The sequence below is a fragment of the Leopardus geoffroyi genome, chromosome A1 (genome assembly GCF_018350155.1).
Source record: "Leopardus geoffroyi isolate Oge1 chromosome A1, O.geoffroyi_Oge1_pat1.0, whole genome shotgun sequence".
NCBI classification, from domain to species: domain Eukaryota; kingdom Metazoa; phylum Chordata; class Mammalia; order Carnivora; family Felidae; genus Leopardus; species Leopardus geoffroyi.
The window spans coordinates 15,136,233-15,280,411 of record NC_059326.1 but is presented as its reverse complement, the minus strand read 5'-3'; the positions used below and the strand labels follow the sequence as shown (position 1 = coordinate 15,280,411).

The following is a 144,179-nucleotide window of genomic DNA, read 5'->3' as shown; positions in this document are numbered from 1 at the left end:
CAGGGTTAAACACACAGAACTAAGAGATAACTGGGAAGTTAGTCAGAAGGAAAGCTAAGGCTATTTAGGGAGCAAAAACAGGACAGGATAGTGATATGGATGGCTAGGGCACTTCTTATTTTAATTTTATTTTACTATTTTACTCCTATGATACGAATGAAAGCAAGAGCAATTATTAAAGCTACAAATTGAGAGTCAAGCACTGCACAGGTGGTTTGTGTACCTCATACCTTAGTATGAGTCATGGCATGATAAACAATGCTGCTAAATAACAGATGACTCTTTTTACAACAAGTTAGTTATTTTTTCATTCAACAATTTTTTACTGAGGGCCTACCAAGCACTGGACCGCTGCTAGGCTATAGTGGGATGAATACTGTGAAAGAAACAAAGTGGTGACAAAACAGTGCAGGGTGTTGGTAGAGGTCAGGGGAGGACATCTTCTTTTCATAAAAGTGGTCAGGGGAGGCTGCCTGGAAGAGGCAGCATTTGAGCGGAGAGTTGAAGAATGAAAATGAGCCTTTGCAGAACTGAGAGTGGAGCATTTCAAGCAGACAGAATGGCAAATTTAAAAGGGGAAAGGATAGGAAAGAACCTGACATAGATGAGAAACATAAAGGAGCCTAATGTGGCTGGAGTTTAGTTGCAGCATATACGTTTAGTTGCATCTTGTAAGGCACGGTTTTGTGAGTACCTCGCAGAGGCCATGAAAATTTAAACAGCAGACATATTGCACTATGAAAGAGGTAGAAATGCTTTGTCCCATCATGAACAATGGGGACCTGGGGATCTGTTCACCCACCCACAGAGAGGGACACATGATGAATGGGTTCATCTTGAGCACAGCACTCAACTATATCTACCGTAGCCCACATTTATCACTGTTAAAGCAGTTGATGTCCTGTATTTTCTGTGCAGATCAAAATAGCATCAATTGAAAAGACAAAGAGGACGCATCTTTCCTCCACTATTATAAGAGACTTGGAAGATACCTCTGGCCAATAAAATACTCTCCATTTACCGTAGTTTTGCATAAGGTGCCATTTTTACTTAATAAGATAGGAGGGTAATTGAATATAATTTAAAAAGAAGACCTTCAGAGGATTGCTGTGACAGGTTCTAAAAACACTTTGGAATTAAATCAGTCTATGAACAAATATTTAGTTTGTTTCTACTATACTATGCACTGTGGAAAACGCAAAGTAACAAAAGGCAAAGCTACTTCCCTTGAGGAATTTACAACTTACCTGTGGAGAAAAGTTGTATTGAAAATAGAAATTTAATAAGAAATTGTATGTCATGAAATACAATGAATGTTCTTTTGTATAGCTTAAACTGCTGTATGAGTCCAGAAAAACAACAACAACAACAATCATTTGGGGCTGATGTTAATCACATAAAGTTTCGTTATGCCCGGTGTATGGAAGATAATCAATAAATGCTTTGTTTGGATGAATAAGTGAGGCATATTTGAGTTTGGACTACAAGAATGTGTGGAAAATTAATTGGCAATGAGAAATAGAGGATCTCAAGGCAAGGGGACCAGCAGGATCTTACGCATGGGTGGGAATAAATATGACATATAGAGCGTCAATAGAGGTAGGCTGTGTGAAGAAAAATCATACCAGTTGACATAGGACCAGCAAAATTAAAACTTTGGATTTGACTCAAGAAGCTGTTCTAGGTTCCTGAGAAAGAGAGGAACATGCTGAAAACAATGTTTTAGGAAAATTACTCTCATAGTTGTATTCAAGGGAAAAGAAACAGAAGACAAAAAGTCCAGTTACAAATTACATAGACATTTTTAGAATAGCACAGTATAAAAAACAAATCCATAAATACCTAAAGTTATATATAAGTTAAAGACTTTGTACAGTGCATATATGATAATAGTAAGAGGATGAATGATGAGGTTATCAGAGCCTGTTGTTACACATTCGGAAGATCCAAGCTGTGCCTCTCTGTCTGAAATGCTCCCTTGCTGTTGCTCGCACATACACCTGCCATGTACATTCCTGCCTGAGGGCATTTACACCTACCGTTCCTTCTACCTGAAGCGTTCTTTCCCAAACATCTGAAAGAGTGGCTCCTTCACTCCTTCATTCCTCTATTCACATACCTCCTCAGGGGCGCCTGGGTGGCTCAGTCTGTTAAGCCTCTGACTCTTGATTTTAGCTCAGGTCATGATCTCATGGTTCACGAGTTCGACCCCTGTGTTGGGCCCCGTGCTAACAGTGCTGAGCCTCCTTGGGATTTTCTCTCTTTCTCTCTCTCTCTCTCAAAATAAATAAACTTTAAAACAAACAAAAATAATTTTTTTAAAAAGAAAAAACAACTATCACCTCCTTGGTGGGCCTTTCTAAACCACGCTAGTAGAAACTGCAGCCATCCAGGACTCTCTACTTCCCCTCCTGCGTTATTCTACTTCAGAGCAGTTATTATCATCTCACATTTTATGTATTTTACTGATTTATTTGTTTATTGACTTTTCTCCCCAATTAGAATATTAAGTGAGGGACTTTTGTTTGTTTTGTTCATTGTTTTATCTCCAATATCTGGAACATTTACAGGAGTAAATATGTAAGTTTTTTCTTACTATTTAAATATCCTTAACGATAATTGGCTTTCTAAATAAAAATAATAAGGAGGCACTGCAGTGTTAATATATATAGTTTGAAAATGTATGACAACAATAGCACAAAATATAGGAGTGAAATAAAGGAAGTATGCTTTATTTTAAGTCTCTTACTATTGTGACAAGTCATATAATCTTACTTGAGGCTAAAATGTGACAAGTAAACTATGTGTACTATAGATTACAAGGCAACAACTAAAAAAAAAAAAAATTAACAAAACAAAGAGTAACCACTATTAAGACATCAATGGAGGGGCACCTGGGTGGCTCAGTCTGCTAAGCGACCGACCTCGGCTCAGGTCATGATCTCGCGGTTCCTATGTTCAATCCCTGCGTTGGGCTCTGTGCTGACAGCTCAGAGCCTAGAGCCTGCTTCAGATTCTGTGTCTCCCTCTCTCTGCCCCTCCCCCACTCACACTCTGTCTCTCTCTCCTTCAAATCTAAACATTAAAATTTTTTTTAAAAAGACAACAATGGAGAGAAAATGAAATAATAAAAAAATGCATGCAACTAATCCAAAAAGGGAAAAAAAAGAGAAAAAAGGAAGCAAAAAAACAGATAAGACAAATAGAAAATAAATAAAACATTAGAGGCACTCCTAAACAAATCTATAATTACACTCAATGGAAATGGTCTGAACATCCCAACTAAGCTACCAAGATTACCAAAATAAAACAGCAAGACCTCACTATATGCTATCTATAAGAAAAACACTTTAAATATATAGACACAGACAAGTTAAGTAAAAGAATGTGAAAAGATATATTATTCTAATACTAACCAAATGAAATCTAGGGTGGCTACAGGAATATCAGATAAAGTAAATTTGAGAACAAAGAATATTATCAAAGATAAGGATCGTCTTTTCAGAAAAAATAAATGGTCAATTCATTAAGATGACATAAAAATCGTAAATGTTTATGCACCTAATAACAGAGCTCCAAAATACATGAACTGATATAAATAAAAGGAGAACTGAAAAAATTCAGTTACAGTTGGAGATTAAAGCAGCAAAACAAGAAAAAAATCAATAAAACCAAACGATTCTTCTAGAAGATCAATAAAATTGTTGAATGTTTAGCCAAAATGATCAGGAAAAAGGAGACACAAATTACTACAGTAGGAGTAGGAATGGTGAAAAGAAAAAGAAAGAAAGAAAGAAAGAGAATGAAAGAAAGAAAGAAAGAAAGAAAGAAAGAAAGAAAGAAAGAAAGAAAGAAAGAAATCAGGGGAAAAAACCCCTCAGAAACACCGACACAAAAATTCTAAACAAAATTTAGCAAGTAAAATTCATTAAAAATCCATTATAACCAAGTGAGGTTTATTTTAACATTCAGAATCAATGTAATTCATATATTATTAACTAAAAAAAAAAAAAAAAAAGCATGTGATTATCTCAGTAGATGCATATAAACCATTTGACAAAATTTAATAACCATTCCTGATAAAACTGTCAGGAAAGTAAGAATAGAAAGGAATTTTCTCATCCTTATAAGGGGCATTTGTGAAAAATTTTAAACTAGTATCATACTTAATGGAGAAAAACTGAAAAATTTCCCCTTAAGATTAGGAACAAGACAAGAATTCTACTCTCATTACTTCTATTCAGTGGTGAACTGAAGGTTCTAGCCATTGAAATAACATGAGAAAAAGAAATAAAAGACATCAAGATTGGAAAGGAAGAATTAAACTACCTTGATTTGCAGAAATGTGACTATGCAGAAAACCTAATGGAGTGGCTAAAGACTGTTGCAGAATATAGGATCAATTTACAAAAAATAAATATATTTCTATTCTAGCAATGAATAATCCAAAATTGAAATAAAAAGTAAAAAGCTATTTACAATTTCATCAAAAAAATTAAAGATAAATCTGGCAAAAGATATGAATGACCTATCCACTGAGACCTACAAACTATTACTAGAAGAAAATAAAGAGGACCCAAATATATGGAGTGACACTGTATCTGTGTATGAGGAAGCTAAAATTTAAGATGTAAATTCTTAATAATAATTATATATATTGATATATCAAGTTGATTGTTATATAGAGTCAACAAAATTACAATAAAAATCTCAGGAGGCTTTTTAAAAATAGAAATTGACACACTTTCTAAAATTCAGGTGGAAATGCAAATGACTTAGAACAGGCATTGTTGAATAATCATTCAAACAACATTGAAAAAGAAAAGCAAAGTTGGAGAGCTAGCAATACATGATTTCAAGAATTGTTACAAAGCTACTATAATCAGAAAGCATGGTTTTGGCATAACAGGCAAATAAATCAATGAAACAGAATAGGGTCCAGAAAAAAATCCACATATACATATACAATTGATTTTTTACAAAGTTTCAAAAGCAATGCAGTAGAGAAAGAATAGTCTTTCAACAAATGGTATGGGAAAATTGGATATCCAAATTAAAAAAGAAAAACAGGAACTTGGATCTGTACCTTGCACCATGTGGAAACTGACATAAAATGGGTTATAGACCTAAATGTGAAATCTAAAACTTGAAAATTTCTACAAAATGCATAGGAGAAAATCTTTGCAACTTTAGGTTGGGCAAGGATTTCTAAGAACAATAAAAGCACAATCCATTAAAAACATTTAATTGAATTTTCTGTAAATTAAAAACTTCTGTTCCTCAAAATATACTTAAAAAAATGAAAATTCATGCAACTAATAACTAAGATTAATTGTTGAAGAGCATATATCTGATAATGTACTTATATCCAGAATAAAGAACTCTCAAAACTTAACAGTAAGAAAACAACCCAGAAGAAATGGGAAAATGATCCAAACAGACATTTCACCAAAGATATACAAATGGCAAGTAAACACATGAAAAGGTACTCAACACCATCATCCATTAGGTAAATGCAAATTAAAGTGGCAACGAGATACCATTACACATTTATTACAATGGCCAAAACTAAAAAGATTACACACATCAACTAAGGTGTTCAAGAGACTGGAACTCTCATCAACAGCAGGTAAAAAACAGATTGTCAGTTTCTTTGAAATGTAAACCTGTATCTACTATGTGATGTAGCTGTTCTAGTCCTAGGCTTTTACTCAAAAGAAATAAAAACATCTGTCCATCCAACAACTTGTACTTAAATGTTTATGGCTTCCTATGTAATAGTCAGGCACTGGAAAAAGCTCAGATGTCTATCAACAGGTGAACAAACTATGGTATATCCATACCATATGGATATCCATTCCATATGGATACCAATGGACTACTGCTCTGCCATATAAACAAATTAATGCTTAATATATGTTACAACATTGATGAATCTAAAAAAAAGAAGCCAGACCCCCCCAAAAAAGGGGGTGGGAGGTTACCTACTTTATTACTCCATTTACATAAAGTTCTAAAAGATATAAAGTAACCCTTAGTTTATTAAACAGGTTAGTGGTGAACTGAAGACAGGCAAAGGAGATGATGGGAAGATTTGAAAGTTTACAAGGAAACTTTTATGGGTGATGGATATGTTCGTTATCTTAATTAGGTTATGTTTTCATGTGTGTATTCATATATCAGATTATCAAAATTATATGGTTAGGTATGGGTCATTTATTGTGTGCCAATTATACCTCAATAAAACTTCTTGTAAAAGTTGGTCCCTTAGTCACACTATCCACATTGCAGGCTCTCAGTAGTCACATGTAGCTGGTGGTTTCCAATGGGACAGTGCTGATGTACAATATTTTCACTGCCACAGAAAGTTAATTTGGAGAGTGCTGCCCCTAAGGTCTTGGGAAGGGGCTTTCTGAAGACAGAATGGAAGCAGATAAAGAAGGGAACCTGAGAAGAGAGAACCCCATGCTGTGCAGCTTGGCAATCTTACAATGCAGCTGAGTAACTTGAGTTACCGTAAGTCAGCTTCAGGACTTCTGGTTCCTTCTATAATTTCTCAGAACTCACAAATCAGCGTTTATAACAAATACTCTTGGTCTCTCAGTAGCTCAAAGTACAGCTATCACAACCACTGCAGAACTAGGCAAGAATTATTTGGGTAAAGTTCCATTACTTCAGAGATGGTGTGATGGATGCAGGAAGAAGAATGTGGGGTCCTAGATCTAAGGAGACAATTAAACTCCACAAATTGATAGTCTTAGAGGATAAAGCTTAAGGAAACACTGCTGTGATTAGCACTGTAAATGTATACTGGCAGGAAAACATTTACACACTTTGCCTAAACAAAATTCCCAAGTTTCCAAGACCTGGTGCCAGGTGGCACGTAGCAATAAACTGACATGCTGAGAGACCAGGAATAGCTCAGCCTTTCAACGTATAAGTGATAAATCTGGATTTCTGGGCTGCAGACTTATTTTGATATATAGTTTGCTTCCTCTCTTCAGTCCCTTGTACAGATTTACTTTCTGCTTGTCAGTATTTTTTTCCAGTTATACCCAACCCTGGAAAGTTTCACTGAAACATCACTACTTAAGGTCTTCCTGTTATCACCTGGGGCCTGAGAGGTGTAGAGTCATGTAAACTCATTTGTTTCCCCTCAGAGTGCAACCTTCTGCCTGAACACTAGCTCCTTTAGAACCCCCAAACCACTGCTGTTTACCTTCCCGTGGCTTCTTCTCAACCCAATCGACCCAAGAGCCAAATCACCAATCCTCTGAGAAAGAAAGGATAAGTTATACCTCTAGCTCTAATGTGTCCTTCTCTGAAAAACATGCTTACTCTCATTAATCAACAGTAAACATATTTGGATGTGGGAAGTGATGTGGTGTATAAGGGACAAGTTGAAAGGAGGCAGACAAGAACGAGATAATTGTGATTTCTGTCCTAATTAACAGAGATAATAAACTTCAGAATTAAAGTTCTCAGGTTGACTTAAAGCTCTGAGTCATTAGATAAGAATTCAATTAAAGGATGAATTCTGTTCCTAAATTTAATGAAGAGATGGTGCTAGATTTTGCTACATTTCATTTCTTGGCGATGTGGACGTGAAAGAATGTGAATGTGTTCCTTGTCTCTTCAGAGTCCCTTAGAATGCTAGAAACCTGCCTGCATACTAATGGGGAAGGGAGAAGATTCTCTGACTCTGTCAACTGAGGTGAAAGCTTTCTCCCTAGTGGGGAGACATTAGGAAAACCTTAATGTATTTTTAACAAATAATTTAAAATTTTAATACTCAGAGTATTTCTGAATCTTCTTCCATTGAAAAGTAGATTCAAATTTTTACTTTGTGACTTGACTACTTTCAGCAATGGCAGTAAACGCATAATAATTTCTGAGGTGTCTGAGGTAAAATGTTTTTTAAATAAGTGTAACTAGCATTTATTGAATATGTATTGAGTGCTAGGCATTGTTCTAAACACTTTATTTTAATTTACTAAATTCTTACAGTTTTTCTTCTTCTTCTTCTTCTTCTTCTTCTTCTTCTTCTTTTCATCTCAATAATGAGAAAACTGAGGCACAAAAGGTTAAATGACTTGTCCAAAATCACACAAATAGTGGGTGATAGAGCCAGGATAAATTAAATTCTAGTTCTAGTTAATCTCTACTAAAAATCCAAAATTGACAAAAATTGGTATTAAGCTTTAGATATATTCTGAGCCACTTGGAATATCACACCATTTCTCATGACTTATCTGAAGTCCAACTTTAAAAATCCAAGTAGTTTTTCTCCAAATACTTAAGAAAAAATGCACAATAGAGCCAAAGGTTTTTTTCTCCCCCTCAGATAGGGACATTACTTGCACTTAAAAATTTAAGAATGCAAATGATAAAAATATTGCATATTAAAAAGATTTCATTTTAGTTCAGAAAAAAATCATTGAGCATACAATAAAGACTAGAAATACTCTACACTGTTAATGAGTATATTAAGATTGTGTGACTATTGATAATTTCCCAGTGTTCTGAAATTAAAGTATATATTTAAATGCTTTCAGGACACTCTAACTTTTTAAGAAATTTTTTACCTAAAACATTTTTTAAAAATCAGATATTAGTTGGAAAGAAGAGGAAATTTTTGACCAACAGAGTTGGAAAACAGTTGGAAAGAATTATAAAAAATCTTGGGAGCCCTCTCGATTCCCAGAGCTCTTCAGGAAAAATACAAACTCTTCCGTCTGTTTGTGTCAGAACCGAGACATTCTCTTCTAATACTACAGTTGTTTTCTAGTGGCTGTGGACATCAACCAGGGAGGGTCATTTTTAGCTTCCGTTGGCTCATGCTAAAAGGCTGATGGAAACAGAGAAATTGCCCCACTGAAGAATAAATTTGGACCCCACTTTTTACTCACCATTTGTTCCACTGACATTAAGCTTCTCACAGTTCCCAAATAAACCATGCCCATCTTTCCTCAAAATACCATTTCTCTTCTCTCATATCCACCTTGAATTTTTCTCATCTTCAAAGCCCCCCTCATATGTCACCTTAACCTACGTGAAGTCTTTTCTGCCTGCTCAAGGCAAAGTTACTCAGATCCACATCTAGGAATACTCTGGGTCCAAGATCCAGTCAAGATCCCAGGAGACAATATACCAGGGGGAAACAGAAAGTGTACAAAATAGTGGGAATCCAAATCTAGCAAGAGTAGAGAAATTGGGAGAAAATAGTCTCTAGAAACCAAGTAGTGGGAATGCTGAAGTCTATATTAGATAGTCCTAGGAGAATTGCAGAAGTTGTAGAACAAGGGGGCAACATGTCAATGGGAGCAGGAATAAGTGAAAAGAGAATGTCAATTCAATTCACACACACACACACACACACACACACACACACACACACACACCCTTACCATAGCATGACTGTTAGTTATTCAGACTCCAATGGATTGTGACTTGTTACTGACCTTAAAGCCAAGGCCTCTGATTCTTGTTGATTGGGTCCTTCCCTGAGCCCCTGGTACTGTGCCTGTATCTGAGTCTCTGGATCTTAACTTTGCTTTACTAAGTCAGAAAAGCTGCCCACATTTCGCTTAGAAAGTCTCCTTGGACTGGAGCTGGGCCTGGACCAATTTACTGTTTGAAGGATGCTTAGCCAGTCCCCCTCTGGACCACCCCTGACATTTTCTCCAGGGTCCTGGTTTATTCTTAAGAAAAAATAATACATAATGTCTGAAAGATTTCTATAAACCATGTGAAATAAATACATAAAGGAAATAAATCCAGAAGATTCCAAAAATATTTTTGAAGAAGTAAAAATATGTAATCCTCCAGTGACCAAGTTCTGTCACCATGACCAAAATATCTTGCCACTATTCTTGACTCTCCATCTGCTTTGCTATCATCTTTTCTTGAAGACAGTGTTGCAATAACTTACCAACTGGTCTTCCCACCTCCAGTTTGACCTTCTTCTGATCCAAGGGTCTAGTAATTCAGATACTTAAGAAGAAGAAAGAAGGAACACAAATGAATGACCGGAGCCGAGTATAATTACATATGCAAACAGTGCAAATGGGTTGGGGCCAAGGAGAAAGCACTTGTGCCATATATAAGGGACACCCACTCCTCAGCTACAGCTTATAGTTTTCTTCCAGAAATACAGGCCAGTCTTTCTAGAATACCCTATTAAACAAACAAACAAACAAAAAAGACCAAAAATCCAGATTTTCATGTAAAAAACAAATCTAAATGTTGACTGCCCCTCTTTTCTCGATGTAATAAATTCCTCTGTATGCCTGAAACTGTTTGAAGTTGAGTTTCTATCACAAGGAAACCAAGAGTCCTGACTAATAAAGTTCTTTAATGAGCTGTTTACATGACTTCCTCCCAGGGTCACCTGGGTGGCACAGTGTCCAACTTTGGCTCAGGTCATGATCTTGCAGTTCGTGGGTTCAAGCCCCATGTCTGACTCTGCTGACAGCTCGAGCCTGGAGCCTGCTTTGGATTCTGCGTCTCCTTCTCTCTCTGCCCCTCCCCTGTTCATGCTCTGTCTCTATCTCTCAAAAATGAATAAACATTAAAATTTATGTGACTTCCTCCCAAACTCGAGGGCAAGTTAGTCACTTTTGTACCCCTGGTGCTGCACAGGGGCTGGCACCAAACTGGAATTTAATTATTTACAAATGAGTGGAGAGATGCATAAATACATGCTCTCTGAAGACCTAAAAGCAGGGAATGAAAATTCCAAAATAATAGGCAGTAGGAGATTGATTCTTGAAATTGCAGAAAAAGCTTATAAACAGACATTTGTGTTTCTTATTCAGGCTCTAAGCTCTTTCAGGGAAGGAGGGCTCGCACCTAACTCCTTAAAGACTGCCATCCGTTTTGACCCCTCGTGAGAATGGACAGTCAGCAAACCCAAAAGGTCAATGTGTTCAAGCAGAAGGAACACAAACTCACATTTCCTTAGGGTACACATTTACTCAGAGTAAACAGGCAGATAATGACTGAGTCTTTTTAGATCCAAGGACAAATCAAAGAAGCTTTAAGAAACAAAACAAAAAAGCTTTGAGGTTACTATTTTGAATAATGCCTTGGGTAATAAGAGGCAATTATCCACCTGAGCCATTGTCAGGGGCCACTTCCATGCCCTAAGTTGCTCTTCCATTTTGTTAACATTCATTTATTCATTGCCCACAAGGAACTGCCTCAATGTCGGATGACCCTGTACAGTTTTGACCTTGGACAGTTACCGCCAGACATGCACAAACCCTTCCTCTGTGTGTGTGAGACATAAATATCTTCTCCATTTCCTTCCCCAAGCCCCAGTTTCCTGCACCTGGCATACCAGAACAAATAGGCAAGCACCTTTGGAAAGGTGCTGGCATACAGTTTGTTACAGTGGGAGGGCAGTTATCAATTATCTGGTTGAAACTTCAACTTTAAAATGATGAAACCAAGGTCCAGAGAGGATAGCATCCACCTAAGGCCCACAGCTAGTTAAATGGCTGTGCCTGACCCAGCCTGGCAGTTCTCGGTGTATAGTCACAAAACTGAAACTCTAATTACACAGTTTTGCTGACCTTGAGGTATAAAATTGCCATTCCTCTAAAGGGCGTTAGATACATTAGCCAAATTGGAGCAGTTAATTTGCAAATGAGCAATTTTGGTTTTCGGATCTCGTTATGGGGGGGGGGGGGGGAGACACAACTGAACCTTAAAACCAACTGGCCTTAAAACAGTCAAGTCACGAATTCTCTTTTTCCTGTATTCAATCCACACACTTCAGGACATTGCCCTGGGAGGTAGGAAGTCCCTCTGCTCTGCCTGGAGCTCAGAAGCACTCAGGACTGAGGCAATTCCTGCCTCAGCCTGCTGAACCTTGGGGGTGAGAAACAGAAGATTGTTTTCCAAGCTGAGATTATTTTTCAGCACCCTGAGTAATAAGGACGGCTCCAGGGAGGCTTGGGAGAACTTTATGAAAGGTTTTGTTTGCATGAAACCCGGAATCATAAGGCACTGGAAAAGGCAGGGTTTCAAAGGCACTGTTTGCTGCTGCTTTCTGTATTGGCCACCTCCTTCTACAAATTTGGGGCATTTCATTTTCAAAGAGGTTATGAACACTTGCGATGTAAAATGGAAGCCAGGGAAATGCTATTGTCTGCTAAGTCCTCAAGCTATTATTTCTGAAAAACAAGATTTCTGCTCGGCTACCCTGCTTGTCAGTGAATTCTCATCCATCAGTCTGCCATAATGCCTTTGGGGATGCCTGGGTGCCTTTGCAATAGGCAGGTACCTAAATCAATCCAGTCTAATGAGTGTCTGTCTTAAGTACAGAGACATCTGCAAAGACATATTCCTTCCTCATCTAAGCTGGCCGTTCACCAATGAGAAGAAAGCCTGCCATTCACCGTCACACCATAAGCAGGCCAGCCCTGCACAGTTTAATGAAGAAAGAAGGATCTTTTCCTCTATGTCCCATGTTGTGACCCACCTCATCTTCTATGCCCCCCTGTGGCCCTAAAACATGTGCTGACATGTTTTATCAAGTTTCAGGGACCCAAAGACTCAATGGCACCCCCATAATCTAACGTCTCCCCAGCTCTACTCCCACTAACCATACTAACATGTCTTTCCTACATGCTTTCTCTTTGAAGTAACTAATTAATCTGATCAACAAAACTGGTGTCTCCCAAACTTCGGTCATTTGTCAGCCATCCTCACAACTTTTGCATTGTCTGTGAACCACCTGTGCTGTGACTTACCTAACAGTTTTACTTAAATTCACTCACTTTTAAATGTAGATAATTGCTTTAAATTTAACCAGCTATATCTGTGACATTGCAGGTTTGATGCACTATTTATTTTAATGTATATTAGGAACAATATATATGTAGAACTTTTTTTTGTATGTGGAACTATTAAAATAAAAAATATTGAATAAGAAATCCCTTAGGATTTATGTACTTTTCTGTATGTAGATTCTAACAATATCAGTTTAAAAATAAGAATAAGAGGGACGTCTGGGTGGCTCAATTGGCTGAGCACCCAACGTTGCCTCAGATCATGATCTCGTGGGTTGTGACCCCTGCATCAGGCTCTCTGCTGTCAGTGCAGAGCCAGCTTCAGTTCCTTGGTCTCTTTCTCTCTCTCTCTCTCTCTCTCTCTCTCTCTCTCTCCCTCTCCCTCCCTCTCTCTCTCTGCACCTCCCCTGTTTGTGCGCTGTTTCTCAAAAATAAACTTAAATAAGAATAAGAAATAAAGCTGTCAGTTTTTTGTTTTGTTTTTTTTTTAATGAAAAGATGATCACTATCCAGGGTTAAGCAGCACTTCTCAAGTTGCAGTAAGTATCAGTGACTTGGAGAGCTTGATGAAACACAGATTCCAAACACTCCCTAGGGAACCTGAGCGAGCAGCAGTGGACTGGGGCCCTTGGATTTGCATCTCTCACAGGTTCCCAGGTGATGGCCTTGCTTCTGGTCTGCAGATCTCACTTAGTGGTGTTGAGGGAAAATAAACTGAGAAAGCACCATCCATTTTTAGATTGCCTTGTGTAAAAATACATGAGGTATAAAAAAAAAATCTAGAAATAAAATTTTTTTTAAAAAGAAAGAAAATATTTCCTACTCATTATGCATTTACTACAAGCATACCCTATCAAAACAGAACTTTATAAAAAAATTTAAGTTTATTTATTTTGAGAGAGAGAGAACACGTGAGTGTATGTGCTTGGGTGCACATGAGCAGGGGAGGGACAGAGAGAGAGAGAGAGAGAGAATCTCAAGCAGACTCCATGCTTAGCACAGAGCTGATGCTGGGCTTGATCCCACACAGATCATGACCTGAGCCAAAATCAAGAGTCAGACACTGAGCCGACTGAGCCACCCAGGCACCGCACAGAATTTTTTTTTTACTTTTAATTTTGAAACAATTTCAAACTTAAAGAATAGTTGAAAAGTGTAAAGAGCTCCTGAATAACCACCAAAAATCCCATTCAGATTTCTCCAGCTATCCCAATGACGTTGATAGCATCTGACAGCTGAAGGACCCAAAGTGGGATCACACATTGAATTCAGTTGCCACATTTCTATTTTCTTCTCAGTGACTCTGACCCTCCTCACTTCATGACCTACAAGGTTATATGTAGGTCATTTTGTAGAATGTCCTTCCGTATGAGTCTGTCTGACATTTCCTCATGTTTTAACTTTGATTAATAGGTGAAGAAGGTTCTGTCAGGTATCCCCACTGTGAAGTTCTGTTTCTCCCTTAGTAACTATCTTTCAGAGTAAGGCTGTAAGATTTTACCATACTTTCAATATATATATATATATATATATATATATATATATTTCAAAATATATATATTTTATTATATCTTGAAACTATAATAAAATCCCTTTCTCCATTCCCCTTGTGCCCACTAGCTTTAGCATCCTCAGCATTTCTTGCCTGAATTAATTATTATTATGATGGTTAACAAGTGGTGTTTCCTTAATTCTGTCATTCCTTTTATATTTATTAGTTGGCACTCTTCTGCAAAGAAGCTTTCTCTTTTTTCAGCCACTGACTTATATCAGTGTGAATTCATGTTTTCTTCTATTATTTAATGAATTATAATCCACTGCTGTCTTTACTTATTCTGATGCTGAGGTTGTCCCAGGTTTGACCAGAGGACTTCTTGACCTTCAGGAAGTCCTTTGTGTCTTTTCGACATAGCCCCATCATTCTGTGAGCATTTATTTCCTTAACTTTCTGATACAAAAAGTTGCTCCAAGCTCTTGTTCTTTCCCCTGCCCAACTCTGGAGTCAGCCAATTCTTTAAGGAGTGCTTCCTTTCAGTGTTTTAGTGGAGAGTGCTATTTAGAAACCAAAGTGTGTCCATTGCTATGGGAGCATCATTGCTACCAGGTTCTTTCTTTGTGTATAGTTGGACTATTTAATTCTAGCCACTGCTCTGAACAGTATTCCAGTTACTACACAATATAGTTAGCTTTATGTAGGGAAATGTGTGGCTTTTGTTTGTATTTTTTTAGTATGGGTGTTGGCCAGATCTAGGAAATATAGGTACACACACACACACACACACACACACACACACATAAATACATACACATATACACATTTGTGTATACATATGATGTGTGTATATATGAGTATGTGTGTACACACACATCCATGAGTTCACACAGATACATCTGACTGAACACCACAGGGTTCATTCTAGCTCTCCTCCTTTCCATACTTGTACCTTCTCTAACAGTGATAAACCTGGCTCCAGGTGTCACCAGTATATTTACTCATTTGTTTAATCCCCCTCATGTAGCCAGTCTCCTGATCCCACCAGGCTGCCTCTCCACAACGTTCTTGTGTAGACTCCAGCCCCGCAAGGCCCCCTATCCCCTAAAATACTCAGCCATGAGGGCTTCAGCCTCTGCCCAACAGCCTTCCCACCCTGCTTGAAAGGAAAAAAGGAAGAGAGGAAGGCCAAGAGGGAGGCAGAGAGGGAGGAAAAGAGCGAAAGAGGCAGGGAGAGCAAGGTAAAACTCAATTGCTCTCCCCTCCAACCAAATATCCAGCTGCTCCAGATGCTGGAATCGTCCTTGAGTCCTCTCTTCTTCTTGCACCACGTCTTCCCAAATGGATCTCGAGTCAGCCTACTTCGCACCATCTCCTATTCTCCCACCATCATCTGTCACCTGGATTGCTGAAAAACCCTCAAAAGTGATTTATGCACTTCATTTCTTGTTCTCCTGGAAGTATTCAGTTTTTGGGTTAGCTTCAAACATTAGGATTCCAAAAATGGATTAAATGTGCCAACAATAAGGAAGTTTAGTATCCTTGCCATGCTAGAAATAAATTTCTTTTCAATGGCGTATACTCTCCAATCAAATGTCTTTTCTCATGTCTGAATAGCAGAGCTAAACTCTTTTTACTATGTTCTCTTTTCAAGATCATGTTTCTTTCTATTTATATAGTCTCATGCAGTTAGGATAAGAACCTAAAATAATGGATCAAAACAATAATACAGCTCCCAAGATGCAACTGAAAATAATCTGCTCATAAAGTTAAGTGTGTATATCTGTTTTAAGAAGCACATATTAAATATCGTAGAATGCAACCTTTGTTTCTTATGCTTAGGTTCTCTTATTCTTATTACTAACTTCTTGTTCATTCAGTCAAAGTAGTACAGTTATATGAAAAGAAAGGAGAAAGGATCATTTATCCAAATAGCAAAGATCTAACAGTTTCTTATTCTTCCTCAGTTGAAGCTCCTTTCATCTTAGAGAGTGGTTTAGAAGTGAGCGCTACTCTTTGGAATGAAATGGATGGCTAGCTTAGGTGGGTACAGTTTCCTGTACATGGACTTACAGTTTCCTTTCTCAGGAAACTTACAGTTTCCTTTCCTTTTTTACAATCTTCTTATTTTTAGTTAAACTCCAGAATGGCTTCCTTCCTCCTCGGAACAGTGTTGCAACATTTGCACTATTAGACTTGTCATCTTATGAGACAACCCTTCTCAGATAGTATTTATATCTGGCAGCACGATGATTGGGATCAGCGTGTAATTAGTTGTGCATATTAAACAGCTGTAATCACACATAGATTCTATTAACCTGGAAGGCTGCTGGGATGCTTACTATTTCAGAAGCCTAGAATAAAAAGAATGCACAGATGTCCCATTTTATTATCTCATTTTCAAAGATAACATTTTAAGTACTTTTAAAATGTGCTAGAAGCATAATTTGTGAAGTTAGATCAGTTTTGCTCTTATCCTGACTGAAATAAAAAAAATAAAAGAAAAAAAAGAAGAAATTTGGAACTCCTGGAATATTGGGAGATGTATATAATATAAACATAATTCCTTATCACACATATCCCTTGCCTTGCCTCAAGATCTAAAAAGTTATTCAAGGGAAGAATAGTGCCTTTCCTGAGAGGGCATTTTAAATTTTGTCAAAATACCAAGTGCTCTTCAGTGGTTATGGCAGTGGCTTTCTTACCTCATGTAATTTCTCTGAACAGCCACATAGACCTTTATCACAGCTTTCAGTAGATATTAAACCGAGTCACTATAATTCCCTGATGTTTTGCCCTCCACAACATAATTGTGCTGAATACTATGATCGTTATATGTGTTAGCAGGTGGCCTCCTTTCAGATCAGGCTAGGACTTGAGTAGACAAAAATTTGAGCAGCCATCTATCCACTGCTGGGGTAGAACCTGGTAGAATCAGAAAAACCTTCTGGTAGATACTGAGGATCAGAATCCTATGCCTCTAAGGATAAAATCTGCAACCTGGAGTCAAGAGGCAGACGATAGGCATAGACAGAGGAGACTGGACTACACACGTCTTTCCCTCTCTTATTTCGTGTAGATATGGAAACATATGATAACATCAGCTTTGACTCTAGAGCATCCAGTCTATTCTCCACACTGCAGCCTGGATGAGGTTTCAAAACAGATGCAATCATGTCCATCCCCAGTTTAAAATTATTCACTGACTCTCCACTGTCCTCAGGACCAAACCCCTTATCATTGCTTAAAAGTATTTTACCACTTGACATGGCCTGTGTCACTGGCCTCAACTCTTACTTCTCCATTCCAGCCAAACAGAAAAACTCGGGGTTCATAAACCTAGCCAGGTAGGCTTTTTACCCAAATCATTCATGTCACCTGGAAATGCTTCCTACAATCCCATGTCTCTTGCTAGGATAACCCCTGTTTATCCTCCACATCTCAACTCTTCCTGACTCCCCAAGCCTGAGTTTGGGGCTTCTTCTCTGCACTCTGTATTTGTCCTTGTAAGAGCAAGGATCACATTGTATGTAATTCAGCCTGTTCAGTTTTCCATATCCTTGATGCATATCTCATCCTGCCGGTGTAGTCTAGCACTCTGCACAATAGTAGCACATACCAGGTCCTTAGTCAGTGTTGACTGAACGAACAGAATGACTTCCAAACCCAAGAGCATGCCCACCAGTATCACCTGCAGTGATAAACATAATGCCCTATTCGTTTCCCATTCAAAATAGTCTAATCCCTCCATCAGAACGCTGAAGTTGAATAAACAGTTTGCTGACCAACTTTCCAAAGTTTACCAAAACTGAAGAGATTTTCACCTGAAGCCTTGAACTCTCCCTTCTTCCCCTTCACTTATCCAAACTGTCTCTGACTGTAAAGGATTCTTAAAGCACTCTCTTCCCTGACTATTGACACCATATTACCTGCTCTCTTTTTTTCTTTCCAGTCTTCACAGGTCTTCATTCTGCATCTGTAACTTAGCTCTTTATAGTATCCTGTTGTTCTCATTGTTTTATGTTTAGTTCATCTCCCAATTAAACTGCAATTCCCTAAGCACAGAGATCAGTTCTCATACTTCTTATTAAATGTATCAAGACTCTAGGATAACATCCACTAAAGTGGCTATTCCTATAACTCTACTGTATAGTACTTTCTGTTGAAATTTATGTGTTGTTGCCTTTGAATCGTATCTATTTTCCCGTACTAAAGTCTAGATTTTTGATCTTCTGTGCCCTAATCCATGTCTTACGGTTCTTTTGCCCTTAACATGGGTAATGTGTGTGTTACACACACAAAATAAATGTTTGTAGTTGATGACAATGATGATGACAGTGTGTCTTCAATATATATTTGTTGATTATTTCGTTGATTTTCCATGGCAAATACATTTCCAGTTTGAGGAGAGAAAATGCATCTTTGTGCCCACCCATCTGATTAGTGGAGCCCCAGGAGCCTGAAAATTTCATGTCCCATTTATCTTTCACATTTGAGCCTGAGCATCTCCATCTGGGAAGCCAGGGACCCTAGGGATGGTACCCTTCCTGATAAGTTGCTCCTTTGGGCAGAAGGAGCAACATTTCTACTGTGGAACATTTACCTGTAAAGAATTCTTTTGTAATGAAGAGCACATATTCTGCTTAATGCAAGTCTTGGCATAGCAGAAGGCAAGTCGTATTTAATTACCCCAGCTGCTGATGCTTCCTTGTAATTATTGTATTTATTTTGAGATTTACAGCTGTAACGAAGACATTAAGAAATGAAATCCTGGAACTCTGCTGCAGTCCCAAGATATTCAGGATTAAGTTTATGATTAATAATATTCACGCACTGACAGCCTAAGAAGATAAACACCATCATCACTCTATTGTTAGGTTATCTTGGGATCTAAAATTACTTGTCCTACATTGATAATGAAAACTAGCAATCTTCCTCTTCCCATACTAAACACCTCACCTTCTCTAGATATATAAGCCCTTTTGTGGAGGAGACAAGCAGATGCAGGATGTGCTTACCCCACAGAACATGACAGCGATGACAACTGTATCCTTTATTGATGAAGGAGAATGTGCCCAGAAATCATTGATTAGTATTAGTGTCAGTATATTATAATAGCAATATCTGTTCTGAAAATAATGTTGACATTTATCTATAGCACTGATAATTCTTTTACTTCTTTGATAATTATCCTATAATCATTAGGGACCTCGAAACCCGGGTTCCTGGTCATGCCTAAAGTGGAGAACAAATTGTACCTGATTCCTCCCTACTCCCCCCATCCCCCACCCATCAATCATGTAATACCAATAAAGACAGCAGCAAGTTATTCAGTATTCCAGTGGTGTGCTGTTCCAGAAGGGACCATTCACGCTGAACCATTAGTGTACAACATAGGATACTGTATAATGTGAATTGACCCCCTCAAATTGTGTACCATGGCAGATATGGACATCTCTTTCCTCCAGGGAGGTGAGCCTCAAGCTGCTTACATTGTAATTCGGAACCAAACCTTGAAAATGTAAGCAGGATAAGGACTCCAAATTCTCCCTTTTTTCAAGTTAACAATTAAATTTCCCACGTTTTCTTGCCAGGTTTATGAGACTCAAAGCAACAGGAAGAGATCATAGAAAGATATAAAGAGCTGACCTAAAACAATGATCAGTACTGGTCAGTGCAGTGATATTAATATACTGACAGTGACTGGTGGGAATGATGCATGCAGTATAAGTTCGTGCTTGTGTAGAAAGTCAAAGAAACCAGTGCTTGCCATGTACCTACGAAGTATCAGGCAGCTTAATGTATATTATCTTACTAAATGCTTAAAAGCACCCTGTAAGGAAGGCACAATTACCCCTATTTTAAAGCCAAGGAAACTAAGACTCCAAAAGTTTGAGGAACTGGGATAAACTCTCAGAGCTTTTTCCACAACACACTGTCACCCTAGAAAACAGAGACGTTTCAAGGGGATCACGAGTATGCTGTATAACAGAGCTGCCAATGGCAACATAATGCAAGCCACGTATGTAATTTTAATCTGTCCAGTAGTCCCATTTAAAAAATTAAAATTGGCCGGTGATAATTTTCATATTTTATTTAACCCAGTATATCACAGACATTAGAATTTCACCATGTAAAACAATTACTGAGATTTTTTCATACTAAGACTTTAAAGTACAGTGTATATTTTACAGCTATAGCACATTTCTGTTTGGACCAGTGTACATTTCAAACTTAGACCACCTTTCGAGTGCTCAATAGACACATGTGGTTAGTGATTGCCATGCTGGACAATGCAGCTCAATAATGTGCATAGTCTGCTGCACAAAAGGAATATTAAACAACAATAATAATAAATGGTGAGAGGTTGTCTTTACCATGTTTTACTCGTTCATCCATCTCATATTGGCCGAGCACCTAGTGCACAGGCAACTGTAGGGGATAGATGGAAAACTAATCATGCTCGCAGGGAACTCAGAATCAAGCAGGAGAGATTGGAGAAGCAACAAATAAGAATAATTAGGGTGGGAAAGCTAAAAGTGCCACAAGAAAAGTGCAGATAGATAAAAGGCTGTGGAGCTTCGGCAGAGGGAGAGGCTCTTTCTAGCTGGGAGATCAAGGAAATTTTGGGTCATTTAAACTTAAAAAAAGAAAAAGATGGGTAGAGAGCAGGCACGCAGAGTTACAGAGAAGGGCACTCCAGGCAGAGGAAACAGCTTGAGCAAAGGCGTGGAGGTGGGTCAAGCATGGGGTATATGTGAAAAATGGTGAAAAGTTCTGTCAGCTTAGAGCTTAAAATGAGTGAAGAGGAGGAAGAAGGGGAGAGCTTTGAGGAGTAGGCAGTGGGCAGTCATTACAGCTTATGAGCAAGAGACCGAAGTTTAATCCAGCAATACAGTATGTAATTTGGAACGAATACTGTAAGATGGTGAGGGGACTTCTGAAATCATCTGAGTGAGAGGTAGCAAAGCCATGAACTAGAAGGAGAATGAAAAAAAAGAAGGAGGCACAAGACGTACTATTAGAGGTTCCATTAGCAGGACTGGCAGCTGTGTAGAACGAGGAGGAAAGTCCAAGATGCCAGGGTACCTAGTGTAGTGCTGATACCAGTAACAACAGCAAACACGTGAAAAAGAAAACAGAGGACCAGGAGATTTGGGAGGAAAGATGGTGGTCCAGTTCGGGACATACTGAATTTTTATTGATAACCTTGTATTGGAGAGATAAATAAGTAAGTAATAAAGTATAGATACTTGTCTCCACAAATGCCACGTAGAAAATGAGCCAGTGTTGAGAGAAGTTGGAACGTTTAATTCTCCACTCTGTAACCTTGGCAAACAGCCTCACACCTCTGTGTCTCAGTCTCCTCAAATGTAAAATGGTGATGATGGAAACTCCCTCTTGGAGTTAAGTGACAACCCAATGAGCTGGCACAGGTAAAATTTGAGGACAGTGCCTGGTCCAGAGTAAACACTCAAGAAATGCCAGATATCATTACTATCATAACAATTTTTCCATTTGGGAGGTAAGTCAAGCCCCAGTGTACCTGTGTCAGTGAAGGTTTCCATCATTACTCTGTGGAAGGCAGAATCAGCAAAAGCATCTTAGATGGGCTCAGGGCCTAGGATTCCTGGTGCTCTCTCTGCTTTGTGGGCAATTCCAAAAGGCAATTCTGCCTCTGTGGTAGAGGAGTCAGTGTTAATGTGGGAATCGCAGCGTCAAGAGCTGCAGTATACCCTAGAATATTAAGTGCTACATTTAGTGGTTTGGCGAGGCCAACTTGTACCAACTTGCAGAAGCCGATTGTAAAATTTCTGAGAATTTTTCTAGTTGTTTGTTGCCATTATTAAAAGTGAAATTATATAATCTTACAAATAAGTTAATAACATAAAGTAAGGTAACAAATACCCAATACTCAGAATTTCTAATTATTTTACTATTATCTATGCTCTTGAGGTTCTTTTTACCTATTGTGTATCTATTGGGTGGAAATACTACATAATGTTGTACTACTCCCCATCTCTTCCCAACATTCAGTGGTATCACATTAGCATCTTGAAATCAGCCATAGTAGTAATTTTTATGCCACGGGACTGGCAAATGCTACAAATCAGGGCTTGAGTTACTCTTTTGTTGATGGACAAAACAAGGGAATGACAAACTACAGTTTATAAACCAAATCTAGCCCACTGCCTATTTTTGTATCACTAGCCCACTGCCCACTGCCTATTTTTGACTTAAAAACTCAAAAAGGCTTTTATATTTTTAATAGTTGAAAAAAATCAAACGAAGATTTCATGATACATAAAAATTACATTACATTCAAAGTTCAGTGTTCATAAATAGAGTTTGACCAGAATACAGCCACGCTCATCTGTTCACATGCAGCCTGTGGCTGCTTTCAGACTGTGATGGCAGAGGGTCGTACAGATAGAGAGACAGTTAAAATAGAGACCTTCTGGCCTGTAAAACGTAAAATGTTACTCTCTGGTCCTTAGCAGAAAACGTTTTGGCCAATTCCTGGTTTGGACTTAAGAACATAGTAGAGAAAATTTAAATTTTTTTTTTAAACGTTTATTTATTTTTGGGACAGAGAGAGACAGAGCATGAACGGGGGGGGGGGGGGGAGCAGAGAGAGAGGGAGACACAGAATCAGAAACAGGCTCCAGGCTCTGAGCCATCAGCCCAGAACCTGACGCGGGGCTCGAACTCACGGACCGCGAGATCGTGACCTGGCTGAAGTCGGACACTTAACCGACTGCGCCACCCAGGCGCCCCTAGTAGAGAAAATTTAAATAATGCAGATCAAACTTTTTAAATGTATCATGTGTTTGGCTATTATATTGTGAATAAAAACATGAGGAAATAGTCTCCCAATATTCTTACAGTACTCAAAGTCATTGACAAACAAGTGAGTTCCAACATACACAGTTGTTGTTTTACTTAGTCTTACTCACTGACTTGAATGAAAACATCTACTAACATTCATGTAAGAACCATATCAGGTTGTCAGCTGCAACTATAGATTGGCTATAGATACAACAGTTTGGCAAAAATCAACAAAAGTATTCTGTAAGAATCAATTAACTATATGGGATTTACAACAAAAGGTATGTATTTTATTATTATTGATAAATTGTATGCTACATATTCTTTACAGCAATATAATTGACAATAAACCTATGTACACAAATATAGTAAAACCTTGGATTGCGAGGAACTTGTTCTGTGAGTGTTCCGCAAGATGAGCAAATATTTCTAATAAATTTTAACTTGATAGACAAGCGATGTCTTGCCATGTGAGTAGTACATGACACTGAACATCCCATGATCACAACTGAGCCAATGGTTCCTATAATTCATTTCGATATACAGTGCTTTGGATCACAAGCATGTTTCTGGAACAAATTATGCTTGCAAACCAAGTTTTTACTGTATAGGCATACTCTCCCACCCCCTCACTGAGCTAATTGTTAAACATTTAGTAGCACATCACTGGGTTAAGTCTTTTTCTCACCTCCTCACATTCTTACCTCCCCTAGGAAATAATGGGAAAATCCCAGCTGATTCAGTGAGCTGTAGCAATAGCAGTTTGGTATTCTACAGTGACAACAAGGCAGGAGTCTAGGGACAAGATAGGTCTAAAATGAAGATTGAATCATGGCTCCTCTGAGAGTCTTTAAGACTAGGCTTAATGGCAACCTATTATTCATACTTCACACAGATTTCCTGAACTGTAGCCTTGACTTTCCATCAGGGCTTTGGCTTAAATTATTTTCATTTGGATTTTTTTTTCATTCTTTATTCTCCTTTCTCCAAATTGGCCTACAATCCAGGCTTCCAGGACCCCTGAAACATGGAACTCTTTTGATGGTCTCCCAGGTGATTTAAAAGCTTAGACATCTTGGGACGCCTGGGAGGCTCAGTCAGTTAAGCGTCCGACTTCAGCTCAGGTCATAATCTTATGGTTTATGAGTTTGAGCCCCGCGTTGGGCTCTGTGCTGACAGCTCAGAGCCTGGAGCCTGCTTCGGATTCTGTCTCCCTCTCTCTCTGCCCCTCCCCACTGTGTGCACACTCTCTCTCAAAACTAAATAAACATTAAAAAAAATTGTAAAAAGAAAAAAAAAAAAAAAGCTTGGCATCTCTTAAATCTGCCTGATGGGGTGCTTCTTCCGTCTTTCTCTTACCTCAAAGTTACATCGACTGAGACCCCAGGAGCTCTCACTCAAATGAAACCTAGCCTCTGGACAAACATTAGGTAACAGACAACCAGAAGGATTTCAAGCAGCTCTCGTTCTCATTGCAAATTCCTCTAACCACACAGTGAAAGAAGGGGAGTGCAGGACTCGGGAATTAATGCTTTCAACATTTCTTCTGAGACCGAGGGTTGTTAGAGTCACTCACAGAAAATAAATGACTTCTTTTTTTCTTGTAAGGCAGCTAATCCGGTATCAGAAATCAGGTGATAATATATTTATGTAAAGAGAAATGGATTAAAGCTTTGGGTCGGTAGAGTTCGTAAGAGAAGAACATATTGTCTTGTTATTTTCTTTCTTTTTTTTTTTTTTTTGTCTTGTTATTTTCTAAAGTGAAGACAATGTATGCTGCGCATTTAAACACTGTTTACTTCACCTGAATGTGCTTTCTGAGCACATGTGTTTCAGGCACTGAATCAATGCTTTTATGTAATCATTTTTAAAATTGGAGAGCCAGTTTAAATTACAACCATAATCAAAATTAATGGCATAACGTGTTTTGAAACATGAGGTGTCTGAGAAAATTATCCCTCGACTTCACCATGGGACTGTGTTACCAATTGATTTTGAAACTACTCCGATGATCTCATGGTTATCTTGGGCTGTCATTGACTAGCATGTCACATCCCACCTTTCATCAGCTAACTATGCTCTTGCCAAATAATGTGAAGTCAAATCTGCTTATATTTTCTCAAACTAAGGAAATGCAGGGGGTGTGATGTTTTAAATTAAGCAAGATTGTTATTCTCATAAGGATAGAAGAACTTAAAAATAGTTGTACCAATCCAGAAAGCCTTTATTTGTATTTCACATATTAAAGTAGCTCTAAATCTTATATCCCATCCTTTTGGAAGTTTCAAATTGAGCAAATCGCTGTTTCACTTTTTCCTTCTCAAGGATGATGTGCAAAAAATAGCAGAAACGGTTTTTTTCAACATATTGTCCAAAGCAACACGATTTTGCTGTGATCTGTTTAATGAATTGTTGCCCTGAAATACTCCCCTAAGCTTATGAAATCCCTTCTCACAACTGTTTAACTTATTAGAATGGAGGTCCATTTCGTAGATGGCTAATGGTCACAATATTCAATGCGTTGTGTACAATAGCAGTAGCTAATGCTTGGGTTAGGGTTATGACCTTTACTACCTCACAGTTAAGAATTTTGAGTAAAATAACACCAGTTAAATGACAAGATGGGCTTGTATATCAAGGCTTTGCTACATAGGATGAAAATGCATATCCACATGTGTATATATCTCTGTGCATTCATACATGCATAGTGTGCAAATCTGAATTTGACTTGTTCAAATACAACTCACTTTCCCCAAATTAAACAAAGCAAAAATAAATAAATAAAAGGCAACTCTGGGTATCATCTAGTGGTTTAAAGTCAGAGTTTCGCGCTTCCTTTTAAGCACCTGACATTTTCGTCTTGTTCTGGCAGCCCCATTTTTAGTTCCTCCCTCCTGTTTGGCCAGAAATGAAACCTTAACAACAAGCCACATTCTCCTGAAATCTGATTATAAAGCGCATCTGTGTGTTTTCTCAGCAGCAGGCAGGAGCTTCATATTGGGTTGTAGAAATCTACACAGCTGGAGCTAAACTGTAATTTTATTCAAACTCTGCATGAGAATTGGAGAATTATAGACATAGATAATAAATAGGCCTCTAGGAGAAGAGGTAAAAGATAAAAAGGCAAAAAAACACAGGCAGAGGGATACAGTATGGTCTTGGCTGCAAAGACTGAATGCAAGACTGCTTCCTATCAAAGTTCCTATCAGTGAGCCGTACTGGAGTTCAGATTAACAAACACTGTGCTTACTATGTGCTGGCAGTGATTTAGCTCTGGTGATACCAAGATGAATGAGGAGGCATGGTCTCAGCCCTGAGGGAGCTTAGAGTCAGTGGATTCATACACAATGTGGAGAGCTAGTGATGTACCGAATGCAACTGGGAAAGAGAGTTGGGGCACTCTGCCAGGGAAAGGAGGGGATCAGAAAATGCCTCCTGAAGGAGATGATGCTGGAAATGTGCTGATGTATAATGAAAAGACCGTTGGACTTAGAACATGAAGAAGATGGTTTGAGCCTAGGCCTATTAATTTTTTTTTTTTTTTTTTTTTTTTTTTTTTTAATTTTAAAAAGAGGCTCCTGGGTGGCTCAGTCAGTTAAGCAACCGACTTCAGCTCAGGTCATGATCTCATGGTTCATGGGTTCGAGCCCTGTGCCAGGCTCTGTGCTGACAGCTCAGAACCTGGAGCATGCTTCAGATTCCATGTCTCCCTCTCACTTTGCGTCTCCCCTGCTTGTGCTCTGTCTCTCTCTCTCTCTCTGTCTCTCTGTCTCTCTCTCTCTCTCTCTCAAAAATAAATAAACTGAAAAAAAAAATTGAGTCCTAGATCTAATGTGGTCACACATTAGCTGTATGATCTGTCAGTAATCATAGTGGCTAACAGGTATCACCTCTACCTGTGTGCAGGCAGCCACTAAGCTACAGTCTTCACGTGTACCATCTACCTTGTGGGCAAGACCGAATTATTTTCCTTCTCATTTGCAGATGAGGAAACTGCGTCCCAGAGACATGAAGTTAGTTAGTTGCTAATGGTCAAGGAATGAGTGGAGTGAGTGAATTTGAGCCACTTCTGTCAACTACCACCGCAGACTCTAAACTCGCCAAGACTTGTTTTGTGTAAAATGGGGCTGATAATGACTGCCCTATTTACTGTTGCAAAGTCTTGTGAGGATCAAATGAGATAATATAATTGAAAGTGCTTTGGAAAGTGTGTATCCAATAAACGTACAAAATACTAATTCTTTTCCCAGCATTGAATTGCCATGTGCTGTTGCCTTGTCAGCACATGCAATGACTATCTTCCCCACCCCAGAGCTACGAAAGCTCAGTGTGATAGTGTAGCATGTTTAACACTTAGAAGGCGTACAAATTGTTGACTTCTCCAACCATGGGTCGCACATCCGTAGATACAAACCAATCTTGCCTAGATACCTGGAGCTCATATTATTCACAGGAACCATCACAAGGGGGGTTGCTCAAGGAGAAGACTTGCTGGAAGATTCCATATGAGGCCTATTAATCCACCATCTCTCTCAGACCCAAGCAAGGTGCTGTTCCAGGAGGAGGAGCTGGGAGTGCTCCTGGATGTGAACTTGATCTTTTTATGGTTCCTTTCTAGTTAAGCATCCTCCTAGAGGAGGCAGTTGGATATATAATACTGTGATATGGCCAGATCTGGCAAGCTTGGCCTCTGAAGTTTAATGAGAGAAAGAAAGGGAAGGAGGAGAGAAAATCTTTGAGGGCCTCCCATTTGTAAATTTTTTTTTTTAACGTTTATTAATTTTTGAGACAGAGAGAGACAGAGCATGAACGGGGGAGGGTCAGAGAGAGGGAGACACAGAATCTGAAACAGGCTCCAGGCTCCGAGCTGTCAGCACAGAGCCCAACGCGGGGCTTGAACTCACGGACCGCGAGATCATGACCTGAGCTGCAGTCAGCCGCTCAACCGACTGAGCCACCCAGGCGCCCTGAGGGCCTCCCATTTGTAATCAGAGGTCTCACCCATGGTCCTTCACCCTCCATGGGTGTGGGACCGATGCCTCAGAACTGAGAAGTGGTAACTGGAGACTAAATGCTGACCTTTCTGCACATTCCTCAGAGTTATATTGCCACACGGAGGTCATTAAGCGGTCAGAGAAAGTGGGAAGGTGGCAGAGATGGCTCCATCTTCAAATTAAGTGTTTGTTCTAAGTGCAAGATAATCATATAGAAGGTAACTTTTGAAAAATCCCACTTTAAATGTATGTAAATCTTGGCTCACTGTTTATTTCCAGCAGATGTGTAACGGTGAAGTCTAAAGTTCACAGCAACCCTGGAGCAAAGAAGTTAAATGCAGCTATCAATTCTTGAAGGTTTCTAATCTGCAAACAAACAACAGACAAACTTTATTCATCTCTGAGTATTTCTGAGTTGGTGCTGTAGGACAGTGCTTCTCAAACTTTAAAGTGCATGTGAATCGCTCAGGTGTCTTATTAAAATGCAGGTGTAGGGGTACCTGGGCGGCTCCGTTGATTAAGCTTCCGACTCTTGGTTTCTGCGCAGGTCATGATATCACAGTTTCGAGAGTTCAAGCCCTGCATCTGGCTCTGCACTGGCAGTGCAGAGCCTGCTTGGGATTCTGTCTCCTTCTCTCTCTCTGCCTCTCTCTCTCTGACCAAATAAACAAACTTTAAAATGCAGGTTTATATTCAGTACACCTTACAATTTTTAACAAACACCCAAACAATGCTGATGTTGTGACCCATGAGCTACACTTTGAGCAGCAAAGCTGTAAGGGATAAAATAAAATAGATAAAACAGTATTTCTGCTTTTAAGGAGCTTGTATTTTGCCTCAAGCTGGACTAACCATATGATTGCTTAAAAGTATCATTGTAAAGCTTCTCAGATTACAGATCACTTATTTAATTGTGGGGAGGTACACATGTAAAATTTACTATGTTAACCATTCTTAAGTGTACAAGTAGTGTTAACCATATTCACATTGTTGCCCAACAAATTTTTTCAGCTTTTTCTGTTGTAAGAAACTATATCCATTAAACAACTCCCTGTCTTCCCCCTTCCCCCCAGCCCCTGGCAGCCACCATTCTCCTTTCTGTTTCTATGATGTTGACTACTTAGATACCTCATAAAAGCAGAATCATGTAGTATTTGTCTTCTTGTGACTGGCTTATTTCACTTAGCATGATGTTCTCAAAGTTAATCCATGGCGTGGCATGTGTCAGAGCTTCCTTCCTTTTTCAGGCTGAAGAATATCCCATTGTGTGTGTAGACCACATTTTGTTTATCCTTTTATCCACTGATTGGCATTTGTATTGCTTCCACCTCTTGCTACTACGAATAATGCTACCACCAATACACATGTATAAATAATTCTTCAGGATGCCGCCTTTTAGATAATTGTAAGGATCTTTGAATAATTTCCAAAACATAACGCCTGAAGGATTCTCTTATATGCAATACTAATAAGTGCTTTGGGGGCTCAATTCTTTTCAAAAAGCCAGCGCCATGGAGTTATAAATTTTAGCATTCCATACTGTCAGATGTTAGAAACCAAAACTTTAGTTTCTCCTGAGTGCGATAATAAAATCTCTAAATGCCTAATAACCTGGTAGACATTCTTTTTTTTTTTTTTAATTTTTTTTTCCACGTTTTTATTTATTTTTTGGGACAGAGAGAGACAGAGCATGAACGGGGGAGGGGCAGAGAGAGAGGGAGACACAGAATCGGAAACAGGCTCCAGGCTCTGAGCCATCAGCCCAGAGCCTGACACGGGGCTCGAACTCACGGACCGCGAGATCGTGACCTGGCTGAAGTCGGACGCTTAACCGACTGCGCCACCCAGGCGCCCCTAGTAGACATTCTTAAAGATTCCCCAAATCCCTCTTGCATCAATATTTAATATATGGTCACTAACTTGGTGATTTGCATTAACAGCATTCAATAGAATGTGCCCAGGGGAAGCAGAAGGCTGCTGTTTGCCTGGATTGGTCCTGCCCTAGGCCCCCGGGGCAATAACTATGATGGTGATTGGGTCCTTAATAACACCTGAAGGATTATTTTAATCCAGAAAACTGAAATAATAAGAAAAGACTATGAAAGACTTACACAAATTAACACATAATTTAAACATATGTGTACAAATCAAATTATAAATAACATACAAATTAAAGTGTAGATGGCTTAATTATTAATTAATTGCCCTTTTCTCTAAGGCAGCATTTCCAATCGTGTTCCTTGAGATATTAGTGGCCTTTTTAACATGACAGGTTTGTGTGAAGAACGTTTTCTCTGGCCAAGTGCATCTGGGAAATACTGTCTATCCCCTCTTTTTGGGGGCCACCCAAAAGCAGACACCAAGGCAGGAGTAAATGTGCAAGAGATTTACTGGGCAAATTGCCTGGGAGACAAAAAGGGGATGGAGTTGGAGGAGGCCAGGGGAGCCTTCAGACCACAATGCAGGCCCCGTGAAGGAGAGAAGGGAGATAGGAGGGTTGGAAATGAAGAGACTCAGACTGCGGCGTGATGCTAAGAAAGTATTCAGAAGACTGTTAGGAGTCCTGGAGCCCAAGTCAGCAGTCAGAAGAATGCCAGATCTCCTTGTAATGATCTTCCGTTAGTATCCCTGCTGTGCCCAGTCATCGGGAGCAGCCAGAGGAAAGGGCAGCCTTCCCTCCAAACACAGCAAGGGATTGCAGAGCACAACAGCTGGACCCTGGGTCAGCTATGTTCCCCTCAAAAGGAGATGTGAGGGGTGCATTATCATGGCCAGGTAAAGACTGCGAGAATTCCAATAATAGAGAAATCATTTAAACTGTTTAACCACCAGGCTTATTTGACTGAAAAATGCCTCCCCAGCACACACATGTTACGCTTCCCCTCCCAGCCTTCACGATCTTCGTCTCGAGGAGCATTAGGGTCCCCCAGAACACAGCCTGGGAAATAGTACACCAGGGTAACTATTCCATTCTTGTTCTGATTCTTTTGTTGTTCTTGCCTACCATCCTTGTCTGTAATAGTTCAAAATTCCATGCTTGAAGAGTAACCTTTTTGCTTTAATTGCAGTTCAGAATGCAGTTTTACTGCCCAGGCTGTTTCTGTTTCTAATTCCTAACTCTCAAATTCAACAGAGAATCTCCAGAAAGATGTTAACTGTTACTTACAGCCCTTGGTATGTGTTCATCTAACCATTCCCTCTTCCCAGGTCAAAAAGTTAAGCTACTTTTTCCAGCCCCTGTGTCAGCAGAAATATGTGCAGTTCTAGCCTGAGGGTGGTTGAGTTCCTTTGTGTCTTCTCCGTGTTCTCTTACCCATGGATGCATCTGAAAGCAGGTTGCATCTGAAAGCATGGATGCATCTGAAAGCAGGTTGGCAGAGCTGAAAGATGGAAGCAACCTGGAGCCCTGAGTCACTGTTTAAAGCAAGTACACAGACAAGCTGGCCAACTTGTTTTAAGCCACTGGAATTTGGGCCTTATTTGTTATTTCAGCATAGCTTAGCCTAAGCTGACTAACATAACAATCCATACAATACAGGATCCATAGGAAGATGTCGGTTCTGCAAAGCTTCTTTCAAAAACCTAAAAGCTTAGCTCTATGCTGTTATGGCAAGAAGGCCTTTCTCCACCTCCCAGGATTTAGGGAAGAGGTAATATCTTCCATGATGAATGAGCTCTAGAAGAATTTTCCTTATCGCTTAAAAGTCCCTTTGTCTGCATCTATTTCCTGCCCACCCACTATCCCCTACCCACCATCCTCGCTCCCTAGTCTGAGCTCAGTACCTTTGGTTTGGCCTTAGCTACTGAAGTGCTCCATAAGCACAAACAATCTTGCATTCATCATTGTTTCTGGTGGGCCTTGATGGTGTTCCCCTATCATTCTGCCATAAAGCCAAAGTTTTTTTTTTTTTTTTTTTTTTAAGGGATCAAAGAATAAACCCTTCCATTAAAAGGGCTCTTCTTTCTGCATTTCAAAAGCAAATATGATTTATGATAGATCACAGCACATGCAAAATAAAGCTGTTGTTGCTCATTAAATGGCAGCTCAGGAAGACCTCTTTTGACGGCAAAAATCTTCCCTGTAAGACAGATGGAGAAATATGTAAAGGCCAAAAAGATAGCAAAGCCCTAGATCTGTCTCTCAAAAAGCCACTGTATTCCCAGTTCTCATCTAAGAAATGCCTTTGTTTCAAGACCCTAATGAAAGTTTTCCCTTTATGTTCTAGTTTCTTATGTTACAATAAATGAAAGAATTATGAGGAGAATGAACTTTGTATGACAGTACATTGATACCATCCACTCTTACCTTCGGTTGAAGCTTCTTCTTTTTTTTTTTTTTTTTAATTTTTTAATGTTTATTTATTCTTGAGAGAGACACAGAGAGAGAGACAGAGCATGAGCAGGAGAGGGACAGAGAGAGAGGGAGACAGAATCTGAAGCAGGCTCCAGGCTCTGAGCTGTCAGCACAGAGCCTGATGCGGGGCTCGAACCCACGAACCGTGAGGTCATGACCTGAGCTGAAGTCAGACACTTAACCAACTGAGGCACCCAGGTGCCCCACAACTTCTCCTTTTAAACTCATTTTATCCAAATGTACTTTGAAAGGTTTTATACTTCTCAGCAATATAACTTTATACTGGATTAAATTGAGGGCTAGTGACTTTCTATAAAAAGAATAATGCATTCATTCATTCAACAAAATATTATTGAATCTCTAGCATGAAGCCTGATGCTAGGAGTATAGGGATGAAATGTGTACTCTAGGGGAAGATAGACAAGGGCAAACAGACAATTAATAGCCAGTGAGAGACACTTACCCTGAGGCTGATGGGGAGGTAAAGCCAAACACTGGTTCTGAAAAATCACCTCAGAGGTAGCCAAAAGGTTTTGGGAAGTGGGAAATGTTTTTCAAATAGAGAGTAGTCTGTGTGGGAGAATACGGGAAGGGAGAACATGGCCTATTCAGGGAACCACAAGTAACTTGGCAGGGTTTACTAAAGCAGGAGCTGTTAGTTAAGGGTGGGCAGGGTCTGGCTAATGAAGGGCCTACGTGCCCCCTATTTTATTCCAGTGGTGATGAGGCATTGAAGAATTAGATGCAAGAAAGAGGTACCGTCAATTTTACTTCGGAAAACTCTGGAAATGGAAAAGGAAACTGAAGAGCCATTAGGAGGTTGCTACAGGGGTGGGTGCATTTGAGAAATGACGGGGGCTCAGCTAAGGCAGTGACAGCAGGGGGATAAGGACAGAGATGGATGCAGGCATCGGGAACATAATCCCTATTATGTTTTATTTCCGTGAGAAATTCTAGTGTGACGTATCATCTCAACTTTAGGCACCTTTTCCAGCCCTTTTCTTCCCCTAAATGTCAGAACTGCCACATCAAAGTGTTCATTCTAAACAGATATGTCAATCTTCCGACTTCCCTGGCTCTTGCTTTTAATGCTTGAGGAGGAAGGATAGGGTAAAGGCTGAAAAGAGATGCTATCCCATTATTGTAAAGGCCTAAATCCATATCACCCCTCTCTGTGGCCCTTGATCATCCTAAGATAGTGCCATTCTCAATGCAGTTCATGACCAGCCTTCATATTTCCTGCCCAAGTACCATCAAGTTTAAGACACATAAAAAAGTGAATTCTTGTTGGCATTTACTTTTTGAAGCATTACAAATTTACCACAGAACTGGGAAGAGTTTAAGATAATTGAATTTGGTGTTTCCCAAGAGGTGACATAGCACCCAGAATTTTAAGTGACTCACGTTCAGTAATTATATATTGAGATGCATAATAGAAAATACGTAACTGGCATATCACATCCATTATTAAGAAATGTTACTGTTCAGAAGTGGTTGGTTTAAAAGGTCAGTCATTTTAAAGGCCATATTCAGATTGGAGAGAAATAGTAAAAATGGATAAGTCACTCAAAATCAACAAAGACTCATCCAATCAAACTCTGAGTTCATGATGGGATTAACGTCAGGACCCTAAGTAAAATGCCCACAGGCAAGGACTGATTGTTTATCCACACTGAATGCCCTTCTCCCAGAGCTTACAGCTCAATTACAGTTCCCAGGCCTTTGCAGTAAGAATAGGTATGTTTTCTCCATGTTTCTATTCCCTCACCTGCTGAAAACAAGAATTCAGTGGGTCACTCCAGGGTAAGGATGGTCATGTGAAAACAAAGGCCCCCTTTTTCCTAATACACACTGGAGAGTGACATGAGAGAGGAACCCGTCATGTGATGAGCCACACAGGTTTGGGGTGGTTAAAGCAATCAATGCAGTCAACTTACCTAGTACCACCAGCATCACTCAGTTAATAGCCAAGTTGGAATTAGGACCCTGGTCTCCTAAGGGTCTTTGTGAAGGATAAATTCCTGGGTGAAAAGAGAAAGGCAGTACTGGCCTTTCACTGCATTTGTCTGCGTCTTAGTTTCAATTCTTATAAAAGAATGAGCTGCTGTTAATCACCAGAAGAGCAGAAAGCACATTTTTAGATGACAAAAGTTTGAAATAAGTTGTCTGAAGACTGACATACCCAACACCACAGATTGGTATCTGGTTGTAGTTCTCTCTCATTGTTAATTAAACTGAGGAGAGAAACCCCTTGCCAGTAGGTTAAGCTTAGTCTGATAAGCGGAAGCCAGCCCCATTCCCTCCATCTGGCATCTGTTCCAGACATTTCACTCACTGCTTATCTCCAGTTCAGTGTGGGACTGGCATAGCAGAGCAGGGACCCTGATAGCACTTTCCTTTTATTTTTGAGTCTGTAACTGCAGCATCAGCTGCTTGGAGAAACAAGGGGGTACAGAAGATACACACAGCTCCTGCAGCGGGTGGTTCCAGAATCCAGGCTTCCACTGTGGGATTTGAATGTGGTAACAAACATGTCCCGACCCACTGCCTCCATGAACTGAGTCAGGGCTTTATCAGAGTGAGTTCAGCTGTGCTCTGTTTTATGTACTATATATGCACTGTCCATGCAGTTAAAAGGAATTCCACAGGGCCTTGGGCATGTATATAACAACTGCAGATTCCCTGCTGAGATTGTGGCTTTTGGTATCCTCTTTCTCCCTTTGCCTACCAACCAGTGGGGGGAAAAGTTGGTTGTCTTTGAATGTGATAGTCCATGCACTGGGCATAAAAGATGGGAGGTTGGCATGGATGTTACATGGAGGATGCCTCTATAGGTAACTCTTGATGATGCAGGCAAAGAGCAGTCGATGTGAAGATCAACCGTTGGGGAGGGTGGGAGGACATATAGGATGAAAAGTTAATAGGATTATGAATCAGTTGAGAATATATATGTATTTGTAGCGTGTGGCTGAAACTAAATAGTAACCAGCCAACATTCCACTGTGTTCACTGCAGTGTGTAAACAGCCACACCATTCATCTGGTTGATCAAGTTTAAAGGAGCAAATAAATTGATGCAAATAATATCTTGATTGATGTAAGCAGGAAACCTAGTCAGTGAAGGAGAGGAGTGAAGGGGAGGAGACAACTAAGGAGAAGCAAACATGTATAGCCTGGGTGAACACCTACCCCACAAGGTGACTAGGACCATGGGCCCAGTCACTCAACTACCTGCCCCAGTAAGCTTCATCCTCATGACAGACATTCAATCCACAGATCCTGGTTTGACTTGTTTTAACTTCTCTGTGTTACCTATGATCTCCTTCCCATAGCCCCTTTCCCCCATGCCTTTCCCCGTGTGCCTCTTCGCATCATTACACTAGTTAATTGAGCATTGGCCATTCAGTTTTTTAAGAATACCATCAAGTCCACAATCACTAATACAAGTCATTTATTATTTCTAAGGGAAAGTCCTCCCTTAGTAAAACTTTAACGGCGGACCATAGGTTTTGCATGCTTGTCCTTGCAGGAGGCTAAATGGGGTCACAGCCATGAGCCCCAAGGAGTATGTCCCATCCCCTCAATCTGGACATAGGAAACAGAAAGCCTGAGAGTACCTAGGCAAGGGAACTCTCAGCCAAACAGTGTGGACTTCAATTTCAAGGTTTTAGTGCTACATCAGGTCTAGATGTTTTAACGCTTTCGTGGGGAAAGCTTACTGGAATGACAGAAACAACAGAGCAGCTTGGGTATATTCAATTTCTTTCTTTGGCTCCTGATAATGGGTGGGCAAATGTGGTTCCCATTATCCTTTCTCATGGCCCACTTCAACAAAGGCCCCTCAATTTGTGGGAAAGGCCTGAAGCCACAGGCCAAAGAGACCACAGAGACGGGTGTGATACTCCCACATCCACAGCCCTGTCCCAACCAATTGCGTTCACTGGCTGGCAAGTAGTGGCTGGGGTGGGGCAGGGCAGGGAAAAAGATGTGGGAAAATCAAGAGAACAGAAAAACCATGGTATATTCATTTAACCTTCCACAATAGTATATAAATAACTAGGATTCTCCAGATAGTCTCCAAATACAGAGAAGCCTAAAACACTTATCACTGAAGGATATGCAAGATAGTCAACAATCATTAAATTTTAAAAGGAAACGTTATTGTTTATGCACATATTCTTATGAAGTATAAAAACCCTGTGTGACCAACACCAAATTCAGGGGAGAAAAAAGAATGGGTTGAAAGGAGGGCCACTGAATGAAGGCTGCTATTCTCTCTCCGGCTGGCTGGGAGGGCCACAGGTGACAGTTGTATTCTAGTTTTAAATAAAGTATTTCAGGGACACAAAAAAGTAATAAGACAAGCAAGTCAACACTGAGAACCAGTTCTTTGCAATTGGTGGGTGTGTGTGTTGGGGGCTGGGAATGAGTGTGTGCAAATCGCTGGCAGCAAAGAACATAAGAATTATGGGTTCAGACCTCTATGTCCCTTAGTATGGTTTTGTGACCCAAAGTCAGGGTTAAATTTTGGACCCAGGTTAGCAACAAAATCCTCCTTTGCAAAATAATTCATAAGGAAGGACTATTTCTCAGGTCTCTTCTAGGTGAAGCAAAACATTCCAGAACAAGAATATCGCTAGCAAAAGAAAATGTTATTTTGTCAGGATTCCACATGGCTGCAGTTCGAGACAGGCAGGTTTCACAGCGAGTTGGTTGGCCCGTGTAAACTGGCAGAGCATGAGAGGAAGCTTCCCTGGCCAGGTCCCTCAAATCTTTAAGGCCCGAAAGGGACAAACACAGCACTTCTACCACGAAAGCCTTAGCCTGAATTAGCCTCCCCCACTGCCTCCTCAGGAGAGGGCAATATTATGGCTCACCTAATAGTGCATGTCTGTTACACTGTCAAGTCCACAGGGTAGTTGGAAGGTAAGCACATCTATGCAGTGAACAGAAAGGTGCCCAGTCATAAGTCAGGACGTGACATGACAGGGGCGCCCCGGTGGCTCAGTTGAGTGTCTGACTTAGGCTCAGGTGAGGAACTCACGGTTGGTTCATGAGTTCGAGCCCCACGTGGGGCTCTGTGCTGACAGCTGAGACTGGAGCCTGCTTCCGATTCAGTGTCTCCCTCTGTCTCTGCTGCTCCCCTGCTTACACTCTGTCTCTCAAAAATAAATAAAGATTTAAAAAAACTTTTTTTTTAAAGAAAAAGAATGTGACATTACAAATTGCGGATTATAGAACATAAAAACAGAAAACTCGGTAGTGATATAGGTCCTGTATCCCCTTGGTGAAACTCATGGAAAATAATTCACAGAATACTTTGGGAAGTGTTGATTTCTTCAGTGGAACCAGAAATGGAGAGACCTTGAGAATGTTTATCTGCAGAGGGAAAAAAAGACAATGCTAAAACCTTTTTAGAGTTTGTGGGTACTTAAAAAAGTCTTCACAAAATTTGAAAATACGGCTGTATTTCTATACTAATAATTTCATTAGAGCTTGAAACTTAGTATTTGGAGTTAATTTCATCTACTACCATTTTACCAAAACTTATCTGGGTCTAATCTTCTCTATGTAAAGGGATCTAGAAAACACAAGTTTCCTGTCCTTCTTGCCTCCACAGAGCCATGGGGACTGAGCCCGGGGACAGGTCTAGAGACGGGGCACACAGCACAGAAAGCTCATGTGTGCCCACGGCCTCCTGGTTTGACATTTACAAAAGTTCCATTCAGTCCCCAGTAAGTACCACCCTGCATCGGGTCAAGTGTACTCTTGATTTTCCTTCCAATCTTTAAAACAAAGTTGCAACAAATGAATGTTTTGGCAGTTTTCCTCACCTTGCATACTATGTGAGTGCTGCTGCAAGGGGCCATATAGGACTGTGTATGAACTGTAGGATAATCGGAGCTATGGCAGAGCTTAGCACGGACATCTCCCCAGGGACAACTATGAGGGGTCAGCTTCATTGTTCTGAAGTCCCACCCTGTGGTGAAATTTGCTTTTTCCATCTCTCTGAGCATCTTCTAAGGCTGAAATATATGCTTGATGGGTGACTAAATCAAAACTACACACTGACATAACCTACAAAATGAGTGTCACGTCCCTGGAGTAGAATTAAACGTAAATCACCCTTCAGAAGTACCTTGACCACACTCAGTCCTCAACTCACTGTCTTTACTCCATAGGGTCCAGGAGGTAAGCTGGAATAGATAGTGCCTGTTTATATCCCTGAGCTTGGGGTTCCTTCCTTTTCCCATTTATGGAGAGCTATGTGAAAAGTAAAGAGACAGGAAGGAAAAACCCTCGGGATAGCCATTTACCAAACATGAAAATCTCTGAATTCCTCAGAACACTTAATCCTAATAGCAGGCCAGATTTATGAAACCAGCTTAGGAGAACCCTTGAAATAGAGAGGACATTTAGAATGCTCCCCACTAAAACTCCAGGCAAGTACATCAGCCATCCTAATTAGTAAATAAGTCTAACTCGTGATCATAAGGCAAGTTCTTTGTTTATTCTTTAAAAAATGTTAGATGACAGTACAAGCTACCAAAGTCTAAGAAAACCTAAATACAATTACATTTTTAAAAATATGTCATCTATATTGTAGCAACACTAGTTGATCCAACCTGCAGAAACCTATAAAAGTTAAGACGAATTCTGTTGATATGGAGATTAAGTTCTGAAAGTGCTTCAGTAGGAAACTTATTGCAGAGGGAGAACTGCGGGTGGTTCCATGAGAGACACATGCATGTACCTGAAATGAGACCCAAAGGATTTCAGTGTTGTAAAATCTTGGGCCACAGAAAACTTTCAACAGTAATTGAACAGAAGTAGTTTCAACAGAAAGGAAGAAAGCTGTCCGACTGTATGTACTACAAACTGACAAATTATACATCTGGACCTCTCTCAACTGATTTCCCCTGATTTAACATGCAAGCCTAGTACTAGAGATCCGACTTGTTCTATTTTTAATTCTGACATTCCTATAACCTATTAAAGCTTTAAATCAGTAAGCCCAGATAAGAAAATCTCAGAAACTTACTTTGAAGCCTTATACTTCTCCCTAATTGCTTGCTGAGGTCGATGGGGTATATCGAGGCATGCTTTATGTAGCTCACTCAGGCAAGGCACAATTTCATTTAATGAATAGCCTGTAAATGCAGCCAGGGTTTCTGGCTAATCAAGACAAAAGAAAAAACTGCATCATATAACTTCATAAGATTATCAGAAAGCTGAAGATAAAACTGTGAAATAAAGGAAATTGATCACTTAGGAAGTATCCACATTCGTCTCAAAAGAAACTGTAATCCTCCTTCAGTGACTTTAGAAAAAAAATATTAGGAAGAACAGTCAGAGTTCTCAATTTGCTCATTTTATATTATTTATAATGCTCGGTTTGGGACAAGTTACTTTGACCTATTCCCTCATGAGCAGGATTTTTACTGGTCCCTAAAGAGCCTCTACTTACCAGACACCATATTTACATAGAATATGAAAGATTCTTAGTGAAAAGTAGGATAGTAAATAAGTATTCTAGAAAGTAAAAGTAGACACACCACTTCTTTCAACACAAAAGGAAGCCTTCAGAAGCAAATCAAGGGATCCATTTTCAATCTTGCCTCTTCTTGGACCGAGAGGCAATACTAACTGCCCTGTTTCCTTGAAAACTTGCTGCAACCTTCTGACCATCCTAAGTGGATCCAGGTTGTTTTACACAGAGGGGAAAAGTCAACAACTTTTGCTCACCTTGTATGAGGGGGGCATTGGGGTTTCCAGGCCTGCTTCTTTTCAATAAGCATGCCAACACCATCTCCTTGACTTCCTGCAATCTCTACTCCAAGTCACTGAGTCAAAGTCATAAAGGCTGACCTGTAGGACTCAGTGGCATATTGGAATCTGCTGGCAAGACAACCAGTTCCTTATTAAACCAACTCTCCCTCACTCTAAGCCTTGGGAGTTACTGAACAGATTTTTACATAGGCCTTGAATCTCATCTAGAAAGAAGTAGAATCTTACCCAGAAGTGCCTGTTCACAGTATAGTTTGCCAGGCAATATGCTGCTGCAGCTATCAATGAAGGAAGATATTTCAAGAATGGGTCAGCTTCAAGTAGACTCAGTTCTGCTACATACTAAGCACAAGAGAGAAAATCCCAATGGAATTAGAAATGTGACTAAGGTTACACGTAAACCTAGAAATGTCAAGGGAAAAACAATCGTCTTATCTTTGTTCATCCTGTATCTAATGATGAGCAGACAAAAACAGATGCTCAAAATTATTCACTTTATTAATTATTCAAGTTAATAATTGCTATGTCTGTCCATAACCGGAATAACATTTATGTTGTAGTAAATGTCAGTATACAAGTATTTGGTCCACTTGCACATTATGTATCATAGATTAACTTATCTTATACTAGTACTACAGACTTATGCTAGTCAGGTAAAGTAGCACTGTTCTGGCCACTAGTGTGGAAGAGTCTTTGGCCAATGGGAAAAACACAACCATATTGAAGCTATTAATTTGTCAGGCAAATGCATTCAGTTCAGAGGCTAGAACAGTACCTCTGAGAACTTGTTAGATTAGAAGAAACATACTGTGAAACTTACACGTACCCATATTACTTTTTGCATAGCATATACATACCGGATATACTAGCTCATAGTATCGTGGTTAGAACGCAAGTTTTCTAAATCAATACTTCAGTGCCTTCAACTCAAGTACTATAACCTCAGATGACCAAATAATGCTTCATCACTTAATACGTCAGGATAAGATTAGAGCCAAATAAAAACCGCATTTACTTTGTTCCCATTCTGTAAACCTAAGAAGAGGTATTGCTCGCGTGTGGTCTGTATCCGACAAGGGAACAGCTTCCAAACTTGAATTTCTTTAAGAGTTGGGTGATTAGACAATCCATGCCTACCAAACGTGATCAACCATAATGTCTTGGAACCACAAATCATGGTCCTAAGATTAGCTCTCTTGCATTCCTAAAGAGTTTTTCTGTGCCCGAGACAAAGAACTACAAAGGAAGGAAGAACTGAAGGATGATCAGGAAAGACTACTTTTTACTCTCCTTGGCTCCTAAGTTCCTGGAAGTCACGTGGCCTACCTTGGCCAAATTTTCAGTCCTGACGCACACTCCTTGTCTCCTTAAGTACTGGAGGAGAAACTGGTTAGTGGTTGGCACGGTCAGATCAAAAGCTAGGACTTTCAGGAGCAGGTGTTCCATCCTTAACAGTTGTCGTTTTGTGTAAGTGTCATCAGTTATATAGACAAACTCGTCTACTTCAGGTGGATATATTTCTTCATATTTCCTGTGAAAGGTAGAGAGTTTTTGGAAGTAAAGCTTGGAACCTGCATTCTCACCACCATGCCTCTTGTGTGGCCCTCGCAGACTTCTTTACTTTTTATCCGCATACCCACTTAAGTATCACTAAATGGTACTGGCCTGGAAAATATTAGGAGCTTGGTGCCAGAACCAGAACGTGAGTATTAATGTTGTACTTATCGCTAGGAATAGTAACAGAAACAATTTCCAACTGAGGCTTTTAGGTTTTGGCCTCTGATAGGCTGAAAGATTCCGAATGACAGACACACAGATAAATTCATCTTAATTCTAGAGACCTCACTCACTCATCTTGTGGGAAAGAATGTTATATTGAACACAACAGTTGAACAAAAATTCCTTAGAACTTAGGTCTTTAAAAAGATCATGTTCAAAATTCCCTAATGAATTAGCAAGTGAGGCTATGTATCCAAGAATAAAATAATGATATAATTTCATTATTACCAACTTTTGTTTTTGTTTCTGCTTTCTGTAGGGGAATTTTGGCAAGTTTCTAGGCATATTAACTAGAATATCTGAGACAAAAAGATAGAAGAAACTACCATCCACCACAGGTCACTTAATTAAAGGCAGCTCAGCCACAAGCCAGCTCTTTTTTGTACACAATGAGCTATTATTATGAATGACTGATAGTAACAGGAACAAGCTGAAATTGTAACCAAATAAACTGTGCTATTACCATTTGCTAGATCCTGAAGATGGCTTTTCTATAACCAAAATCTTTTATATAACCAAAATATTTTTGTATTAGAATGCAGTCAAAAGACCACCCTGCAAAAGTTAAATTGGATCTTGAATCTGAGCTGATGGCTGCCTCAGTCATGATACTGACCTTGTTGCTATAATCTTAAATACCTGATTTGAAGAGTGAAAGTGTGTTAAGATTCAGTTTGTCAGTAAATACTGCAAAAATGATGATACTTTATCAAGGAGGTATGAGTAAGCTTTAGTTATAAAGCACTGCATTTCCTCAATAAAAGGGAAACAGAATCAAGCGTTTTGACAGGCTGCAGTCTTACATTAAGCTGAAAGAACACTTACGAAGCCAGAAGAATAGCTGCCGTTCCCACAAGCTGCAATTTCCCTCTCAGAACAGACATGCACGAAAGAAACCTGTCCAGGAAGTTGACGGCCAGGTAGAGAGTCTCTGCTCGAAGCTTATACTCCTCGCCGACCTCAACCAGCCAGTCCACCAGAATTGTTCGCATGCCTTCTGTGATGTCTGGTTGCTTCCTCAAGTAGTGTGCTTTGGGCCTGTGTCTTATCTGTGTGGAAAAAGAGTTTTGACACTTAAATCGTTGCCCTATCATAAAGATCACTCCACAGCACAGTTGCTATTTCAAAAAAGAATCTCGTGAGCAAAGGTTAAGAAGACACTGATCAAGAGCCAAAGAAATCTTTACTATGGAAAAAAGTATGTAATCCAATTAGATAACAAATAACTTAAAGGAGGGGTGGAAATAGCAATATGGCTTATTACTAAGAGTGAAATACTTAATGTACAACCCCTCTGAATCATGGAGAAATAGTCCAGGTAATTGCTACTCGCCTCACAACTGTTATTTTTCATAGATCTTCCTATGTTTAGATGTCATAAGAATGCTCCTCACTAATGGTTATGGCCAAGAGTTTATAACTATCTTATTATTAAATGTTTTGGGTGCTGGAAATTGAAATAGAATTTGGAAAACTCACTTCAGCTTCTCTAAGGTACTGATGAATTTCTTCAGCATATTCAGTCACATTTATCACATCTGTACCAAAATCTGATGCATCTTCAGACTGGGAATGGAGAGATGAATCTACCAGCATAGGGGAAACTGTGGGGGTTCAACATTATCAGGTAAGACATTGAATTTAAAAATTCATTCCAACCACTAACCCTCCACAAGCAGTTGTGAAAATAAGTCATTACATCATGGATTTCTCCTGCTAGTTACATGCTATTGAATGCTGTAGGCAATTATGAACACGGGGTACCATCGGCCTTAGGTGAGTCAGATTACCTGTGCTAAAATCCAGCAGGAAGTGAAGGTCTGACTGGAGTGTGCTGGTATCTACCTCATACACATCCTCAAATGCCATCCCCTGTCTCCCTGTGCAGCTGTCTCCGTCCCCCTGCTCAGGCTCATCCATGTAGATATCAAATCCTTGCTTGGCTGGCACCTGGCCCCCGCAGTCAGCAAGCACTTTCTTTCCAGCTGGAGGGATGACATTTTCTGATCCAGAGAAACACCTGATTGTTGTAATCCCCTAGAAGAGAGTTAAGTTTTTTTATCAGAGGTCACCCCAAAGATTGTATAGGTGATGTAAGCCTGTGTGACTCAAACCAGGAGGCTGGGAAGATGAAAGGAGGCTTAAATTGAAATATCTAGGTCTGCAATTTAATTTCAGAAAATGAAGCTTCGAAAGTATGACTTCTCCCTTATCTTTGTCTACATCTGACATTTGGGAAAAGAGCTACCTGTAATTTGTCATCTTCCTCACGTATTTATCAAAGGGGACTCAAGATTATAGAAAAAAGGGAAAGCATAGCTTTCCTCCAAAATGAAATAGGTATTACAAGGGGAGAAGGGGATTGTTAATTGCCTTTCATACTTGTAGCTTTATGGGATTTCGTAAGTACCAGCAAAGCTCTCACACACAGTCACTGAGTTCCTGTAGTCTTCCTCCTTAAATAGCTTTTAGTCAGTAAGCTCCTCTAAAGTTCCCATTTTATACCCTGTTATTTAGAAACATGATCATTTTAGAAACTCATACTACTAACTTCTCTTACAAAGCCATAGAATCTTTTGTATGACATAATGTAATGTAATTACCTCGGGGAAATCTATCTCTCAATCCCTTTTCTTTATCCCTGTAGCATTGCAGCGTACAAACCTCCATGAACAAGCACGTTACCGTGAGTCATGCAGGAAGGCCTGAATGCAGCTGAACCAGGGTAGGTGGGCAAGGTTTATGAATCTGAGTTATATTTATGAAAATGTTAGGTCTAGCTACTGTATTAACATTTTATTGTTTATAATTAATCTTGGTGTTTCCTTTAGAGGCTACTTTCAAGTTAGGATGTGTTTTCCATAACTTTCCCTTATATCTAGCAAATTAAATATCTGGCTTATTTCTAGTAAGAAAAAAAAAAAAAAAACTCCTTAAGATAGTACTAGAAAAGAAATAACGGAATATATAAAGGACCAAAATCATAAGTTACTAGAACCATGATTCCAAGTTACTACCAAGTTTGACTTTTGCTCAAAGATATATGTATGTGGGATGAGACATATATTCATTAAATAAATATTTACTGATCATCTACTATGTACCAGACACTGTTCTAGGTGCCCAGAATTTAGCAGTGAACAAAATGTTCAAGAAGGTTTGCCCTCATGGAGTTCATACTCTAGCTCAGAGGATAGGTAAAGATAAGACAAGATCTATTACACTGGATAGTGTTAAGTGCTTTGGAGGAGAAGAACACAGCAAAAAGAGAGTCCTTGCCATTTTAAACAGTGTGATCATGGAAGGTCCTAATGAAGAAGACAGAATTGAGCAAAGATATGAATGAGGTAAGGGAGTAAGTCACACAAATACAGGGGGGAAGTGCATTCTGAGCAGAGGGAACAGCATGGGTAAATGCCTGGATGTTCAAGTATGTCTTAGAGACACAGCAAAGAGCAGACAAAGAGCAAAGAGCAGCAAAGGGCAGGGTGAGAAAGAGAGTAGTGTAGGTCACAAAGTCAGAAAGAAAAGAGAAGCCAGATCAGGTCGGCCTTACCACAGACCATTTAAGACTGTCTGCTACTCAGAGGTGGGAAGCCACTGGAGAAGCCACTGGGCAGAGGAGTGGTATCATCTGATTTGTTTTAATACGATCACCCTGGCTGTGTATATGTACAGAGAACAAGTAAGATGAGTAAGATGACCAGTTATGAAAGTTGCAAATTCTCAGTGAGACACAAGAGGGATCTGAACCAGTGTTAACAGCAGTAAAGATTAAGAGGTAAAGAGATTCCAGACATTTTAAAAAGGAGCCAATATTATTTTCCCAGAAAATCTGATGTGAGGTGGGAGAAAAAGAGTCAAAGATGACAAAGGTTTTGGTGCTGAATAATAGGAAGGATGGATATTCCATTTACTGAGATGAGGAAGACTTTTGGAACAGTTATTTGGGGCTAGGGTTAGTGTTTGGTTTTGCACAAATTTGAGATGTCTATTACATGGTCCAAGAGAAGATGTCAAGCAGGCTACTAAATACGTGAGCCTGTAATATAGCTAAGAGGTCCAGACCAGAGATAAAAGTATCCGTCATCAACAGACAGATGGTACTTAATGCTAACAGGCTTGAGAGACTGCTTAGGGAGTACATTGCAGATTCAGATCAAATACCAAGCCCTGAGTATTCTTTTAGAGATTGGATAAAGAAGAAACAGGATATTGGGGCTGAACAGCCAATGACCTACGTAGACAACAAGGAGAGAGTGGTGTTCCCCAGGCGGAGTGAGAAGAAATTACCTCAAGAAATAAAGAAAAATCAACTATGTCAAACGTTGCCAGATCAGTCAAGTAAGGACAGGACTAAGAACTGAGTCAAAAGAGAACAAGTGACCCTGATATCCTAATCCTCCTCCTGTTGGAGTTTATAGTCTAGCAGGATAGACAAAGTCAAGAATTATTGCTATAACATGGGTAGTCACTACAAAGAGCTGTGAAGTTGAAAGGTTAAGATGGAAAAAAATTACAGTATATTTGTATGCTTGAGTTTAACCGAGTAGACAAGACTGAGGAGAGAAAGAGGAATTGCTGGAATGACATCCTAGAAGAGGCAAGAGGGCATAAGGTATACTGCACATGTTGGGGGAGTGGAGGGGAGTTCACCTTGCATAAGATCAGGGACACATAAGTCATACAGTAGGATGCAGATGGCAGGGCACACTTTTTGAAGTAATTTCACCTAGCCTTATCCCATCCGGATTCTAGCACCATCTCCAATGAACACAGCAAAGATTTTTCAGGATTGCCTCAGGCACAACCTATGTCAGTCTGAACACCACTCTGATCTGGAGGAACCCCAGTTCCATAATTTATTTTGGTGCATCAATGTTTCCTCTTAGCCCAGTGCTTAAATGGCTTTACGTATACTTAAAAGATTCAAACAGTTCCTAGAGCTATTTCCTTGATATTAGAAAAATAATAAAATAATTCACTATTTCTGGTTGGAAAGGGGACCAAAGTGATCTTTAACAAAATCAATGTCCCTATCGTCCAGATTCCAGGGCTGGAATACTCATGGGTATTTGTTGGTAAAACTGCAAGAAAAACCCACCTCCCACCATGATGTAATAGCCCTTCTCAACAACCAGCTTCCACAGCAGTTCTCAGTCATTACCTGGCCACAGGACCTCCTGTACTGTCCATTCTCAGTTAGCACCCCTAGCACTGTTCTTTGTGGGGGATCCTGGCCAAGCTGGGCTCTGGTTACCATCTGACAGCCATCAGGACCTCGAGACAGTGGAACTAGGGCTACTCCGCTTTTGGAGCCGCTGCAATGCATACCCTCGGTCTCCACGGGGTGCAGCTAGAGAAGGAGAAACAGACAAGCCAACGGTTAGTAACCTATTCCACCTTGGGCTCCAACGCATGCAGTGAATATCTAGGAGGGAGAGCACTAAGATATATGATTTTCCCTACAATTATTAGGGCTGAAAAGAAAAGCGTGAGCCACGATGGAAGTGATCAAAGCTGCCTTGAAACAAAACAGTGATTTGAATCTCTCAAGGCTTTCTTCCAAGACCTGGTGTGACGGCTGGAGGGAGAGATTAATCCTGACAAACCTCCGAGCCAGGATACTAAACGCCACGTTAATCGGGAGTCTGAAACCACAAGCTCGAATCTTCGAGTCTCTCCCGACTGCTATGCTTATCTTATCCCGCACCACACCCACCTCCCTGCAAACAAAAGACCCAGGATACATCACTGCGGGAAAGTACGTCCCCTTCCCAAATGACCAGCAGGGTTCTCCTCCGCGGCCCTCCTTCCACCAGATAGAAGGCCCCAAAACCTGCTTGGAACCCACAGAGGGCCTTGCTCTTCTCAGCTCTATATCTTTATATAAATCTCGAACAATTAGCAAGTGCACACGAGGATTGGGAATGAGGGGCCGCCGGAGGGGGCGGGGCGGGGGCGGGGCGGGGGCGGGAGGGACAGAGGTGTTAATAGATTCCAGCGGGGGCGCTGGCCTCCCAGCGGCGGCGGCCGGGGCGCTCAGCGCTAATTACTTTCAACCCCCCCTCCCCCGCGTCTGTTGAAGCGGCCAATCAGCGGCGCTCCCGGGCCCCGCGGGGGCCGCTTCCATGCCAACCGCAGCGGGCGTGCGCGCTGTGGGGCCGCATCGCCATGACGACCTCCTCACCTGACACGCTTCGGGCGGACGCGCCGCGACCCCTGGGCGTTCAGAGCCGGGCGGGGCCAACGGGCGGTGGTCCCCAGCTGCCCCAGCACCGCCCTGCCCGGGCGTGCTAGGGCAGGCGGTCGCGGTCTGCACACGCGCCCCTTCGGGCCAGCGCCCCCGGCCTGGGAGGGAGGAAGGCGGCCCACCCCGCGATGGCCAGGGCTTTGGAAGGGACTGTTTCCGTGAACCCGTTCTTCCAACAGCCGCTAACTCCTCCCGCTAACGTCTTTTCCCCGGCCCGCTCCTGAGAACCTTGGCTCGGGAGAGCTACGCGGGGCCCTCGGGGCTGCGCAGGCTGCGGCGCCCTGACCGCGCCCGCCCGAGGGCGCGGCTCGCTCCCAGTCCCTGGCTCACACACCTACGCTTCCTCCCAGAGAGAGGCCGGGAAGCAGCGGGCTGGCCCCAGGTTTCAGCCGGGGCCTCCAGTCCATGGTGGCGGCTTGCCTTCGGTCATTTTGGATCCTTGTGCACCAGAGGCCGCACCTGGCCGGCTCGGTTCCGGTGCATGAGACCCGGCAGGGCGAGAGAGATTGGGGTTTTAGGTTCGCAAGTGGTGTTCCCAGTCGGGTTCCGGCAGGCACTGCGTGAAGCGGGTCTAGGAACAGCGAGCTAGCGGCCCAGGAAGAGGAAGGAACACAGGTGGCAGCACTGGGGCCTGGGACGTTGAGAGAGCCTCGGAAGTGGGGGCTAGGCAGGTGGCCTGGGCACGTGGAAAGAGAAATCCCTGAACTGGAAGCCCATGGCCAGGTAGTGAGAAAGCAGAGGACCTTACATGGGGAGAAGGGGGCCTGGCCACGCAGGAAGGGAGGAGAGGGTCCTTGAACCCGGGGAACTCTGGCACCCAGCAGAGGTGACTGGCGACTGGCAAAACAGGTAAAATAACCTTAAACTTTATTATTATTTTATAAAAATGCGTGTACAGCCAAACACATATTGCATAGTGTTACTGCTTTCGTCTTGTTTTGTTTTTATTTTAAACACATCCCAAATTTCTAAAGCAGACCCCCAAAGGCCATTTAAATGACCACTTTACGAAATGGTTAATTATGGCTTCCTCCTTATTTTGAGTGGAAATGATGGTTAATCTTACCAAAAAAAAAAAAAAAAATCTTTTAAGTGGTTTTCATTAGCGAGCTGGGTATGCATTATTTTAATAGGAAAATTGAAGTATTCTACCGAAAGTGCCTACGAAAGCATTTTATCCAGTCAGCTGTGGAGGAAGTTGGAAAGCATCTTGGAAATCAGTGCAAAAGGAGCACGGAAACTGCCCTTGCTTAGTATGAAACTAGTTTTAATCACGTTTATCACCCACTCTCCATTGGGAGGCAGCAATCCCCTCGAAGCCTGGAATTCCTATGTCTTTGAAAATGAAGGCAAAGCAGGATCCCTGGTAACCTCTTGATTGTGGCAATGGACGAGTCAGATGCAAGCAGAGACCAAATGGTCCACTTTGCAAGGTGCCTCTACCTGGTGGAGGAAAAGAGCCTTTCTGCCCTCTTGGGGACACTGTCGTGACTTCTGGGGACACTGAAGGCCTCATACGATGAATTCTGTCTGGGAGGGAGTAGTTGGTAGCAATGGTTGTTTTGGTAGATTCAAGAGTTCCTGCACTCATGTGACCTGCCCTTAGGTATGCCCCTTCTGGTTTCTTAGAATTGACCAAAAAACCTCACTCCTTGCCTTTCTTCCTAAACAAAGGAGCCAGTGCAGTGTTTGTTCTGGCAGCCTGTGGTTTTGATCCTCTCTTCTGATTGGAGCTTGAGCAGGGAAAAGGTAGTGCTAGGCTCTTTCAGAGGCAGCTCTTTGAAGTTGGGTATACCCGTGACCTTAATCTAGTCAGGACAGGAAGACAGGCTACTAAGGTGTCTAGTGTCTCTTAGCTGTCCTGGGTCTGAAAACTGCCGTTAGATAAAGAAAATAACTTGTAACAAGGTGGAATCCTCGAATTATTTTCATAATCCTTTCCCCCTACCTTTTCTCATGTGAGTAGCTGCAGCCTAATTCTGCCTTAATACATATGAAATATTATTATCATTACATCTTACCATCCTCTCTTTCCACTTTGATAAACTTGGCAAAGGGAAGTGACACGTGGCTTATGATTTTATTGTGCTGCCTTAGAATTACATATTAAATCACGATAGTCTTCTGGTCAGATCTTAAATTGGGGAATAATTTAGATGAACTGATATTTATATATATTTTTTATGTGTAGGCATATAAATCCAAACATTTGTATAACTTGTGCGATATTATGGCTTTCTTGACCTAAATCTTCAGTAAGTATTTGAACAAGTAATGATTTATGGCATAAAAAAACAAACAGCTGATAAATAAGAGCACAATTTTCATTAAAAATTTAAACAAACAACTTGGCCTTGTAATTTAGACAAATAGGAGCAGAGAGAAAAGAACAGACTTTCTCACAAATTATATGGTTTTTGTGTGCTGCGTAGTTACAATTTTGCTGTTATAGCAAAATCAGAATTAGAACTCAAAGTTAAGTCAATTTTAAATGTCTGCATGTTTTACATGAACTATGTATTTGTTAATATATTGAGAAGTGAGCCGTACATTTAACTGTAAATACATCTTTAATGTCTAAAAGACTTGGGGAAACTTACATACTGATACCACACTTTTCTTAGCTTAAAAATTAGCTGGTCAGCATTTCTGCCTGGTATTCAGTACTCAGCTAGTTTTGACATGGGATTAATTTCCATAATAAGGATGACAGATGAATTCTTCACTAGGAATTTTGGAAACCCAACAGTCCTTTTAAAATCAATTCCTCTCCCCTCCAAATTACAATCTTTTCTGTTTGTCAGCAATTACCTTGCATTTCAGAAGCTGTTATTACTTCTATTACATTTGCTCATGGTAGCTAGTAATTAACCTCCTGTTCAAACATTTCAGTTTTCATTAATTTGTATGAAATCAAGTTGATTTTCTGCATAGGGCTGAAAAATATATGAAAAAGTAGAAGAGCCTTTTTTTTTAAGGACAGATGTCCTTTCAGGAACATATGTTGCCTATTCATAGACCTACCTTTGCCATGATACATTTAATTTCACAATGTAGCTATAATAGTGAGGTGAGGGACAGATGTTGGGGCTGGTGGGCAATTTGTGACCTTTTAGCCCACATCATTCCGGGGAAGATGACCAAAGGGTCAAGGAAGCCCAGTTTGAGAAGTAGTCCAAAATGTATAACCTTAGGAAACAGGCATCCTTGGATGGTGCGAAGTGGAGCCCTTCATACATAACAGGTGAGGTGAATTTTCCTTAAAATTTGTGAAGTTGCTTTCTCTGAGGGAAAATAGTTTGGATTCACGAGACTAGCCAAAGTCTACTATTCATTCACTCCTTTTACAAATATTTTTTGAGCATCCATTTTATACCAGGCAGTAACTGGGTATGGAACAGCAATTAAAAATGATACCTGCCCTCAAAGAGCTTTTTGTTCCAGGCAGAGAGATGGTAAACAGGTAGTTATGGTGAAGCATAATTAGTGTTTATTTCACCGTGGGGGACATAGATATATAAACAGGGAGCGTTTGGAGCTTAGAGAAAAGGAATAAAACATGCTGTAGAGATTTGGAAGCAGCATCCAGATCTGACAATAAAGATGATTAAAGTAAAAAAAAAAAAAAAAAAAAAAAAAAATGGCAGGGCAGATGGTATAGTCTACATATATCCTAGAAAGGGGGAGCCCAAAGAACAAGAATTTTCAGCTGTGTTTATCCAGTACCTTCCAAAGGAGAGCAATAAACTGTGATGTCCAAAAATAGCCCATAAGTATGTCTCTACTGGCTCTGGGACAGACTCCACAGCAACTATCTCATGAAGAAATCAACCTCCCAAGAACTTGGGTAAGAGGAAGAAGGTTCTAGTGACTTTAGTTACCAAGACCCAGTCCCTAATAATGTGCTCAACTAGAGGTACACAATTAAAATCAGATACCTCTAACTGCAGAGTTGAGTTCTCAGGGAGTAGCCTCTCCAAAATTCTACACCAAGGGAAAAATAAGTTTCAATGGGATGATGGAGCCATTGTAGTTTAAATAATTTTTTAAAGGTTTGAGTTGCCAGATCTTTGCTGAAAATCTCTTAGTAGAGGAAGTCAAGAACTTGGATCTTACACAATCTTTCATAGGTCTACAATTCATTTCACAACTCATGTTAATATGAAGTCATTGCATCCTTAAAATTAACTGTCATTTACTGGTTATATCCTTTCCATTAATAGTCCTATTTGTACCAGTTTTTCTTTGCAAATCAATTATTGTACCATCAATTTTGTGACACAGTAGATTCCATAAAATAGTTTTCCTGTGTTTCACATTTGTCTCTAATTATCTCAGTCCCTAATTTGAAAGTGTTATAGAATTTCCATGTCAGCTGCCTGTGTCTTATTGTCTAAATACTGTATCTGAGGACAGGCTCATTCTGTGTTAACGTCAGCAGCCATTAATATTATCTGCCTATTAATATTTTTGTTCATTCAATCCTGTTGTCAGTAAACCACAGAATATTTGTAAAATTTGTTTTGCGCTGCCTCAGTCCTTTTATTGCTTATCTATAGTAGTATCAACCGTAGTCACAGCAAATGATGTTAGTTCCCATTCTAAACTTAGATTCTTAGCAGCGCACCTGGGTGGCTCAGTTGGTTGAGCTTCCAGCTCTTGGTTTCAGATCATGAACCTTACAGTTCATGAGTTCAAGTCCTGCATTGGGCTCTGTGCTGACCCTGTGGAGCCTGCTTGGAATTCTCTCTCTCCCTCTATCTCTCTGTCCCTCCCCTGCTCATGTATGCAGGTGTGTGTGCACTCTCTCTCTCAAAATAAGTAAAAACTTAAAAAAATTATAAACTTAGATTGTTAGAAAAACAAAATTTTCCATGCTAAAGACAAAAAAAAAAAAAAAATCCAAACTTTGCCGTAGAACTATTATACCATTTTGATTACAATCAGAACTATTTAGCCTAAAGAATTTATATAGTCCTCACTTGTGAAAATTCTATCTGGATAGAAGAAATCTCAAATTCATATAACTTTTCCTATAGCAACAATGAGTCATAAAGTTGTCTGCATGTATGTATATGTGTTCTGTTTTAGGCATTTGATACATTTTCTGACTAAATGAGGCAGCTTAGTTATTTGTTCATATTGCCAAAATTGTTTTATTATCATTGATGAACCTTTTCTCTAGTCCGCAGTCAAAACCACTGTATCCATCTGAAGTGCATTGTGTTCTGTATATGAAGAGCCTTAGCTAAACAAACCCTAGGATTATAAAAGGCCCTTGTCACTGCTGTCCTTCCATCTATCTGACCCTTATGTTGCAGAGTAACATCACCTAGACATGTAACCTCCCATCTCTGATTCCTCTTTCCCCCTGGAGTTCCCTTGCTTTCTTCCTCTTTTGGGTGGTGGCCCCAAGCCACTGAAGGTTTCATAGTTGGAGAGACTTTCCCATCCACCTCTCTCCCTTCCACATGCAAACCTCTCAAATGGAGCTCATTGTGTGCTATTGCCACCGTGTGGTCATATCTTTTCCCTTGATGAATTCCCAAATCCCTGAGCCTACAGATAATGTAAGTGTACAAGAGGAGAAACACATTCATTGTTTTAAATTGCTTTCACAAGGCTGTATGGTTTTTTTTTTTCCTCTTAATTTTAGTAAATTCAGAATTTGTCACTCGTTGAAAAATATTCTTAGACCTGGCAAGCTAGAAGAATACTTGGAGGTCATGTCATTAAACCCTGACCTATATAGATGAGGACACTTGGGTTCAGACTTCTCTTTTCTCAATAAAAAAAGAAGTCATTATTAAAGAGAGAAATTATCATGGCACGTTACAGGATCATACCAACAGTACTGTCCAATAAAACTCTGCAATGATAGAAATGTTCTGTATCTGCACTGTCCAGTACAGTGATCAGTGGCCAGATGTAGCTATTGAGCATTTGATATGCCAATGCAACTGAAGAACTGCATTTTTTATTTAATTTACATAGTCACATGCAGCTATTGGTCAAGGCAGGATAAAATATTTAGTGGTTGGGAACAGTCATAGTGCATTAATAGATATCATGGACAGTTTCATTCTACAGTATGCAAATGTGAGTGTTTTTCTTGACTAACTTCCTCCTAAGTTATTCTTATACTTCTTCTATAAATTATTCTTACATTTCATAATTTGGGGTAAAGTGCACCGATAATTAATGATATGAAAGCATGTATTCATTGTAGGTTCTTTGAGAGACATTGAGTTCATGCAGTTCATAAAGAAGACCCATTTATAAATGAACAAGGAGAGTTTATCCAGAAATTACATGTTCCTTGTCAAAATGAAATGCTTATGCTTTTCCCTGGTCAGACAATTGTCTAGAGATAGAACCAGAACAAACTGAAAGATCAAGTTGGATTCTGTTAATCTGGTGAACTAATCAAATATTCACCATTTAATTTTATAGATGTAAGTATACTTAGATTTGCTGGATGCTGGCCTTGTATAACAGTTAATATAAATTGAAGCTTAAGCTTCATTTTTGTTACTCAAGTTGTATGTTGAATTTTGTGAACAAAATCCATACTCTCCTTCCCTAATTTAAGAATTCACCTTTCTGGGGCACTTGGGTGGTTCATTTGGTTAAGTGGCCAACTCTTGATTTCGACTCAGGTCACGATCTCACCATTTGTGAGCTGCAGCTCCACTTCGGGCTCCGCACTGACAGTGCGGAGCCTGCTTCAGATTCTCTATATCCCTCTCTCTCTGCCCATCTCTGGCTTGTACTTTCTCTCTCTCTCAAAATAAATAAATAAACTTAAAAACAAAATTCACCTGTCAGACTGATCCCAGTGTTTGTGAAATCTTCATCCCTCCACCAATACTTCATCAGCACCCAAGACCTGTCCTTATTGGGATCTATTTTTTTTTTTGTTTGTTTCTTCCTGACTGAGGAGACACTTAGAACGCACTTCTGCTTTCCAGAACACATGTAGTTGATGTATGCAGCATTGTGTTCACAGTTCTGCTTCTTGAGGTTACTGTAAACAAATAATTTTTATTATGAGTTTCCTTGATTGAAGGGTTGCTTTTTGATAGATTCCATAGTGATTCCCCTCATATATTAACTTACTTGATAAAGCAAGAACACTATAGTGATTAAGAATTCTAGAGATGTGCTAGGGATACAGTAGGAACGTTGTTAACATGATAAGTTTTTCGGGTAGAACTTTTCTGGCAGAAATCTTTATAATTACAATGAATATAGAAGATATATAGCTACAGTTATGAGTTTCTTTGGATTTCAAATCCAAGAGAATTCATTTAGAACAAATTATAAATTTTTACTGAAGATGGCAGAAACAGTTGCTAAAAAGAAGAGAAACAGAGAGTTTGTAATTCAGGCTACAGGGAGAGAAAGGAAGCTGGTAAGCTAAAGAGATCAGTCTAACAGTGTGCTGCTATGCCAATTCTTTGGGGAGATAATCCAGAAACTTATTTACCCAATTAATGAAAACAAGTTCAGATGAACAGTGATGAAGTCATGTGTACTTTATAAATGGGATTTGAAAATGAGAGAATACTGTGAGCAATTTCTGAGGTGATGAAAATAATACTTTCTTTGTTTCTGTTTGCTGGCTTTGAATCCACAGGTAGTATGTTATCCCACTAGAGTTGAACCATTTTTAAAAATTTTTTTTTTAACGTTTATTTTATTTTTGAGACAGAGAGAGACAGAGCATGAATGGGGAGGGTCAGAGAGAGGGAGACACAAAATCTGAAGCAGGCTCCAGGCTCCGAGCTGTCAGCACAGAGCCCAACATGGGGCTCGAACTCACGGACCATGAGATCATGACCTCAGCCGAAGTCGGACGCTTAACCGACCGAGCCACCCAGGCGCCCCAGATGAACCATTTTTAAGTTGTCGTTGTTTTGTAAAAAGCTAGCTTCTGATCCTTTTACTAAAGGAATACAGAAAAAAATAGTTTTGTTGGTAAGTCAAGAGGAATAGCCAATATGAAAACTTGTCAAATCCTGATTAAGATTTCTATTGATTTCAAGCAAAGATCAAAGCAATAGGGAGAAACACTCCATGATAATTGAAAACCATAGACAGAAATAAAGGAGGGAAGCTTCTGAAGCTAGGAGGAACAGAGCCGGGCGTGTTCTCCAAATATACGCAACACACAGGGTGCAATGCTCTGCCTTCCTGCTAATGTTAATAAACTTTAATCTGTTCAGGATTAACCAACCATCTGTCAGTTCAACAACAGCAATGCTTTCTGTGCAATGAGTAAAATGGAAATTCCAACACATAAGAGTGAATTAATAATCTGTAGTAATGTATTCTAAGAGTATTTCAGGATAGAACTGATTTAAGCATATTTGTTTAAATTTTAAGTCATTAATTAAAAAGACTTAATCATTTTTTTTTTCCTATAAACTATATAGGGCCTATTCATTTTTCACTTTGAAATTACACTTTTGGGGAGAGAACCTGAGTTATATACAATCAAAATTGCATACCACTTCTTTTCCTGAACATTGTTATGTTCCTTTGGGGGGAAAATGTATACTGCATGTTATCTTTGGGAAAAATCTTATAATTTAAGAGTTGAAGTCCATTATTTCTGTATATATATTAAATATACATATTAAATAGGAATTATTTTGCTGGGGGGCACCTCATTGACTCAGTCAGTTAAACATCTGCTCTTGATGTTGACTCAGGTCATGATCTCATGGTTAGTGAGTTCGAGCCCCTTACTGGGCTCCATACTGACAGTGTGGAGCCTACTTGGTATTCTCTCTCTTTCCCTCTCTCTCTGCCCCTCCCACACATGTGCACACCCTCTCTCTCCCCCTCTCTCAAAATAAGTAAACTTTTAAAAAGGAATTATTTTGCTGATACTACTGGTTTTCAGAAATAAAATAGGCATAAATCCCCCCCAAAATTCTGATTTCCATGGTGCCTATAAATTAGCCTCAAATCTGGCTTCTACTACTGTCTTTGATTTGTTTAATCTATATGTAGAACTTTTTAAAAGCTTAGATGAATCTATTCTTATACCTTGCAATGATAAGTTTAGTCGCAATTTATAAATTGATTATTTTGTTGTAGTTGTTAGGAACAAAATAATAAATAGTACCAAACACTTTGATTTACATTTTTATATCTGATTTTTAAAAATTAACCTGATATTTATTTTTGTTGGGCATCTGTATAAGTAGTTTTTAGAACTTATGTATTTATTTAAAGTAGTCTCTGTACCCAATGTGGGGCTTGAACTCACAAACCTAAGATCAACATGCTATACTGACTGAGCCAGCAAGGCACCCCTTTAGGACACATTTAGAATAAAAGTCAAATAATGATTGCTATTTTCTCTCTAACAACCTGTGAGACCTTTCCTATGGTTCAACTATAAGTAAGCAGAGTTTGGATTCATGGAGAGGCTCTTGGCTGAGAATCAGAACTACATAAAGCTATGCAGTTTTGGGGCGCCTGGGTGGCGCAGTCGGTTGGGCGTCCGACTTCAGCCAGGTCACGATCTCGCGGTCCGTGAGTTCGAGCCCCGCGTCGGGCTCTGGGCTGATGGCTCAGAGCCTGGAGCCTGTTTCCGATTCTGTGTCTCCCTCTCTCTCTGCCCCTCCCCCGTTCATGCTCTGTCTCTCTCTGTCCCAAAAATAAATAAACGTTAAAAAAAAAAAAAAAAAAAAAAAAGCTATACAGTTTTATTGCCCCTTCCTTTTTGTGTATTCATTCTGTGGCTTTTCAGCAAGCATTTATCAGGCACCTAATATGTGCCAGGAATGATCTTAGGTATTGCGAGTGTGACCGTATCCAAGAAAGACATAGATTCCTGTTCTCACAAAATTTTCAATTTACTTCCTGGTTTTTTTTTCCTAATAGTGGCTGTGGATCAATCCTACCAACTTTTAAAATTCCATATTACACTCTAGATTTAGAACAGTGACATTTGGGGGCTCCTGGGGTGGCTCAGTTGGTTAAGTGTCCAATTCTTGATTTCGGCTCAGGTCATGATCTCACAGTCATGTAGCCTGCTTGGGATTCTTTCTCCCTTTCCCTCTGCTCCTCCCCGTCTTGTGCTCTCTCTCTCAAAATAAATACATAAACTTAAAAAAAAAAAAAAGTGACATTTTGCTCTTGCACAAGGGCCCAAGCTTATCCCTCTGGAGCACATTTGGTTCCCAAGACCATGAGCATCTTGGTGATGCCTAACGTGACAGGGTATGGCAGTGACTTCACTCTGAATCCACTCCCAGAGGGGGTCACCCACCCAGAAGCCACGTCTACAGGTCTTCTCATCCCTGCCTCAGTCAGTTAAGAAACCATCTCTAGTCTAGATCTAAGGTCTCTCTGGCCAGAATTAGCCAGGGATATTTAGAGACATGATAGAGCTGCCCATTCCCATGCTGTAACCAGAATTTTAGGGTAACTCTGTGCTCTGTGAGAACAGGACTCACTAAGGTTCTATTGGTGGGCCCCTCACCTCCCATCACCCTGCATTCTCTAGCAGCCTCAGGCCGTAACTTTCTGCTGCCTGCTGCCTGATCTTCCTATAGTGCTTAGAATGCCTTGTGGTAAAACTTAGAATGCTTTTTTGCAGTATCACAAATATATATTTTTTAACTTTATGAGGATGTTATTTTTTCCTTCATCAATCTGAAATTATGCGTTTAAAAAATTCATTCAACATTACTGAGCTGCTACTTGGTGCCAGGAGCGGTTACAGGAACAAGGATAGCAGAGTAATATAGAATCGGCAAAGTTCTTCCCATCAAAGACTTTATTTCCTATTGGGGAAACAAAAACAAAGAGATAAATATATAATGAGAACGAGTGATAAATGCTAGGAAGAAAATCTAAAGCAGGGTAAGAGGTGAAAGAGTCAAAGGAGAACCCACCCTTTTCAAGGCAGTCTGGGAAGACTTCTGATCAGGTGACATGTGAACAGAGATCTGAATAAAGAGACAGTAAACCCCATGGCTCTCTGGAAAGAGCTCTAGGCAGAGGAACCAGCAGGTACAAAGACCCTCAGAGGGAATTTAGCACGTGTGTTAGTTTGCTGTGGCTGCCATAACAAAGTCCCACAGGCTGGGTGGCTTAAACAACGGAAGCTCATTCTCTCACTGTTCAGGAGGCTGCAAGTCTGAGATCAAGGTGCTGGGAGGTTTGGTTTCTCCTGAGGCCTTTCTCCTTGGCTTGCAGATGGCCACCTTCTCCCGGTGTCCTCACATGGCCTTTCCTCTGTGTGTGCACTCCTGTTGTCTCTCCCTCTTGTAAGACTATATGGTTAGATTACAGCTTCATCTTTATCACCACATTGAACCTTAATTACCTTGCTATAGGTCCTATCTCCAAATGTGGTCACAATATGGGGTAGGGCTTCCACATGTGAATTTTAGGGGGACACAATTAAGTCCATACAGGGTTAGGGTTTCCACATGTGAATTTTAGGGGGACGCGGCTCTGCCCGTACAGAGTGAGAAACAGTGATGTCAGAAAAAATTATGTATCAGCATTGCATTCAAAAAAGGACATATGATTTATTATAACTCATATTCATGTGTTTATTCAGGAATTTTTTTTTTTATTTTTTTAAACATTTTTTTTTTCAACGTTTATTTTTTGGGGGGACAGAGAGAGACAGAGCATGAACGGGGGAGGGGCAGAGAGAGAGGGAGACACAGAATCGGAAACAGGCTCCAGGCTCTGAGCCATCAGCCCAGAGCCTGACGCGGGGCTCGAACTCACGGACCGCGAGATCGTGACCTGGCTGAAGTCGGACACTTAACCGACTGCGCCACCCAGGCGCCCCTCAGGAATTTTTTTTATTAAGCATTCACTCTATGTGAGATACCGTGTTTAGGACTGGGAGTTAGAGTCTTGAACATGAAGAATTTGCTGGGGAGCAGGAGCTGTGATACCCACACACCGAGCCACAAGACACATCAGATAAATGTGGCTTACAGTAGGAAAAGACTTTGCTAGTTTTTAATTTGATGCCTTTAACCTTGCCTTTATTTTGTTTTCTTTCTTACATTGCTCTTTTTCATTGATTATTATTCTTTACTTACACCCATAGAAGAATAGAAAGAGTTTTGTTTTTCCTGATAAGGAACAACTTTCAAAAGAAAGACAATCTATGTTGTTGTAGGTTTTTTGTTGTTGTTGTTATTTAATTTTTTTTAATGTTTATGTATTTTTTAAATTTTTTTTAATGTTTACTTATTTTTGAGAGGGAGAGAGAGAGAGTGTGAGCGTGGGAGGGGCAGAGAGAGAGAGGGAGACAGAATCCGAAGCAGGCTCCAGGCTCAGAGCTGTCAGCCCAGAGCCCGACACGGGACTTGAACTCACAAACTGCAAGATCGTGAACTGAGCCAAAGTCGGACACTCAACCGACTGAGCCACCCAGGCGCCCCTTTAATGTTTATTTTTGAGAGACAGAGTGCAAGCAGAAGAGGGGCAGAGAGAGAGAGAGGGAGACAAAGAATCAGAAGCAGGCTCCAGGCTCCCAGCTGTCAGCACAGAGCCTGATGCGGGGCTGAGATCATGACCTGAGCTGAAGTTGGGTGCTCAACCGACAGAGCTACCCAGGCACCCCTATTTATTTTTATTTAAAAAAAATTTTTTTTAATTTTTTTTTAACGTTTATTTATTTTTGAGACAGAGACAGAGCATGAACGGGGGAGGGTCAGAGACAGAGAGGGAGACACAGAATCAGAAACAGGCTCCAGGCTCTGAGCTGTCAGCACAGAGCCCGATGCGGGGCTCGAACTCACGGACCGCAAGATCATGACCCGAGCTGAAGTTGGATGCCCAACCGACTGAGCCACCCAGGCACCCCTAAAAAAATTTTTTTTTAATGTATGTTTATTTTTGAGAGAGACAGAGCAGAAGCAAGGGAGGGGCAGAGAGAGAAGGAGACACAGAATCCAAACCAGGCTCCAGGCTCTGAGCTGTCAGCACAGAGCCCGATGTGGGGCTCAAACTCACAAACCATGAGATTATGACCTGAGCTGAAGTTGGACTCTCACCTGACTGAGCCACCCAGGTTCCCCAAAGACATTTTATTTTGGTCCCTAGGGCCTTTAACAGAAATTTTATCTCCTTGATACTTTTAAAAAATATTTATTTATTTTGAGAGAGAGAGTCTGTTAGCAGGGGAGGGCCAGAGGGAGAGTGAGAGAGAATCTTAAGCAGGCTTCCATGCTCAGTGCGGAGGCTGACATGGGGCTCCATGCCATGACCCTGGGATTATGACCTGAGCCGAAACCAAGAGTCGGCCGCTCAACTGACTAAGCCACCCAGGCAGCCCAACAAATACAATATTTTTAAATATTAGCACTCGTTAATTTATTATCTCTGAGGCCAAATCCATAACTAACATCTAGTCTGTGTTTTTACTAAATAGATTTCATCTCACTTTGTATCATTGTGTGAGCACTAATACATATTTTTATGGAGTAAATGCATTATCAATATGATTAATCTTTGAACACAAGCAATATAGTACCATACATATAAAGGCCCATTCAACATAGAGTCCACTGAAGTAATTCAGTAGGTCTAATTTAGATTGTCCCAACAAGTAGCACAAAAAAAAATTACAGGACCCTTGGTAGAGAAAGCTCTCTTCTCAGTCTGTGAGGTGATAAGAGCCCAACAGTGGATGCTCCTGGCCATGTTCAGAGCTGGAAAGGCCCACATCCAGCACTCGCCATCTTCTGTTGGAAAAGAGCTAGGGCTTACACGTCTGTGCAAAGTCAGGTAAAAACATAATTTCTTCCATGTAGACTGACATCTTTCTTACATTGAATTAAATAACTTGTTATGCTTTTTATGTATTTTAATATTTGTTCTGTATCTATTATAATGAAATTAAGGAAAAATATTGGTTTTTTTCATTGTACTGTTAGATTTTTTTTTTATGTACTCCTTTTGTCTCATAGTGGTTATGTCTAATATTTCATTTGTCCAATACTTGGATTCTTGAGATGTCAGGCCATCACTAATGCACCATTATTCTATTTGGTTATTTTCCATGGTGACCAGAATGTTGGGAAGAGCTGAAGCTCAGCCCTCTGTGAACCGATAAAAGCAGTTACTTATTTCTAAAAATGGAAGGATGTGTGTTTCCTATTGTGGTTAAATATGACTGTTGACTCACTAATAGGGTTTTCACTTAGAAATTCTATACAATACTTTATTATTCAAAATAAGTAGACAACATTATTTCTTTGAGATGAATAAATTGAAAGTGAATACCTGTTTTGAATTAGAATGATTTTAAGATCAGGTCAGATTAAGATCTGTTCAAAATGAGGAGGTGTTGGGGCACCTGGATGGCTCAGTCGGTTAAGCATCCTACTCTTGATTTCAGCTCGAATCATGATCTTGCCGTTCATGAGATCATGGCCTGCATAGGGCTTCTTGCTGCCTTGTGCTGGCAGCACAGAGCCTGCTTGAGATTCTGTCTCTCCCTCTCTCTCTGCCCCTCCCCAACTTGCTCACTCACGCTCTCTCTCTCTCAAAATAAATAAACATTAAAAAAATGGGGAAGTGTTGGTCAAAGGGTACAAAGTTTCAGTTATACAAAATGAATAAATTCTAGACCTCTGCTGTACACTATTGTGCTTATATAGCTAACAATACTTACTGTATTCTTAAACATTTGCTGTGAGGGTACATCTTAGGTTAAGTGTTATTACCACCAAAAAAAAAAAAAAGAAGAAGAAAAAAAAGGAGGAAATTTTTGGAGGTAATAGATATGTTTTGATGTTGATGGTGGTGGTGGTTTCACTGTTTATACTTATTCCCAAATTAATCAAGTTGTATACATTAAATATATAAACATTTTTGTATGTTAATTATACCTCAATCACGTGGTTATTTTTCTTTATTGGTCTCCTTTCCCTGTTATAGAAGGAATGTGAATTAGTATGATACTAATACTAATAATTAGTATTAGTAATTAAATAGTATTTCAGGATTATTTAGGTTTGAAGCTTTGTCTTCCCAACTATTCTGAATCAGTTTTCTTCTGATATTCTGCTGGTACAGTTTATTGAAGTATGTCACCTGTTTGGTCTCACTGATAGACTCAATGCTCACAGTACTATTTAATTCTGTTATTATTCAACCAGTATGTAAGGATTACATGACCTTTATGAATATTATATATTTATCTTTCAAGCCCTAGGTGGCTGAATCTTTACCTTATGGGAATATGTACTCCTCAACAATGAAAATATTGAAAAGGTGATTGAAGTTTAATAAAGCTGCCAAGTCAATGAGATTGATCTCTTTAGAGATAATTCCCTTGCGAGATTGTAGAAGTGATATAAAATTCAGAAAATGTATAGCCAAGATCATACAAAAGTAAGACAATGCTGAGGGATCTTCTTTAAAGAAAAGACTAATATCTGAGTGCTAATCTAGCTATGAGGTCTTAGTTGACCTCCAGATATCTGAACAGCAGGGAACTAGAGCTTTATTTTTATAGTTGTTGTTGTTATTATTATTGCATAGAGTCTATTTGTTAATAAGCACCCTGAAAATCTACATGCGTTTCAGCTTTCATGTTTACAGAGAAGGAGCTTTTCACCATGGCATGTTAGGATTCCCAACAATTCCCTGGCAAGTTCTACAAATACTGAAATAGAGAAATTGCTTCAAGGGACTCTAGTTTCCCTTTGGTGCACATGCATGAGTTAGTGGTTCCCCAAAGTAAATCTAAACTAGATATCCTTAGGAGATTCTGTTGGTTAATCAATCTACTGCTGGACTCTATCCTCAAAAATGAACTCCTGCTGAGGGCTATAATTCTCTACCAAAATACTTACATGAAAAGTGGCTGAGAAAAGTGGCTGATTTATTCCCACTTAATAGCAATCTGAAAAAAAAAAAAAGTGTTAGTATCTAAAAAGTGGCATGCACTTCACCAATCTATTAATAAGAATGGAATTTGTATGAAACACCACAGATTAGATAGAAATCAGGCAGAGCTTGTATTAAATGACCTTTAAGAGACAGGCAGTTCCTTTTTAGTGGAATTTTTTTCAAAGAACTGTGTTGACTTCATATGGTTTAAACTATAGTTTTTCTGTGGGTTACTCTCAATGTACACCTATATGCTCTTGTGTCAGAGCCTATTTCCTTTAACAATATATAAAAATATACATTTTTTAGGGTGTTAATTGAACATGTCAATCTAATATTTATATTAAAATTTTTTAATGTTTATTTTTGAAAGAGACAGAGACAGAACATGAGTGGGGGAGGGGCAGAGAAAGAGGGAGACAGGATCTGAACCAGGCTCCAGGCTCTGAGCTGTCAACACAGTGCACGACGGGGGCTTGAACTCATGAGCCGTGAGATCATGACCTGAGCCGAAGTCAGATGCTTAACCAACTGAGCCACCCAGGTGCTCCAGTCTAATGATATTAATTAGTAAGTATCAAATTGCTGTATTAGCCTTATGGCTGTCCTACTAGGATAAAAACTGTATCTGCGTAGGATGTATTTTATCCTAAAATACGACTCTTCTCAGAATTTCATTACATAAATCAACTTTCATTATACATCAGTTTATATTTTTGTTCTCTAATAAAAAAATGCTAATAAGAAAATTGTAACCAGACTTTATATGATTTACTAATAATAATTCCTCATTTTTTTTTTTTTTTACATAATAATGTGAAAAGGTCCAGGAGCTATGTCCATTGCCAAAGACCTTAGTTCTTTTTAGTGAAATGGCACTGCAAAAACTATTCCCACACAAAAACATCTCTAAACATAGTAAAAAGAGTCTTAGGTTTTAATGACTGTTCTGGAATAAGAAAGAAAGGCGTTAAGCCTAAGTAAAGCAGAGTTAGAATCAAGGCCCTGGCAAATAATTGGTGCACTCAAAAGACTGTACCCTCATTAAAATAGCAAGGTAAAAGAAAAATTTTGCCCTGGGAAAAGGGAGAAAGCCAGGAGACTTTGTATTTTAATTCCTGCTATAGGTAGAAAAGTAAAGTAAAAACTGGAACCTCTTATGTGAGAATTTTAAACTATGACCCTTTTACTTGGATATGTTGTTCAAATTATACTGACTACAGCATCTAGGAAACACCAAAATGTAAAGGAGTATCAGGTTGGTAGTGTCTGAGAGCACCTGACTGAATCAAATACACGTCCTCTATGGAGACGTATACCCTCAACACAGAACTCAGGATTTTCCAAATCAGCCAAATATGAGCTCCCAATATGAAATGGTAATTCACATGAGGAAATAAGCCACCATTGACAAAAGTCATCAGAAACAAAAAGTCTGAATAAAACATGAAAGGATTTCAGATACTGAAATTATCACATGGATAATATAAATACACAGGCCAGCTGTCAATTCCATTGTGGTTGCTTTAAAGGTATCAAAAATATGAATAAATAATAAAAAGCTTTTGCACAGTGAAAGAAACAATCAGCAAAACTAAAAGGCAACCAACAGAATGGGAGAAGATGTTTGCAAATAACATATCAGATAAAGGGTTAGTATCCAAAATCTATAAAGAACTTACCAAACTCAACACCCAAAACCCAAATAATCCAGTGAAGAAATGGGCCAAAGACATGAATAGACACTTCTCCAAGGAAGACATCCAGATGGCCAACTGACACATGAAAAAATGCTCAACATCACTCATCATCAGGAAAATACAAATCAAAACCACAATGAGATACCACCTTACATCTGTTAGAATGGCTAACATTAACAACTCAGGCAACAACAGATGTTGGTGAGGATCCAGAGAAAGAAGATCTCTTTTGCATTATTGGTGGCAATGCAAGCTGGTGCAGCCACTCTGGAAAACAGTGTAGAGGGTCCTCAAAAAACTAAAAATAGAACTACCCTACGACCCAGCAATTGCACTACTAGGCATTTATCCACGGGATACAGGTGTGCTGTTGTGAAGGGACACATGCACCCCCATGTTTATAGCAGCACTGTCAACAATAGCCAAAGTATGGAAAGAGCCCACATGCCCATCGATGGATGAATGGATAAAGAAAATGTGGTATAGACATACAATGGAGTATTACTCGGCAATGAAAAAGAATGAAATCTTGCCATTTGCAACTACGTGGATGGAACTAGAGGGTATTATGCTAAGTGAAATTAGTTAGAGAAAGACAAAAATCATATGATTTCACTCATATGAGGACTTTATGAGAAAAACAGATGAACATAAGGGAAGGGAAACAAAAATAATACAAAAACAGGGAGGGGGACAAAACAGAAGAGACTCATAAATATGGAGAACAAACAGGGTTGCTGGAGGGGTTATGGGAGGGGGGATGGGCTAAATAGGTAAGGGGCACTAAGGAATCTACTCCTGAAATCATTGTTTCACTATATGCTAACTAATTTGGATGTAAATTTTTAAAAATAAAAAATAAAAAAAACAAGTAAAGAATAGCAGTATTATAAATGATTAGAAAGTTTTAGAAAAGAACCAAATATAACTTCTAAAAATTAAAAATATTATTGATAGAAGCAACCTAAGTGTTTATTAATGGTTGAAGTCAGACAAAGATAAATACTCATACAATACTCTTACAAATGTGTGATCTCACTTCTATGTGGAATTTAAAACTAACAAACCAACCCCGAACTCCTAGATACAGAGAACAGATCGGTAGTTGCCAGAGGCAGGGATGGGGGTAAGGGTGGAGGGTGGGCAAAAAGGGTGACTGCGGTCAAAATGCACAAAATTTAAGTTATAAATCCTGAGATGTAATGTACAACATAGTGACTATAGTTAATGATACTGTATTGTATATTTGGAAGTTGCTAACACAGTTGAAAGTTCTCATCACAAGAAAATAATATCAATTCTGTAGATGGGTTAAGCAGAATAGTCATAGCTAAGAGAGATATATTGAATTCAAAGATAGAATGGAAGAAATTGCACATAGCACAAAGAGACAGAAAATGTGAAAGAGATATAAGAATCATAGAGGATAAAATATGAAAATCTAATATAACTTGGAGTTCCTGAAAGAAAGAATAGGGCAGAGACAATATTCCAAAATACCAGAGACCACTGAATTGTTCACTTTAAAATGGTTTTAATTTTATTATATGGATTTCACCTCAATAAGTTATTTTAATATGTATTTCTTAACATATATATATATATATATAATTATCTTTTACATAAGGAATTTAATATATTTGATATATATCTTAATGTGTATGTGTATATATTTCTAGGATGGATTAAATGCAGGCATCCACCTTCAGATTCAGTAATCCCAAGTAAGACAAGTAAAAAGAGATGTACAGTTAGAGAAAAAACAGATGATCTCTGAAGCACTGACAATCAACTGACTTCTTAAAGTAATAATGGAAGTCAGAATAGTGGGAAAAATCTAATATCCTCAAGATGTTGAGCAACAGTAACATCAAAGTGGGATAATTTATCTGGCTATACTGTGATATTCAAGAATGTGAGCAAGGGGCGCCTGGGTGGCTCAGTCGGTTGAGTGTCCGACTTTGGCTCAGGTCATGATCTCACAGTCAGTGGATTCAGGTCCTGCATCAGGCTGTGTGCTGACAGCTCAGAGCCTGGAGCCTGCTTCGGGTTCTGTGTCTCCCTCTCTCTCTGCTCCTCTCCCACTCACTCTCTGTCTCTCTCTGTCTCTCAAAGATGAATAAATGGAATATTAACAGTCACAAAAAAGGGATGAGCTCATGCCATTTGAGGCAACATGGATGGAAGTACAGGGTATAATGCTAACTGAAATAAGTCAAACAGAGAGACAAACACCATTATTTCATTCATATGTGGAATCTTAAAAAAAGGAAAAACGAATAAATGAACAAAAAGCAGAATTGTGGATAAATATGCACAATTATAATTGGGGAGATAAAATGGTAGGGTTATCAGAGCCTTCAATCTACTTCAAAAATTTCTTCTCCATCATATTTATTTCTCTAGTCAGGGGAATTTTCCAATATTTGAGCAGTTCTTAACTTCATCTTTCAAGGATTTTAACATGTAACCTCCCTCTTTCTCCTTTTTTCTCCTCTCTCCTTTCAGTGCTGTAGACTGGAAATGTATAGATTTAGGACCTCTGTTCGTGTTTTCAGCAAATATTGAGTGCTTGCTATATGCCAGGGACTGTTTCAGGCAGGAATGATCCAAAACATCTCGCTGTCCAGACATATGTATGAATAAGAACATGAAATACAATGCTAAAGATGCTGTGATAGGAATATTCAGATCAAAGAAAGGAATGACTGATTCTGAAACTTGAGGAGACTGAAAAGACTTCATAGAAAAAGTATTTCCAGGTCAGCAGGGGAAATCAAGGGCATCCCAGGCAGAAGTATGCATGTGTGTGCAGGGGGTATTGGTGTGAAATCATATGACACGTCAGGGGAACCTCGGAAAAGTTTCACACGGCCTTGGCTTGAAAAAAGGAAGGGTTGAGTCCATAGCAAAAGATAAGACTGGAGAGAAAGGCAGAGGTCAACCCATGAAGCACTTGTCTACCACCCTAAGCAGTTTAGGCTTTAGTATATGGACAACAGGAAATCATTGAAGGGTTTTTAAGCTGGGAAGTTACATAGTTTGCCTTTAAGATATCATGTGCTATTGGTGTGGTCAGTAAACCATAAGTGGAGATTTACAGTTGAACATCAAGATATATAGCCCATCTGTAAAGCAATACAAGAAAACATCTAAAAATGAAGGTAAGGTCAGAAGATACGACCATCTAAGATGAAAACCAGAGAATTAACAAAATGCTGATGAGGTCAGCCAACCTCAGAATACTTTAAACATATCTATGCATCGGGTAGATAAGCTTAATAGAGATGTAACATAATAAATCCAGGAGACCAAAGAGGCCCTCAACTACTTGAGATACTAGCAGGTTAGCGAGGAGGATCCGACATACGGAGGAGTATGTCTCCAGAGTTACGAAGAGCTCATTCATCATTGGTCAGTAACTCCCTGCCTTTGTTCCATCTCTGTGGTTAGCGTCTGATTCACTCTTCCGAGCAGATACCAGGACACAGCGCCCTGAGAAAATGGCAGATACCAAATTATTCTGCCAGCTATTGCTCCCATTGTAAACATTTTCCAGGTTTATTAGTTTCTTTTTTGGTTTGAATAAATCAACCCTTCCGAATTTCATCAATCTCAAACAAACCAGGAATATTTATTTTTCTGAGCCTAACAAAGCTGAGGACTATGAATTTATCCAAGATAATGCTCATTTGCCAGAAAGTTTCTCCTTGGCAATGTCTCTATTGCAATAATAGGTATGATATCTAAATGTCCTTTAAAAAAAAAAAAAAACCCAGGGGCGCCTGGGTGGCACAGTCGGTTAAGCATCCGACTTCAGCCAGGTCACGATCTCGCGGTCTGTGAGTTCGGGCCCCGCGTCAGGCTCTGGGCTGATGGCTCAGAGCCTGGAGCCTGTTTCCAATTCTGTGTCTCCCTCTCTCTCTGCCCCTCCCCCGTTCATGCTCTGTCTCTCTCTGTCCCAAAAAAAATAAATAAAACGTTGAAAAAAAAATTAAAAAAAAAAATAAAAAAAAACCCCACCTATCTCCCTCTTAGCTCCTCCAGGCTATATATCCAACTATGCAACAGGGAGTGATAGACCTCTGAATTTTATTCCTGGAGTATTGTGCTTAAGTTTTGATTCATTGAACAGCTAGTTGCCTTTTACCCCATAAGCCAATGGTAACGTTTTATAACTCACTAAAAGATTTTTAAATATTTTGAATTTATGGGTTTTGGACCTGAGGGCTTCAAAACAAAATAGAACCAGGTTTATCTTAACAATTTCTGTTCATTGGCAATGGTGTGGAATTCTGTACATTAGCATTCCATAGATTTTAACAAAATGTTTATGAAGCAGTTTTAAAATTTCCATTGACTTATATGTTCAAACAAATTAATGCTTTTAAAAACTTTTTTTTTTTTTATTTCAGAGAGCATATGAGCAAGGGAGAGGGGCAGGAGAGAGAGAGAGAGAGAGAGAGAGAGAGAGAGAGAGAAAGAGAAAGAGAGAATCCTAAGCAGGCTCCACACTCAGCTCGGAGCCCAATGTGCAGCTTGATCCTATGATCCTGGGATCATGAACTGAACCAAAATCAAGAGTTAGACCCTCAATCAACTAAGCCACCCATGCACCCCTAATGTTTACTTTTAAACACCCTCAGATTTGTCATACTATAACAAAAAACAGATTTTAAAAATAATTGGAAGCATGTCAAACACCATCAATCAAGTTCCCAAAAGAAGTTGTAACCTTTGTGTGTAATTATGTTTTCATTAACTAAATTTACATTTTTTTAAAGTTTGTTTTGAGAGACAGAGTGTGCTTTTGCACACACAAGCATGAGCTGGGGAGGGGCAGAGAGAAGGAGAGAGAGAATCCCAAGCAGGGTCTGTGCAGTCAGCACAGGGGGGCTCAGTCTCATGAAGCGTGAGATCTTGACCCAAACTGAAGTCAAGAGTTCCACACTTAACCAACTGAGCCACCCAGGCACACCTACATTTCTTTTCAGTTACAAGATATATATGGTACCAATTAATTATCGGCTTCAGACTGTACCTAAATCTTGTCACCTTTTAAAGTTGTTATGAGCGGGGCACCTGGGTAGCTCAGTGGGTTAAGCATCCAACTTCAGCTCAGGTCATGATCTCACGGTTAATGAGTTCAAGCCCCGCGTCGGGCTCTGTGCTGACAGCGAGCCTGGAGCCTGCTTCGGATTCTGTGTCTCCCCCTCTCTCTGCCCCTCCCCCACTCATGCTCTGTCTCTCTCTCTCTCTCAAAAATAAATATTTAAAAAATTAAAAAAAATAAAGTTGTTATGAGCATGATATTCTGTAAAAAAAAAATACTTGAATAATTATTATACTAGTGTTTCATCCAAAAATAATCACTAACTTGCTATAACATTCTTTTTTTTCCCCTTGTTTCGCAGCTATAGTATCAATTGGCAAATACCAGCTGTACAGTTGATCTGTACCTCACTGAACTTTTAGTTCTTTCTCCAACCCACATCCCATTCTCAACTCTCACTCGCTTACCTCCATGTCCCTTTGTTCCATTCTGTTGTATCCACCCTCGTATTTCCAAACTGAATCAACTGCTGCTGATTTTAGAATTGTTGGCAAAGTGTGGCAGTGAGAATAAAAATTTGTTCTGGGATATCTGAAAACATGTGGTGAGGTAGAAACCAAAGGATATTTTCCTGCCCCAAGCACATCTTATTGCCTCGTAGATTTCTCGCTCGCCCCTCATACCATGACTCCCCCATGGGACAGGGCTTGGTTGTAAAGAATCAGCTGATCTGAGTGCAAGCAATATGCAGTTCCATGCATACCTGCAGCTGCAGGTATATACTGAGCCCTACCTTCTGTGCAGCTTGCCCCAGCATTATGGGCTATGAGTTGCAAGGTTCTCTTTTTCAGATCAAGCATAGACACCCTCTCACCCAATCTTATGCTTTTGTTAAAACATAAAAGTTTTAGGAGAGTCTCCAGCTGAGAAGGAATACCTCCTTTCCTAACAACATGAGTGAATCTAAAGGACATTATGCTAAGTGAAATTAGCCAGAGAAAGACAAATTCTGTATGATTTCACTTAAATGTGGAATCTAAAAAAAAGAAAAAGTTGAACTCATAGAAACAGAATGGTAGAAGAGTAGGGGAGATGCTGGTCAAAGGTACAAGCCCTCAGTTATAACATGAATAAGCTCTAAGGATCTAATGTACAGCGTGGTGATTAGTTAATAGTATTGTGTTGTGTACGCGAACTTTGCTAAGAGAATAGACCTTAAGCATTCTCAGCAAAAAAATAAGTAAAAAATTTAAAAAGTAGCTTTATATAACTTGATATATGTGTTAACCTAGTTGTTAACCCCATTTCACAAAATATGTCAAATACTGACATTATATTGTACACTTTACATATAAACAGATTAATTGCCAATTATACCTCAGTAAGATGAAAAAAATCACTGATGCAGACTCTTCTTGTTGGGGTGAGATTTCCATAGATACACAAAGCTAGAGATGGCATGAATATTAATATGGGTATCATCCTTCCAGAGTTCACAAAATATATTTATTTTTTCTCCATTTGAGAGGTTTGCAGAAGTTAAATAACTGACTGAGGTTGCTCTGTGTGGTAGGCAAAGTAATGGTGTCCTCAGGATGTCCACACCCTAATCCCTGGCACCTGTGAACGTTACCATACATGGTAAAAGGCACTTCATAAATGTATTTAAGGTAAAGACCTTGAGATGGACAGATGATACTGGATTATCTGGGTGGGCCCGATGGAATCACCAGGGTCCTTATAAGAGAGAGCAGTAGAAGATTCCATGAGAGAAGAAAAAGATTGGAGTGATGGTAGGGAATGGTTATGAGCCAAGGAATGTGGGAGCCCCTAGAAGCTGGAAGAGGAAAGGAATGGACTGTCCTCTGGAGGGTCCACAAGGCACCAGCCTTGTGGGCAGTTTGATCATATCCCTCCAAGGCTCATTTTGGGCTTTTGAGCTCCAGAACTGTGAGAGAATAAAGGTGTATTTTAAGACACTAAATTTTTGGTAATTTGTTAGAGCAGCAACAAGATTACTAATGAAACCAGAAAATGCTCGCTTTCAGTGTTTTCAGTGCCAGGGTAGGCTTGATATGCTTGTTACTCAGCACTCATAGTACTTGTGCTGTTAGGGTCTTGCTGAAATTTTTCAAAATTCCACATCACCAGGTAGGCGTTCTATCAAGTCCAAGTCTTCTCTTAAAGAGGAAGCAAGAAGTCTTTGTAAATTATATGGTTTAGAAATTTTCTTTCCCAATTATAGCTACAAAGGGAAATTTCTACTTTTTTCAGTTGCCCGCATAGGCAATCTCTTTGGGCTTGGACAATTTTTTAATTATTCCTTGAGTAATTATCTTTATCATATTAAGGATGACTATAATTTCATAGAAACTATTTTTTTTCAAAGTTCTCAAATGGAATGGACTTAGTAGATCCTAAAAGTATCCTGCAACTCTAAAATCTTATTTCCAGCATGGATTGTCCTGTTTTACACAGTTTCACTGAAAGTATAAACACCAAAATACAGTCTATATTATATTTTCTAACCAATCGTCCCATTTTGCCTCCAGTAAATCCTAAGATGATAATGATAGATTTGCCTTTTGGCAAAATCTCTTCAGCCAATTTGCAATTTATATGGCAGAGACTAAAAGAAAATTGATTTTTTTTTCTACAAGGAAGATTGTAAAGCTAATTTCTCTAATGCTTTATGATTCGCATAAGCCAAACTTAAAAGATTATACATATTCAAATTTCGGAATTCTAGTGATTACTTAGGTTTCCTGAAAGAGTTTCAGAAAGAGAAAAAAGGACCAGTCAGTCCTATTTTAGGGCAGACAAGTGTTATTACAGTTTAAAGAAGGTTTTTTTTTTTTGTTTTTTTTTTTCACAAGACTTCACCCATGGATATTGTTTTGGGTAGATGTGGGAAATTGTGTCAGGAGTAAGAGAAACCATCTAAGAAGAAGAAATAGGACTGTTTGGGCTGAGAATAGGTTTTCCATTGTGTATGTCCTTGTTGGCCAGCCTCGCACAACTTCCAGAGCAGTCAAGTTTTAGGAGTGCCTGGGATCAATAAACTCCAAGAGTAGAAAGAAAAGAAAGACAAACGCAGACTCACCCTCATGTGTTTGCCACTATAATCAGTTCCTAGAACAGTGCTTGACACATGGTAGACACTAAAAAGTATTTTTAGAATCCATGTATGAGTGAATAAATATAAAAGGAGTCGTGGGGCACCTGTGTGGCTCAGTTGGTTAAGCATCCAACTCTTCAGCTCAGCTCAGGTCATGATCTCATGGTTCCTGGGATCGAGCCCCACATTGGGCTCTGTGCTGACAGCGTGAAGCCTGCTTGAGATTCTCTCTCTCTCTCTCTCTCTCTCTCTCTCTCTCTCCCCCTCTGCCCCTCCCCCACACTCTCTCAAAATAAATATAACTAATTAATTAATTAATTGAATAAAAGTGGTTGCTTCCCTGAGTGTCTTTCTAGTAACTAATGACATGTCCAAATGGCATTAAATTTATTTACTCCCAGTGGAATCCCCATTACTCTACACAAATATTTAAGGTGGTAGAGCGTATAGGATATACATATATATATGTATAGGATACATATCCTATGTATGTAGAGGATATTCTTTGTCAAGAATACTTTCATTATACAAAGATTTTCCTCAGAGAGTAATGCCTTCTCCAACTGAACATATAACAATTTGTTGTTTTTAAGTAATGAAGAATTATGTTATGGTTGGATATGTTTCATAACAACTAGTTGTTTTTGAGTCTGTATTGCAGACTCGATGGTCTAAGTGGGGAGAGAACAGAACACTTGGATCCAGCAGTTTCTATCCCTAAAATAGAGACATGTCACCAGAGTGGGGATGTAGTCATTTCTAAGCCAGTATGTATCATGTAATGTTCTTCATCATAAGTGAACTGAGATTTTTGATTGGCATTTGATATAGATGAATATGGTAAATACATAACTTCCTCCTAAGTATCGATTTTCCACAAAAGTCTAAATCTATTAAAAAGAAGAGAGTGCTACTGGAAGCAGTGCCTCCAGCCTGACTTCACAAATGTGGCACATGTGTACTGGGACCTGGGGACAGGAATAAGGCAGAGGAAGTATGTGGCAAATGCATCTGTTCTGTCAGCCCTCAAACAAACAGCGAAGTTGAGCCCCTGCAGGAAAGAATCTAAGCCAGAGGGTGAGAGTAGAGCATGATATACAGTCTCCTAATCACAGGTGGAGGGACAGTTAAAGGCATAAATGGAGGGTGCAAGTCACAGGCAAGGTAACCTTCCAGGGAGCTGGGGAAAGCCAGATGCGGAGGGAGGGAGCCTGACTAGTCAGGCAGCTATGGGCTTAATTGTGATTCTGGCACAAGCATGGTCAGGGTGGCTATGTAGAGTTCAGGACACAGGCAGGAAAACTGGTTAGGAACAAATAAGGAGCAAATATTGGGAAGGGCATTTTAGGTTTAGAAATGGCAAGCTGATTTATAGGAAGACAGTCCAAGTTGATCTTAGTTTTGTAATTTTTTAAAAAATTGTGATAAAACAAGCATAACGTAAAGTTTACCATTTTAACTCTTTTTTAAGTTTGTTTATTTTGAGGTGGGGTGCAGAGTGTGTGTGTGTGTGTGTGTGTGTGTGTGAGAGAGAGAGAGAGAGAGAGAGAGAGAGAGAATCCCAAGCAGGCTCCACACTGTCAGTGCAGAGCCCAACATGGGGCCTGAACTCACGAACTGTGAGATCATCACCTGAGCCAAAGCCAAGAGTCAGAGGCTTAACCGACTGAGCCACCCAGGCACCCCCTAATTATTAAGTATATAAGTCAGTGTCATTAAGAGCATTCACAATCATTTGACACCAAAAGCAAAGGCAACAAAAGCAAAAATAAACTATTGGGACTACATCAAGCTAAAAAGCTTCTGCACAGCAAAGGAAACCATCAACAAAATGAAAAAGCAACCTATTGAATCGGAGAAAATATCTTCAAATCATATATCTGATAAGGTTAATATCCAAAATATATAAAGAACTCCTACAACTCAATCGCAAAAGAAAAGTCTGATTAAAAATTGGCAGAAGATCTGAATAGGCATTAAGAAGACATACAAACAGCCAATGGATATGTGAAAAGGTGCTCAACATCACAATTCATCAGGAAAATGCAAGTCAAAATCACAATGAGAGATGACCTTACACCTGTTAGAATGGCCATAATCAGAAAGACAAGAAATAATAAGTGTTGGAGAGGATGTGAAGAAAAGGGAATCCTTGTGCACTGTTGGTGGGAATGTAAATTGGTGTAGCACTATAGAAAGCAGTGTGGGGTTTCCTCAAAAAATTAAAAATAGAAATATCATGCGATCCAGCAGTTCCACTTCTGGGTATTTATCTGAAGAAAACAAAAACACTAATTCAAAAAGACATATGCATCCCTGTGTTCATTGGAGCATTATTTACAATAGCCAAGATATGGAAGGAACCTGAGTCCGTTGATGGATAAATCAATCCCACACCCTCAACCACAAGCTCTTGCCCAGACACACAGAATGCCTTACCTTCTCCAAGCTCAGAGTCTGAAACAAAGCCTGACATTGGAGTAAAGTGAGGCCTCCTGTGATGAGCTGTGGGGAAACAAACAAACTGAATTTAAAATGAACCTGCCACAGAGAATGGTACAGTTGTAAATTCTAAACTTCCACACCAGTTGTCTGGTAAAAGGATCCACATGCACTTGTAGAATAAAGAGATACTTCTTTAGAGAGAATGCGTGGATTGACATATGAGCACAGCAGGCTATTTTATATACTGTGGTAAGTCTCCTTTTCAAAATCCACTCTTTCACAAAAGCAATAAATGCCAGAATTATTATTTAAAAGAAAAAAAAAAAGAATATTTCCCTCTGAGGATACAGCCCCTCAGGAAGGCAGTCTTAGCAGTAGCAAAAAGGTGATTTTGAACTGCAGAGGGAGCCTGGCTCTAAATGTATCTCCCCTGCCTTCTCAACAGTGCCTCAATTTCCCTTTAGCGTAGGGTCTCCATTTCTCTTCGGAGCAAAGCTGAAAGATTTGACACAAATCTCCTCAAGTCACACTTCATATGACACCAGTCTTCTGTCCTTGGACGACTAGCAGAGTGGTCTGGTGGAGCAGGAAGAGTAGGAAACGCTCAGTGGCCGGTGGCAGAGAAACAGTCCTGGAAGTAGACTGAGCAGGGAAGTCAAACTAATTGACCACTTGGCTCCGGGTTGAAACCGCCAGTCGTCCCTTTAAACAAGTCCACAGTGCCCCCTGCAGGGAGGAGAGCAGAGGTTTGGTTGGTTTTGTTTTAGGTTCTTTCCCTGTTAGGTACCATTTTGGTAGAAACAAGATAGATAAGAAGTTGAAGAATATGAATTGTCTCCATCTACCAGATTAATGAGAGTTTAGCTCTCCCAGCTTGAACCTGAGCTCACAAAGCTTGTGGTCAACAGAATCAGTACACCTGGGAATGACAATCTTTCTGTCGGACAAACAGAAGTCATTTAAAGTTTAATCTTGCAGGGATACCTGGGTGGCTCAGTCAGTTAAGTGTCAGACTTGATTTCTGCTCAGGTCATGATCTCAGTGTCGTGAGATAGGGCCCCGCATGGGGCTCTGCCCTGAGCATGGAGTCTGCTTGGGATTGTCACTCCACCTCTCTTTCTCCCCCTTCCTCCTCCTTCTCTTCTCCCCCTCTTTAAAGGTTAATCTTAGAGGAAAACATGACCCCTGTCCCTTCACCTTAGTAGATATATCTTGTAATCTTTATGGCTTTTATGATTTTTAATTCTCTGTATGCTTAGTTATAAATGATTATAATTATATGTATACTAAACTTCATTTAATATTTTATCAATCTACTTTTTAATGCTTCAATGGCAGGGCGCCTGGGTGGCTCAGTTGGTTAAGCATCTAACTTAGGCTCAGGTCATGATCTCACGGTTCATGAGTTTGAGCCCCACATTGGACTCTGCTGTCAGCACAGAGCCTCCTTGTAATTCTCTATCTCCCTCTCTCTCTGCCCTTCCCCACTTGCTCTCTCTCTCTGTCTCTCAAAAATAAATACACATAAAAAAGGTTTTTTTAATTTATAATACTTCAATGGCCACATAAGTCTGTTACGTTGATGGTTAATAATTTACTTTATCATATTCATGTTTTGTGTGTGTGCCTCGATGCTTTGGCCAGTATCTAAGCTAAATGATGTGTACGAATGACCTATTTGTTTCCCTTGAATTAACTCTTTAGGATAATAGGCATATGACACATGGCAGACATGTAGATTCTGGAGGAAAAAAGATTTGAATTCAGAACCTGACTTTTCCACATTTAGGCAATGTGCCCATGGGAATGTTAATCTCTCTGAAGCTCAGATGTCTCTCCTTTATAATGAGGCTAGTAAGAATTCAATGACAAGACACAAGTATTGCATCTAATATGTGATCACGCTGTGGTAGTAGCATAATGAAGGACAGCTTCTGTGTTGCGGCAAAAGTTATTAAGTAGGATGCCTTTCCTGGTCCTCCACTTCCAAAACCCGGTCCAGTAATACGGTTAACACAATGCCTATTCAGTTGTCTTCATTTCTCTTCCACTTAAAGAGGGTGTGTTTTTAATTCCTGGAATAGAAGCCCAGGTATCTACCACAGTAAGAGCACAGAGGAAGAGTTCTACCTACCTCTACCTCTATCTACCACAGAGGAAGAGTTCAGTGTTAGAACCTGGAAGGACAGTTTTAGAGCACTGACACAGGAGAGATCCTGGAACATACAGGAAAATCAGAGAGTGGAGAAGGGCTTTCAGAAGGTGTTGGCCCAGATTATGACTTCTATCCCTGTAATGTTCTTCAGTGAATAAAGAATGTAAACACTGTAGAATTTATGGTTGCTGAATTCTGCCTTTGGAATGTGACTTTGCTCTGCAAATAAGCAATATGGATCCCTAGATAGATAAGAATTAAGCCATCGTCATCATTATTATTATGATCACGTATTTATTCATAGACTTGAGATTATAGTATGATGGGTGAAATCATTTTCACGACTAATAACATTTTCCTATTTGGAAAGGATGTTCTGGTTTACATGGATCTGATTACCTTTCAAAAGATAGTACTAAGTTCTTCCCCTAGTCTTATGTACCAGGGGCTCCGACTGGTTGATGTATGTTGGTCATTAAGTATCCTCTCTCTGGAAAACAGCGTGGAGTTTCCTCAAAAAATTAAAAATAGATCTACCCTATGACCTGGCAATAGCACTGCTAAGAATTTACCCAAGGGATACAGGAGTGCTGATGCATAGGGGCACTTGTACCCCAGTGTTTATAGCAGCACTTTCAACAATAGCCAAATTATGGAAAGAGCCTAAGTGTCCATCAACTGATGAATGGATAAAGAAATTGTGGTTTATATACACAGTGGAATACTACTTGGCAATGAAAGAATGAAATATGGCCTTTTGTAGCAACGTAGATGGAACTGGAGAGTGTTATGCTAAGTGAAATAAGTCATACAGAGAAAGACAGATACCATATGTTTTCACTCTTATGTGGAGCCTGAGAAACTTAACAGAAGACCATGGGGGAGGGGAAGGAAAAAAAGAGAGAGAGGGAGGGAGCCAAATCATAAGAGACTCTTAAAAACTGAGAATAGGGGCGCCTGGGTGGCGCAGTCGGTTAAGCGTCCGACTTCAGCCAGGTCACGATCTCGCGGTCCGTGAGTTCGAGCCCCGCGTCAGGCTCTGGGCTGATGGCTCAGAGCCTGGAGCCTGTTTCCGATTCTGTGTCTCCCTCTCTCTCTCTGCCCCTCCCCCGTTCATGCTCTGTCTCTCTCTGTCCCAAAAATAAATAAAACGTTGAAAAAAATTTAAAAAAAAAAAAAACTGAGAATAAACTGAGGGTTGATGGGGAGGTGGGAGGGAGGGGAAAGGGGGTGATGGGCATTGAGGAGGGCACCTGTTGGGATGAGCACTGGGGGTTGTATGGAAACCAATTTGACAATAACTTTCATATAAAAAAATAAGTTTCCTCTCTCTAGAAAACTGAGTATATCTGAGCTTGCTGGTGATGGGATTCACTTAATCTTTGGAGGGAAGGCAATCTTCTGGAGAATGATTTTGTTTTGTTTTGTTTTGTTTTGTTTTTGCTTTTGTGAGAAGCAAAAAGGCAAGGCGAGGATTTAACAGCTGTTCTTTTCCCCAGACACTTCCCCTGGCCCCTCTGGCAGGCATGTCAGGGGGGCAGGGTTGGGGAGGGGCAACTGGTAATGTTTATTGTCTCAGCAACTCCACAGTTAGTGTATACAACTACATCACAAATCACAAAAACTCTAATCTAGATTTAACAAGCTGATGAGAACCAGGAGTTTCAGCCTTGAAGGGATTCAATTCTTAGAGGCTCCTCAGAGAACTTCTGTTTTCAGAGTCCAGAAAGAAGATCTGTTACCTTCTTGACATGAATACCTAATGAAATGCTAAAAACAATATCTGTATTAGCTCAGGGTTACAATTAAATGGAAAGCAAAATTTAGAACAACAGAAAAACCATGATGCAGACCTGTTCACAAGAGTCATAAAACATTACCAGCTCTGTAAATAAGTTATTCCCCTGGCCAGAGTAAATAATTAGGAACTATCTATCTTTGTATTATAAATAGCAGTAGAAATGAGAATATTCACAATTAAAAAAGGAATGGCCACTCCAGTACCTCAGCCTAATTAAAGACTAAAAAAATACAAGACATCTAGAAAAAGGAATGTTAGGTCACCACTAATCTATACTGATAAATGTCATGGAGTAATACTATAGCTTCTGCCCACAGTAATAATTCACAACACAGCCACTAGAGTCAGGGCAATGTGTTGGATAAGTTTTGTGTGACTTTAGATTCTCTTTAGTAAAATATGATAGGGGCGCCTGGGTGGCTCAGTCGGTTAAGCGGCTGACTTCGGCTCAGGTCATGATCTCGCGGTCTGTGAGTTCTAGCCCCGCATCGGGCTCTGTGCTGACGGCTCAGAGCCTGCAGCCTGTTTCAGATTCTGTGTCTCCCTCTCTCTGACCCTCCCCTGTTCATGCTCTGTCTCTCCCTGTCTCAAAAATAAATAAACGTTAAAAAAAATATGATAGCTGTTTCTGGAAATGTGAAGTGTCAAAAATATCATTGAGTGAGTAGCTTTCAAAAATTAAGTATTTGAGGGGCACCTGGGTGGCTCAGTCAGTTAAGTGTCCGACTCCAGCTCAGGTCATGCTTTCAGAGCCCAAGAGTTTGAGCCCCGCATCAGGCTCTGTGCTGACAACTCAGAGTCTGGAGCCTGCTTTGGATTCTGTGTCTCCCTCTCTCTCTGCCCCTCCCCTGCTCACACTCTGTCTCTCTAAAATGAATAAATGTAAAAAAAAAAAAAGTTTTTTAAATTAAGTATTTGATGTATTTAAGCCTTTTGAAGGGGAAGCTTGAGGGACACTTGGCTGGCTCTTTCAGAAGAGCATGTGCCTCTTGATCTCAGGATCATGAGTTCAAGTCCCATGTTGGGTGCAGAGATTACATAAACAAAAAAAACAAACCTAAAAATAAAAACAAATAAAGGGAACCTTTAGGTTCTATTGCATATATTAAATTTGGTAGAAAGTTCTAATTCAGAAGCATTTGGTGAAAAGAAGTTTCGAATTCTTCTCAACATCACTCATCATCAGGGAAATAAAAACCAAAACCACAATGAAATACCACCTCACACCTGTCACAATGGTTAAAATGAACAACTCAGGAAACAACAGATGTTGGCGAAGATGTGGAGAAAGGGGAACCCTTTGCACTCTTGGTGGGAATGCAAACTGGTGCAGCCACTCTGGAAAACAGTGTGGAGGCTCCTCAAAAAATTAAAAATAGAACTACCCTGTGACCCAGCAATTGCACTACCAGGTATTTTACCAAGGATCCAAAAATGCTGATTTGAAGGGATATCTGCACCCAATGTTTATAGCAGCACTATCGACAATAGCCAAATTATGGAAAGGGCCCAAATGTCCATCAACTGATGAATGGATAAAGAAGATGTGGTATACACACACACAGACACACACAGACACACACAGACACACACACACACACACACACACACACTGGAATATTACTCAGCGGTCAAAAAAGAATGAAATCTTGCCATTTGCAACAACATGGATGGAACTGGAGTGTATTATGCTAAGTGAAGTAAGTCAGTCAGAGAAAGACAAACATAGGATTTCACTTGTGTGTGGAATTTAAGAAACATGAACATAAGGGAAGGGAAGCAAAAATAATATGAAAACAGAGAGGGAGATAAACCATAAGAGACTCTTAAATACAGAAAACAAACTGAGGATTGCTGGAGGGGTGTTGGGTGGGGCTGGGCAGAATGGGTGATGGGCATTAAGGAGGGCACTTGTTGGGATGAGCACTGGGTGTTGTATGTAAGTGATGAATCACTGAATTCTGTTCCTGAAATCATTACTACACTGTATGTTAATTACGTTGGATTTAAATTAAAAAAAAAAAAAAAAAAAGGAGTTGGAATTCTTGAGATGGAGGGCAATGGCTAGGATAGTGAGGCCCAAAGCATCGTAACCCTTATTCTTACCCTTACACACACACATACACACACACCACATGCTAAAAATATACATGTAAGTTTTAAAATATGTCATAACAAGCATGAATGGAAAGGAAATGCCTTAGTACCTGGGAGGGCCATTGGGTAGGCAGAATTTGGAAGGGCTGGGATGAGTGACTGGCTTTGGCAAGGTTATCTGCAAGTAAAGCTTGGATCTGCTTAGCACTGGGTGAAATTACTCGACCCCATGCACTCACCACCAACAACAGCTCTCAGCTTCATCTGCCCCCGCTGGCCTTCTCCAGACTCACTCCTCTTGCTGCCAAATGCCAAGACTCTCTTTATAGGCAGAAAGAGAAGTGGGGAGGAGGGGCAGGTAAGTGAGGAGTGGACCTGGCTTTATCATCTTGAAAGAGGGCCACTAATGAGGTACCTGGTTGACTCAGTTGGTAGAGCATGCAACTCTTGATCTTGGGGTTGTGAGTTTGAGCCCCATGTTGGGGGTACAGTTTACTTTAAAAAAAAAAGAAAGAGGGCTGCTAAATAAGTCTCTAGAATTATGTTTTGTGTAAAGGCTGGCACTCTAACAAGATGTCAGTCTTGATTTCTCATAATGGCAGATGAAAAGAGAATAGGGTATGTACCTATACCTCTAGAGTAAGGTATCAGCCTTTTAAGAAATTAAGTCATATAAATACCTTTAAAAACTTATGGTTTTTATTTCATATTAAATATGATATGATATACTTTCTTCCTCTTTATTGCTATACCACAAACTTCTAGAGTAACTTATTCTTTAGGCCCTTCTTAGAAGACAGGGACCTGAGAACACGTTGATTATAAAGAAGCATTAATTGACAAGCATTTCCTGTAGTTAGGGGTATAAAGCTCTTTCTTTCTTTCTTTCTTTCTTTCTTTCTTTCTTTCTTTCTTTCTTTCTTTCTTCCTTTTTTTTTTTTCAATGTTTACTTATTTTTGAGAGAGAGAGAGAGGCAGATAGAACACAAACAGGGAAGGGGCAGAGAGAGAGGGAGACACAGAATCTGAAGCAGGCTCCAGGCTCTGAGCTGTCAGCACAAAGCCCAACACAGGGCTTGAACCCACACACCACGAGATCATGACCTGAGCTGAAGTTGGACACTTAACCAACTGAGCCACCCAGGCACCCCTACGAAGCTATTTCTATGTTACTAAGGACTATCTATCCACAAATACCACAAAATAAAAGTTACAAACAGAATCCTTCCACAATCTTAGGCTCATATCCTGCTTAAAGCAAAGATGGAAACTTGGTAGAACAGACACGACACCGCATCCCTAAGCACGTTAGCTAAATGCGCTGCAAACATTCTGCCTCACTACCCTGACTTGAGTGGCCTCTCATTCATGCGTTTATTTTGTGTTCTGGGCAGCTCCGAACTTTTGGCAGAGTTTTGGACTACAGTGGCCGAAGGATTAAGGAGGGATATGCGCTAGAGGTAGTTGTTAATCTGCTGCAAAAATAAAACAAAGGACAATGTCATGCTAGGTATTAAAATGCAAGTTTTACAGTGGCTTGAGTTCCTTTTAAGGAAATAGTCAAGTGAACAGAGAAATCAATAGGCAATTGCAATCGATTAGGAATAGGCGGAAAGTGCTTCCACATGAAGAAAAACACCATTATCCTCAGGACTTGCTGACACAAGCCTTACAAAGGAGAAACTGTTGCCCGAGGCACATGATGACTTTAAGGATTTGAAGAGAACAGAAGGTGGGGATAGGTCTGCTAAATTCATAGGAATTCTGCTAAAAAATACAGCAGTTTTCAAAGTGTGGTTCTGGACCAGCAGCATCAGTATCACTTGGAACTTTTTAAAAACATTAACCCTTGTGTCTGCTTTACCTACCAAATTCAGTAGGTGATTCTAATGCCTGCTAAAGTTTGGGAAGCACTGAGTTTTGTTTCAGTTGGGCTTTCATTTCCGTGCTGCATCATGGGGTGTGTGTGTGTGTTTAAAATTTTGCATTAGACTATAAACCTTTACATTTTTGCTTGTTTTATTCCACGGATGTTAGTGACGGAATAATAAACACAAAGTGGAGTCAATAAATTGCAAGAAGTAATTAAAATGATAGAAAAAGGCCAACAGAAAACTAGGCAAATAGTTTTGTGTTTTTTTTTAAATATTCTTTTCCTTAACAGTCAAGTGTGAGCCACTTGAAATTTTCTTGATTTAAAAATCGTATTTGTTTCACTTGGAAGGAACCTTAGGAACATCTGTTACTCCCTTCTCATTTTACAGATGAGGAGACTGATGGAGTAATACTGACATGCCCAGATTAAACAGAAATTCACCATACCGGACCTAAGGTAGAGGCATTACAGATAAAGTTTAAATTGAGTAGACATTCTTGATTTGGAGGGAAAATAAAATGTTTGCCCACGTTTTTTTTTTTTTTTTAATTTTTTTTTTCAACATTTATTTATTTTTGGGACAGAGAGAGACAGAGCATGAATGGGGGAGGGGCAGAGAGAGAGGGAGACACAGAATCGGAAGCAGGCTCCAGGCTCTGAGCTGTCAGCCCAGAGCCCGACGCAGGGCTCGAACTCCCAGACCGCGAGATCGTGACCTGGCTGAAGTCGGACGCTTAACCGACTGCGCCACCCAGGCGCCCCTGCCCACGTTTTATAAAAGTAAATGGGTCATTTAACTGTCTTCCCCGTCTCCTGGCTGCTGCCAGAGGCTGGTGGCTTAGACTCCTATCATGAGAGGAACACAGACTTTCTCTCAGGAGGCCGAGGCTCAGCAGAGCAGACCATGACCCCAGCTGCAAGGCTGCCTTTGCCAGAGGAATGAAAGACTCTTTTCACGCCCTGCTTCTTCCTGCCCCCACGCCAGGCACAGCACCAGCAACAGCCCCACCTTCCTTCTGCGAATGCATTCTTCAATTCTAGAAGGAAATCGTAAGTGACTTGCCCAGGAAAGATTGCTCGTGAGTGAGTAAAGGAACAAACGTTATTATAATTACTAATCACTATTATTTACTTATGCACTATATCACTCCTTCTTCCAGAAGGTATTTAAGGGAGCACTTTGTTTTTTAAGGGCTGGTTGTCTGCCCCGTCCTCTACCATGCCTTAACATCCTCAGAAGGCAAGGGGATGGAGAGTCAGACCTGGTTCCACGTGTCAGTTCTTCCTGCAGTGCTGAGTTGGCTGCCTTGCACACAACAAGGGCTCCGTGAATATCTGGCGAATCACTGAGTGAACGTGAAAGAGGAATGAGGGAAGTTGGCAGTGGACAGCATAGGGAAATTTTCCCATTTGTCAGAGGAGAGGGATAATTCCTGGGAGCTGAATCCGTTGGTTTTTGCTTTACTTTTAGGAGTAAACATGACACAAAATCATGTTCGGGTCACCCTAAAGTCAAGCATGGCAACCCAGGTTGGGCAAAGATTATTTTCTAAGAGGCTAGTGTGTCTGGGTTGGAAAACACTCCAAACCAGAGTCCAGGCACTCTTCACAGCTGGGATAAGTTGTACTTCCACATGAAAACGAAAACTCAGAGGTAACCCAAAAAGCAATGGTGAAATCACACCAGGATTTGGAGACAAATTGTTATATGTTATATCACTGAAGGTGTCTGCGAATACTACGATGCCAATTATCCTGAGGAGTATAAAACTAAAACATCAGATAAACTCTCCATTGCAACACGCCTAATAATTCTTTTTTTTTTTTCCTACTACAGCTTCTGCAATAGCTTTTAAGTGACAAAATGAATTAATATGCTTTTTCATTCTGTCTGAGCCTCTTGCTATTTTTTTTTAATTTTTTTTTTTTTTTAGTATTTATTTATTTTTGAGAGAGAGAGAGAGAGGCAGAGTGTGAGCAGGGGAGGGGCAGAGAGAGAGGGAGACACAGAATCTGAAACAGGCTCCAGGCTCCGGCTGTCAGCACAGAGCCCGATCCAGGGCTTGAACTCACGAGCAGTGAGATCGTGACCTGAGCCGAAGTCAGACAGACGCTCAACCGACTGAGCCACCCAGGCGCCCCTCTTGCTATTTAAAGTCTGAATAAATAGTGATGTGGACAAGATGTTGACACTTGGGAGAAAAAAAGATGGGAGTCAAATGACCTTGGTAGCAAATCAGTAGCTGATTTAGTTTAGAGAAAAATGGAAGTATTTAAAGAAAAAATTCTGCAATTTATTTTAATATTATATTTATGCTCAAGAAACTTACGGTATACTACATTAGGGTTTGAAATTTTTGCTTTAGTAAAAATTGCCTGGAGAATATAAAACGAACACCTAAATATATAGACAGCTTGATTTCTCTATTGAATTTGACATTCAGTGGCCAACTGATTAAGTTGACCAGATGTTCTAAGTTCTAACACGTTAGCTTGCCAACTCTATTAGGAAAGGCATATAAATGACATATTAGAAATAACTTCCTATTGGCAATTTCTTTAAAGTAAGGATAGGGGTGCCTGGGTGGCTCAGTTGGTTAAGTGTCTGACTTTGGCCCAGGTCGTGATCTTGCAGTCTGTGAGTTCAAGCCCCGTGTCGGGCTCTATGCTGACAGCTCAGAGCCTGGAGCCTGTTTCAGATTCTGTGTCTCCCTCTCTCTGACCCTCCCCCGTTCATGCTTTGTCTCTCTCTGTCTCAAAAATAAATAAACATTAAAAAAATTTTTTTTAAATAAAAAAAAAGTAAGGAGAAATAAAAATATCTTGTCTGAGAATCATGGAGATTGTGGGGAAGTCTTATTGTATTTCAGTGATTGATAAATGACTGAAAGTTGAATTTCTCTGTTTTGTTTTTGATGGCCCTTCTTCTGCAAAAGCTTTCCAGACTGGTTTTTATTTGGGAGCTCACGTAAGCCCATTGAAGGGAGAGGACATGCTTTTATTTTTTATTCTTGTATCCTCAGCAACTAGTGAAGCGACAGGAAGCGACAAAAGAAACAGTATTTTTTGTTGGCATGTTTAAAATATCTTGAAGTGGTCATTTCCTTGAAAGAAAAGCAGTAAGCTTTATAATTTTATAGCCATGGTCATTTTAGAGTTTATGAATAGTAATATACATGTATTGAATCCTTTTCTTATTTCTGATATTTAGACTTAAAGCATGTTGCAGCAAGAATAGGGAAGGCACAAATAAATTAGGGACTGTAAATTTGCTGAGGCAGATGATTATTCACACTTATTCAGAGAATGCATTATTTTTTAAAGCTTAATCAAAATAATTTTTGTATATGTGTCTATTATGTTTGAACGAAAAACTCTAGGTTGATGACTATATCGTCCCACTGTGAGTGAGAAGGTATCACCAGTGAAGCAGAAGTTCTGCTTCTCCTTTGCCTGCTTAGCTAACAAGGCTGAGGAAACACTGACATCTACCTCCCCATTTGTTCTCAGATCCCCTGTTCGAAGAGGAGCTCAAATTACACTATTTTGAAATCACAAAAAAAAAGTTCATGTAGGCTCTTAGACTTTTATAACGAATATATTTTCAGACCTCAGCTGTGCTCAAAATTTCAGCTGGAAACTGAGTTGAGGATCGTAAATAGAGCCAGTACTTCGCACATAATAGGTCCTGAGATATTTGACTGTTTCTTTGAAATTGCTGAACCAGAATTCCTATCCAGGCGGGAAAATGGAATGGGGGAGAAGTATTAGGTAACGAGCAAGTATAGAAGCTTAGAGGGAGGTGCCCAAGGCAGGGGTGGCAGTGGTGGTACTGCTCGTGGTGGGTGGTGACAGTAGAGTGACAATTTTGGTGTAGGGAAAGGACAAGTCTCCGTGGCACTTGCCGCCTTGGAGATAGATCTAGAAAGCAAAGAGTATAGAAAGCGTAATCTGTTCTGGAACAAATGAAAATGCAATGTGGCTGGAGCATAGAAGATGTAAAGAGAGGGAAGGAGGAGAGATGAGGCTGAGATGGGAAATCCAACCAGATTCAATGGCGGCTTCCAGACCCTTTCTAAGTATGGAATCATTAAAGGATTTTAAGCAGGAGAGCGAAGTGAAGGGATTGTATTTTAGAAAACCGTGGTCGCAGATGGAGAAAAGATGGAGTTAGAGTGACCAGAAAGAGGAGCCTAGAACAGAAATCCAGGTAAGGAAGGACAATAGTCTGAGCTAGAGTGGGCAAAGGTGGGATGTTTAAAGACATTCTGAAGGTAGAATTCACAGGATTTGGCTGTTGGTTCTGTGTGAGAAGGGATAAGGAAATCAGAGGATGAGACCTTATCCCCAACACACTGGACACTCTAAAATGAGGTGATGTATCTTTAGTCCACACATTCATTCCACAAATATTTGTTGACCACCTATTCTGTTGCAGGCATTGTACTGGATTCTGGTGCTACAGAGGTAAAAATATATGGTTGTTATTCTAACATACCAACAGTATGTGAAATTGCATCACTCCAAATTACATCATTACAAAGTCAAAGGACTAAGAATAAAGTTGAAAAAAATATTGTAACATACATAGCCAATATTGTTAGTATAAGCTCAAGAGAGAAGGGTAGGTGTCTATAGGCAGTTCTTAGTAGAAGAAACACATAAAGAGATGCTTGGCTTCCCCAGTAATCAGAGATGTGCATTAAAATACCAACAACAAAATATTTGGAGGGAGAGTGGTAGACTGATAAAAATAGAAGAAAAAAACCATAGTAACATATCCCAACTTTATAGATTAGAACACACACACACACGCACACACTGACGTGCAGGAAAAACAGAAAGTTTGTATACACTGAGTTGTTAATAGTGGTTCTCCCCAGACAATGGAGTTACAGACCTGGTGGTTTTCATTTAATTCTTTGTGCTTTTTTGTATGGTATAATTTGTTTTCATTTGAACTATATATTACTCTTGTAAGCTAAAATTAACTAATAATGCTATTTTTAATTTAGAAAAAATGATAAAGAACATTGAGTGTAGAGGGGATGGGCAAAGAGCAGTCTTAGCAGTGGGAAGGACATGTGGAAAGGAGTTGGAAGTATGGAGTGTTGGAGAGCCATGGGCACTTCAGCATCCCACGGCATCAAGCGCCGGAGACAGCCCAGAAGTCATGCAAAAGAGTTGAGCACTTATCCCATAAGTAATGAGGAACTAACCACAGCTTCTGATCAGGAGAGACACGTGGTCCCTGCACAGATGCCTCTGGGGTCAGCGTGGAGGATGGACAAAGCAGGGGTGTTTAGTAGTTGAGAGATCATATAGGAGGCCATGGGCTCATGGGACCTCCATGGCAAGAGGACCCTGATCAAGTTAAATTTGCAAACTTTCTGTGCCTCTATTGTCTTGTTGTAAAAAAGAAGTAAGAATAGCACCTGCTTTGAGGGTAGATGTGTCATGAAACTAATGAAGGTCAGTGTTCAGGATCCATCACTTGTGTCAGTCCAAGTATTTACTTTTGTAGATACTAATTTTGATATTTGTAATTTCCTTTTTTTAATTTTATTTTCTTGTGATGAGAACACGTAACATGAAGTATATCGTCTTACAAACTTTACGTGTACAGTGCAGCATTGTTAACTATGCCCTACGTTGCATGGCACATCTCTAGAATTTATTCGTCTTGCATAATCGAAACTTCATACCCACTGATTAGCAACTCCTCAGTTCCCTCTGCTGCCAGATCCTGGTAACCACCATTCTAGTCTGTTTCTATGAGTTTAACTATTTCAAATACCTCGTGTAAGTATTTGTCCTTTTGTAACTGTCTTAGTTCACTTAGCACGATGTTTTCCTTCAAGTTTCATTCAGGTTGTAGCATCTGGCAAGATTTCCTGATGTTTGATTTTTCTGGTTTTTGGGTTTTTACTTTAAAAAGGACACTAAAACTTGTCCAAGTTTTGGCTTCAGGGAACTTGGAGCCATTTCTGACAGTACTTAGGATTGCTCTCAGGATGAAAAGAGCTAATTTACATTGAGTGTATGACACATGGTAACTGCCATAGGAGTGTCAGCTGTTTTTATTTTATTTTATTTTTTTAAATTTTGTTTTAAATCTTTTTTTTTTTTTTCAACGTTTATTTATTTTTGGGACAGAGAGAGACAGAGCATGAACGGGGGAGGGGCAGAGAGAGAGGGAGACACAGAATCGGAAACAGGCTCCAGGCTCTGAGCCATCAGCCCAGAGCCCGACGCGGGGCTCGAACTCACGGACCGCGAGATCGTGACCTGGCTGAAGTCGGACGCTTAACCGACTGCGCCACCCAGGCGCCCCTGTCAGCTGTTTTTATTATGTGAAGGTGAAATACGGCTGATGGATACATCTCTGGGTATTCTGGCTTGGGCTACAGGGTGTTATTCCCACAGATGCAGACTATTTAGTTTAATAATGAAAGAATATTGGTTCAATTTTGGATATGCTAAGTGTGAAGCACTGATAAAATATTCAATGGGTGTCCATAAATAGACCATGAAATGGTTAGGAAGAGAGCTCAAGAGAGAGAGGTAGGGCTATCAATTTGGGAATTACCCAAATACAAGACTGTTAACATCACAATTATGAATGACAAGGTTCAGGGACAGTGTGAAGAACGAAAGCTGACTAGGGCTCGGGACAGAATCCTGGGGGACACCAGCTTTTAACAATCAGATTGTGATGGTGATTACATGAATCTATAAATTTCGTAGTCATGTATACTCGCCTTCTTCAAATAAAGATTGCATGTAAAAACTGGTGAAATCCAAACTTAAGACTTGTAGTTTACTGTACCAGTGTAAATTTCCTGTTTTTGATAACATAAGATGGTTTTGCAAGATGTTATCCTTGAGGAAAGCTGGGTGAAGGGTGCATGAGTCGACTATTTTTGCACCTTTTTCTGTTTGTTTCAAAATAAAAAGTTAAAAATACAAACAAGGCTGCAGCATTCAGACAGGGCTGATAATTTAGAATAAGATATTGTATGCTGATATTATTTTTATGGCTCTTTTGAGCAGTGATCTAATTCCAAGCTAATTTCAAAAGAATGCAGCCAACTGCACAAGCTGAAACAACTGGGACATTCCTGCTATAATCTGTCTCCGGTCAATAAAAACCCTGAATCTTTATAGGAAAAAAAAAAAAAAAAAAACAATCAGGCAGAGGCAGAGAAGACTAGATGGGAAAAGTTCTGAGAAGGGGTGGACCAAGAGGAAGCAGCTCAACATTTCTCTGTGCCACTGGGGATCGAAGAGAGCGAGAAATGCCTATTCAGTCCAACACCCGATTTGTTCACAGACACTAAGAAAATGAATTCTATTTCATTTCATATACTTCCACAGAAAAACTAATAAATGAAAAATAAAATAAGCTAGATTTTTTTCATTGTCTATTGCTTTCAGGATAAATGAAATCATTAATAATTTTTAGATATTTCCTCTTCTCCTAGATCCAAGGGGATATAAGGACTGTTTGAAATGATTTGGTTCCATGCTACTCAAAATTTGGTCTGTGGGCCAGCAACATTGGCATCCCCTGGGAATTTGCCAGAAATGTGGAATGTCAGGCCCCACCCCAGACCTACTGAAGATGAATCTGTATTTTTCCAAGTATTCAGAGGATATGTATGCACTTTAACAAATGCAAAGGCCTGGTCTTGCCAGTCCTGCCTTTCCATCACATTCATTATCACCAACAGAAAATTAATAAAGAGGACAATTACCACCAGCACTTGGGAAAATAACCTCACATAACCAAAAAGATCCATAGGGTAAGATACTAATTTTTTTAATTCCCTATGAACAAAATGTCATTAAAAAAAATCTTCCTCTTCCACATTATGGTCTGTTTTCTTCTGCTGCTTTTGGGTTAGTAGCTGAGACGCAGCAGGCTATGGGGCCTTCTCAGTCACCACACAACCCCTGTGGTGGGTGAGCTTAGTAGAGGGAAGGGCCCGTGCTTGTGGCCCCTACAGCTTCCCCCTGGCTAAGGCTGCAAACTTTCTCTTCACTGTAGTGTGGAGATTGCCTAAGAGGAGCTGGAGCTCAGGATGAGCCTGACAGCAGAGAGGAAGTAGGGAATATGCATCCTAAGGTATGTCTCTATCTGACAACAATGCTTTCTTCAGGGTGTGATATCAGAATTCATGTTTTATTCAATAACTGAGTCACTAGTGGACAGGTTGTTTAACAGAGATGTAGTGAATGCATTGCACTCAGTTATGACCCGTGAGATCTGAGTTCTTTGATATATTTGTTTCTTCTTCCATGATGCATGGCTAATATTTGCCACATGTCCAGTGTGAGGGCTGGAATGGTAATAAATGCTCGCCTAAAATGCAAGGTCATAGGGACTGCACGATGTAGTATCTGCACAAGGCTGCTGACAACCGTGAAGTCTCACAAGAACCTAATATATATATATATGTTTATCATTGATGGTCACGATAGCAAGAGTTGATCTTAAAACCAAAGAGCAAAAATATCCATCATAAATACATCTGTTATAATTAGTAAAGCTTGGTTATAAGAATGTTGTAATATAATTTGAAAAGTAAGCAGTAGCAATAAAAAGTAAGTGTCCACTTTTGATTTTCCATCAGAATGAAAAGAGGGCTTTTAAAGAATGCAGGGATTTTTAAAATAACTATGGTACTTAATGTTCCCTGAGATTTATGAACTATGTGCTCTTTATGATCTATTAGTGGAACCATATGGAAGTGCTTGTATCAGCATTTTAATATGGTTCCATCTAATATTTGCACTACAGTAAATTTGGAAAATGGATGGGTAATTTGCCTTGGTGGTGCTTTTGTTTGAAGACTTTATGGGTTCTATGATTCAGAACTCTGTTGTTGTCTTTGTTAGAGAATTCAGAAATACCACCCTTAAAAAGACAAATTCTTTTGGCCATTTGAGGTTCTGTTTAGTGCATTTTGTTCCCCGAATTTTGAAGTAATACAGATAGCATGCATTATTCAGAAGATTGGAATAGAAACACATATACTTTGATTTGCTTCCAGTTGGAACCAATTACATTATATCAACGTTGAAATTGATATAAGACAACATTACTACGTTAATGTGCAATATCGTTACACTGAATTTTAGCTCCATGGTAGTATGGCTGTGCCTAATGTAAGTATTGGAGAAAGACAGCAACTCCCATGACATTTTTGGGCAGAGTAATCTAATTATTACAGATTTCCAAGTAGTTACTGAACTTTTACAGCTTCCCTGGCATCTCAAAAGGTTCTTTGTCCACGGAGGTACTAAAGGACTACAGAGGATAGGAAAGTGTCACTTTGGGTTGAAAGTGATGACTACGCTAACACACCAATGTAAATATTGGTATGAACATTCAGAACTTAAAGGTAGCGGGAGGAGGTGGGGGACAAAAAATTCTTACTATTTTATGCAAAAAAACTTTTATTTAACAAGTTGACTCACTTGCCTTTGTGGTGCCACATACTTCTTCAGAGATTTTCATGGATCTATAAATCAGAGGGTGATACCCATAGGGTGGTTCTCAGAGTGATGTGAGGTAATACGGACACAAAGTGCCTAGCATAATGCTCGGTTCTTGGAAGGTACTAAACAATTGTTAGTTCGCTTTCCCTTTCTTTTCCCATTTGTGCAACCCTCTCCAGTGCCTCCCATCTCAGTAAATAGCACCTGGAGACAAGTTCAGTTGCTTAACCTCAAATCTGAAAGACACCCTAACACCTCCCTCTCTCCTCCTCGCTCCCCAACTTCAGGGAACTTATTAGGGTAGCTCTCAGACTAATAATTCTGGGCTGCAGATTCAGTTTTACATGTTATTTTAATGGCGATAGAGGAATTTTCTCCAAAGATAAAAAAATTAAATACTGGTAGAAATGTATACGTGTATATCATTTTAAAATCACCCAAGTGATTGCAGGGTAAAATAGCTCCCATTTATTCAGCATCTGCTATGTTCAAAGTGTATTTTTAAAATTTAACAACCTCTTAAATAGTACTTACAATGTGCCAGGCACATTTAATTTAATGGAAACAATTTTTATCCTAACATGCCGACTCATGAAGTAGTTTAATCATTACCTTGTTTTACCAGTGAGAAAATGGTGGCACAGATGGATAAAGTAAATTCCCCCAAGATCACAGAGGTGATCAGTGGCGGACTGAGATTTTGAACTCAGGCAGCTGGTTTCAAGATCTGTGCTCTTGACCACTCCGGTCAGCTGCTTCTTATAAGGTACAGAGCATTGCATATATTATCTTACTTCATCGTTAGCATAGTCTTATGAAGTAGCTATTGTTGTCCCAATTACACAAAGGTGAGAACTGAAGCATTGAAGGTAAATTGCCCAAAATTATGTAGGCAGTAGGTATGACTGCTAGGATTCAAACATGAGTTCATTAGATAGATCATGATTCTAAGTATATATTTGTTTTTAGAGCTAAACCAAAGAAACCAGCAAATTTGTAGTCTTGGCAAAATTTTCTCTGTCCTAGGATGTTTCACATTCTTCCAAATTATGTTACTTTTTGGGAACTGGATAACCAACCCTAAGGTACTGTGTTACAGTAGAAAATGCTAAGGTTTTTAAAGTCAAAAACTCCAGTTTAAACTATAGTTCTACTAGTTACTAGTTGTGAGATTTTGATCATGTTACTTAATGTTAATGTTAACAAACCTCATTCTGTATGATTTTGGGGGGGGGGATTCAAAGGTAATATATGGAAACTGTAATATATGACTGTATACTGAGCATATGGTAATAGTTATTCAATAAAACATTAATTTTGACAAAATAGCAATTCTGAAAACAATCTTTGGGAATCTTGGCTTTGGTAGGTATTTGCTGTGTTGTTTAGAATATATTAAACTTCCTAAGCTTCCATTTCTTCATCTGACGATAGCCTCCTTATTGGTTTATTGGGGGGTAAAATAAGATAAGAGAGGTAAGATGGCCAGCAGAGGACCTTCTGTACAGTGGGCTTCAAAAAATTGATATTACTATGGCCCCATATTTGACTTTTTAGAAAATTTGATGGAAACTGTTTTCATCTGAAAGAGTTAAATTCCAAAGCCCTTACTTAATATATTCTGATGGGAGTAATTTATAGACTCTGAGAGTAGGCTTAATACATATGTAGTTTCTGTGGGCTGTTTAAAACTGGGTATTGTTAGCATTTTAATTTCTATCACTTCAGAACTGCATAGAAAGAACCCCACTGTTACAAGCAAGGCTTGAAACTAAATACAGTTCAGTGATGCTTAGCTATGCTGTGATCTGACACCATAGGGACTTGTCTATAGGTAAATTAAAGAACTTATTTATTTATTTATTTATTTTTGGATGGCAGAACTGGTTCCTTTATTTTATTTATTATTTTAAGATTTTATTTTTAACTGATCTCTGTACCCAATGTGGGCTCAAACTTACAACCCTGAGATCAAGAGTCATAGGCTCTACTGACTGAGCCAGCCAGGCACACAGGTATTCTCATCTTCCAATTCTGTCCTGAATGTGATTTTTTTAATAGCCAATAGTGGTTTTTGTTGACAAGAACAATATCAATTGTTCCAGACAGCATGTAAGAAAAAATGGATAAATTCAAATTTATCTGATTTCTCATCTTCATATATTAATCATGGCATCAAGTCTTTGCAGTTATATTAGGTTGACGAATGTTTGAATTTCATTTTTTTTATATTTATTTAAAAAATTTTTAATGTTTATTTTTGAGAGAGAGACAGAGTGTGAGCAGGGGAGGGGCAGAGAGAGAGGGAGACATAGAATCCAAAGCAGGCTCTAGACTCTGAGAGGTCAGTGCAGAGCCAGATATGGTGCTGCGACTCATGAATGGTGAGATCATGATCTGAGCCAGAGTCAGACGCTAAACCAACTAAGGCACCCAGGCACCCCTATTTTTTAAATGTCTGTAATGTTTATTTATTTATTTTGAGAGAGAGAGAGAGCACATGAGCAGAGATGGGCAGAGAGAGGGAGACAGAGAGAATCCCAAGCAGAGTCAGTGCTGAGTCCGATGTGGGTCTTGAACTCCCGAACCATGAGATCATGAGCTGAGCTGAAACCAAGAGTTGGACCCTTAACCGACTAAGCCACCCAGGTGCCACCCAGGTGCCCCAGATGAATGTTTTTTAAAGTTTGTGTTGCTTTAGGAACAGGGACTTTATTTTTAAAGAAACAACATCAATTAGACTACAAACTGGCAAAAAGGACCTAGAAACATAAACTATTCAGGAAATAAATATTATTGAACAATGAAGAAAGAGTTTCTGGAAAGAATTGCTTGAAAATTTTAACTATAAAAATGTAACCTTTGGTGTACTTTTACAGTCTCACAAAATAGCAGGCTTTTCTTTCTTTCTTTCTTTCTTTCTTTCTTTCTTTCTTTCTTTCTCTTTTTTTTATTTCATAAACAGTATCTTTGCTTATGAATTCTCTGTGAACTGATGCATCCAAATCTTTGTTTTGTTGAATATTGTGTTCCTTGTCATCTGCTATCACATAAGTTTATTGGGCAATCAGGCTGGGATGAAATAGTTCCAAGAATTGAGAGTGCTGAAGATGGAACTCCTAGACCTAGATCTTTCAATTGATATTGCCTGAATATGGCCAGAAAAGTGCTGGTAGTTCTGCAGTGGGAATCCCTCCAAGACCATCAGGATATCCAAAAATGAATCCCTGGTGTTCAGTGGATTTTACCAGCAGTTCATCACACATTTTTCTTTTTAGCCTCCTTAATAAGTGACATACTCAAGAAGGGGAAAGGGCTAGTGTCTACCTGGTATTACAGTCAACCAGTACTAAAGATACCTTCTTCTCTTTATTCTTACAATCCCTAATTACACAGAACTTGAAAAATCTTTACAAGTATACATGAAATACTTAAATATAGCCACATTTTAATAAGGTTGAAAATGCAACTGCTTTGGTGTTTTATCAAGGGGTTCTTTCACATTCCACTTACAGTTTCTTCTATAAAAAGACAAGTGGTGTTAGGGTGCCTGGGTGGCTCAGTTGGTTAAGTGTCCAACTTTGGCTCTGGCCATGGTCTCACGGTTGGTGGGTTCAAGCCCGGCATCAGGCTCTCTGCTGTCAGTGTGTGGCCGGCTTTGGATCCTCTGTCTTTCTCTCTCTCTCTCTCTGCCCCTCCCCCACTGACACTCACTCTCAAAATTAATAAACATTAAAAAAAAAAAAAAGACAAGCAGTGTTTAACAGAAGTTCAAACTCCAGTATATTCTTGGTGGTTTCTAACAAAAGACATTGACATTTTCCTTGAGCTCCATCTCTACCTTTTGTAAAAAATCTGATGCTCTCTTTGAGATGTTCAAAAATTCCCAAAGGATTTACAGTCTCAAGGACACATCTGGATCTGGGCCTTTCCTTTCCCTAATTCAGTTCATTGATCTTCTCCTCATCATTCACATACTTGTCTTGTTCTGAACCATGTAAACAAGATGGGTATTGAGCCTTTTTCTAAATCTCTCACCAAAACAAAACAAAAACAAAACACAAAGAATTTTTTGAAAACTACACTGAAGGATTCAGGAAATTGTAGGCCTCTTACAGTAGCAAAAACCACCACAAATGCAAACTCAGGAAACTGTTTTCTTCTGAGTCCTTTATCAATCTACCATGTTGGTTGGCTTTTCCTCCCTTCTAAGTTTTCAGTGCCCCTCATTCCCCATTCCACCTATTTCCAATCTTGACTTTTTCCTCCCTTCCTTCCTCCTTCCTTCCTTCCTTCCTTCCTTCCTTCCTTCCTTCCTTCCTTCCTTTCTTCTTTCCTTCGTTCCTGAAGCCCCATTAGAAATGAGCACCCCTTGGCTCATTTCTAATGTAGTAACAGTATTAAAAATGTTGTAGGTGCTTTTTCATTTATTTTCTCTTATTTGCCTATGTCCTTGGGGATTCACCCTGACTCTAAGTGACTTACCAAGATTTCCTTAAAGCAACACAGTTGCTGTAAGAATAATTTGGGGGGCACCTAGGTGGCTCAGTCAGTTGAGCATCCAACTCTTAATATCAGTTCAGATCATGATCTCATGTTTTGTGAGTTCCAGGCCCATGGAATCATGCTTGGGATTCTCAGGGTCGAGGGACTGAGCCCTACATTGGGCTCCATGCTGAGCATGGAGCCTGCTTGGAATTCTTTCTGTGTCTCTGTCTCTTTCTCCCTCTGACCCTCTCCCCTGCTTAAGCACTCTCTCTCAAATTAAAAAGAAGAAGAAGAAGAAGAAGAAGAAGAAGAAGAAGAAGAAGAAGAAGAAGAAGAAGAAGAATTTTGGTGTCTAGTGTTAAACTTTACCCCACCATCTTGTTATGCATATTAAGTGTATAGAAAATGAGGTACTTTTTTGCAACAACGTGGATAGAACTTGAGTGTATTATGCTAAGTGAAATGAGTCAGTCAGAGAAAAGACAAATATCATGACTTCACTCATATGTGGAATTTAAGATACAAAACAGATGAACATAAGGGCAGGGAAGCAAAAATAATATAAAAACAAGGAGGGGGACAAAACATAAGAGACTCTTAAATATAGAGAACAAACTGAGGGTTGCTGAAGGGGGGATGGATTTAACGGGCAAGGGGCATTAAGGAAGACACTTGTTGGGATGAGCACTGAATGTTATATGTAGGGGATGAATCACTGGAATCTACTCCTGAAATCATTATTGCACTATATACTAACTAACTTGGATGTAAATTTAAAAAAAGAAAAAGAAAATGAGGTAGTTTACTGAACCAGCCATTAGCCTCTTTATAATATAAAAAACATCAATTTGGCAAGAATGAAGCCAAATCAGGCTAGTAAGAAATATTAAAGGAATTGTTTTTCATACTTTAATAGATGTTTTTTAAGGGTATATATATTTGCTAAGGAACAGATAAAATATTTTATATGGAAATATAGAACTTATAAAGCCTACATATGTATCTACAAATATGAATAAGAAATTACTTTTATCTATTTATTACTCAGTTTTTAAAATGCTACATTTGTCCATCATCCACTATTTGGTCTGCCAGGGGAAAATTATACTGTACTAAGAACATCACAATTATTGACCTTTGGTCAAATTCATGCTTTTCATATGCAAAAAATTTAAGGAAGAAAAGTTGAATGAGGTCATACAGTGAAGACCTAGCATCATGTAGAATTTTTATTTTTATTCGTTTATTTTAAAATTTTTTAATGTTTATTTACTTTTGAGAGACCGAGACAGAGTGTGAGCAGGGGAGGGGCAGAGAAAGAGGGAGACACAGAATCTGAAGCAAGCTCCAGGCTCTGAACTGTCAGCACAGAGCCTGATGTGGGGCTCGAACTCGTGAACTGTGAGATGATGACCTGCGCCAAAGTTGGACGGTCAACCAACTGACCCACTCAAGGTCCCCTAGAACTTTTAGAATAGTATTATCACATTAGCCTTAAACAAAATGTACTTTCCGGGACTTTTATTTTATACCAAGTCGTTCTGTTGAGTTCAACATGAGCTGGGAGCAATTAGGTAATATCACCAGTGATAACCTAGATTAGTTCATTTTGTTTATGTGGAGTTTCTCAGCCTTTACATATATAAATATTGAAATTAGAATAGAATTGAAGCTGAATTCTGTCCCATTCTAGAAATAAATGATAATCATCTGGAAGTATACTAATTAACTGGAAAAAAAGTCCCCGTCACCACTTTAAGATGCATTTCCAATAAATATATACTCTTTGTTCAATAAATATTTATCCACACTTAAAATATATATAAATACAAATATAATAATCCCTCTACCCAGGAGGTATTTTTCAAACTGCTTTAAATATAATATGTATACACCATTTATGGTGTTCACTAATTTTAAATGTACAATTCAATGGATTTCATTATATTTACAGAACTATACAACCATCATCACAATCTAATTTTAGAACATTTCTATCACCCTAAAAAGAAAACCTTGTGTCCATTTACAGTCAATTCTAATTACCAACCCCAGCCTTAGGCAACCACCAGTCTACTTTCTGTCTTTGTATATTTGCCATTTAAAAAAATTCACAAAAATAGAATCATGCAATATATGTTCATATCTGGCTTCTCTCACTGAGGTTCATCCATGTGCAGCATTTTTGGGACTGAACAATATTCCATTGTATGGATATGCCACATTTTCAAAAATCCATTCATGATTGATATATGTTTGGGTTATTTTTACTTTTTGGCCATTTTAAATAATGTTGCTGTGAACATTTCGGTCAAGTATACCTGTACACTTTGTATGTGTGTATAGCTATTTATATTATTGTTTGTATTATATGTGTTCTATTTCCAGAATAACACAGGATACAGCATCAGTTCTATCTCAATTTTAACATTTATAGATGTGAAAACTGAGAGACTCTATGCACCTAAACTAAATAAACAGAAGTGGAAGTTTTATAACAAGAGCATCACTTGATTTTTTTGAACCAAGAGAAATGACAACATGTACACAATTTCATCTCTCATGGGAATTGCAGGTCATATAGTAAGTCTACAAATGACTTTTTTTTTTTTTTAATTTTTTTTTTCAACGTTTATTTATTTTTGGGACAGAGAGAGAGACAGAGCATGAACGGGGGAGGGGCAGAGAGAGAGGGAGACACAGAATCGGAAACAGGCTCCAGGCTCTGAGCCATCAGCCCAGAGCTTGACGCGGGGCTCGAACTCACAAACTACAAGATCATGACCTGAGCTGAAGTCAGTCGCTTAACTGACTGAGCCACCCAGGCATCCCAGGTCTACCAGATATTTAAAGAAGAGTTAATACCTATCATTCTCAAACTATTCCAAAAAATAGATATGGAAAGAAAGCTTCCAAAATCATTCTATGAGGCCCGCATTATTTTGATTCCAAAATCAAAGATTCCACTAAAAAAGAGAACTACAGGCCAATATCTTTGAACATGGATGCAAAAATTTTCAGCAAAATACTGCCAAATCAGATACAACAGTACAGTAAAAGAATCATTCACCGCAATCAAGTGGGATTCATTCCTGAGCTGCAAGAGTGGTTCAATATTCACAAATCAATCAATGTGATATACTACCTTAATAAAAGAAAGGATAAGAACCATATGATCCTTTCAATAGATTCAGAAAAAGAATCTGACAAAGTACAGATCCATTCATGATAAAAACTCTCAACAAAGTAGGGATAGAGGGAACATATGTCAATATAATAAAGGCCATATACAAAAACTCACAGCTAATATCATCTTCATTGGGGAAACACTGAGAGCTTTTCCGCTACAGTCAGGAACAAGACAAAGATGTCCACTCTCACCACTGTTATTTAACATAGTACTGGAAGTCCTTGCCTCAGCAATCAGACAATAACAACAAAAAAAGGTATCTAAACAGACAAGGAAGAAGTCAAGCTTTCACTATTTGCAGATGACATGATACTCTGTATAGAAAACCCCAAAGACTCCATCAAAAAATTTCTAGAACTGATACACAAATTCAGTAAGGTTGCAGGATACAAAATCAATGTCCAGAAATCTGTTGCGTCTCTATACGCCAATAATGAAGCAGCTGAAAGAAAATTCAAGGAATCAATCCCATTTACAGCTGCACCAAAAAGTTGTAAGATACCTAAGAATAAACTTAACCAAAGAGGTAAAAGATCTGTATTCTGATAACTATAAAACACTGATGAGAGAAATTGAAGATGACACAGAGAAATCAAAAATATTCTGTGCTTGTGTATGGGAAGAACAAACATTGTTAAAATATCCATACCCAAAACAATCCACACACTTAATGCAATCTTTATTAAAACACCACCAGGATTTTTCACAGAACTAGAACAAAAAATCCTAAAATTTGTATGGAACCACAAAAGACCCCAAACAGCCAAAGCAATCTTGAAAAAGAAAAGCAAAGCTGGATGCACCACTATTCTGGACTTAAAAGCTAGAGTGATCAAGGCAGTATGGTATTGGCACAAAAACAGACACATAGGTCAATGGAACAGAAAAGAAAACCCAGAAATAGACCCACAACTACATGGTCAAGTAATCTTTGACCAAGCAGGAAAGAATATCCAATGGGAAAAAGAGTTTCTTCAACAAATGGTGTTGGTAAAACTGAACAGCAACATGCAAAAGAATGAAACTGGACCACTTTTTTACACCATACACAAAAATTAATTCAAAATGGATGAAAGACCTAAATGTGAGATAGGAAACCATCAAAGTCCTAGAGGAGAATACAGGCAGTAACCTTTCTGACATCAACCATAGCAACTTCTTACTGGATATGTCTCCTGACGCAAAGGAAACAAAAGCAAAAATGAACTATCAGGACTTCATCAATAAAAAGCTTCTGCACAGTGAAAGAAACAATCAACAAAAGTAAAAGGCAACCTTTGAAATGGGAGAAGATATTGAAAATGGCATAGTTGATAAAGGGTTAATATTCAAAATATATAAAGAACTTATAAAACTGAGCAGCCCAAAACCAAATAATCCAGTTTTAAAAAATGGGCAGAAGACACGAATAGACATTTTTCCAAAGAAGACCTAAAGATGGCTAACAGACACATGAAAAGATGTTAAACCTCACTCATCATTAGGGAAATACAAATAAAAACCATAGTGAGATATCATCTCACACCAGTCAGAATGGCTAAAATTAACAACACAGAAAACAACAGGTGTTGGTGAGGATGTGGAGAAAGGGGAACCCTCTTACACTGTTGGTAGGAATGCAAACTAGTTTAGCCACTCTGGAAAACAGTATGGAGGTTTAAGAAGTTAAAAATAGAACTACCCTATGATCTAGCAATTACACTACTAGGTATTTACAGAAAGGATATAAAAATACTAATTTGAAGGGATTCATGCACCCCAATGTTTATGTTTATAGCAGCATTATCAACAATAGCCAAATTATGGAAAGAGCCCAAATGTCCATTATCTTATGGATGAATAAATAAAATATGAGATATTATATATACATATATATACACACATATATTATACACACACATATACACGTATATTATATATATACACACATATGTATATATATGGTGGAATATTAGTCATAAAAAAGAATGAAATCTTGCCATTTGCAACAACATGGATAGAGCTAGAAAGTATTATGCTAAGTGAAATGTCAGAGAAAGACAAATACTATATGATTTCACTCATATGTGGGATTTAAGAAACAGATGAACATATAAAAAAGGAGGGGGGCAAACCAGGAAACAGACTCTTAACTATAGAGAACAAACTGAAGGTTACTGGAGGGGAGGTTGGTAGGGGAAGAGGGGATGGGTTAAATGGGTGATGGGTTTAAGGAAGCCACTTGTAGTGATGAGCTCTGGGTGTTGTATGTAAGTGATGAATCACTAAATTCTACATCTAAAACTAATATTACACTGTATGTATGTTAACTAACTGCAATTTAAATAAAAACTTGAAGAACAAATAAAAGAAGCAAAGCACAAATCAAAAACCAAAAAAAAAAAATAAGGGTAAATCCTCCACTTTTGTTCGTCTTTTTCAAGATTGTTTTGTCTATTCTGGCTCCTTTGCATTTCCATATGAGTTGGGATTAGTTTGCCAATTTCTGCACAATAATTGTCTGGGATTTGGGTAGGGGTTATCTTCTATCTATAGATTAGTTTGGGGAATATTGCCATTATAACAATATAAAATCTTGCAGTCTGTGAATGTAGAATGTCTTTCCATTTATTTAGGTCTTCTATAAACCCTCTTAGCAGTGTTTTGTAGTTTTTGGTGTACAAGTCTTGCACTTATTTTGTTAAATTTATTCCAAAGTATTTTGCTTTTTGATAATATTGTCAATGAAATTCTTAATTTCATATTTGGAGCATTCATTGCTAGTGTTTAGAAATACTATTGAGTTCTGTATGCTGATCTTTTCTCCTGCAACCTTGATGTACTTGATTAGTTTTAGTTGCTTTGTAGTATATTTTAGGGTTTTTATATATAACGATCTTGTATATTTTCACATTTTTAAACACTTTAACCTTTACGACTATTGCAAAATTATAAAATTAGATTTAAATGGGGTGCCTGGGTGGCTCAGTTGGTTGAATGACCAGCTTTTTTTTTTTTTTTTAAGTTTATTTTTTATTTTGAGAGAGAAAGAGAGAGACAGTGTCAGCAGGGTAGGGAGGCAGGGAGACAGAGAGAATCCGAAGCAGCCTCCTCACTATCAGCACAGGGCCAGATGCTGGGCTTGAACTCAGAAACGTTGAGATCATGACCTGAGCTGAAACCAGGAGTCGGACACTTACTGAGCCACTCAGGCACCCCAAGTGTCTGACTCTTGATTTCAGCTCAGGTCATGGTCCTGAGGTTGTTTGGGCTTCTGCACTGAGCCTGTTTGGGTTCTCTCTCTCTCCCTCTGCCCCTCTCTTCCCTCCCCCCACCCATTCTCTGTCTTTCTCAAAAAATTAAAATAGAAAATACTTTCCTTTGAAAAAATAAAATTAGATTTAAATTTATGTACTTATTTATGATGCAGAGAAGTATCATAGATGATCAATAAAAGACTTTCCAGAAGAAAGAGATACTATATTGAGAGAAAATTTTATGAGGAAATATGGAAATACAGTTTCAGGAAGAAAAGGAATGATGTAAAATTTCCCATTAAAGAGAAGCTTGTTAATGCGGTTTTAAAAACTGGTGAACGATATCAAATTACCTCGTATTTGAGTTTCACTGGCTACATTTAAAACTGTTACATGTTACAGTTTTATTTAAAAATGTCAATTTACAGTAAAACAATTTGCATCTTTTGCAACTGTTTAAGATGAAAATTTTTATGGTCCATATAAAAAGAGGGAGAAGGTACACAGTCCCATTTTTTCCAGAATTCTTTGAAGATGTGTACGTACAAAATCCTTTAAACCATCGTATTAATGTGTATCTTCCTAACAGGTTTTTCTCTTTGGGATGACTGTTACCTTTCTTCAATTTGGGGAACCTCCCAAATGGCCCCTAATTTAAAAGCCTCACCCAGTGGTCATCCAACAGTCCTCTGACTAATTTTGACTGAGGTAAAGAATACATTTGGAGGTAAGTCACTGCCATGCCTAAACAAGTCACTAGCTGTAAAGGCTAAGGGAATTATACATGCAGTTTTTTAAAGGCAGGCCGATTGAAGAGTTTAAAATCTGGCGTCCACACTATTTTACTAATTTTAAAGAGGTCTTGAAGAAAGGTAAGGTATGTTCACTTTGCCGTTCCCCTTTTAGCCTCTGACAGTCGTAAGTATTAGCACCATTGCTCTGTATCCTGACGTGTCAGGAATTTAACATTTTGCACCATACTGCTAGATTACACACCCCGAGACTTTTACCACGTAGCGTACGTGGACTTTGGGAGGCAACGGTCTTAGAATACAGGAGTCACAAAGCCCAGGTTCCAGAAGAGCGGAGAGAATCGGCCTTTGTTCTCGCACGTGCACCGCGCGCAGGGCTCCCTCTAGCCATGACTTCCGTCCCTGCCCACCACTCTCTCCTAGCCTCTCCGGCAGCCGTGGGTCCGCGGAGGGGGGTGGCGGGGGAGGCAGAAGATATTGCGCAAGCGCGGGGGTTGTCGACGTGGCCGCGGAGACCCAGGGCGGGGGTCCGCGCCGAGGGGCTGGTTCACGTAGTTCTCTGGGGCCTTCCGCCCTCGCCCCTTTTCTCCCCACAGTTTCGCCTTGACTCCGGGGTTCGAAGGTGACTGACGTCTCCGCACACACCATTTAGAAGGTCAGGGTGGGTAGGACTTAGGCCGGGCGGGCCGGGGAGGGGGGCGGGGAGAGAGGCGCCCGAGTGGGCGTCACGTGAAAACCTACCCGCAGTGCCCTGATGCGGGAGCGAGAACTGACGGGCGGGGCGGCGCGGCCGCGTGACGTGGCGCGCTCTGGAGCGCGCGACTTGGAATGCTTTGTGAGTTCCGTCGTGCGGTCGCGCGCGCGCTAGTGCGAAGCGCGAAGAACCTCGGGACCGGTCCCGGCCGGGCACTTCGCCGCCGCGCCGCGTCTGAGGGAGCAGGCCTCTGGCCTGCGGCAGCCGGGCGGGGAGCTCTTCGGGTGGCGCCCGAGATCTGGAAGGCACAGGTGGGGCGGCGGCCCGCGGAGAAGGATTCGCCCTCGCGCGGACCCCCAAGGCGGGCTGGTGGCGTGAGCGCCCCGGGCCCCGCGGGCTGACGGGGCTGGGGGGAGGGGCAGGACAGAGAAGGCCCGGACCCCCTCATCCAAGTAGGAGATGCAACTTTCGTTGAAGGGACCAATTTCTAGAGAAAAGTTTGAGAAGTTGTTCACTTAGCCCCCATATCATACATATTTATGGAGACTGCGAGTTCTGCGCTTCCTGCGCCCTCAGCGCTGCCTCCCACCCCCTCCCCTTTGGTCGTCATCCTCCCGGAATGTCTCTTTTGACCCTTCGTGCTGCCTCATTCCGCTTTGTTTACTTGGCTTCGACAATGGCTGTGGTTATTCGCCCTTACCCAGCACTTAGGCTTCGTGAAAGTTCGGTAGTCTTTGTTTACAAAATGTCAGCAACCAACAGCAGTTGTAATGGGAATGGAGAGCGCAGGATTTTGCTCTTTGGAATACATTTGTTCATGTTCATTGGAGGTTGGGCACCGCAGAGGATCTCTCTGACCTAATTTCTGTGCCTGGAAAGTTTTTCTTGGAATGTGCACTGTTTCGTGACGGGGCATTATTGCGTTACCGTAGGGTTGGCCCAGTTTTCCACTGGTGGATTGCTTTACTCCCACTTGAGGATCCTCGAAACTTAACTTTGTTGCCGTGTCATTTTAATGGGTTTGCGTTCGAGATTGCTGTTGCCTCTGAAATCCTGCTTTAAATAGTTCAGAATTCAACAGTTTTTGTTCAAAATTTCCAAAAGCAAAACCGAGAAAAAATATAGTAAGGTCCCCGGTTACGAATCGAGCTATTTTTTAATTGCTCTCCATTGCAGTATCAGACTTCATTCGGTGTTTTTATAGGAAACCTGTTTGAAACAGGAAGCTTTTATGTGGGTTCTTTCTCACCTGTGGGGCCTTATGGACCATCATTTATATACTTCTCCTGATGAGAATGGGATGGGATGGTATTGGAGGGCGTTGCCTACAGGTAAAGTTCCCCCTCCTTTTTTGGTAAAAGGCCAGATAGGTGGGTAGTAGAGCAACGTCTGTATTAAAGACTACTTGTAATGTTGACCTTTACCTTGATCGTTACTGCTTTTAGGGTTTATGGGATTGAACTAAGCTGTTAGTTGTTTGATTCAGAATTTCACCTTTTCTCCTGTGATTTTTTTTAAAGCTTACACACATGCACCACACATTGTACTTATTTTGTTAGAACGTTAAAAAAAAAATGCACCGCTTGTATCTGGAACCAGGTTTCGGTTTTAAGACGATTATACTGTTTTATTAAATACTACAGATTGACATTTTGAAGACTTTCTGTTCCAGACTTTAAAAATTAAAATAAGTGAAATCATGCAATAATGGGTTTCATTTTTTTCAAGCCTTTGATAAACTTTTAATTGCGATTAGGGATATGACAGGCATTTTGTAATTCTTTTTCTTTTTTAGATTAAGTTTGAGAGAGTGCTTGTGCATGCGATAGAGGGAGAGAATCCCATGCATGCTCTGTGCTGTCAGGGCAAGCCCATCTGGGGCTCTGTCTCAAGAACTGTGAGATCATGACCTGAGCCGGAGTCTGTAGTCTTACCCTTAACTGACCCAACCCAGGCACCCCATAACAGGCACTAGAAAAAATAAAAATACTATTCTGCAGTTGCTACCCCTGTGAAATGCATTTTCTCAGAGACTACAGAGAATATAACATCCTGGGATAAATCCCAAATTAAAAATACAGTATTTTAGCGCACACTTTTCCTTTCTGTGTGTGCAGAGAGTCCAATTACATTTCACCTGATCGATTTCCAGGCGTTTTTCCCTGCTAAACTTCTCCCCCTCCCCCTCCCCCAAGATGGAGGTGCCAGCAAGGAATGCTATTCAGCTGTAGACCCCTGGACACCATCCCCCCCCACCCCTCACCCCCCATGCCTTGCCTTCCCTCTCAGTAGCCAGCCCATTTCTTCCAGAGACACATTATTTCAGGAAATCTTTCAGCACACTGTGTAAAATAAGCTTTGAAATGAAGGTATGCACAAGATAAGGTGTTGAACACTTTTTCATAGGCTATTTATTAAGAAAAATGTTTTTAACGTTTATTTTATTTTTGAGACAGAGAGAGACAGAGCATGAACAGGGGAGGGGCAGAGCGAGAGGGAGACACAGAATCTGAAACAGGCTCCAGGCTCTGAGCTGTCAGCACAGAGCCCAATGCAGGGCTTGAACTCATGGACTGTGAGATCATGACCTGAGCCGAAGTCTGACGCTTAACTGACTAAGCCACCCAGGCTCCCCTTCATAGGCTATTTAAATACTCTTTGGGGCGCCTGGGTGGCTCAGTCAGTTAAGCGGCCGATTTCGGCTCAGGTCATGATCTCACACTCCGTGAGTTCGAGCCCCACGTCGGGCTCTGTGCTGACAGCTCAGAGCCTGGAGCCTGTTTCAGATTCTGTGCCTCCTTCTCTCTCTGACCCTCCCCTGTTCATGCTCTGTCTGTCTGTGTCTCAAAAATAAATAAACATTAAAAAAAAAATTTACTCTTTTTGGGGGACACCTGGGTGGCTTGGTCAGTTGAGCCTCCGACTTCTGTTCAGGTCATGATCTCATGGTTCGGTAAGAGCCCACATGGGACTCCCTGTTGTCCCTCCTGTGCAGAGCCCTCCTGCAGAGCCCTCTTCCATGCAGATCCACTGTCTCTCTGCCCTTACCCCCACTAGCTCCTCCTGTCAAAAATAAACATTAAAAAATATATGCTTGTGAAGTACCTGTTCATGTCATTTTCTCATTAACAAGAATGAGAGGTTATGCCTTTTTAATCTTGTTAATTTTTTTATTATTTTTTTAATGTTTATTTTTTGAGAGAGCATGAGTGGGGGAGGAGCAGAGAGAGATGGAGACAGGATCTCAAGTGGGCTCTGCTGACAGCAGAGAGCCCAACATGACGCTCGAACTCACGAACCATGAGATCATGATCTGAGGCAAAGTTGTACACTTAACCCACTGAGCCGCCCAGGCGCCCCTTGTTAGAGTTATTTTAATGGAGTTTTGGGAGGGAATAGAACTAACCACATGTGAGTAACTTGACACCTTTAAATTGAAGCAGGTAACTTTAAAGATTTATCCAGATATTTTTTTCTCATTTTTCTTCTCTCTAATGTGTGTTTCAACCTCATTTTTATTTTTTATTTTTTATTTTTTTTAATTTTTTTTTTCAACGTTTATTTATTTTTGGGACAGAGAGAGACAGAGTATGAACGGGGGAGGGGCAGAGAGAGAGGGAGACACAGAATCGGAAACAGGCTCCAGGCTCTGAGCCATCAGCCCAGAGCCTGACGCGGGGCTCGAACTCACGGACCGTGAGATCGTGACCTGGCTGAAGTCGGACGCTTAACCGACTGCGCCACCCAGGCGCCCCTCAACCTCATTTTTAATTAGTTGGCTAAAATCTGGATCTGTATTATAGTAAATTTTAGAATGAAGCTCTTTGGTTCTAACGTTAGATATGTGATAGGAAACTTTTGTTTATTATAAGAAACTGGAACAAGAAAATTATTCAGTAGATATATTCCTGTTCTCTTCTGTTTTTAATTAAAAAGATATTTAGAGGGGCACCTGGGTGGCTCAGTCAGTTGGGCATCCAACTTTGGCTCAGGTCATGATCTCATGGTTCCTGAGTTTGAGCCCTGCATCAGGCTCTGTGCTGACAGCTCAGAGCCTGGAGCCTGCTTCAGATTCTGTGTCTTCCTCTCTCTCTGCCTCTCTCCTCTGTCTCTCTTTGTCTCTCCAAAATGTTAAAAAAATTTTTTTAATAAAAAGATATTTAGGAACGAGCATTATTTATCTATTCAACAAATACGTATTGAGTGCATTCTCTATGTCAGATCTAATACTAGGCTTAGGGAGTACAATAGTGAACAAGACAGACCAACAAAGCTCCTGTCTTCTTGAAATATCTTTAGGTAGGAGAAATTGATAATCAGTAAACAAATAGTTAAATTAGATAATTGAAGATAATATTTTCTGTTTGGCAGAAATGGAGCAAGAACCACAAAATGGAGAACCTTCTGAAATTAAGATCATAAAGGAAGCATACACAAAGGCCTTTTTATTTGTTAATAAAGGACTGAATACAGATGAATTAGGTCAGAAGGAAGAAGCAAAGAACTACTATAAGCAAGGAATAGGACACCTGCTCAGGGGAATCAGCATTTCATCCACAGAGCCTGAACACACTGGTCCTGGTTGGGAATCTGCTAGACAGATGCAACAGAAAATGAAAGAAACACTACAGAATGTACGTACCAGATTGGAAATTCTGGAGAAGGGTCTTGCCACTTCTCTACGGAATGATCTCCAGGAGGTGCCCAAGTTATATCCAGAATTTCCGCCTAAAGACATACCTGAAAAGTCACCAGAGCCTCACTCCTTTAGTTCACTTTCTCAGCACACTGAAGTAAATGGAAGCACTTCAACAAGTCCAGGGTTGGTTTCTGCATCTAGTTCTTTATCCTTACCATCTCAGAGTCATCCAGCAGAAGCACCTCCTGCTTATACTCCTCAGGCTGCTGAGGGTCATTATACTGTATCCTATGGGACAGAATCTGGGGAATTTTCATCAGTTGGAGAAGACTTTTATAGGAATCATTCTCAACCACCTCCTCTTGAGACTTTAGGGCTAGATGCAGATGAGTTGATTTTGATACCAAATGGAGTACAGATTTTTTTTGTAAATCCTGCAGGGGAGGTTAGTGCACCTTCATATCCAGGGTATCTTCGAATTGTGAGGTTCTTGGATAATTCTCTTGATACAGTTCTAAACCGTCCTCCTGGGTTTCTTCAGGTAAGCCAATGAAAGGTGTAAACATAATCTGAAATATGTATGAAATACGTTATTTTTGTTTGTCAATATTATGTATCCAGGAGAATAAATGTAAAAAGATCTTTCTGGTTCTTTTTAATATATTGTATGAAATTTATGACCCTTAAAGATACAAGCTTGTGTTTTACTTTTAAAATTATGATGACAGGACCTGAGGGGTATCGAAGCATTCATCCTTAAAATTTGAATTCTTTTTTTTCTTTTTCTGAGAGACAATATGGGGAGGGGCAGAGGGAGAGACAGAATCTTAAGCATGCTCTGTGCCCAGTGCAGAGAGCCCTATGTGGGGCTTGATCTCAGGATTGTGAGATCATGACCTGAGCTGAAATAAAGAATCAGGACACTTAAAACTGACTGAGCCACTCAGGTACCCATAAAATTTCAATTTTTAATTGAAAAGAAACCTAATAACTTCAATTTCAGAAGAGATTTATGTAACTCATATGGATGTGTAAATTTCCACAAATATTGTCAAGCCCCATCTGAGCAGTTGATCTGGGCTAGACGCAGTCCAGTATATAGAACAGTGGTTCCCAACCCCACCTCCCAACCCAAGGACATTTTGGGAACGTCTAGAGACATTTTTGGTTGTCACAACTGCTATTGTTGTGCTACTGCTCCTGGCAGATAGTAGGTAGAGGCTGGGGGACTGCTAAACATCTAAACAGTATTGCTTCTGTCAATAAAAAAATTATCTAACTCAAAACGTTAATCATGCACAGGTTGAGAAACCTTGGTCTAGAAGTAGAGACTCTGATGATAATTTAAGATGCATTTTAACATTCCAAGCAGATAAATTTACCAGGATGCTCTTTGTCAAAGAGTAAAGACTGGTGCTATAAATACAGGATGTTAGGGCATTGTTATAGAATTAATGAAGTATTCTGAAGGTGATGTTCCAATAACAATGTATTTTTAAAAGATTGGACATTGGTACAAAATGAGGACTCCATTTACATTGGGTATAACAAAGGAGTTTGCTTAGAAGGGAGATGACTGTTTGAGCAAAGCAGGTCCTATTGTCCAGAGTCCAGATGATGTGGTTGGTTTAGTTATGGCATTAGTTACCTAGATTTCATTTCCTTTGGTTAGAATAAAATTAACAAATGAGACATTTAAATTGGAATATTAAGAGTGCATGTGAGAGAGTGCATGCAAGTGGGAGAGGGGCAGAGAGGGGGAGAGAGAGAGTCCCAAGCACGTTCTGTGCTGTCAGTGCAAAGCCTGATGTGAGCCCCCATGAAGTATGAAATATTGACCCGAGCCAAAACCAAGCATTGAACGCTCAACCAACCGAGCCACTCAGATGCCCCAGTTTTAGTTTTAGTTTTTTTTTTTTTAATTTTTGTTTTTAATGTTTATTTTTGACAGTGAGAGAGCGTGAGTGGGGGAGAGGCAGAGAGAGAGAGAGGGAGACCCAGAATCTGAAACAGGCTCCAGGCTCTGAGCTGTCAGCACAGAGCCCGACATGGGGCCAAACTCATGAACAGTGAGATCATGACCTAAGCTGAAGTCAGACGCTTAACCAACTGAGCTACCCAGGCGCTCCCCTGGTTTTAGTTGTAATATACCTTTTAAACCTATTACATTTATTCCATTAATTAGAACTTAGACATAAGTTGCCCCCTGAAAGTGAATCTGGGTGAAATCACCCTGTGGTGGATGAGCCTTCCAGTTCTTAATGATCTACCCTGAGAAAGGTGTATAAGGTTTTATTTCAGAAGATTTGGGGATACTCCCTTTCAATCAAGGTGTCCAGAATGTAATTAATCTTAGAGAAATCATGACATTGTAAAATAAAACTTTCCCAAACTTTAGTTATGTAAGTATAATCTTTACAACTTTTTTGTCAATTTCGTATCTCTGCTATAACTTTCCTAATACTTGAATTTAAATGTCTCATTTGTTAATTTTATCCTAACCAATAACAGCTGTGAAGTTGAGAGAAAGATGTATTTTTTTGTTAATATATATTAAAATACATTACTACTCAAATAGTCTGTATATTACTTAAATTTATTTCATATACTATTCATGGCAATATATCATACTTTGGAAAACGCGATAATCAATTTTGTGACTTCTCTAAAGTTTGACTTTTATAAAAGTTGGAAAGTGGCATTTGAGATGACTAAAAAAGACAATCTATAAAAGAAGAATTTGAAAGTGTTTTTTAAGCACTTTCCAAGAAAGAATCAGACTTGGATTCTTTGATCCCTGCAAGTTTATATTCTGTTGGTCAGAAATGATGGCAGTATACCAGAATTTTTCATTAAAAAAAATTTTTTTTTAATGTGTACTTATTTTGGAGAGAGGCAGAGTGTGAGTGGGGGAGGGGCAGAGAGAGAGGGAGACACAGAATCCGAAGCAGGCTCCAGGCTCTGAGCTGTCAGCACAGATCCTGATGCAGGGCTCGAACTCAGGAACCACAAGATCATGACCTGAGCCAAAGTCGGACGCTTAACCGACTGAGCCACACAGGCGCCCTGAGAATTTTTCATTTTTTATATGAAATATTCCATGCTCTTTGACTCATATTTACTATACAATATTTTGATAATAGATTGTTCTTCCCAGTTTCTTATTATTAGGAAGACCATGTGTCCTGAGTGAGCAACACAATTATATTCTCCTTGCTCAAAGAATGTAATCTCAATGAAAATGAATTCATTTGGATATCATGATTTAAGCTTAGTCTTTTCTGAATTTAGATCTCCAGAAAGTAAGCTTAAGTCGTCTTCTTTTTTATTTTTTTTTAATATTTGTGTATTTTTTAGAGAGAGAGACAGAGCGTGCGCCAGGGAGGGGCAGAGGGAGAGTGAGATACAGAATCAGAAGTAGGCTCCAGGCTGTCACCACAGAGCCCAACGCGGGGCTCAAACTCACAAACTGCGAGATTGTGACCTGAGCCGGTCAGATGCCCAAATGACTGAGCCACCCAGGAGCCCCTAAGTCTTTTTTTTTTTTTTCAATGTTTACTTGAAAGAGAACATGTACGTGAGGAGGGGAGGGACAGGGAGAGAGAGAATCCCAAGCAGGCTCTGCCACCTCAGTGCAGAGCCTAATGGGGAGCTCAATCCCATGAACCATGAGATCATGACCTACGACGAAATCCAGAGTCTGATACTCAATCTAGCGCCACCCATGTGCCTCATCCAGTGAGCTTAAGTCTTAGCATATGGACAATCTGATGATATTGCTGGGCAGCTTTGTGTCATTTTGATTGAACTTAATAATAGAAGGTAACTCCATAAACATAACTTCATATTCTATTCTAGCTATGTCATGTCAATTTCTAAAAAAAAAAAAATTATTCAATATTATGAATTCTGGGTATTTAATTAAAGTAATTGTCTGGCTTCTCTGGTGCCAGATCTGTGTTTAAATCCTAGCTCTACTTTTTTAGTTGACTCTGAGCAACTTAATTAACCTCTCTATGCCTCAGTTTTGTACATGAAATGATAATAACTAACTTCATGGAATTGTTGTGAGAATTAATTAAATCAGTAATTATATGTACTTGAAAACAGTTTGATTTTATGTATTTCCACAAAGGGATGTCTAATTTGAATAATATGGTTTCGCTTTACTTTGGCCATTATTTATTTAAAACTAGACTCACCATTGGTTAATAGTGGGCTATTTAAGGTCACTAATTTCAACACTGTATAATTAATGGAGCAATAGCATTTTTAGGACAGTTCTTGTGAGTGGTATGCACAAAGATCATACTAGCAAATAGCTAATTTTTAGTGGAGACTCATTGATTCTGTAAAGCTTTGTAAAATGCATTTAGAACTTGGAAATGTTTATTTTCTGGTATAACAATTCTAAAACTTCAGTGAAAACCTAGTTCTTTTGATTAATTTTTTTTAAACTAATTCCTTCAGGTTTGTGACTGGTTGTATCCTCTAGTTCCTGATAGATCTCCAGTTCTTAAATGTACTGTGGGAGCCTACATGTTTCCTGATACCATGTTACAAGCGTCAGGATGCTTCGTGGGGGTTGTCTTGTCTTCTGAATTACCAGAAGATGATAGAGAACTCTTCGAGGATTTATTAAGACAGATGTCTGACCTTCGGCTTCAGGTAATGTATGATCATCTTTAGGATGAAAATCTGCTTTAACATAAGCAACTTTTGCTTTTAGAGAAATTGTAATAGGCTGTAATGTAATCAGAGTTAGGAGATTGAGAATATATAATTTGTGTGTTCACAAATACTAGTTGGAAATTGGTTAGAAGTAATGATTAAGATTGTGAGCTCTGGGTTTGAATTTGAACTCTTCCACTTAATAGCTGTTTAACTCAACTTATTGATCTTCTTTTTAGTTTCCTTATAAAATGGAAATAATATCATCTGCTTTATTGGGCCGTGGTGAAGATTTAAAGTTAATATTGTCTTATATCAGTGCTGGCAAGCGGTAGTGTTCTGTGAATGTTAGCTCTTGTTATCATCACTGTGTTCCTGCTCAGTTGGAAAAATAGGTTAAGGGGACTAAATGGTGAAGTGAAGGTAATTTTGGCATTAGCATATGGGCTAAGTTGGACATTTTAGGGGTATGATTGGCATTTTGAGGAAGAAACAGGTTTTATTTGAGGGAATTATCTTTGTTCTCATGATAAGTGAAACCAAATAAAGACAAAATAAAGTGTGATTTAAAATATGGTTGGTCATCCTGTGAATTTTCCTTATTTGAGCCTGTTTTTTTTTTTTGCGTACATGTTGATCTGTTATGGGGAGATAAAATAGAGTATTAAGCAGAGGCTTTCTTTAGTTGTTCTTGCTCATCCTGATGTAGGACAAGAGGGGAAAAATATTTTTGTTGTGAATATTGACAGTTTTCTGAAGTTGAAGGAGATTCACAGCATAATTGTATAATCTTTTATTCTCTAGTCAGTGTGTATTTAGAATCCATTGTTTAGGTATTAGATGGTGGGTGGGAAGACAGAATAAGACACTATAAAGATATGTAACAACTCCTATTCTCTTGTACTTACACTGGCTGAGTAACCACAGTACAGTATGATAGGTGATGAAATAAAAGTATACACACAGTTCAGGAAGGAGATCAGGGAGGATTTCACAAAATGGTTTCCCTTGAGTTTAGTCTCGAAAGCTTTGTTACTCTTTTCTCAGGAATTAGAATACTCCTTCAATTCATACCTATATTGAAAAGATCACAGATGATAGGAATAGACTACTGGCTAAACCAAAGGTCAGAATCATCTGTAGCATTAGGTTACATGAACTGCATATGAGGATGATCTGGTGGTCAATATATACTTTAGCATAGCCAATACTAAACATTTAAGGTATATTAACAAAACATGTGACCCCGCCCCCAGACAGAAATGTGTGTAGCCTTAGTGTGCTCATAGAGAGTAGTTTATAAAGACAGAAACATGACCAAGTGGATAGGTGTTCAAGTCTTAGCTTTGCCATTTACTTAGCTGAACGAAGTGACATTTTAATTATTTCAGACCTATTATAGAGCAGTTACTCCCTTCACCCCTACATTCATTGGACATATATTACTGGGCTTTAGGAAAGAAATTAAACCAACTTTTAGGTTACATGTTTACTTTCCTCTGGTGTTATTTTTTGGTTGCACGTCATTTTTATTTTATTTTTTTTAAATATTTTTTAATGTTTAATTTTGAGAGAGAGAACAAGTGGGGGAGGGGCAGAGAGAGAGGGAGACACAGAATCTGAATCAGGCTTCAGGCTCTGGGCTGTCAGCACAGAGCCTGATGTGGGGCTTGAACCCACGAACTGTCAGATCATGACATGAGCTGAAGTCAGATGCTTAACCAACTGAGCCACTCAGGCGCCCCTAGTTGCATGTCATTTTTAGTTTGCTCTATTGTCCCAGAACTCCCAACTGGAAACAAAAGTTAGTTATTAGCTATAATTTTGACTTGTTTTTACTTTTAAGTATTTATTCAGTAAGGTATATGCAAGCAAAATACCTGTAGTTTTAAGTAAAAAAAAACCAAAAAACACAAAATCAGTTTTCCAATAATGCAGAGTGGTTAAACAGACATGAGTTTTTGCCTTTATTTATTTATTTTTTAAGTTTGCTTATTTTTTGAGAGAGAGAGAGAGAGAGAGAGAGTGAGCAGGGGAGGGACAGAGAGAGAAAGAGAGAGAGAATCCCAAGTAGGTTCCGTACTATCAGCACATGGCCTGATACAGGGCTCAAACTCATGAACCATGAGATCATGACCTCAAACAAAATCAAGAGTTGGACAGTTAACAGACTGAGCCACCCAGGCGCCCCTTGTTCATTGCTTTAAACTCACTTAGTCTTATATTTATCTGTTTCCTCAAACTTACAATTTGTTAATTTAATTAAATTCAAATGTAGCTACATCTGATTTAATGATAACTTACCCTAATAACTGCTGTAAGTTTATCTTTTATGCTTTGTCTTTGGAAATTTGCTTTAGGCCATATGCTACAAACTAAAGAACTCAAAGGGTTGAGGTTTGGATGATGAGATAAAACAAAATTATAGAAGAAAGACAAGTAAAAGTGGTCATATTTAGACTGTCAAACACTGATAGTTGAACAAGTACATTATTAGAGCATAGCTAAGAGGACAGTCATTTGAGAAAATTTGAATTTGAACTTAGTCCTTTACCCCTTAGGCCAACTGGAACCGGGCAGAAGGAGAAAATGAATTCCAAATCCCTGGAAGAGCAAGATGTTCCTCTGACCAGTTGAAAGAAGCCAGTGGCACTGATGTGAGACAGTTGGGTCCTTCATTGGACCAAGACAATAAGGACGTGCGTCATAAAGGAAAACGGGGGAAAAAAGTAAGTAAAAAAACAATAAGGTATGTGTGTGAGTTCTATTCAAATGATACCTTTCACCTGGTGAAATAAATAAGTAAATCTTATTCTTGTTTACTAAAGCAGAGCGACTTGCAGTCATAAAATGATCACTGGTAAAAATTATTAGAATCAGCTTTAATATTTTCCTTTACAGTGTTTGTGACTTAAACTGTTTTATAGCATATTCTGTGTTTTGGGGGATAGATTTTTTTTCAAGTATTTGAAAGATTTTTTGTATTTACATTAATGCATTTTTTTTTTGTTTTGTGGTGTTCTCCACTTTCCTGTATATACCAAGGTCTTGGGGCTAGGTATGCTTTTCCTTACACTAGCATTTTTATTCCGTCTTGTTTCTTTATGGATTGTCATCAGGAAAGAGAATGGATTTTTAAAAATATGTTTAGTAGGTTTTTTTTTCATCTCATGAGTATATATTCTCTAAATGGTAAATTGGGAATACAGTTTGGTAAGTGTTTAGTGCCAGAATGCTAAGCATAGTGGAAAAGTTAAATTTCTTATCCTAAGGAATTTAATATCTAGTGAGGAGGACAGATTAACAAAGAGATAATTTCCCTATCCAGTGTGATCATTAGATGAAGGCACATAGAAGGCTAGATTGCATCACCTAACGTACAACCTAGTCTCATAGATAAGTATGGGCATATGATAGTGTGGGAAACTGTAAGGAAGGCTCTCCTGAGAGGGCATTATGGCTAAGATGAGTTCTGAAGAATGAAGCAAGAGCTGGCCATACAAATAGCAGATTGAAGGGGATTCTGGGCAGAAGTAGTAATATAAGCAAATATATGAAGAAAGAAAATCGCATTGTGAGTATTGAATTACAGTTTTGTATCCTTCATTGTTGTATTCCGCATTGTAAGTGCTCAATAATTATCTGTGGGATTAATGCATACCACTTGAATGTTCTACATTTATTTGTAGTTTATGTTGAATATCTTAGACCAGCTTATGAAGACATTGGGAGTCCAAGATGGTTCAAAGAAATATACTTACTTAAAAAATTTGTATAAGTTAATGCACAAAAAGAAATCCAAAAGGTAGAAATGATACTTAGGGAAAAGTAAGTCTGCCTCCCTGGCCCTCAGCCACCTAGCTCCCTGCTCTAAGACACATTGCTGCTAGCTTCTTATTACTCTTGCTTATTACTTTTATGCATTTTCAAACATATATACATACACATTTATTTTGTGTGTGTGTGTATATATGTATACACACATATACGTAATTGTTAATACAAATGGCAGTATGTGAGACATAACTGTTTTGCTTCTTGCTTTTTTACTTAACAGTATATTTGGAAATTTTCCACATTGTTGAAAACTTCCATTTTTAAAACAATTTGTTGACTAAAAAGAAATCAAATTATGTAAACAGATATATACATTGAAAAAGCTTTACTCCCACCTTTGTCCATACCATTTTCCCTGCCGCTGTAGGTAATCACTTTTTATCAGGATCTTGTATTTCTTCCCCAGGTTTCTTGAGGCAGATGAAAGCAAGTAAAAACTGTTAGATTTCTCTTTCACAAAAGGTAACATCATAGAGTGTTCTCTATTTTATTTTTTTATCTGATAATAAATTCTGGGAATCTTTCAATGTTAATAAATGGAGAACCTTCTCAATCTTTTTTATAGTTACCTCATATTTCGTTGTATGAGTTTTCATAGTTTTCTTTAACCAATCTTTTATTGAGGAATATTTGGATGATTCCAGGTTTTTGCTATTAGAAGCAGTGCTTCAATGAATAACTTTTAGATCCATTGATTCATACATTGCAGGTAATTCATAAGGTAAATTCTTAGAAGTGGGGCTACTGAGTCAATAGATAAATGCATTTGTAATTTTGATAGATTTTTTTAAATAATTTTTTTAAGTTTATTTTGAGATAGAGTGTGAGCAGGGGAGGGGCAGAGAGAAAGCAAGAGAGAGCATGAATCCCAAGCAGGCTCTGCAGGGTTAGCGCAGAGCCTGACATGGGTCAAACTCATAAAATTGTGAGATCATGACCTAAGCCAAAATTAAGAGTCAGATGCTTAACCAGCTGAGCCACCCAAGCCACCCCTAATTTTGATAGATTTTGCTCATTTCCCCTCCCCAAGGACTGTACTCTTCAGCACTCCCACCAGCAGTGTAGGAGACCCATTTCCTCATAGCCTCATCCACAGAGGAGCTGATCAGTCTTTCTGTATTTTGGCAGTCTGATAGATGAGAAATGGTGTATTGGAATATCTTAATTTGTATTGATTTTATTATGAGTGATGTGTATATGCTCAAGGATTCCTTGAATTTTGTTTTCTGTGTGTTGTCTGTTCTTGTACTTTGTCCACTTTTTATGACTGGGTCACTAGTCTTCTCAATTTCCAGGAGCTCTTTATATATTAGGACATTGGCCCATTATCAGAGATAGAAATTGTAAATATTTTGTTCCGTTTGTCTTTAGGTTTTACTTATGAATGGCTTCCCCCTTCCCATAGAAGTTTTTGTTTTGTTTTTAATGTTTTATATTTTAAGTGAAGTTCTCTTAGTTCTCTTAAGCAGTTTTATTTTCAAATTATTTTATATTATGAGGTCTGAGTTAGCTTGCTGTTAAGTTCTTAGAATGAGTACATTGAGCTTTGACAATTTGAGTGTTGGCCCTAGCTCACATAACAGCTATTGAATTAGCAAAATACAGGTATTTCTATGTTCCCCATTTCCATTCAGATAGAGTAGATTTTTCTGTGTTTATATATTTTTACTTGCTTTACTTGATTTCTATCAAAACCAATTTATTTGGATGTATCCTTACCGATTGAGTCATTTAACAAATCTTTTAAATCTTACTGAGTACACCATGTGCATACTCTTATTAAGGGGTTGATAGCTTTATAAAGGAACCCCATAATCTCATCAATTTAAATATGAGTTGATAAATGCTCTATTGGAGATATGTTGGTATTTAAACCTTATTTACCAGTGAGACCTTACATAAGACCAGTATAGTTTTCAGTTTCATGGCAGTTATGATATTGTGTATAAAATGTACTGATAGCTATGTTGGGTGGAAATAATCTTATTAATTATAACTAGTGTTTGTTGGCTTAATATTTTATTAAATACTGCTTATCATTTTTCCCCTTAGTATTTTACTGTTTTACATTTTGAAATATTTTTACTATTTAGACCAAAGATACTCCAAGTGAAGAAGTTAATCTGAGTCACATTGTACCCTATGAGCCAGGTTCAGAAGACAAAGCAAAGGAATTACCCGAATGGAGTGAGAAAGTGGCTCAAAATATTTTGTCAGGTATTACAGTAATGCTAACTTTTCCCCCATATAATGTGAAATGTTTGGAATCCATAAGTGACTACTTAGAAAGGTAATTTTGTATTTTGGTTCTAAATGATCATTTTATAAATACCTGAAAGGAACTAGTCTCTTAGAACATCACATATTATCCTATAGGTATAAGTTTCTTCTTGCTTTTTTTCTGTTTCACTTTTGGGAAAATTGATAGTGAAAAACTTCAGGAATCCCCAAACTCCTAGGACAACTCTGAACATAAAATTAGTTATTCTCCTTTCCTCTTTGAAATTCTCCCTTAATCCTTTTCTTTTCTCCCCTTCCCTCTTCCTCCAAAAAATGGTAAGATATTCATCCATCTTTGGAAGCAAAACAGCACTCCCTAACCACATAGCAGTGGAGGTATTAAAGATCTGAGGATTACAGCCAAGCTTTTTGGGATGTAGGCCCTACTATTTAATTTTGGCTAGAAAGGGCATCAGATCAATTATTTTATAATTTTTTATAGGCATATATATATATATATATACATATATATATATATAAACATGCGTTTTTGTTTTTGTTTTTTTATTTAAAAAAAAATTTTTTTTTTCAACGTTTATTTATTTTTGGGACAGAGAGAGAGCATGAACAGGGGAGGGGCAGAGAGAGAGGGAGACACAGAATCGGAAACAGGCTCCAGGCTCTGAGCCATCAGCCCAGAGCCTGACGCGGGACTCGAACTCCCGGACCGCGAGATCGTGACCTGGCTGAAGTCAGACGCTTAACCGACTGCGCCACCCAGGCGCCCCATAAACATGCGTTTATATATATGTTGGATATATAAAAATATATTTATGTATTTATTTATATATTTATTTTGGGGAGAAAGAGAGTGCAGGGGAGGGGCAGAGAGAAAGGGAAACAGAGAATCCCAAGCAGGCTCAGCTAGTCAGTGCAGAGCTGATTTGGGGCTCGAACTCACAAACCATGAGATCATGACCTGAGCCTAAATCAAGAGTCAGACACTTAAGTGACTGAGTCACCCAGGTGCCCCAGATCAGTTATTTTAAAACCAGAATTATCATTACTGACATAGATCTTTTCACTTTTATTGGTTAACATTTTAGCTTTTCAACTATAGTAGCTCTCAGATTTAGACATTCTAATTTGTTTTTAAAAAACATTACCAGTCGCTAGTTAGCCAAATTCATGATCCTGTAAAGGCATCTTGACCAGTCATTTAAAAGACTGTCAATACAGACTTCCATGTCTGTACTAAAACCCCATTAAAATAATAACGGTGTCTAAAGCAGAAAAAACCTTCAACATGAAAAACCAACAAGCTAAAATAAGGGAAAACTAATTAGCTAGGAGCTAACAAAATATTTTGCCTGGTGTCAGAGAGCTGCTAGAGGTAAGAAAAGACAGCCAGAATTTTCAATTACAATTTTTAACAGTTAAAATTGATCCTTGAAAAATATTTTCAAAGAAGTTATAAAGAAAACCTTCACTCTTACTACCCTGCCCCATAACTTTACAGGTTGCTAGGCTATTAGGTCAGTATTCAGAAAACTTGCCTATATTCACACATAGGTAGATAACTAATTTCAAAGGTTATAAACTTTTTAAAATTTATACCACTATTTATAGTAAATAGTAAATAGTTCTATTTACTATTGCTGTGTGACAAACCATTCCAAACTTAATGGCATGAAACAACAATTTGTTTATGCTTAGGATAACTGTGGACCAGGTATTCCAGAAGGTCACAGCAGAGATTGCTTAGATCTGCTCTATGAGGTCAGGACCTTAGCTAGGAAGACTCAAAGGCTGACTAGTGACTCAGTATCTGGGGTCTGGAATCATCCAAAGGCTCCTTCACTCACAAATCTGGCATCTGGATTGGAAGAGCTCAAAATCTAGGACTGCCAAATAGAGTGCCTAGACATGGTCTCCATGTGGTTTAACTTCTTCACAGCTTGGCAGCCTTAAGCCAGTTTGGCTTCTACATGGTAGCTCAGGGTTCGAAGCGTATATGATATAGCAAACAGCTAGAGGCTGCATACTCTTCCTGACATATTCTTGGAAATTTCTAGTATCACTCATCACAAGAAAGTAACAAACCTGCTCAAATTGAAGGGATTGTAACAGAGACCCCACTTCTCAATGGGAGGAATGTCAAGGTCATGTAAAAAGAACATGTAGAACAGGAAATACTATTTTGACCATCTTTGGAAAGTATAGCATGTCACAGAGTCTTAGACCTCCAAAGATTTCACACACTGATTCTATTCAGAGAGGTAGAGCATCCTTAATATCAGCTAATTCTGGGCAGAGATCTCTTTAGAGATTTCAGAAAAACTCTCAGCAGTGCATCATTTGAGAATGAGCAAAAACTACATTATGGTAACGCAAAGAGGCCTACTTTACTGCTTGAGACTTTGGCAGGTGTTTGTAACACTTTTCATCTTATTCCCTCAGAATTCTAGCAATATCTCTAATAGTTGGTTACATTAAAACTAACTGCCTGGCACAAAATCAGATTAACCAGTGGAATATATACATAACGACCAAAATAGATAAAGTTTAAAAGGTTCCGATTTGTTTTAAGTGATGAAAAGCTAAATAGAAATAAAAAGTAGATAGTAATAAACAAGAAGGTAAAAGATCAGTATAGACTTAACAGTCACTTGTCACATGTAGCTCACAAGCACTTGAAATGTAGCTGGTGTGACTAAGAAACTGACTTTTTCATTTTAACTAATTTAAATATAATTTAAAAACTGCTACTTGATTCAGTTAGTAGAGAACTTTTGAGTATGTTTAGAACAACCTGGATATGTGAATCTACTTTTTCACTTGTGGATTTTAGGAAATTTAAATACAGATCAAATATTTTCTGGTAAAAATTTAGTGTTCAAATTGAGATGTGCTTATTAGTATTAAATACACACTGGATTTTGAAGACCTAGAATATAAAATGTCTCAATTTTTATACTGGTCATATGTTCAAATGATGATTTGGCAATCTTGGGTTAAATAAAACTATTTTATTAAAATTAAAAAAAAAAAAAAACTAACTGCCAATCAGAGTATATATCTCTTTATGTGCTTTTTAGTAGATAGGATGAAAACCCACTACCTCACCAAATACTTAAAAGTATAAGTAGCAAAGAGGTGCAGAAAATACCCAAGATTTATTCCAGAGGAAAATAATCTGATCTGTCAAGCAACTATTTCTTCCTGACTTGTGCAGGCTCTATACAAAGATAAGTAATCAGGGATCTAAATTGAGCTCAGTCAGTTTAGCCCATGATTGATTCCTGTCCACTGTCAGAGAATCAGTTAAGATCAGTAAAAGCTACAGTCTTAGGTTTTATGAATATAAAAGGTGAAAAAATATGAACTGCTTAAAAATTATCTGTGTAGAATATTGGCTTGAGGAGCCTAGAATTACTTTTAAGAAGGCAACTGCCGAACATCTTAGATGGAGTAGAGTTTAGTAAGCTAATTTGGAAGGAGGTAGAGGATATATGACAATGGGCTGATTAGAGCCCTCCTCCATTATGTTGGTTTTGAGTGAGATCATTTTAAGTCATCTGCCAACTTCTCATTTATTCAGCAAACTTTCATTGCCTGCTGTATCTCAACATTAAATGGGTGCAAATAATGTGAACGTGGATAGAATAAATTTATATCTGGCACTACACATGCCATTTAAAAGATCTTAGTAGCTACCAATAAAGCATTACATTTCTTGATCTTCTGTTGCAGTCTTTTCAGTTTTAACACATTATCTCTGTTATGTGCTCTTCCATGGTGATAGCTTCTTTATAATTTGATCTAGTGTTTCTCTTTATCAGTCCTGTGACTTTTCATTTATCTCATTTCCATTTATTCTTCTCAGTCATCAATGGACTCTGTCCCTCTTGCTTGTTTCATTGCAGGAGTATAGAGCTTTCCTTTTTCATTATCATTTGTTTTATGATTTCTCAGTCTTCAAGTTCAGTTGGTTTTTTACTTGTATCTTTTCAACTTGTGAGTTAACTTTAAAAATACACGTTTTTGTTTTTTGTTTTTTGTTCTTTTTGGTTTGTTTTGTTTTTTAATAGAGGTCTTTAATCTCTTTATTGTTATGGGAACTCTTGGCTGAAAGCTTTTTCCCTGGGTTGAGACCTGGTCCTTCCCCAGGGGTAGGATGGTGGGGGTAGGGTTTGAGTCAGATGGATGTGTTGACTAAAACAAAAACAGAAGTACCACAATTTTTTTAATCAATCACCACTTTACTTTTCATTGTCAGCCTTTTTAAACAAACAGGATTTTCACATGATATTGGGTGCCTGCTCACTCATAGGCAAAAGTAATTATGTAAAAGCTATGCCACAGACCTTGGTACAATATACTTAAGTATTTTATATGTCCAAGCTCATTGTTCCAGGGTATAGCCAAAAAGGAAATATTTAAAATTGTAAGCTCTCCAAGGCAGGGTAACACTTGATTCTTCCTCTTAGGGGCAACTATTCTCTTTGTATATTTTTTCTTGCTTTTCCCATTTCATTCCCACTTCTCCTTTCCCTGCATGTGTGCAGGGCCTTTTCGCTAGAGCAGTCTGTACTGTGCTGCTTTCTGTCTCTTTTTTCATTCATTCTGCAGGAAGCATTGAGCCAAAGCAAAGTGCTAGGGCCTGTTCTCATGACAAATGTCTAAACCATCTAGGCTTCCCAAGTTTTCTTCTTACATCTTTTCTTCTCATGAATTTTTTTGAGTATTCTTTTGTCTTTGTTATTCAGGTTTATGATATAAGCTAAAAGGTGCTGAGATCGTGGAGTTTGGGTTTGAGGGAGGAACAGTTCCCCTTGCCTTATGCCTTTAGTCTAAAGCAAGCAAAAAGTTCTTCTGCTTTGGTGTTTCAGATATAGGTGTATTGGTTTCCAGCTTGCATTACTTGCGCCTAAACCCCTCAGCACTTCATGGACGAAAAGTGGTACCTGGACTAAGGCAAGAAGAACAAGGATACCTGGGTACTCAAGCCAAATACTATCTTAATGGTACCAACTCAAAATTAGTTGCTAACAATAGTAATAGTGTGGTCAGTGACATGGAGAGATACCTACAAGTTATAGTGGCAGCATAGAGTAATATAGAACTCTGTTATTGAGTGATCTATGGCCTAAGTACTGAAAGATGAATTTACTTAGAAAAGATGTGTATTCCAGGCAGAAAATTATAAGTATAAAGTTGGCTTGAAAGTTAATGGCATCTTTGGGATCTAAACATTGAATTCCTTGTTTTGTTTTGTTTTGTTTTTTTTCCTGTTGGTAAGTTATTAAAGGGTTTACAGGTATAATCAACTCTGTGCAATTTTAAATTTTCCTATAAAAAGGTGCTTCCTGGGTGAGCTGGGGTTTGGTCAAAGGTGCTGAATTTACTGGAAAAGCAATCCAGAAAGGCGCTTCTAAACTCCGTGAACGGATTCAACCAGAAGAAAAACCAGTGGAAGTTAGTCCAGCTGTGACCAGGGGACTTTATATAGCAAAGCAGGCTACAGGAGGAGCAGCAAAAGTCAGTCAGTTCCTGGGTAAAGTAACTTTGGAAGACTTTCCTTTCAGTTAAATTAAAAATGGTCTCTTAATCTGGGTTAATCTAAATGCACATTTATGTGGTTTAACCTTAAGAGTAAAGGATTAGGATGAAGCTGTTTCACCTTGCTGTTCATCGTGGGATCTGTAGCAGCATCAACCTGAGAGCCTTAGAAATACTAAGGCTCAAATACGTTAGAAATACTGATACCCAAATATATTTCAGGTACTTGGCACACATTACCAATTCAGCATCTGCATTTTTACAAGATTCCTAGGTGATTTTTATTTGTATATTAAAGTTTGAGAAACATTGGTTAAAGGGTTGTTTTGATGGGTCGGAGAGGGAAGTGTCTGTACCTTTGAAAAGGAATGGCTCTGAATGTATTGGCTATCCTTGAATATGATACATTCTTTTAAGGACAGCTCACTGTGTCATAGCTGAGGGTCAAGTGGAGGGATGTATTAATTTCAGTTAAGCAGATTCAGTGATTCTGGTGTTCGTCTTCCCAAGCAATATGCTTCTCATTCCTGCTCCTTTGAGAATCATAGCCTTAAAGTTTGGTATTTTGAGATGGTCAAATCACCCCTTAATAGGTTATGATTAAATTTAGTAAGATTATCTTCTTGGGATTCAATATTCAATATTCTTTTGAATCAGATTATGGTTTTATTTTTTGTATAGATTTAAATACTTTATTACTATTTCAGTAAGGTATTTGTTGATAGAACATAGAAACACTTATAGCTGAAAAACATGAAAGGTGGACCTATAGCTCTTACACTGCAGCAGTCTCTGTTTTCTTTTAAGCAAATTGCCATAAAGAACATTATATTTAAGAGGCAAGGTTATAATCCTTCAGCTCTGCAAACATGTCTTTAAACCAGATAATAGCCTTTGTTTAAAACTAGCCAGGCCTTGTTCTCATCCATATATAGAAATGGTAAATTATGCAGTAAAACAATGTTAGATGCTCATATAAGAATTTTGCTAAGTAAGAATGGTAGAATCAAGGGAAACATTTTCTAAGTGTTTCTTTTCTTTTTATGGTTATATTAGTTGATGGAGTTTGCACTGTAGCAAATTGTGTTGGAAAGGAACTAGCTCCACACGTCAAGAAGCATGGAAGCAAACTTGTTCCAGAATCTCTTAAAAAAGACAGAAATGGGAAGTCTCCTCTGGATGGTGCTATGGTCGTAGCAGCAAGTAGTGTTCAAGGTAACAATAGGCCAGAAATTTAACTAGGAAGGTCCATTTCTTTAGCTATCATTTTACTTACTTTTAAATATATTTGCAGGATTTTCAACTGTCTGGCAGGGATTGGAATGTGCAGCTAAATGTATTGTTAACAATGTTTCAGCAGAAACTGTACAAACTGTCAGATACAAGTAAGTTGACTTTTATAATTTTAATGACTAAAAACTCTTACAGCATTTGTAAAAATTCAGGACAGTTAAAATGATTATGTCATTGAGTAGCTGCTAAAACAAAATTTTTTTCACTGTTTTTCTTAATAATATTTTTAGCAAATTAATAGAATTACTGTGACTTTGCCTCCTATTGCTAATGGTTATATTTCTTCATCATTAATGCAGAGAATATTTTTAATTAAAAAAAAAGCCTGGAGTTTCTGTATACCTTATCAACTACATGTTCTTTTTTTTTTTTTAGTAAATTTTGGTACTTTTTGGTTAAAATTTTTTTAAAGTTTATTTATTTCGAGAGAGAGAGAGCATGGGAGGGGCAGAGAGGGAGGAAGAGAGAATCCCGAGTAGGCTCCACACTGTCAGCACACAGCCCAACGCGGGGCTTGAACCCAGGAACTATGAGATCATGACTTGAGCCCAAATCAAGAGTTGGGCACTTAACCGACTAAACCATGCAGGTGCCCCTACTGCATATTCTTGATGGGTGTTGTTTGCCTTTAGTTTTGATGGGAAAAACTTGAATTATAATTAAACTATTATACCTTGCTAATATTAGCCTCTTCTGTTTAGAAAGAATGTTAAATTCTGTCACATCTTATTTGACTCTAGCACTGTTCATTTTTATTAGAATGGACACATGGTATGTCATCTATTTCATATATTAACAAGTGGACAAACAAAAAATGAATGATCTAAGCTGATCTGATAACTATTTTTTTTTTTTAATTTTTTTTTTCAACGTTTATTTATTTTTGGGACAGAGAGAGACAGAGCATGAACGGGGGAGGGGCAGAGAGAGAGGGAGACACAGAATCGGAAACAGGCTCCAGGCTCTGAGCCATCAGCCCAGAGCCTGACGCGGGGCTCGAACTCACGGACCGCGAGATCGTGACCTGAGCTGAAGTCGCTTAGGTCGGACGCTTAACCGACTGAGCCACCCAGGCGCCCCCATCTGATAACTATTTTAAGGTGGACTTAAAACAGGTCTTCTGACTTGAGGTCTTTATTCTTTATAAGTCCTAAGGCAATCAAGGTCTAAAAACTAAAGATAATATGAAGGACCTGAGTTGCTTTCTTAGCTTTGCACGAGTTTAAAGCCTAATATTAAATTTTTATTTAGAAAGAAAAAAATAATATTAGTGGTGTTCTCAAATCTCAGTTATTTGTGTTAATTACCCACTCACAACATTTGAGTTCATACTTCTGTATCAGATAGTGTGTTTGGTGCTTTTCAGTATATGTTATTTAATCTTTAACACTATCATCTCCATTTTTACAGATGAGGAAGCCAAAGTGTAGAGCTGTTAAACTTTGTTAAAGATTATACCCCTAGTAAGTGGTAGAGCTGGGATGTAAGCCAGGTATCTTTGTGTCATGCAGTATGAAACAACAGTGGTGGACAAACCCTGCCCTTGTTGGGACATCTGTGCAAGTTCAGTATCTAGAGTTACTTTCTAGCACTATCTGTCATACATTTAGATTCTCTTCCACCATAGTAAATTACCTTTGACTTAGAAAAAACTAACTTAATTTCTCCTGAGTTGATTTGATCTCCATCTGGGGCATGCATACCTTTGAATCAAAGCAACATGACACATCATCTTACAGTTTCAATTTGACTAAAAGATTTGGCAAAGAAGATCCAGAAAAGATCTGTAATTCTTTTGGTGGAAATATAAAACCCAAGTCTTCAGTCTTATCTTTTGCTACTTATACCATTGATCTCTAATGCTCTTTATGTTACGGCTTTGAGGTTACTTTGGTGGATCAGTCGTAATTAGAATAACAGTTTCTTGTTGCAAGAGCAGAAGAAAGTCAGAAGTGCCTTTTAGGCCAAAAGTGAATTCGTTTTAGATTATCAGTATCATTTGTTAGCAGAGATAATTAGGCAGTCATGTTAGAAACATGTTAGTCATGTTAGGAAATGCTTCATTGGATTTGTCCATTTTCTACTTTAATGAAAAAAAAAGGTTACCTAAGTACGATTAAGTGGAGCCTTATTAAAGGTTAGGGATTCACATAACTATCAAAGTTTTGGTGTAGATTTTGTATTTTTTGTCCTTAGTGAGGAGAACTTAATATGATGAGAAGGATATTTTAACAGTGACTCTGAGCTCATTTATTTCTATTATGGTACATATTGCTATTCTTTTTATCCTTTCCTCCAAAGATTCACGGAATGAAAAAAACAGGTGAGAATTTAGTTAAGTAGGTTTGTATTTTTTTTTAAATGTTTTTTTTTTAATTTTTAACATTTATTTATTTTTGAGACAGAGTATGAGTGGGGGAGGGGCAGACAGCGAGGGAGACACAGAAACCAAAGCAGGCTCCAGGCTCTGAGCTGTCAGCACAGAGACTGACGTGGGGCTTGAACTCACGAACTGCGAGATCATGACTGGAGCTGAAGTTGGACACTCAACCGACTGAGCCACCCACGTGCCCCAGTAGGTTTGTATTTCTAACTATAAGACTACTTTGGTCTTAGCAGTAATTTAATTAGAAACTGGAAAAGATGAAGGGTGCCTGGGTAGCTCAGTCGGTTAAGCGCCGACTGCGGCTCAGATCCTGATCTCACAGTTCATGAGTTCAAGCCCCATGTTGGGCTCTGTGCTGACAGCTCAGAGCCTGGAGCCTGCTTCCCATCCTATGTCTCCTCTCTCTGCCCCTCCCCCACTCACACTCTGTCTCTCTCTCTCTCTCAAAAATAAACATTAAAAAAATTTTTTTTTAAAGAAAAAAAAAAAAGAAACTTGGAAAGATGGAGAGGGGCAAGGGGATACAAAGGGTTTTGTAATACTTATAAATAATCTTGCCCAGAAGAAGAAAAGTTGTCTTTTAAGAGAAGAAACTGCAGGTATGAAACTAATAATAACTTAGTGATATTTATCACTGAAGAAAAGAAAGAGCTAGTTCTTAAATTTACTTCTCATTTATGTAAATTTACATTTATGAGTATAAATGTAATTTATATTTTTATATTTATAAATTTACTTTTATTTATATTTGTTTGCACTTTGAAAAAGTATTTGATGAGTAAGCATTTGTGTTTTTCTCCAATCCAACTGATGATTGCATAATATAGAAAATTTATATTCTTTTTGCCTATGATAAATTATTCTCCCAGCTTGTTTTAAATCTGCCATAATTACATGCATTATGACAAGAAGAAAAACAAACTATATATAAACTTCCTTATCTGATTTCTGGTGTTACCAGCCAACATAGAGGATTATCTTTTAATTTAAGCATATTTAAAAGAAGATTGTGGGACGCCTGGGTGGCTTAGTGGGTTAAGTGTCTGACTCTTGATTTCAGCCCAGGTCATCACTCACAGTTGTGAAATTAAGCCCTGCTTTGGGCTCTGCCCTGAGTGTGGCACCTGCTTAGGATTCTCTCTCTCTCAAAATAAATAAACATTTAAAAATAAATTAATTAAAGCAGATTATGTTGGAGAAGTATATTATTTATACTTTTGATGGTTTTGATTATGATTTGGGACTGTGTTCACTGATGAGTGGTTTACTTAAGGATCTGTATAATTAATTATACTCTTAAATTTTTAGGTAAATGTGTGGGAACTATTCATTAATACTTTTATTTTTGTCAGTTACATTAATGCTTTTGTCTTACTTTAGATTTAGGAACATCAAGACTTACAGGAACAATGAAAAGCAATAAGTAACTTCAAACCTGTTATATATAATTGCAGTATAGCATTTAGTAAATAATTCATCACTCTTCTACATAGCTTCTAAATTTCACCTTTAAATTTCTTTTTTTCCATTTTAAATTGTTTAGAGGATGAGGCACCTGGCTGGCTCAGTTGAAAGAGTGTGCAACTCTTTGAGCCCCATGTTGAGTATAGAGGTTACTTAAAAAAAAAAAAAAACTAAAAAAGCTAAAAACCCTTGTTTAGAGGAAAATCATATAACATCAGTTAGATCCATTTTTGTTTTCCTCGCATTAAAACTTTATCTTACAATACATATTTGTGAAGAATAAGCTTAGTAAAATTGTTCTTCTATGAGGAATTTACTCTTTTCAGGTACCATATTTTATTGGTTTGTTTAGTGAATTTTAATTAAAATTGCCTTTGGATGAAGGGGCAAATTCAAATTTATTGAAGGCAATTCCTTGGGCAGATGTCATAGTACCCAAAACCAGTCTATATAACATCTGCTCAGGAATTATTTAAGTATTTAAGGTCAGTCTTCTTTTTTCCTTGTGGTAACTGTACAAATATTTAAACATTATTATTGTGTCTTTCACTTACTTTTTTCTAACTACTCCCAGTTCCTTTAAGAATTCTCTATAATAGGGGCGCCTGGGTGGCGCAGTCGGTTAAGCGTCCGACTTCAGCCAGGTCACGATCTCACGGTCCGTGAGTTCGAGCCCCGCGTCGGGCTCTGGGCTGATGGCTCAGAGCCTGGAGCCTGTTTCCAATTCTGTGTCTCCCTCTCTCTCTGCCCTTCCCCCATTCATGCTGTGTCTCTCTCTGTCCCAAAAAATAAATAAACGTTGAAAAAAAAAATTTAAAAAAAAAAAAAAAAAAAAAAGAATTCTCTATAATAGTATGGTTTCCAGATACTTCATCATTGTTCTTCTCAAAATAACGGAACCCAGAATTGAATGAAGTATTTCACATTTGCTGTGACCAGCTAGAATACCATGAGATTTGCCTCTCTTATTTGGTCATACTTAGCATTTGGCATACATGGCACACAAGACAAAGACTATCTGTTTAGTGGCTGTTACTCGATTAACCCATATCAAACTTGTGTTTTTTTAAAAAATGAAACTTTTATTTAAAATTTGGGCCTTCTTCTTATTTTGGGGGAAGTTGATATTTGTACCTAAAATTAAGAACTTTATATTTGTGCTTAATTTCATCTGTTGATCTTGATCCATTATTAAGTCCTTCATTTTGTCTTCAGATTTAGTGTATGTCATATTAGCCAGGTTTCCATTTTATGTTATCTGTAGATTTGAAAGACTTGTCTTTTTAATGTCTTAGATATTTTCCTTAAATTTCCATGGGTAAAGTCCAGTCACATGCTTACTGTAGCCTGTCCTGATTGATCTTGCTCTAAGATATGCTTATTAAGATTGGTGGGTTAGATGTCTCCAAATGTTAACAGTATTCTCATTTAGCTCACCTTTCAGTTTTATCAAACTTCTTCTCAGGGCTGTTGTCTTCCACATCCATTCATTCTAGAGTTTTACTCTATGTTCTATCCTTTTCTACTCTTTATAGATATTACCTATACCGTGTCCATACAACCTCTCAACCTCTCAAATCTATGTTTTTTGATTAACTTTTATTGTAATCTTTAGGCTTCATAAGTCCCAACTATATAGCACTACAGCTATTCATTCACCAAGTGCTGTTGTTTCTTATATTTATCCTTTCCTCTCCAGCCTCATTGCCACTACTGTAGAATAGACCCTCATTGTTTCTCATCGATCACACAGCTTGTTTCCTAACTGGTTCCTCTGTCTGTCTCTGACACCCTTACAATTCACAATGCAACCTGAGTTAGATTTTTCTAAAATGTAATTTTGGTTATGCCATTCCCATTGGTTTCAAGATAAAGTTTAAATTCCTCAGCTTCACCTTAAACATCCTTTAGAAATTGGCCACAGTCCACCTATCTTTGATGGGTACACTAAGAAGAAGCTATTTCTATTTAAAATATTTAAGATTGGGGCGCCTGGGTGGCTCAGTCGGTTAAGCGTCCGACTTCAGCTCAGGTCACGATCTCACGGTCCGTGAGTTCGAGCCCCGCATCGGGCTCTGGGCTGATGGCCCAGAGCCTGGATCCTGCTTCCGATTCTTTGTCTCCCTCTCTCTCTGCTCCTCCCCCGTTCATGCTCTGTCTCTCTCTGTCTCAAAAATAAATAAACGTTAAAAAAAATTAAAAAAATAAATAAATAAAATAAAATATTTGAGATTAATATTTTCAAGAATAGTTTTGAAGGTTGCACGTGAATTGAATTTTAGGAAGATTTGTTTGAAATTTGTTATGACTGAAATTTTGTTACAATTAGTGAGATCTAGAATCACCACCACTGTGCTGTCTTTGTAGACATTACTGAATGTGCTGGAGAAATTTCTGAGAAGTCTCATTCAAACTGTGTATTAAGTCTCATTGACTTATTTAGAGCATTCTTTGTATTCATTTTTATTGCTCTTTAATATAAAATCTAATAAGCTATAATTAAAGTTAACTTTTTAAAAAGTAAGAAATCAAAAATAAACATTGTCTTTTTATCAGAGATAGACTTCTAGTTTTTAACAGTGTAGTTTAAATTTACAATGTAGTCCAAATAAAGGAAAGAACTGAGCAGTTACTTATAAAGGAAGAGAAAAATAGATGCCTGCCAGGAATACTGGTTTTAAGGCATATTGGGAAGCAGAGATGATAGGGTGAGGATATATTAAAGGAAATAAACAGAACTGCTTAAAAGCCATTTTATAAGGTCTTTAAAAATAATTATACATTTAGTATTGTGGAATTTTCAAAGTGCTTTAACCTACAAATCTCATTTTATGAGATGAAAGAAAAAAAATTAATGAAATGTAAAGAAGTTGAGACCTCATCAAGGTCATATGGCTAGTTTTTGGCACAGTTGGTATTAGAATCTAGTTCTTTGACTGCTAGTTTGATACTTCTCCCCAAATTAACAGGAATTCTTGCTGAAATGGAGATAGCATGGAAAAACAAGCAAAACATCAGGGTACCAACACAGACTCCTTTTTAGCACATTATTACTAATAATGTAGCCTTTAGAATTGTGTTATATATAAAAATATTGTGAATGGGGCACCTGGGTGGTTCAGTCAATCAAGCGTCAGACTCTGGCTCAGGTTATAATCTCACGGTTTGTGGATTCGAGCCCTGCATGGGGCTCTGTGCTGATAACTCAGAGCCTGGAGCCTGTTTCAGATTCTGTGTCTCCCTCTCTCTCTGCCCCTCCCTTGCTTGTGCTCACTCACTTTCTCTCTCTCTCTCGGAAATAAATAAACGTTAAAAAAATTCTTTTTTAAATACTGTGAGTGCAGTTAGAGGTATCAAACTGCAACATTAGAATAGGGAAGTGGAAGTTCATGAATCTGAATACAGGAGGATTTCCTGTATTCATAAACACTAATATGGCCAAATTCTTAGTCACACAGTCCTAGAAAAGAGCCCTAAGAGAAACATGCTCAACCAAGAGTTATGGTCACTCTTCCAATTCTTCCACCCCTTTCTTCTCATTTAACCATAACCATAACCATTGCCACCTGGTATTTGTGGGGGCTTGATTGACAGTGAGAAAGCTCCATGTCTTCTGCAACATCAGCAAGTACTATGGAATGCTGAAGGGTTGCAATAGAGACCAGCAGAAAGCAGCTAAGAAGCTTTGATGTCTGGTAACTGGTGAGAAGTCCCCAGTCAAGAGTGATATGGATGTAAGGTTTGGCACATTATAATAAGTTCTGCCATTCTCTGACTCTAATTATTAAAATTAGGCTAAGGATATAATGGAATCCTCATTCAGGAACTAAGATTCACATTATTCGCCCTGAGGTTGAAAAAAAAAACCAAGCATGAACAAGCTAGTAGGATCACAAACCACTATTCCAGGCCAAACTTACAGTAATACAGAACTTGTTAATTCAGAGGGCAGATCCAGTGTTAGTATAAAATGTCCAGATACAGGTCACAAAGCACATATGAAACTTGAGGGCATCCTGAAGACCATTGTAAAATGTTGCCCTCTTGCTGTTGCTTGTTTAGGCAGTTCTCTGCTAAGCAAGGAGAACTATAAAAACCTGGTACTTTAAAAAGGGAAAGAGAAAATACAGTGGGATAACTTTCAGTATCCTTGTATAGGTCCTCAACTTGTATTTTCTCATAGAAATGATGTTAAACACATATATCGATAATTGTCAATAATACTATTTTGTATAGTGCCTGTATAATCTCCCAAGCATTTTGCTGTATGTTTGATGCTAAAGAAACTCTCGGATAGGGCAGGAATTACTCATTTATTTATTTAACAAATATCAAATGTCAGTTTTCTCAATGCATAGGATATGTTAATACAGCAGAGTACTTTTATGATAATAGTGTTTATATTCTAGCAAGACAGACAATAAGCAAACCAAAACAAAGAGAGTAAATAAGTTCTAGAGTATGTAGCAGGTGATAAGTTATAGAATAAGGAAGAGCAGCTTAAGGGATGCCTGGGTAGCTCAGTTGGCTAAGTGTCTAACTTTGATTTCAGCTCAGGTCATGATCTCACAGTTTGTGAGATCGAGCCCAGTGTTGGCTCTGTGCTGAACATGGAATCTGCTTGGGCTTCTCTCTCTCTCCCTCTCTCTGCTCCTCCCCCGCTTGTGTGTGCCTGTTCAGTCTCTTAAAATAAATAAACATTAAAAAAAATGAGGGAGGAGCTTTAGGGGGGATTGATTGGCCGTGGGGTGGAGCATGTGGGGTAAGGCAGTTGAAATAGGCGGGATAGTTAGAATACAATACTTACCTGACTTGAAAGAAGGTGAAGCAGTTAGACATTTGAGTACCTGGTATGAGAATAGTTTAGGCAAATACCAGCCAGTACAAAGGTCATAAAGTGGCACATGTATGCTTGATGGTTCAAAGAATAGCAAAAAGGCCAGTGAGTCTGCAGCAGAGTGGAGTGGAGTGGAGTGAGGGAGAAAGTGTTATACAATCTTTGCTTAAAGACAAGCTCAGATTCTGATAGTTTAAAGACGTTACCAAAGTCTGGTTAACATAGAACTCAAAACCATTTATAGTGACTCTCGATTCTTTGTGTCCTATAGTTGTTTTCACTGAAAGTTCTCTTCTATTTCCAGAAGGGGTGGATTAAAAAAAAATGACTAACAACCTTTATTATAACTTACATTTTTAAAAACTTATTTTGGGTAAGAGCATGTACAAGTGGGGATGGGACAGTGAGGGGGTTAGAGAGACAGAGAGAGGGAGAGAGAAAGAGAAAGAATCCCAAACAGACTCCACACAGTGCAGAGCCTAACACGGGGCTCAAACTCCTGAACTGTGGGATCATGACCTGAGCTGAAATCAAGAGTTGGACACTTAACTGACTGAGCCACCCAGGTACCCTGATTATAATTTACATTTTATTCTTCATCATAAACAGTCTTTATTACATTAATCTCGGCTAGCTTGATTTTATTTTCACACAGTTTTTGCTAAAGGAGAAATAATAGCTTTGGCACAGTTTGATTTTATTTTTTACTTTGTTTTAAGTTATTAAATTGAAAAAAAAATTGAAACCAAATCTTTGATTTTGCTTTTAGGAATAACATACTAATCATGTGACTTATATAATACTAAATAAGAAGGTCTTAATTTACATTTATAATGTCATTACACTTTTTTCTAATCTTTTAAAGATATGGGCATACTGCAGGAGAAGCTACACATGATGCAGTAGATTCTGCCATCAATGTTGGTGTAACTGCCTATAATATTGACAACATTGGTATCAAAGCAATGGTGAAGAAAACAGCAAAACAAACAGGACAAACCCTCCTTGAAGACTATAAAATAGTTGATAATTCTAAGGGGGGACATCAAGAAGGAAGAGCAAATGTAAACATGAAAAGGGAGAAAGGTGAGCAGACAGAGGAACGAGAGAAGAATGAGGCAAAGAAGAAAGAAAAATGATGGAAGTGCTGTGAATCACCTATACCAAAGCCTTACAAGGTGGATGCATTTTTTTTATAGGCAAATGTGGAATTCCCCACAGATTAACCAGTATTTTAAAAATGTATTCATTCCTACAAAGTGACTGTTTCATAAGCTTTATAGCATGTATTCTACTTAAAAGGAAAGAATCTGTATTCTTGCATCTGGCTTTTACAAATACAGGATTATATAGTCTCAGTAAGTTTATTTTTCCTAAATGTGGCTAAAATATTTTTGCAGTTAAAATAAGACTAATAAAACATTTGCTTTAATAAACCTCATTAAACCTAATGTTAAGCTATTTTTGTATTTGCCGTCTTTATAAAGCAAGGTAGGAAATTATATATTTACATAAAATTTCTCATTTAGTAACCTTAGCTTGAGTTGTACTTGGAAAGACCAACTTAAAATATTATCTCCTGGTTTTGCACTAATTGTGGATTTTTTTTTTTTTAGGTGCTTGTCAAAATTTTCAGTGTGTAAGCTAGACACAAAAACTGTAATCCTAAACTAAAAAAACTCTCAGATAATATTTAAAAGATTTTTTTCAATACAGGGACCAGGCTAATCATGAAAAATAAAATGAGGTTCTATAAAATTATTTGGTAGCTTGTATCTTTGTTAGGAAATGGGATGGCCTTTTTGATGTAGAATGAATACAAAGATTTTTAAGTCTTCTGGATTTAGACTGGTGTTGATCTACTAGGAACTTAGGAAATTTTGGTGTATGATTGGTGTTAAAATATGAAGTGATATCATGAGCTTAATAGGACAAAGTTGCTTTAAGAAATCATTTTACCATATCCACTTTAAGTTATTCCAAGAGGCTAAAATTTTATAAAAATACAAGCAAGATTCTTTGGATGGTAAATATATTTTTAGTTTGGGATTTAGTCATTGGAATTTTATATGTTAGAAAGCCAATAAATTGTTAGAAAGAAAATGTTCTGTTCATAGTCATGGTAAAGAATGTGAAGGCTTTAGACTTAATCCATGGCAAGTAGGTTTAACAGTTTCCACTCTGGCAGAAGACAGGACACTTACAGACCTATAAGGTACAAATATATAAATAAGTACCTAACGGCATTTTATTTTTGTCTACAGATTTAAAATGATTGGTACTGGTGTTCATAACTATTGTCCATTCTAATATTTCTAAACGTCTAATGGCTACTTAGTTTATTAGATTTTATTTGAAACTGTCATAAAAAATGTGCTTTGTGAATAAACTTTCTGAATTGCTTGTCCTCAAATGTGTTCACGGGGTTGTATTTCGGGAACACATAGAATTGATGGATCCTTTCCCTAAGGCCAAGGATAATGTACTAATTAAAGTGGAAATAAAAATGAGTTGGCATATAGCTTCCAGTTAGTCTCTGCCTTAAGTTTGAGAAGTGGGATGACAAATAGTGGAGCCTAAAGATTACAAAGTTCACTTAGACCAGAGGTCAGAAAAATTGGATTTGTGTTGTCCATTTTCCTTTATTCCGTTCTGCTTACTTGGTTGTGGGTTGCTTTTTCATATTAATGGCTAGACAGACAAAATCTTCATAAGTATAGCTTCTATATTAGAGTTTTCCAGAGAAACAGATTAGGGGAGATAAATACGTGTGTGTGTGTGTGTGTGTGTGTGTGTGTGTGTGTGTGTGTGTGAGAGAGAGAGAGAGAGAGAGAGAGTATAAAGAGATTTATTACAAGGAATTGACTCATGAAATTATGGAGGCTGCAAATTCCCAAGATAGCCCTTCAGTGAGCTGGAGACTTAGGAGATCTAATGTGTTGTTTCAGTCCAAGTCTGAAGGCCTGAGAACCAGGTGAGCTAATGGTGTAAGTTCCATTCTGAAAGCCTGTAGGCTCAAAACTCAAAAAGAGCCCATTTCAGTCTGAGTATAAAGGCCAGAAAACTAAGGATTTAAACCAAGTTCAACTAAATCAAGTTCCTTCTTAGCCCTTTTGTTCTATTCAGGTCCGTTGATTGGATGAGGTCCATTGTCTTTGGGAGGGCAATCTGATTTATTAGGTCTACTGATGGAAATGTTAATCTCATCCAGGAACACTCTCACAGATACATCCAGAATAATACTTGGCCAAGTGTGTGTACATCTTGTGGCCCAGTTAAACTGACAAAATTAACCATCACAGCTGCTTTGTAGTCCCGTTTTCACTGTATAGAGGCCCTTACCTAGTAGCTCTGCTTTGCTCTTTAGTATTCATAAGATACACCATATGAAAAACAACAGTTCTCAAGATTTACTGCTACCAGGGTTTTTCCTCATTTTGCCTCAACAGACTGTCCCTTCCTCATGCTGTATAAGGTAGTTTTCTGGGAGTACGTCAAGGCACCAACTGTCTAGAAATAATGATAGCTAACGTTTATGTAGTGCTTACTGTGAGCCATTAATGTTCTAAGTGCTCTTATATACATTAACTCATTTTAATCTCACAACATTCCTATGAGTTACATACTATTACAGTTTCATTTTATAGAATCAGAAACTGAGATAGAGATCAAAGAGAGGTTCTTGAGAAAGATCTAAAAGTATGAAAAAGGTTCTACACTAACCTCAAAAAGGAGAGACCTACATGGAGTGATAGGCCAGACATCTTTCTTAAACTGAGGTAGATAGGAAAGGACAAATGGCCTTTATAGATATCCTCTGACTCCAGCTGCTTAACACTAGTTGTTTTTATTTTATTTTATTTTATTTTATTTTATTTTATTTTATTTATTTTATTTTAAATTACAGTTCCACTCTCTTGATACTTGGTAGAAAATTGCCCAAGTTATTACCAAACAGATCATTAGTCTTCGGTTTTGGTGATAGTGTGAGCTTGTCTTTTTCTCTGCCTTCATGGGTATTTTAGGCCAAGCTAAGAAAAGTGAAGCTTAGGGCTTGTTAGCCAGAAATCCTTTTATATTTCACTTTTTAGGTAAGCCTGAGTAAAGCTCTGCACAAACAGAAACTAGTTCTCTGGTCTGTTCTTGCCAAATTCAAGACTTCCTATCGTTTTCACCATTTTGTATTTAGTTTAGCAACAGAAATACTTAAAAGAAAACATTGTATTTCTCGATAGCTTTGTTTTCTTCAAAATTTTTTTCTATTCACAATATATTTTCAAGATACAGAAAGATGAATTAAAAATTATAAGAACATAGATGAGGTGGGAAAAAAACTCCAAGTAATATCTTCAAATGTATTCTATGTAAAAAGTTGTCACAAGTGAAGAAACTGATCACCCTGGAGAAGCTATTCATTGGAGGAAACAGTAACTAATGAAAAGTGTTCTTTGTACACATACACACACCAATCTATTTTGTTCAAAATTGGAAGCCAGCTGAAGAGCAAATTGTTAGAGTGTGCTATTAAAGAACCAAGATCTCTCTGATAAGGGACAGGGTCCCAGCATTTGCAAGTTTAAGAAGCTTCACAGACAATATCCCTGGTTAACAAAACATTGTTATTTAGAGAGTATCTGAGTTGGGACCTAAAAGAATGAGGTTTTGGTATGCGGTAGTTTTGTTAATTTAAGTTTTCTGAGTTAAAGCCACTCTGATGACAGGATTCAGAGTATAGCTGTGGAAGTGGAGTGGAGATTAAAGTGATGAGAGTTGCAAGTTGAAGGTCAAGGTGTGGGCAAGACTTCAGTGGAAAGACCACTTTGATGTGGTCAAAGTCAGACAATGGATGACTGTGAAGTCTTTGGGAAGTGAGGAATAGATGGTGTTACATCAGGAAGGAATGCCCATTTATAACTGCACCAAAATCAAAATACCTAGGAAAACACTTAACCAGGAAGGTAAAAGGTCTGTATTCTGAAAACCATATAACACTGAAAGAAATTGAAGATAACACAAATGGAAAGATACTCCATGCCCGTGGATTGGAAAAACAAATACTGTTAATATGTCCATACTGTCCAAAGCAATCTACAGATTTAATGCAATCACTATCAAAATACCAACAACATTTTTGACAGAACTAGAATAATCCTAAAGTTTGTATGGAAACACAAGACCTTAGCTAGCCAAGCCATCTTGAAAAAAACAAAACTGGAGGCATCACAGTCCTAGATTTTAAGATGTATTACAAAGCTATAGTAATCAAAATACTATGGTACTGATGCAAAAACAGACACTTAATGGAATAAACTCATGATTACATTTCACAAAAGAAGCAAGAATATGCAATGGGGAAAAGACAGTCTGTTCAACAAATAGTGGTGGGAAAATTGGATAGCTACATGTGAAAGGATGAAACTGGACCACTTTCTTATACACAAAAATAAGCTCAAAACATAAAGATCTAAATGTAAGATCTGAGGGGCACCTGGACGGCTCAGTGGGTTAAGCATCTGACTTCAGCTCCAGTCCTGATCTCGCGGTTCATGAGTTCCAGCTTCACACCGGGCTCTGTGCTGACAGCTCAGAGCCTGGAGCCTGCTTCAGATTCTATCTTCCTCTCTCTCTCTGCCCCTCTTCTGCTCATGCTCTTTCTTTCAAAAATAAAAATAAAACTTTAAAATAAATAAAACTTTAAATAAACTTTTAAGAAACTTTAAAAAAACATTTCTAAAAGAAATACGACCTGAAACCATAGAAGCCCTATTACATCAAAATAAGCAGTACAGCAAAAGAAACAGTCAACAAAGTTAAAGGTCAGTTTATGGAATGGGAGAAGATATTTGCAAATGACATATCTGACAAAGGGTTAGTATCCAAAATCTATAAAGTACTTATAAAACTCAACACCCAAAAACACAAATTTTCCAATTTATGGGGTTTTTTTTTAATGTTTATTTTTGAGAGAGAGAGGGAGGCACAGAATCTGAAGCAGGCTCGAGGCTCTGAGCTGTGAGCACAGAGCCCAACATGGGGCTTGAAGTCACAAATCGTGAGATCATGACCTGAGCCTGTCAGAGGCTTAACCTACTGAGCCACCCAAGCGCCACTAAATTTTTCAATTTAAAAATGAGCAGAAGATATGAACAGATATATCTCCAAAGAAGATAACAAAAATGGCCAAGATGAGATATCACCTCACACCTGTCTGAATGGCTAAAATCAAAAAACACAAGAAACAAGTACAGCAAGGATTTGAGAAAAGGGAACCCTCATGGATTGTTGGTAGGAATGAAAACTGGTATAGCCACTGTGGACCACAGCATAGAGATTCCTCAAAGAACTAAAAATAGGGGCGCCTGGGTGGCTCAGTCGGTTAAGCTTCCGACTTGAGCCCAGGTCATGAACTCACGGTTCGTGCTGACAGCTCAGAGCCCGGAGCCTGCTTCGGATTCTGTGTCTCCCTCTCTCTCTGCCCCTCCCCTGCTCATGCTCTGTCTCTTTCTCTGTCAAATTTAAAATAAATAAACATTAAAAAAAAACTAAAAATAGAACTACCATATGATCCAATAATTCTACTACTGGGTATTGACCCAAAGAATGCAAAAATACTAATTTGAAAAGATATGCACCCCCATGTTTATTGCAGCATTATTTACAATAGCCAAATTATGGAAGCAGCCCAAGTGTCCATTGATAGATGAATGAAGATGTATATATATACAATGCAGAAGTACTCAGCCATAAAAAATGAAATCTTGCCATTTGCAACAACATGGATGGATCTAGAGGGTATAACGCTAAGTGAAATAAGTCAGAGAAAGACAAATACCATCATATGTGGAATTTAAGAAACAAATGAGCAAAGAAGAAAACAAAGAACAGACTTTTAAGTATAAAGAACAAACTGATGGTTACCAGAGGGAAGGTAGGTGGGGGGATGGGTAAAATAGATGAAGGGGATTAAGAGCACACTGTGATG

The 144,179-nt window shown here is 38.9% G+C and overlaps 2 protein-coding genes across 11 annotated transcripts; one reads left to right on the top strand and one right to left on the bottom strand.

The window, feature by feature from the left end:
- Positions 1-38,954: 38,954 nt before the first annotated feature.
- CCNA1 (cyclin A1) lies at positions 38,955-48,736 on the bottom strand. 5 transcript variants are annotated; one of them, XM_045474109.1, is made up of 9 exons: positions 48,620-48,736; positions 47,200-47,388; positions 43,823-44,069; positions 43,512-43,636; positions 42,858-43,081; positions 41,580-41,784; positions 40,482-40,595; positions 39,508-39,641; positions 38,955-39,219 (listed from the first exon to the last, which is right to left on the bottom strand). In XM_045474109.1, exons 2-9 carry the CDS (start codon positions 47,362-47,364, stop codon positions 39,168-39,170), a joined length of 1,266 nt encoding a protein of 421 aa, XP_045330065.1. In that variant the 5' UTR covers positions 47,365-47,388; positions 48,620-48,736; the 3' UTR covers positions 38,955-39,167. The 5 variants fall into 5 exon arrangements, with proteins under 5 accessions (XP_045330065.1, XP_045330093.1, XP_045330100.1 ...); XM_045474137.1 differs by lacking the exon at positions 48,620-48,736 and adding an exon at positions 48,223-48,456; XM_045474144.1 differs by lacking the exon at positions 48,620-48,736 and adding an exon at positions 47,887-48,017.
- Positions 48,737-48,947: 211 nt separating this feature from the next.
- SPART (spartin) lies at positions 48,948-139,718 on the top strand. Of its 6 annotated transcripts, XM_045474096.1 has the most exons (10): positions 106,444-106,599; positions 110,660-111,468; positions 115,398-115,595; positions 118,160-118,327; positions 121,529-121,652; positions 127,018-127,212; positions 128,274-128,432; positions 128,512-128,602; positions 132,277-132,319; positions 138,063-138,256. In XM_045474096.1, the coding sequence occupies exons 2-9, from the start codon at positions 110,662-110,664 to the stop codon at positions 132,317-132,319; spliced, it is 1,785 nt and encodes a 594-aa protein (XP_045330052.1). In that variant the 5' UTR covers positions 106,444-106,599; positions 110,660-110,661; the 3' UTR covers positions 138,063-138,256. The 6 variants fall into 6 exon arrangements, with proteins under 6 accessions (XP_045330042.1, XP_045330036.1, XP_045330026.1 ...); XM_045474086.1 differs by lacking the exons at positions 106,444-106,599; positions 132,277-132,319 and adding an exon at positions 48,948-49,134 and having other exon boundaries at positions 138,063-139,718; XM_045474080.1 differs by lacking the exons at positions 106,444-106,599; positions 132,277-132,319 and adding an exon at positions 105,469-105,569 and having other exon boundaries at positions 138,063-139,718.
- The last annotated feature ends 4,461 nt before the right edge of the window (positions 139,719-144,179 follow it).

Bases quoted from the DNA above. Each gene is read 5' to 3' on its own strand.
- CCNA1 (XM_045474109.1), bottom strand. From the start codon at position 47,364: ATGCATTGCAGCGGCTCCAAAAGCGGAGTAGCCCTAGTTCCACTGTCT. The intron at 43,637-43,822 runs GTAATCTGACTC...GAACCCCCACAG, and splicing joins CCTGCTGGATTTTAGCACAG to TTTCCCCTATGCTGGTAGAT. The intron at 39,642-40,481 runs GTAAGATTCTAC...TGTCTTGATTAG, and splicing joins CTGTGAACAGGCACTTCTGG to CCAGAAACCCTGGCTGCATT.
- SPART (XM_045474086.1), top strand. From the start codon at position 110,662: ATGGAGCAAGAACCACAAAATGGAGAACCTTCTGAAATTAAGATCATA. The intron at 118,328-121,528 runs GTAAGTAAAAAA...TTTACTATTTAG, and splicing joins AAGGAAAACGGGGGAAAAAA to ACCAAAGATACTCCAAGTGA. The intron at 121,653-127,017 runs GTATTACAGTAA...TCCTATAAAAAG, and splicing joins GGCTCAAAATATTTTGTCAG to GTGCTTCCTGGGTGAGCTGG.